Genomic DNA, 144,179 nt, shown 5'->3' with positions numbered 1-144,179 from the left:
GTTTGCACATGTGTGCCTTGTTTGTACACTTGCTATGGATTCACTCAGTCTATTGTTGAAAAATAAAGAAACAGGAGAACAAGCTATCTGGACCTTTGGTTAGACTCAATACATGCTGCTGTATTTTTAAATAAGTCTGAAAGTTATACAGTTCTCACAAAACCAGTTGCCTCCAGTCTCTATATTGTCAGTGGAGACAAAGTGATTTATGTCACACCTGGCCTGGGAATTTCATTCTAGAGGTACCTGCACTTCTTTTGCTTCTGACTAAAAGTAGACTGTGCATGAGTCTTCAGCCTGCCTAAGACTAGAACTTTCAGACCGTTGCATTAACTTACCTGAATCTCGTTCCAGCCCTCAATATCAGGAAATGTTCATTATGCATTTCTGCACTGAAACACTGCTTTCTCCTCCAAACAAAATGACACTATCCTGTAAAAATTTAAAATTACTGAAACAACTATTGACACAGCTATATTAGGCAAGGTTCACATCTTGTCACATAGCTATGTAAGAAAATTCTTCAGCCTCATGAGCAGCTCTTGATATTTTTATTCTCTGTAAATAGAGGTGTTGTCTGTCTGTAGTTACACTGATTTCAGGGAGTGTCCTCTGGGAGAAGACTGTGTAGCAGGGCTGATTCACCTACTCTGTGTGTCTACTGGTAGGAGTTACAGAGAGTATTACTCAAGAAAATAAGCATTCATCACCCTTACTAAAAGGAGTTTGTTATTCCTCCTTTCACACTGATATAAGTATTGCAATAGAAAAACTTCAGTAGAAAATCCTAGAAACACAGCAGACAGTTCACTGTCTAATTCTGCATCACCATTGGTTTTTTTCACATTGTGTTCAGAAAGGGTGACTGTAAATTATGAAGTTTTAAAAAGCAATTTTTCTGCAAGTGGAAGAAGAAATGCAGACCTCCTTCCTAGGATAGATGTCATGATTATTGTTTAACTGTATACATACTTTTCAGGAAGAAATGCATGAAAGGATTGTCTTCTTGAAGTATTGAGCACTGTCCCCTGTATTTTTAAAGAATCATTAACTCTGCTATGGAATATATATCTGTAAAGTTTCTTTAAGAAGTTTGAAATTCCTATCATGTTATAGTTTGGTTTAGTTTCATTCTTTTATTTTTACATTTTAAAAAATGTGGAAGATCAAGAGACATGCCAACTCGAAGTGGAGATGTGTTCAGACCTGTAAGCTTACAGGTTCAGGAAGACTTCAAAGTTGAGACTGTTAGGATCCAGTTACATTTCATCACAAAGGATGAATTTATGCCTGTAAGCCATAACCTTTGGCCAGTCTCTGTTTCTTCCTATTGGCTAAGAGATATACTTGTGTTATTCTTCTGTCATGTAGTCACACCACATAAAATTCTCTTTCTTTTGTTTTCCATTTGTTTTCCTGGCTACTTACATCTTCAACAAAGATGGAAGCTATCCAAATTGGTGGCATGCCTATCTACAGAAGGCAAGTCAAACTTTTAAAAAATGTTATCCACTGTGCTAATGCAAAGGATGACAACTGCTGGAGCTGCTGTAAAAACTAAAAAGTAGAATTGCTCTTACTTACATAGAAATTGATTTGAGAAAACAGTGAGTAGTCATTAACACCATGTTGCTGTAGCCACATTGCAGTACTCTGAGACTCCATTTATAGCAGTAAATAAAATGGACCATGGCTCTGCTCTAGCCCTGTGACCAACTGTCATGAGTGAGCTCATGATCAGCCAGCCAAACTCTTCTAGTTTGTAAAAACACCTGACTGTCTCCAAACAGGCTGTTGGGTTTTGAGTCAGCTGTGACCTGAAAGCTGCGTCCAGGTGTTATCTGGAAGAGTATTACTTTGGATCAAAACAGTGCCAAGAGGTGTGCTAGTAATTAAAGGTCATGACCCAGCCCTGTTTAGTATGCTTATAGAAAGGTAGGTGCTGTAGAGAGCCAGAAACAACTGCAATGCTAGTCAGACAATGATATGAGCAGCAATATTGAGGGGAGACATATATAGACCTGGGTTCTGCAAAGATATACATAATTTTCCTTCTGCACTGCAGAATGGAATATAAAGATACTAGGTTTCTTCTAAACTTTGGGAATAGATGTATGCTCTTGCTGCTACTCTTAAACGTCTGGGAAGGGGAATATACTTACTGTCATTCAAAAATGTTCCTTTTATCAAAGGAAGGCACTGTGTGAACAATATAATACAAAGTTGTGAAAATCCAGCTTCCCAAAACCAACACAATATGAAGCATTCTCTCCATCCCAAATTATGAAGGTTTCAAATGTCAGCCTGAATGAATAGCTCTGTTTTCCACCCAAACATATTTCTTGGACAACTCCTGGAAACCTGATGCCTGAACACTGCTGTTTATAGGAGCTCTTCTGAGTTTCTGTACCAATCTCCACCTGAGGGTACACTGAAATTCATGGCTGCTCATAGCTGGAATCATGAAGCCATGTATACACATCTACTATGCCTTCATTATGGAGTGCACTTGGATATTACATCTAACTCCTGCTTTTAACACGTGGTCACCACTGGATTCTGGTGGTGTGCTCTGTGTGGGCCAGCTGGTGAAGGAGCTTAAGCTCAAGTTTATATTTATTTCATCCTCATTGTGAAATGAGGACAAGACCCCTCAACTGGAAAAAGCTCTTCTGTAGACAAGATCATTCTGGGTAGATACCAGAGAAGAGGCTAGAGCCTGAGTTTGTTGTGAAATTGTGAGTACCTTAGGCAGCCTCAAGACAAAATGCTTCCAGATTTTAACAGTGAATAAATGCAGAAGGACTCAACAATGTGGCTACAATTTTCTTTTATTGCTGGCTAAACTAACCTAGATACAGAGGTGTTAGTGCTGATTGCATGAATTAATTTTACAACAAAGACATCCTCTTCAGATTTCACTTCAGAAATTGATTCTTGACTTTGAGATGAAAAAAAACTTGGGGCACTGGACTTTTGAAGGGTAAAAGCAAAAATAAGGTGCTGCACTTGTGAAGTTTCTGTAATAAAACAGAGGATATTGTTACTGAAATAATTGTCTTCAGTTCTTGCCTGTTTGGAGAGATCTTATTGCTAGCTGATAATACTTATCCAAGGTGATACTTAAATTTCTTTGCATTCTTACACGTGTGATGTTCCATCCTAAGCAAAAGCAGTCTGGTGTTAGAAGTACAGCTATACTGGCAAGCAGGGCTTAAAGAAATGTAGGGTGCAGCTGGTGTTGAAAAAGGCTCTTTCACATCTCTGTAGAACACAGACTGCAGCCCAAGATGAAGCCACTAGAAAACCTCAGTACAAGCAAGAAACACCAGACTGCATAGCCAATGATAACAGGAAAGTTTAACACTGGATCAACACAAGTATAATTAGCTGTTTCAAGTGGAGACATTATTCTTCATTTCCTGCCCTCAGCTTGTTGCTCTGAACTGTTAAACAATAGCTGTGTTTCATGCAAGAAGGGTTGGGTTTCAGAGGCTGGTGAAATGGTTCCTCTGTGGGACCAGATCCAAGGGTGGATAGATTCACTGGGAGTGTCTTTGGGCTGCTTCAGGTGGGGCAAGACAGCCTGGCAAACACAGAAACAGTGGGGAGAGATAGCTTGCTTGACAACCAAAAAGCCATTAGGATTAATTCAGCAGTATTTTCACCAGCTGATTTCAGTTCTTTTGACTCACATAGGCTTTATACCCACTGCACTAAAACTTGATTGAGAGATTCCTTTCCGTTTCTTCTGGAAAGCTCCAAATTTTCAATATAATGAAAGAGTTCTCTCTTTTTTTCCCCCCTACTAGTCTGTGCACAACTCTTCCTTTTTTTCCCCACTTTCCAGTCTCCTTCATCCACATCCCACCCTTCAGTCATATTTTTTCAATCAGACCTTTTTTCTTTCAGCATTCTCTTTGCTGCCTACTATTAACTTCCAGATGCACTAAGCTGTATTTCCATGGATCCAGACTTCTTTAAGTCCTAGTGGGACTTGCCCTTGCCAAAGATCACTAGACTGTGGAAGCAGGCTGGACACCATCTGAATTAAATTCCTGGGTTACAGGTACTGAGAAGCAGCAAGATCCAGGGAACAGCTGCCCTCTTGCTTATCCTGAAAGTTTTGCAACACCTGAACTCAGTATTACATAGTGAGTCTAACGTGAATGTGGTCTTTTACCAAATTCATAACTGCCCTGCAATATCAGCAGAGTCTGGCATCATCCTGTGGGATAAGAAAAACTTTTAGAAATGTCTAGCTGAAAAGTTTATATAATTATATCAACTGTTAAATCTCTTGTATATGTGGAGGTGATAGCTATGTGCATGTGTACCTTATCCTTTTTGTCTGACATAGTAAACTTTTGATGATTTTTTGAAACCTTTTGCCATTTAAAAATGGCAGACTACAAAAATATACGTTATACAGTGCTCCAAACAGTTAGAAGTTTTCTGAATGCACACATGCTATTTAATGTGCAGATGCAAACAACATGACATGCAAAAGGGATTATACATAATTGGAAGATGTGATGTGGAAAATTATTTCTTTCACTGTCATTTTATGCCTTTATTTGTTCTTGAATCTTATATTAGAAAAAACCGAACACCACACACAAAGAAACAAACATGTACACTTTACATCAGAACATGGAAATCTCCCAAGCCACAGTCTAACAATTGGCAAAACGATCAGATAAGATTCAACAGAAAAACTACAATGTGATGATGGGCTGATTTTAGAGACAAGAGACAAGATATATACTTCTGGTAGGATTCCCAGACAAAAAATTCAATTCCTGCTTCTGGTATAGGTTTCCTATGTTACCTTTAGTAAGTAATTTACAATTTCTGCTCCTTTGTTTCTGTAATTTGAAAACTGAAGAAAACCCAGCATGTTTTTTTTATTTATCCCACAATTTATCTGACTTCACTTTTTAAAATACAATAAAATGTTTGCAAATAAATCTGCAAATGAACATAATGGGTCTTACAACTAACAAGAATCTGTTGGCTCATAACTAATAACAAGTTCATTCATTTAGATAATATATAAGCAATAATGAAACATTTTTCTGCAAAATGGTTTTGTTGTTGGTTATATAAAACAGTGACTCATTCCTTTCTTGAACAAAGTTTTTTCTTGTCCTCATTTAAAAAATACAAGAGAAGCAAAAGGAAAGTTTGCCTGGATGTTGTGAGATGGGATAGATAGAACAGAAAGATTGGAAAGAAGCTGTGGAAGGCACATAAATGGCTTCAGCATGTGTATAAAGACTTTCTCTGCAATCTCTGATCTTTAAGTAACATTAAACTGCCTGCATTAGGTCTTCTTCAGCTGTATCACTCTATACAACAGATGTTGATCCCTTGAATCTTTCAAGTGAAAACATTCCGTGATTCATAGAAAATTTATGATTAAAAGATGGTATAAAGATGAGAAACCACCCGCCATCATGAGCCATGATGAACATGTGTGCAAAGTTATTGCAAAAGACACTGTGCATTCTACTCCCAGAAAAGGGAAAAAATGTTCTCTTTGGTTGAATAAAACATAGAAATTAAGTAAAGATGGTCCTCTCCTACTGTTTGAGTCTTTTATGTCAGTTTACAAGCAGTAAAATCAGAAGAGTTCAGCAATAAGTACAACATTACTTCTACTCATCTGTCAATTTCAAGAAATCAGAGTATATAATTTGTTGAGTAATCCTTTGAATTCCCATCTGAATATTAAAAAAGGAATGTGGTATCACTTCATGTACCTGTCTGTGACTTTTCGGACTGTAAACAGCTCCCAGTGCATACCTTGATTTGTCTGTCTGAAGCCATGAGGCAAATATTTGTACCAGCAAAGGATTATTTTAAATTTGCCAGTTTTATCCAAAAAATTCAGTGATTCTTCCCCTTCTGAGAACATATAGAAAAGGCAATAGAGACAGTAGAATTTTCATGGTGTTGCTACCTTGTTTTCCATTCAGTGAGAAGAAAAAGGAATGCCATCTGTTTACCAATGAATTAAGTAACAGTGTGAAACTGGAGAGAAATGCAAAAATCTGAAAGTTCTTTTCATAGAACAAGAAAACCTAAAAAAGTGTATTGTGAGTTAGAAAAATAGTGTTGAAATATAAATTTGCAAATGGGCTGCCCACCTTCCTGGAGGCTCCCTGCACACCACAGATGCATTTCTGAGCTGGGAATGGTGCAGGTCCTTCCAGGCAGCAAGAGCCAGAGAGGCAGAGGGGTTTGGTGTCTCCATGGGATAGGGAAGATGAGGCTCCAGTGCTGTTCTCTTGCTGGCACAATAACAGTCAGTGGGAAGAGTAGATAAATGGCCCTGTGGGCACCATGTCTGCTTCTTGCTGTGAGATGGGGTGGGCCCTTCTCCTCCAAACTCTCTGCCTTTCCCTCTAAAACGTCATCTAGAATTGCATGGAGATGTCCTAAAAGCCCTGGGAGGGTGGTAGAATCACAGCCTTGAGCTTTGGGGTTTGCCAGCAGCTACTTTTGCTTGTGGCAGATGCTGTACTGAAAGCTCTGCATCTTACATCTTCCTTTTCCTGAGCAGATCCTGGCATGGGAGCAAGACCAAGGAGGAGAAGGTGAGCAGGATCCCCCAAAAGACAGACAAGAGTATTTGGCAGAGGGGAGTGGGAGGAGGGAGGTCTCAAAAGTCACAGTGAAACTCTGTATGGCTCCTGATTCATTTGTTTTCTGAAATAAATGGAAGTGATATGTTGCATCTGAAGTCAGCTACCTATGGAGAACACATCTAGTCTGAACTGGTCATCTTTTCAGTCAGTGCTGAAAGATGGTCACATTCAAACTGAGGACAGCAAGCTGTTGACCATAAGAGAGAAACATTCATTTGTTGTGTGCTGTAATAATAAACAAGGGTGAAAACCGGTGGGACTCTTTGCTCTTAAAAACCTTTCTGCAATTAACCTGCTGTATCCATCTAGGAGTTCATATGTTTCATATTCTTATAAAGGATGTTCTGGAACAAGGCACTTCAGACTATGCCTGTTTTTTTATTCTGCTTGGTATGATATGTTTTTAATGGCAGTTTGTGTTATGCCCTTGAATGAAAAGAGAAAATAAAGTAGAGATCTTGCCTGGAACAGAGATTAGGAATGTTAAAATGTTGTAAGACCTTGGAAAGGTCCTACAGCAAAGGAAGAAGATTATCTCGGAGGCAAGGAATTATCATGATGTCCTCTTCTGTTCTCCTGATAAGCTTCTTAAGTGAGATACTAGTCAAGGACATTTTTATCCAATTTAATATTCTTGTAATATTTCTGTGTTTTTTGGATACAGCTGCAATGCAAAAAATATAGCTGTTGCTCAGTTAAGAGAATAGTGGATTTTTATAATCAGATATTCTAGAAGCATTTTCTCAGGTATCCTTGTCAGGCATTTTTGAGATAATGCAGAATTTTCTTGATCATGTTCCAACATGGTTGTTAAAAGAATGCCTGCCTTTCCTCTCAGTCATGCTATCCTGAGAGCTGTGAATTGCTCTCTTCAACCTGGGATGGTTCCAAAATAATTTGAAATGGGCTACAATCATTCTTTTGTTAGAGAAGATGTCTTATCCATGGATGTTTTCTTTAATAGCCAACCAGTTCATAATTTACACATTTCAGTTAACAAGGAGAATAGTTTAAAGTTCAGTGCAGATTTTATTATACATGTTATAGTGCACATCTGGGAGAGCTAGATTTTATGATTGTCCCTTGGTTGTTAATAGTGTAACTTTTTTGCATCAAGCTCTGTTCTTGGCAATTTACTTTTTGGCAACAATCTGACAAATAACTTAAATACCTGATTAGTGTTATGGAGAAACCTTTTTGTATAGTTATTATGTTTGCCCTTACATATAGAGCAAGAAAATAGTAGTGTCTGAAGGGGAAGTTAGTCGTAGTTCTGAATGCAAAATGAAGTCCTAGCAATTCAGTTCCAATAAATTATGAACGTGATTGACAGGAAATAAGTAAATAAAAATATAGGTGAAACTTTGCAACAGAAAGGCCAAAGGTATTCAATAATCCTGACCCATTTTGCATAAAAATCAATGACACTGAGTTTAATAAACCTTTCCTAGTTCTTTCTAGGAACATTTTCCTAGGTGCATAGGGAGAAAAAGCACTTTTAGAGAGTTATTCACCTGTAGATCAGTTCATACTCTGGAAATGCCCATTTTTTCTGGCATTTCATGAAGGAACAAAGTTCCCTAATTGACAGTAGACTTTTGGTTTTAGGTGTTTAGGTTACTGAGGTTAGTCTTGAAGACCTTCTCTGGAAGTGAAATCCATGTGAAGCAATTGGGATCTCTTTAGACTTATGAAGGCCAACCTGTTGAGCAATATCAAAGTCAGGGTTTTATTTACCATCTTTCCTTGATAAGGCACAATGATCTGTAAGGCTTTTATAGTTTCTTAGGGAATGGCACAGGATTGCCAGCTCACACAATTTTTTTATGGTTATTTGGTGATCTTTGGTAGTTTCTCTCTTTCCTCGTTGAGTTATATAATATGTGAATATGCCAGAATTCACTTGAAGAAAGTTCTTCTAGCCCTCAGGGCAGCATAAAAGAAGCTATAAAATAGAAACCATATATAAGTAGTAAAGTTGTGATATTTAATGTTTCTAAAGAGTTGTGGGGCCTGAATTATTAGAGCCCAATCACTGTTTGAATCATCTGTGAAATACTCCCACTCTTAAGATAAACACATATTTTTGTAATACAATCTCTCTTCTACCAGTAAATTTCATTACTCAAATATTTGTCAAGGAAAAGTTTAGCTAAGTGTCAGAAACAAAAAAATCTTATTTTTTGTAGACGACTCCAAGAAATTATCTTTCCAATATTCTTTGTACCAACAGTGAGGAGGGTTTCACTGAGCATATAAAGCTTTGTGTGAACTTGTTGTTAGAGACTGTGAAATGCTTTCCAGCTTTTTCTGTATCAGTTGGAAATGAAAAATAAAACCATATGAAAGATTAAATAGGCATGTTGATGTCTTATTTTTTCAGATATCATACCAGTCTTTCTAGCAATTGGAGAAAAAGAAATTGTCAGAATTTTCCAAAATCATAAAAAAGTTTCAAAATACTATAAAACAATTTCCAAAACGGTAAAAATGATTTATACTTCTTCACTCTCTTAAAGGAAATTTTTTTGGCAAGGATAAGAAAAAAAAAAAGAACTACAGCATGAACAAATACCACTTCATTAAAAAAGGTGGGTTCCCCTAACGTGGATTATTTGCTTTTGTAAGCCTGAATAAAACCATGATATGGTGAAATTGTGAACATCTGGAATACTCAAAATCAGTAGGAAATTATTTTAACACAGAGTATGGGATTAATTTGCCTAAATTTAGACATCTACAAAGTAGACATCTAAGTTTGAACTGGTTTTCCAGGCCCTAGGTAATCAGTAAAAAGAAACAGGCTTTTGCACAGAACAATTCATCTGCATTCTAAAACACATCGGAAACGGTCCAGATGAATTACTCCCTGAAAATGTTTATTTTTCTCTGTTGAACACAAAGACAGGCATGATTGACTACCTTGGATGTAAACATCTGTAATGTAGTCTACAGTTAGGCAAGACACCTTCATTGTTTTTAGAGCTATAATAGCATGTAGAGTCTCTACTCCAAATTTGGGTACAGAAATCAGTTATATGGTTGAATTTTCTCAGGTTTAGATTAGTTACCTCAAATTCTATTCAGGCAAATGCACACATACATGCATCTACTTGTGTTTGTGTGCAGGATGTATAGCCTCTATCAAGATTTATATCAGAAATATTCATCTATAACTTGCCTCTTTAATATCACATACAAAACCAACTCATGTTACTCAGACAAGATTTTCAAATTACTGCTATGCAGTTGAGCAAGAATATTAACAGCACTGGGATGGAAAGCTCCTCACTTATTTTGTAAGCCTCAGCTCCAGATGAATGCCACATCATCTCCCTTAACTCATTCATACATGTGTTTGGAAATCAAAAGGAGATGAGTTTTGCACCAGAAGGTTATTAAGGTCAACTTTACTACAGGCATCATCTTACAGTACATAATACACAAGGTACACAATTATTTAACCAGTTTAATCCTCGGATCCTAAAATCATAAGAGAAATTCTAGGAGAAATAGAGCTAAGGGCTGCCTTATTTTCAGACAATGCTTAACAGAAGGTGAAATATTTACAGTTCCGAAGCCTGCATGAAAATCTTTAAGAAGCAGGGAATGCCTAATTCCCACTTTGTTTGCATGAAGTCAGTTGTGAAGTGGTGAGGGCATTGATAATTGTCATAGTGGTCACACCACAAAGATAAAGCTTGGGTTGTGTTACGTGGCATAGATGAAAAATAGTTACCATAATTTCCACCTAAGAACATCAATTTACAAACCTTACCGTCATTTCTACCTAAGAACATCAATTTACAAACCTGTATATCAAGTGCTGAATCATTTCCTGTAAGAGGACCTGATGTGATTCTTTACCATCTCCTCCAGTTCCTTCTTCAATATTCTCTCACACTTCAGCCAGTAACCCTAATCTATTCCTAACTTTTATTTTTGCTTTCTGTTGCACTCAATAAGACAAATGCCAATTTGGAACAAATTTGCCTTCATGTCTCCTTCTTGGCTTGATGACCCACAGGGCAGGATTCAATTTAATGTGCATTTAAATGTCAGGAAATATGGATGTTAGGAATCTCAGACACAAGCATGCAAGTATCTGAGATCCTGTTAGAGCTGATGGAGAGCTAAAACTCAACTCATCCCTCTAAACCTAGGCATCTAGTGGAATTTAAAGTGCACTAAAATATCTTAAGGCAACTGGACAGGACTAGAAGTTGTGAGCCCTTTGGGGAGCAGAACTCTCTTGGTTCATCCACTGGAACCTTAGCAGGAGACCAAAGCAAATCAGTGAGCACCAAATGCCTGCTTGTTGGCAACTGCAGTTGAGCCATTGTGGTCTGGGATGTCATTCCCAAATCTCACACACAGGTTATCTGCATTTTCCACCATCCACAGGGTTAAGCTGGAGAGACTGATGAAGGAATTGATCTGGCATGGAATTGGTGCTGAAATCAATTAGCCAGGAGCTCTGGGTATGGGCCAAAGGCACAAGGTTTAAGAAAACTATTTACCCTAGCCAGGCTACAGAGAGGATCAGGCCAACTGTGCATGAAATAGTTTCTATTCAGATCTATGATGAACTGAATATTCACTACAGATTTAATAAAACTGCATCAGCAGTATAAACTTGGTTATAAAATACAGAATTTAAATCAACATTCGGCCCTTGCAATGTTTTATGCATATGATCCACTTACAAACTTTCATTAAGGAAGCTGGGTTAAAGTCATGAGGCATAGTTTTTATAAGCTTTGTCTCCTTCAAATCTTATAAAAATAAATTTAAGTAGCTTACATATCCCTAAATAAGCTGTAACAATAGTATAGCACAGTTAAGTTAATTTAGTGTGTTAGAAAAAGTTTTCTTGCTGGTTTTCAAAATGTTAGAGTTTTGCCGGATATATCATTACCACCAAGTTGGTACTGACTTGTGGAGGCTATAAAACAAATAAAGTCATTAAAAATAATTTGAACAAAAGGAGTAACTTGATATCATAATGCCATCCACATTTGGTTAAAATGACTAATTTTAAAGCTCCCTTTCATCTTACTAAACAGATTTCCAGAGTTTAAAAAAATGTGATTAATAAATTATCCCTCATAAATCTTATGATAACTATGATAGTCTTTGGAGAATTATGAAGCCACATCTGGAAAAAGTATTTTACTGCCTGTAAAACAGCATGCCATGAATTTTACTAGTTCATATTAGTAAGTGAAATACGGTATATAATTTTTGCATTCATCAGTGTGAGTGCAAAACACATAATTTTCTTCTCCCCAAAACCATTAGATTTATTTCACAAAGAATGTTTCTTGTAAAGTTTATAAGGGACTTGTTCTCTTTTATTCATACAGAGATATTTCTCCCTTATATTAGCTGTAATTTACGAGATGAACTGGAGAGTACCTAACATCAGAACAGAAGTAAGCAAACAGTAAGAGTAATAGGGTTCATTTGTTATTATTATTACACCAAGGCTAAAATGAGCAAGGCCAAGCCACTGAATAAATGCCAGAGCACTAATCAAGAGAGAAAGCAAAGAAGTTCATTTTCTGCTATGTAATCCAACAATAGCTATTACGTTATTCTTTTTCATTAAGGACATTTTAAAATGTATAGATTAGAGTCACAAGTCATTCAAGATGAGTGGCTGTAATATTTCTGGAATTAAAAACTTGATTAAACTTAAGTATTTCTTAAATAAAATGAGCAATGTTCTTGTAGAGCCAAGTATGTCCCAGGGAAATATAAAACCCTTTTTATTTCCAAGCAGATGTTTGCAATAAGAAATGGATGGTGAGTGAAAGGGAAGAACACCATTAAGCTAAGGTAACCCCTAAAGATTTTTATATAGTTCTGCAATCATAAGCTCCATCAGTGATAAATATCACAATAGTGCTTGTAATGTACCTGGTTTTATTTATGTGTAGATCCTTGAATATGCTTTACCTCAAGTAATATAATTTGCTTAACGACCACAGGAAAGTTATATTTTAATATAAATGAAAGCGACAAAATTTTTGTAACCTGAAAAGGTTCTTTCTCTAAAGATACTATAAATCAGGAGAATAACATCTGTAAACATGCTTTGTTTTTATAACAGAAATAAATAAAATCCCAGAGAAATGCTTACTAATAAAATGTATGCGGATTAGACCACTTTATTGCAAGTGATACTCTCACAATTTCAACACAAATTATTTGTGTAACATGTTGCTCAGACTGATAACATGGATGACATTCTGGCCATAAAACTGCTATTGCAGTAGATACAGTTCTGTTCTGGTTTGAAATGGCTGTTATCTCACTGCATTGTTATGCTTCCTATAGCTGATTTATTAAATATCTTTAGCTGAATTGGGTTTGTACCTATTGATACTTGCTGACTTTTCTGAAAGTAAAGACTTTATTTTCTTTTAGCTTTCCTCAAGCATTCCTTCTGTCCTCGTTTGATTTTGGCAGAGCTTAATGAGCAATGCTGGGTCCTTTGCACTGCTGCTGTAGGAAGGGTTGGATAATGTCAAAACTGCATGTCCCCAGATTGGGGAGGGTGAGGGTCAGAGGGACATTCAGGGATGTGCTGGGTTTATGTGGCAGAGTCTTGGTGATGGAGGGGCAGCAGGAAAAACCTCTTCAGGGAGAGGCCAGGGGCTTCCCAGTGCCTGTCACAGCCACTTCCAGCCACCTCTGCAGCAGACTCAGAGCACCAGAGCTCAGCCTGCCTGGGGAGCTGGTGGTGCCTCTGGGCAATCAGTGGTGCTGCTGAGGAAACACATTCAAAAAAGGGCAAATAACACAAGGGGAAGACAGAAGGAGAGAGCAGAACAGAGTGAGAAACAAGAGAGGGAGTACCAGGGTCTGAGAAGGAGGGTCCAAGCCCCAGAGCAGTTGCTCTCTGCAGATCATGGAGAAGCCATGCATCCTGAAGGACTGCAGCCGCTGACAAGGACTCATGCTGGAGTGGGAAAAAAGCAGAGAGAAAAGGAGTGGAAAGGTGTTTGGTTTAGTGTTTGCCTTTTTGATCTTCACTACCAAAGTCTATTTCAATTGACAATAAACGATTCTTCCCTCCCCCAACACCTCAACTTTCAGGCTGTATTGCTTGTGATGGTAATTAGGAAGAAATCTCCCTGTCTTTTCCTTGATCCACAAGCTTTCTTATCCAATTTCCTCCCTGCTCTGTCCCAGTGAGGGGTGATGGTGACAGTGACACGTGGGCAAGCAGCTGGGTGGGTGTTGGGCTGTTAGTCAAGGCTTACTCATCACAAAAGAGCATAACACTCAAAAATTAGATGACAGATGCATAAATAGACTGGTACAGTGCAAATCACGTGCAACAAATTAATACTTTTCTGTTTTATTATTATTGAGTTATTTCACACTGAATGTGACCCATTTTGAAACATAACTACAAAACTTGCATAAGTTCATCAAACATTTTTCTCTATGAATTCCAGTATATAAATTGCCTTGAATGAAGATCAGTGTGAAAGATATTTCTGTATCAACCAGTCTCTTCCCCTTATCATCAAGGTGCACTCTACAAATGCTGAATCACGTAAGAAAGAAAAAACAACTGCACAAACTTGTCAGAAAGCACCCATGTGAAGAATTCTCCAGGAGCTATAGGGGAGCACAAAATTTATTCATTGCTCTTTGATACTACTGCAAGAAAGACAACTCTTATTTGGGAGTGTAATAACAGAAGTGCTGCCTCTGAGAGAAAGCAGATTGTTATTCCATTCTACCCAGAAGCACGGAGCTCTCAGATGGAGTACTCTGCCCCATTTCAGCACCACATTCAAAGAAACATATAGACATATTGGAAAAAGTACAAAGATAAACAAAAAAGCAAGAGATTAGGAAAACATGACCTCTCTGAAAATTCAAAAATAACTGCTGTTTTTAAAGGGAAGATTGCAGTTGATTGGCATGGGGCATGAACTCGTGACATGATAAGATATGTAAAAGATCTAGGATGAGAAAAATTATGAACTTTTTTCCATGGCTTTCATAAGCAGGATAAGAACAAATTGACAATTTAGAAAAGAGGAAATTGTAACTACATAACAGAAAAGCTTTCAAACTAAAATAGAAGCCAAGTTCTTGTATATGTTTAACTAATAAAACTGTTGAAAGTCCAGAAAACTTGCAATTACTATTGTGTGAAAACAAGACTGCAGTGATTCATGGCACCATTCCAGCTTCAATGACACCTAAATTTTTCTCTTTGAAAATGTTCCATGTACTATAGGTATGAACTATCATTTGGAATTTGACTAGGGATTAAAACTGTGCTGTTCCCTTATCCTAGAATATCAAGTTCTTTAAAACTAGTATGCAATAGGTGGATTTATATCAATGATTTACAGAACTGAATGGGTCCCTCCTAGTTGCAAATTTGTCACGTCAGTTGCTGTCTTATGATGCACACTCAAGTGCATAGCCAAAGCACTTGAAGTAGTTCTCAGTGCAAGAACTTGAACTCAAAGCCATTCTCAGAGACACTATTGAAAATACCCCTTGTGCTGTGACCCTTCAGGATGCAGCTCTCCATGACTGGAGTGTGGGATTTGCACCTGCAGCTGCCATGAACTCCATTGCTGCTAAGTGTTCTGCTAGAGCTGAATGGACAGCAGTGAAGCAAACCTTTGTTCTTCTGTATTTGTGCTGCACCAGTAAGGAAAGGGGGTGCAGCCAATGTCCAGGAGTTAATATGAAGCCTTACATTTGTAAGGTCTGTGCATCAGCTCACAGACAAGTGCCAGGATTTATTCACAAGTAACATTCAATTACACTCAGAAGATGGCTGCTGAATAACACTGGCATAAATCTGTTGTGAGGGTGATTACTTTTTCTTTTTACATAAATGTCTCTTGAAAAGCCAATCAAAAACTAAGTCTGTGTTTGTTTCCAAAACTGTTATGTGAGAAATGGCTGATTTTTGCAATTTTGTTAGGTTTTCAGTGCAGAAAACCCAATGGATATGAGATATTTGAGAAATTATGATAGTGATATTTGCTTCTGCTTTCCCTTACCATTCTAAACTCCATGAGTGAATTTTTCAAATTTCAAATATTCCAATATTTGAGTATGCCAGATATTAAAATATTTCCAAAATTCCTTTCTAACACACCCTGCTCTTTTAACAGGTTAACTCCAGTTGTGTGATTTTGTTTCAAAGTGTTATAAAGTTACTTTGCTCTTTTCTTGATCAATCTGCATTTGAGTGAAGCAGTGATGATTCCATGAACATGTGCAGCATCCAGCTTTATGCTGGTAGAGTCTTGCAGCAAAGTAAAACCACAGAGAAATGAGTCTGGTGGACATGATGATTGTCTCAGCACCAGAGCAAAATATCTATTTCTTGGCATATACCACAACATCTTCAAAATATGGAGAAACTGTGTGTGGAATATATGTTTGGTCAATTTATCTCATTGTTTGCCTATATCTAGTAAATATGCTAGTAAATTAAATATAATTCAGCAACACAGTTTTCTTTCATTTTCTTTCACTTCCTTTCATACTTGCAAAGGAACTCTCTGTTAATTGTAATTTACATACTAATTTCAGGCAACACTAATAATTGAGAGGAAAATTTAGATTCCCCCTCCTAATAACAATTATTTTTCCAAACAAACACTGAGGTAAGTGCAAAACCACCATGGGTTACACCTGTAGCCAGTAAAGAAATATGTGTGATTCTAGATGGAAAGTCATGTCTTTGGATGGGCTGAATGGCTTTCCTAGTGGTGCTTATAGTCACAGAATTGCGGAATAATTTTGGTGGAAAGAAACTTTTAAAGGTCATTTATTCCACCCCCTCACATGGGCAGAGACATCTTTCACTAAGTCAAGTTGCTCAAAGGCCATTGCAACCTCACCTCCAACATATCCAACCAGTCACAGAACGATTAAGGTTAGAAAAGACCTTTAAGATCATCAATTCCAGCTGTCAAACTAGCACCACTACCATGTTCACTGTTAAACCATGTCCTCAAGTGTCATATCTACATGTTTTTCGAACACTTCCAAGGATGATGACTCCACCACTTCCATGGGAAGTCAGTTCCAATGATTTGCAATCCTTTCCGTGGGAAAAAAATCCTAACATTTAATTTAAACTTCCCCTAGAGCAACTTGAGGTCATTTCCATTGAATTCTTTCCATTTTCAATGTCAGGGCATTTAAAACATGTGGGCAACCTGTTCCAGTGTCTCACCATCCTCATCATAAAAAAATTTTCTTCTTCATGCCCAGTCTAAATCTACCATCTTTCAGTTTAAAACCATTGCCCTTTGTCCTGGCAATACATCCCTTGGTAAAAAGTCTCTCTTTCTTACAAGTCCCCTTTATATATTCAAAGGCCCAATGAGGAGTTCCTTAGAACCTTCCCTTCTCCAGGATGTACAACCCCAACTGTCTCAGATAGGTCCCTCTCCACTGATTATGGACAATTATTTACTAAATTAAGAGCCTTAGTCAACTCCTGGTCTACAACAAATGCTGGACAACAAAATTTTGAAATGGTTCCTCCACAGGCTCCTGGAATGTACCTGGTTGTACTGTGCTTCAATCCATTTTCCAACATCTCTAATAGAGACTGCTTCAAATGCTTTAAAGGTATTTGATACCAAGACAAGGAGGGGAATATTCGCTATGTCACATAGACATGACAAATATCCCTGTTAGTGTGTTGTCAAAGGTACCATGGTCAAAGGTTTCACAGGCTACTGTGGGAGCTTCACATGACTTGTAATTTCATATTTGCTTTGGGAAATCAGTTCTCAGGATGTGAGGTTCATCAAAGAGGGGCTGTCATTTCCCTGACTTCAAGAAGGAATGAAGATGGAAATCTTTTCTCTGTTTCAGCTTCTCTGTGGAGAAACAAGTGATTAATTCAGGGAACCCCTTGACCAAATGAATTTATGATAAGAATTAAGGGAACAGCTATCTAGTAACTGAAAGAAGTACCTCTTGCAGGGACAGAGACATAAGGGAGCCACGAATTAGAAATGTTGGGAAAACCCACCAGAGACTACACCATTATTTGCTTCCACCCATGTACTCTGCCTCCTGTGTGCACTAATCATGCCTGTGTTACAGGCTAGTAAAAAATGTGTTACTGAACTGGAATTGGTAGCTCACCTTTGCTGGTAAATCACTGTCCCAGAGTCTATTCATTCTGTTAAGGTCAACTTTCACTGTCTGACAAGGTGCACAATATTAAACTCCTTTACTCTCCAAAACACGTCAGCTCCATCCAAAATATCCATGCAGTGAAGCCTTTGGCCTGAGGGAACTGCATCATTCTGAGAGTTCTTTGACAGAGGGAGTATTGGTTGGTCCGAGTGAAAAGGTCACCAGCAACCAGTCTAACTTTTTTCACAGTCACGCCTGTTGAATTCTTGGTCATAGCAATGTTCCCTGGGATTGATCAACTTCCTAGTAGAAATAAAGCCAGCACATTCTGGATTAGTATGGACTGGCAAATAAGACTGCTACTCTAGATTTTCAAAAGCTTCTGTACAAATTCAGAGCATGGTGTTTTGGAGCCCTGAAAGAAAATCTTTTTGCTTATTTTTCCATTACCTCTCTTCCTGAAGAGCAGAATGAACAACCCTCCACTGTAAATCACTGCAATTAAGAGGACACCTATTTATCTCAAATTATCAAAGTGTTCTTAATTTCACTGTTCTGTTTTTTCTCCTTCTGTGAGTGAAGACAACAGTCTTCCATGTCAGACACTTGCTCTGATGTTAAACATGTAACAGCCCATTACATAGTCAGGTCTTGCTGTCAGATTTTCTGTAAAAAACTAAGGCAGAGACACTGTGAGATATCAGCACTTCAAATAAACATGGATTCATATAAATGTCTCTAGTTTGGAAAGCCACTGTTAACACAGACAACATTTTACATCTAGGTAGCTTTAAGGGAACTAAGACTTCTTGTTTGTTTCTTTTAAGCAACATAATTTAACTTTTCTTCTGTCTTTTCTGTTTGAAATCAAGATATTATCATGTTCCTTGTAAATGATGCATTAAATTATTTGCCTGCTGTTTACGTATGTTTTAAAGTCACTCTGTATTCTCAGGCTGCAAGGAGTTCTGATCTGAATACATTAAATAAAATATTGTTTGCTTCCTGCTGTTCAGCCATAACAAAGGGCTCTAAAAAGCAGGAGACATGACACTGAAAAATATTGATGATACTGATCCTCCAGTTATTCTAAAAAGTTTTGTGTTTAACTTTCCCATCTCTTTGCACAGAAAATCATGACATCTATCTGGGCTTGTAAAACTCCTAGAACTCAAGACAGCTAGTGCCACTGATTTGATGATGTGTGAGACTCAAAACCTGACATTTTTCTAGCATAGCAAGATAGATAATTTAGGTTTTTTGTTCTCAATTTCCACCACGTTATAAACACAAAAATGACTTGTTTAAATGGTATTGTTACTAAATACACTGCAAGTTCTTTCAAAGCGGTTTTTTTTTTTTGAGGAGTTGTGTGAGACAAGTGATTCTGTCGGAAATCTTTAATTTGGAATTTGAAGCACCAAGAACTGTAACAAGTGTGTGATCCAGCCAGAGGTGGAACTGATGGAAGAGTCACAGGCCACCACAGCTACCTGGAGCCCAACCACATTAATCCATGCAGGAAAATGTGCTCACTGTCCTTTCCTCACCTGGAACACCAGAGAGGTGAGTTTACCATCGTTAAAGCCTACCATTAGTGCAATGAAAATGTAAGAGAAATCAGCAATTAGATTACTCAAGAAATAGGAACCCCAAAAGAATAAAGGTACTTAATGAAGTCTATCACTCCAGGCTTTCATCTTGATACTCAAATTATTTTTCTAATCTCAATTTTAGAAAGCAGTGCAAGAATTTTTTGTTTTGAATTGCCTACAGGTCTGGGCTAAAACACTGTGAAGATGTGTATAGATACTTCCAGATTGTTTCTTCTGTTTGGAACTTCAGAAAAATCACTTTTATGTTAGAACATAAAAGTTTTAGATAGCTCTGAATCCTTTAGAACACCACAATACCAGCACTTTTCAAGGGAAAGAAATGTAAAGCAAGTTACATTTTATTTTTCTAGGAATCATAAATATTAAATTAATTTTATGAATTATATTCAGACTGTGTATTTACATATTTAATATATAAAGCATTAAAATAGACCCTAGGTAGATTTGCTGGAAAATATTGGGCAAATTTGCGGGGGAAAAAAAAAAGGTATTTCCTTCTAAATTCCTTATACGGTCTTTGTTTTTGATGAGATTCTTCCAGTTTTATCCTTCTTCACATAAGACAAATAACTTTCTCTCATTTACACATTTGTTTTTTTACTGCCAAGACTTTGGATGAAGGGAATCATATTAAGAAAAAAGGATGAGAATGCAGGAATAAAAGAAGAAAAGTCTCAAAAAACTTAAGATGAATATTAACTCGAAGCAGCAAAAGTAATTTTGCTTTGAGAAAGTGCTAACTACCCAACTCCAAAACACGGTCACCCACAGTGTCACAGTTCCCACAACCAGAACGTGGAGGTGGCATTAGTGACTCCAAAAGGTTTCTCCTCACAGCTGTGGCCACAAGAAATCTCTCCATGGTTGATTGTGAACTGGACCTCTCCTGCTTTGCCACAGGGAGTCTTGAGATTCCCCCAGGACACGGAAGGAGAAATGGCTCCAGCTGCTTCATTCTAACTCCCCAGAATTGTTCTCCTTACCTTTTTCAGAGCTCCAAGCAGAAGATTAATGGTATCCACTCTGCTTTGTCTTGGTTTAATGAATGAAGGAAACTAGTTAGGCTGGCTAGTCCACCTGCAGTATTATCACATGCAGCCTTAAATATCTTGTCCACAGGTGCTACCTCCACCGCAGATAGTCTCTCCTAATGAAGCAGCCCAGCTGAAAATACTAATAGCATTATCTTCAGTAACACTAAATGTAATCATTATCCTCATTGCTTGGAGGTTCTGTGTCACTTATTTCTAAGGCAGAGTAGTCAGAGTGATTCACTAAAAATCAAGGTTCTTTCTCTTCCTGTCTCTGAGGAAATGGCATTGTTTCCTCCTGTGGAGATAAGGAAGAAAGGTGCCAGTGATCTATATGTTTGCAACCTCATTAAAGGCTTCATTTGAAATGGAGTTTTGGCAAAATATCCAGCTGGCATAGCATACAGCTGCCACCTTGCTGTTGTCAGAGCACAAGAGCCTCAGATTAATGGTATAAATCCTCCACTCACATTTAGTCAGATCCAGAGCTGGACTAGTCTTTGATTTTGATTTTTTAATCACTTTTCAGCTACATACAAAAATTAAACTCCAAGTCCATCAACACACACTAGTTCACACTAGGGATCTGAAGCAAAGATGCTGTCACAGACCAGAATGAGTGATTTAAAAGTCTCAGTGTTCTCCTCATATAGTCTTCTCACCAAGAAGGCTATAATCATGTGAGTATCCTTTATTTCTAAACCCCACATCATCACTGCTTCCCAGTCTATGCTGTCAGAGATTCATTGCTACAAAAAGAGGAGTATCAGAGGCTTCATGAACTCCAGTGAGGATATTTCTGTTTGGGATGGATAACTTGCAAACACTGCAAAAATGAATGAAAAATTGAAACTGTAAGATAAATAGATAGACTCTTAGTGCAAAAGCATTGGAAAACACCATTTTTAAATGCAGAAAGTCCAGAAAAATGTAACACTGAAATAGGGTTATAAAGTAATTTACAGATTTGACTGGCAGATACTTGACTATATGTGTTCGTCCCATCAAAGGGTATAATTTCCATTACATCAGTAAGGAAATGTTGTAATGTCTATCCTGAAATAGAAAAATTAGCATGACAGCCCGCCTGACAGCTGACAAATAAGGATTTGGACAGGAACCATCAGCCCAATGACAGCGAGCTACTGAAGCTACGAGGTAAACTGAATCTCTCTCCTTCAGTTATGAGAGGTGAACTTCCTTGTCAGACACAGAGACAAATCTTCAAAATTCACATATCCCATTACCATGAGAAAACATATGAGAACAAAAGAGAATGTGAGATTCCAAGAGTGTTCTGCATTTGATTTCTATAAAATTCTATATAATAGAGCTCATTTATTCATCTTGATTATGCAAATTTTGTCACTGGTGAAGGCTTTTGGCTGGTTTAAAGAGCACTGGTTGTTTTAGTGAGGTATGTCCTGAAGGTATTTCAGACTCCACTTTCCTACTATACATTGCTCATTGTTGTATCAGTTTTATTCTCCTCTCCTCTCCTCTCCTCTCCTCTCCTCTCCTCTCCTCTCCTCTCCTCTCCTCTCCTCTCCTCTCCTCTCCTCTCCTCTCCTCTCCTCTCCTCTCCTCTCCTCTCCTCTCCTCCATAAAAATAAAAAAAATTCAGCTCCATGTCTGTGGATATTTGACAAATCAGCACATGTTTTTGTCCCCAGGAGAGAAACAAATGTTTATCCTAATTTTTCTTTTTTTTTTTTTTTTTTTTTTTACTCCCCTCTGTTTAGACTCTTTTGACCAAATCACACTCCTAAATATCTGACTGCTTAGTTCCCTAACTTAGCTTTCACTTTGGATGGATGCTGTGCGTTTAAATATTGTTTGGAAATATAAATCAGTGTCTGATGAGTCTGTGTGCAATCATGTCACATGAAGATGAAAATACATATTTTAGGAGCAAAATTCTTTTATGGAAGGAGAAATGTACTGGAGATTAGAACCAAATTTGATTTGAATAAAATGAGAACTGACATTTTCTTTAATTTCAAACTTTTTTGTGTTTCTGATTTTCCATTTTTTGAGGGTTCTTTTCCTTTTTTTCTCCCCCACATTTTCTGAGTTTGATTTCAAAACAGAAGCAGCAGATTAACAAGGGACAAGGCTATTTTCAAGACTTCCAATCTCAACAGAAGCCAAATCAGTTTTGCATTTTGTATGTTCTCAACAATGTTAGAATTTGACTTTCAGTTTGATTAAGCATCTGAATAATTATTCATTAATATCCTGCTTACAGCAAACACTCTTCCTTCACCCTCAGGTTAAAATTAGCATCCATGTTTCAGAAATTGACTAATCTCTGATTGGAGTCTTCATGTAAAATTAAAGCCTATTTGTGTCAATAAGGCAATTAAGAATTAATGTTTTTGTGATCAGAGATGATCAGCACAGGTTGGGGTGTTAATCCACCACCAGAGGGCATCCACATGGGAAGGAATATGATCCTAATGAAGTTGCGATAGAAGAATTAATAACAACTATTAAATGAGGTCAGCAGATGTCAAACAAAGCACGTTCACTACTTCCTGCCAAATTCTACATGTGTAGAAAATTAAAACAATGCATCAGAATTAAACAATCTTAAAACAAATTCTCAATCCCATACTCAGGTTTTACTTGGTAAATAATCTCTGGATCACCAGAATCTGAAGACCTTGTTTTTAACCACTATAGCTTCAAGAAAGCTCCTATTGATATTTTCCTGAGTAGGAACTGACAGAATATTGACCAGCTACTATATCACTCAACTCACAGACATGTCTGCAACTTCAAGATAAATGGACTTTTAATTTTTGGCCCCAGACAATGCATTATGAGGCTGCTAGGATGTTGACAGAATGCTTTGCAAAAAAAGAAAAAAACAAAATGTGGGAAAATTATTTTCAACATATCACACAGCTGAAACTAATAGCTTTTTACACTCTGTATTCCATAAACTGTGTGTTTAAGAGACTGGGAAAGGAATGAAAGGGCAATGTGCTTGTGCCCAGAATGCCAGCTTTCCAAGAATAATTTTGAGGAAAGCATCAGTTACCTCAATACTATGAAATCTCAAGGTTTTTGAAGACTTCTGATTTCTAAGGAGTTTCAGGAAGAAGCAGTCCAGAACTGTTAGATTTTCTACTTTTTGAAGAGTAGATCTCAGCAGGATGATGAAATGTCAAGAAACTGTGCTATATTACTTATTAGATTCTGTCTACCACATATCCTGCTCCTAGGCATATTAATATTTTGAAACATTTGGCAAATGATTTCATATTTGCATGGTTGCATTCTAAGCACTAAGAATAAGAAAGAATTTGTTAATCTCCCATTGATTTTGTGGGCAGTCACCATTGCTGTCATTATTCTCATGCTAACATGTTCTGTCTGGACTATTTGCCCTTTTTTATCCTATATAATCAGCAGATGATGAGCTGTTAAGCTAAAAGCAACACTCAAACCCACTGAATGTATATTGTTTATGACCTGCTTATATTCTCTTTATTTTACAAATGAGTCCTAATCTTTGAGCTATTTATGAAACTTCTTTTGGGAGTCAGTGCTTTCAAATCTGAATTGTGTTTTAAGGAAGGGGATTTAACTGCAGGGCAACAGTATACCAGAGGCAGAAGGGAGTTGTTGGGTTTTTCGAGTGCCAAATAACCCTCAGTTTTTAGACTAATGGTACGTAACTCTGCAGAAGACTGCAAGCAAACTTGCAGTCAGAGATAAAGAATGAATAATTCTCTCCTGTTCTGTGTATGAAAAATTGTACATTACTGCAGAAATTCTTACTAGCAGCCAAGTCTGATGATATGTCTTAGAAGAATTAGTTTAACTGATGTGGAATCACTGTAACCTCAAGGCTTCAATAATTGTTTAAAGATTCAAGTTTCACAGTTGGTTTCATAAGCCAGAATAGTCAACGTCCAGGTTTGTGGCTGAGCTGTGAAAGTTAACAGAACACTGTCAGAACTCACTTTGAAATATTAAATTAAAGTCATGGGACTGGCAGTGAAGATTTTTAAGCAGGATGCAAAGTTTTACCTGTCACAGTTTAACTAGTGAGGAGACTTGCAGGGTCTATAGGAAACATATTTCAACTGGAATACAAATTTCTTCCTATCTGAGTGTGTTGATAGAGGCATTTTCCAAGCAGGATTAGAAATGGACACAGATGCTAATTGTGATAAACCTGGGAAAATAAATACACACTAGAAACAAAGCTTGAAGTAAACACATGTTTTTACATGACAACATATATGCTTGAAGATAGAGCACCTATGAGCTAAGGAGCATATCTGTGTGCTTTAATTTGGTACCATTGAAATGGCCTTTTTAAAAAGAGGTGTGGCTTCATCCATTTGGGAAGATCCGGAAGGTTCTCTTGTCTGAAATAGCAACTCTGAAATGTAATTAACCATGAATAACTCAGAAGTTACTTTGTCAGTCTCCTGTTCGAGTAAGAAAGCAGGTCCACTCTAATAAGCATCTTCCTGTACCTTCCTGTACCTATAATCCTGCCAATTAACTGAGCTGGTATCAGTTAACTGAGTTTATCACCACAGATTTCTTTTTTTTTATTTTTAATGGCTGCAAAGGTTCAGTGTTAAAGGCTAAACTGCCCTGAGATCCAAAGGGTGGAATCCACTACTGAGAGGAGAGGAAGCTTTGTGGCAGCACAGTACAACTACTCCTTTCCTCCACCCAGATGGACTAAACTTTAGGATTCATGTTAGACTTCTGACAAGCTTAGAGCCAAGTGAGACCTGTCATTACTGAGCAGAGGGAACACACATGATTAGCTTCAGCTAAGTATCTGTTTCAAAACTCTAAAGTCAGATGAGAGAAACCTCACCCTTGCCTTACAGAACAGACTTTTGTCAGGTACAGAAAAGAAATAATTCCCTGGTCAGATTTTTCCTGAAGCCTATAAAGATAGGATGTGAAATCTCTTTTTTAATCTAAAGCAGTTTATATTAAAAAAAAAAAAAAAAAAAAAAAAAGCAAGCTCTGTATTGAGATTCTATGAAGTTAGTTTGTGCCTGAAATGAAATAAAACAAACATTGGAAGTTTCTTACAATGGTGTTCACATTCCATGTTAAGTTCTACAGGCCCTAAACCAGATGGTGAGGCCTTTCACAGTCAAATATGCCACACATCAAGATGAGGAAAATGTTTTAATTTTCAACAGACAGAGCTGACGACAAAGAAATAAACTACTGTAACAGTTGCTTTATAGGTCTTGAGGAGGCACAAGAACTACCAGATCTAACAAAATTTAAAATTGTTTCACTGCTGGGACATTTCATCTGAGATAATGAAGAACTGATTCAAAAGGGACAAAAATAGTTAGGAAAAAAGAAAGGAAAAGGAAATAAAAACCTTCTTCTCAACCTTTTTGCACTTCCAGAACCAAACTGCAACCAAATATTTTTTAATTTCTGGAGCACGTAGAGAGGGAGTTTTCCTTGTGACAATGGTAATTGCCATCAAGGTCTGAAACTGTAACACAACAAAAATGGTGTTTCTGGCCAGCACCTGAAAGGTAAGTGCCAGAAATCTCATGTGAAATGCTGGTTTTCAGGAGACTGCCAGTTCAAACTGGTGATTTGATAGGGTCAGATAATTTCAATAAATATTCAGACTTCTGGATGGTTGTCTGAACAAAACTTGCACTCTGAAACTTTCTGTTCAACTTTCAGAATAGAGAATCACATTTATAGTCTGTAGATAATAGCATTATCTGGGGTGTTGTTATCACAGGGGTATAATACTCCAAGAAGAACAGTTAGTCAGCAATATCTGAGATTTGTCTACCAGTACATTATTTTTTCTCCCACTTATATTAGTATTTTGCATAATGTCTGGATTTGGAAGACATTTTTATATCTGAAATTTGTTTAGAGGAAGCAAGATTTTAAGACAAAGACTTTAGTGAGCTGTGAAAACACAATAAATTCGTTAACTATGCTGACAACAAGAACTTGGGTTTTTTTGGCTCGTGCATGTCATCTGCAGTCTGATATACAAAAACATTTGATTTTAGTTTCAGATTTGCCCCAGTAGTACTTTCTCTTCCCTTTCAGTGGATGGAAATCTCCGAAATGAAGAGCTCAGGCAGGTTTCTTCTACATAAAATAACATTGGTTTTCTGGACACTCAGAGCCTATGTTAAACTACCAGCCTCCATTATATCACAACTTCAGATTTGTTTAAACAAGTTTCCACCTGCACAACAACCCCTTTTACTGCCAGTGAAACACACTCTTCCCCAAGGAGCCTGGTATTATAAATCACCCAAGTGCACATGCTGCTGCTGCCAGCGTGAGAGGGGTCTGGCACGATGGATCTGAGGAGTAATGAGGGGCATGGAATAGCCCACACACATCAGGGAAGGAGAAACCAGAGCACAGCCTCAGAGTGCAGAAAGCAGTGTATCTAAAGGTTTTAAACACAGCAGATTGGATTCAGATATGTGGCTTTTATCTATGAGCTGTGACCATGACGAGAGCAACCAGTCTCCAAACAGAGACAGAGAGCCCAGCATGCATGTGTTCATGCAACTGTGCATTATGAAACGAGAATAAACTATAATATCAGACTGCTCTGTGTGCATTTCATCATTGCAACAAGATACTATCTTCAAATAACTGGACAAAAAACTCTACTGAATTGAGTAGACTAGAATCTGAGACTCTATCCTGCCCAAGCTGCACATTTTCACCACTTTACCAAGTTTACTGATTTGTTTCTGCATAAGGCCTCAGAAGCTTGTTTCAAGAACTTAAAAAAAAAAAAAAATGCCCTCAGCCCCTCTCCCAGCTGCAGTTCCCATCGGTAATAGTAAATTGCTTTCTGTTGCAAGGAACTGTAATGCCTGTAGTCTCCATTTCCCCTTGCCTCCTTCACTGTTCTGAAGGAAACTGGTGGTCTTACAGCATCCTGGGGGTGGTCTGCAGACCTCCTCTTGGCTGCAGTTGCTCTGGTTCCTGTCTATGCTCCAATCCATTCATACCCAGTTCAATGCCACCCACAGTGAACAGTTGCATGTGAATATCAGAAAATCCTCTGAAAGATGCCAGCTCTATCTTGCTTTGATGTGCCACATTAGGTCCTAATGGGCCAAATTCTTCCCTTGCACACATGCAGCTCCTGCTGACTTCAACTGAGGCTGTAGATTCACAACACAGTGTTATGCTAAGCTGAGACTAACAACAGTTTCTGAAATGTCTCAGAATAGAGCTCTCTCCAGTACAGGGACTCACGTTCTTCAGTGCCTCAGCTATACCAGTTGTAGGAATTTTTGTCCCCAGAGGAGGCCCATATCCATAGGTAAACATATATTCATGGGTCCACTACTGCAAAAGACTCATTGTGTCAAATACTTCTCACTGCCTGGGGGATTTTTTGTACTGTGTTTACAAATTTTGCATGTAGACAGAAGCCATTTCTAAATAAACTAGCCTGGACACCTACTAGAAATGTAGCCAGAAGTGTACAAAGGGATTCAAGATGCAAAACTCGCAAGAAGGCTGGGTAAAGATTCATTGAATTTATCCATACTATGTTCTGTACTGGGATAGTTGCACTCTTAGCAGTACCTAACGAGAAAAGTTAAAGATAAATCAGCTTCAACAAGGGGTATGAATTGCAGACATAGTACAGACTTCAGCAGAGCCATCCCTCAAACAGTGATTGTTAAACTTATGAAGTTATTTGCAGGATTGGATCTTAATTATACCATAGCTGTTCCACTCCTCCGTGCACCATATGTGGATGGCAAAGCCAGGTTAACAGAACACGACATTCCCATGCCTGTGGATTTTTTGTTCATTTTTTAATAACTGACATACATTTTATGGTAGGATTACAGTGATGAGCTGGGTGCAGTTCTGAAAGCAATCAAAAGCAGTTATTTACATATACTTTAGAAAAAAGCACCATATGTTAAACCCAAGGCAGTTTATAAAGTATACAGGGTAGCAGGAATACTTCAGAACAATCCTTTCTATAACTTCTCAAGTTTTTTTGAAAAACACATAAATATTCAACTGTCAATACTGACCTGAAAGTTTCTCTTGTTGTGTGCACACATGCTGTACTTTTTGCCAAGTATATTGGCACAGGATTATCCCAACAGCAAAGGCTATATTGAATTTTATATAGCAGACACTCACAGAATTTGTACCCACATCACTCATTCTGTAACAGCCTGCAATTAATTTGTTGCAGAAGTATAACAGATTATTCATCCATGAGTAGTAAATTTAATGCAGGCTGAAAAATCTGGTGGAAAAATTAGGATTGGGTTATTCTCAGATAGTTCAGACAGTGGTGTTTTGATAAGTTAAAACAAGGCAGGACAAACAAAGACAACATAAAGCAAGGATAGGCAAGGTGCAAAGCTAGGTGGAGTTTGGTGGTTTGCAAAATCCCTTATCACATTTCTAGTGGGGAGGGGTTATTGTGCTCCCATCATTGAATTTCTCTGTTTGTGTTGCTGCATTCCGATCATCGGCTCAGATAGCATCTGCTCAGATGAAATAGAGGCAGTGGTAGTCCAGTGCAGACTAAGTGGGGAGATTAATTGCTCTGTAGCTCCCTGCTCTTTCCTTCTGTGTCCTATTTTTTTCTCTTCTGACCTCGTGAGCTCTCCCTTTTGCAAGGTCACGTAATTCTGCAGAGCTCATGAAGTGTGCAGCTTCCTCGGCACGCTGATTGCCTTGGCATTTGTCCCTCAGAGTCATAAGGCTTAAAGCTGTGACAGTCCAACAGGCATTTTACTCTGCCATGTTTTCTGGCAACAGAGTGGGAGAGAAACTCTGCCAAAACCATCAGTGAAATGAACTAACTTCATAGAGCTGGTTATTTTAGATTGCACTGAAATTAAGGACAGAAGACACAAGCAAAAACTGTTTCATCTGGACCTCATGTTTGTCCCAAAACATTAAATATCTGCAACCTCAGTCCAAGAATCTATCCTCCTAGGAATTGTTCCATATAATATTTAAAGCCCAACTCCATTGTCTAAACACAAGCAGGGACTGAGGGGCTCAAAACATGACACAACAGGGGGGCAATTGGAAGGTGACAGTGAGTCCCTAACACCCTTAAATACTTTTCTCCTAATGCAGCCAAACACATTATTCACAATAAGAGCACAGCATGGGCTCAGATTCAAGATGGTTCTCACCTTCCCACCAGGTCTACTATTGAGACAGTTCCAGTCTGTGCTAATGCCTGGACTTTCCTGTCTCAGTTGCAGGACTTAGCACTTGCCTTCGTTGTACTTCAGGAGTTTTCTGTTGGCTCTGTCCTCAAGTTTACCCAGTTCTCTCTGAACTGAATCTCAGCAACTCAGCTTTTCACTGACTTCCCCTCATTTATTATAATCCTCAAATTCCCCGAAGGTATGTTCTGCCTCATTATCTTATTATGGAGTAGCAAACATTGCAGCAATGTTCATGGCACGAAAGGTAAGGGATGAACAGAGGACTTCAGATTCCGAGATTCCCACGCCAGGAAGACACATTCCACAATGTTCAGCCAGATCTTACCCTTTGAACACAGGCTGTGAGCCATCTCCTGTCTTCTCTTACAGATAGGCTAGTGTGAGTAAGTCATTCCAAAATTTAATCATTCTCACTGCTAGGAAATTCTAACTCATTTAACTTCTTCTAAGGATTTTTTTTTCTGCCCTTTTGCAACTCTTTCAGATTTCAGTCTAAAGCATTAGTACAGTATTACATGAATTAATATGGGAAAGCAAACTCAGATGCAGAGTTTTAAGGTTATTTTTCCCACATTTTTGAAATTGATATTTGAAATCTTTTATTGTTCTGAAGATGGGAAAGAAATTTTTGAAAAGTGTGCATATGTTTTCTCATTTTATTTGCAATTTTTGAAATTTTACACTTAAGAAAAATTTATATCCATTCCACTGTGTGTCGTTTAGACTATACCTAGACAGCAAGAAACTGTTTTCCAAGTGTGTTTTACAGATCTATATGATTTTCAAACAGTGATAATTGTGCACAATGAAATTGCCAGAGTCTGATGCACGTGAGAGATGGCAGATGTGAAATATTTGGAAATTGTTTCAATAAGTTAACAAGCTCTTAGCTTACTCTAGACCTCATGTATTGCCTCTCAAAGCTTTTGGTTTCAGAGTTGTGGAGCATGGCATGGTGCTAATAAAAGCCAACTCAATATTGCTGTCTCTTTGTAAAAGAAATCTGGTTATAGTGACTTGAAAAACCACATTAGTGAAAATTTGCTTGCATACTAACTTAAGAAACAGAAATCATGACCTGTTTGGGTTACTGCTGTTAAATGCTTGGTTTTTCTTTCTTCCAGTATTTATTTTCCATGTATTTTCACTGCATCTGGAATTGGTACTAATCTTTGATGAGAAAGTCAGAAAAGTGAGAAGGTAGGAATGGTAAAACACTGCAATATAGATTTCCCATATATGTTCCAGCTGCTCTGCACTTTTCTGGTGACACACAGCAGCCTTAAATTAGTTAATCTAGTTTTATAGCTGTCTTGTATCACAGGGGTAACATAAAACCACTGGACCATATTGGTGAATCTGGTTCTGTAACTATGCTTTTGGCCAGCTTTGACTTTCATTTTTACCTGTGTGTCATTCTGCAAAATTAATTCCTTTACCATCAGTAGAGTAGTACCTTGTATGTGCATGAGGAAGTCAGTGCATACCTCTGAGAAGAAAATGCTTGCATTTGTAGCTTTAGAATGAGACTTGAGAGCTCTGCATGCAATTCCTTATTATCACAACCTTTTTGTGTGAACTTCTGCAAGACATCATTTTCCTGATCATGACATGTAAAATGACTGTGGAATTTTTTTCTTTCATCCTTTGTATGTCCCATTTACTTGCATTAAATAGTGACATACAGCAACTGCTTCCTGACATGTCTCCAAAAATCACCCAGCACAGCACAGCCCTAATTTGTGATGAATTTTTGAAAGAAAAGAAAAAGTTAAACTTTCCTTAATTCATGCCTAATGATGCTTTAGATGAGACACAGAGAACTTCACATACACTCTCTTTTTCCTGGTTACTCCATTGAACAGTTTGACTAAATCTGTTCTTATTTCCTCCAACATGCTGGTAGCATTTTCTCTTCTACCAGCCAGAGAAACTGAGCCTCTGATAGAATCCTGGAACTGCGCAACACCTGGCTTTTTTGCCAAAATATTTTCAAGGTGTTGCACGGTGGTGAAAAGTAAATTTTGAAAATTGTTTTTCCCCCCACTGCTAAAACTCATCCATTCCCAACAAAAACATTGCTCATGTCTCAGGCACTCTCTGCCTCACAGGCTATTTTATGAAGAAAAAAAAAAAAAGCAAGAGGCAACATTCTACATAATTCCTCACTGTCCCCTGCCAGGGTCTACCTCATCAATGGAGTTAAGTCTGAGATGTATTGTTAAATCCTTATTTCATCCTTCTGAGACTTGGATCCAATTTAGTTTCCCTTTGCATATGCTTCCAGGTGCATTGGGATTGCTTCAGAATCAATTTAAAGGAAGAAAAAAAGAAAATGACAAGAGGCAAGAAAAAAATCCCCAACCCCTCTTACTAATGTGGGAGGTCTCAGCTTTTCCAGTAGGGCTCTGGGATGTTGAGTGTGCTCATTGGGACACAAATTTTGGCAGTTTGCCATCACTAAAGGACAACGTGGGCTCCTGATCTGTGCACCACCACTGTCATTCTAAGTGTTTGAGAAGGGATGATTGTTAGAATAGCCAGTGTGAGTTCAAGCCCGTATGTACTGTATAATGACAAGCTGCTTTCCTCTCCCCTGTCCACCCCAACCAGGGTGTGCCCACGTTTGTGAGCAAAGCTGGGGACCTGCCTTAGTCTCTCATCTGTTTAGAAGTTGCTGCTCTTGCTGGCCAGGTGGGCAGATATTTCTTTCCAAAATTCCAGTTGCACTATATGCCTTCAGCCAGGTATGAGTCTAAGTTGTGTACATAACATTTTCATTCATTTGTCGTCACCCCTCTCTGAAATTACTCATTTAAGAATCATATTTTTGATTAATTGCACCAGCTCTGCTTGCCTAGCTCTCTTTTTCAAAATGTTCCACCTTGTTCTGTTGTTTATTCCCAATTCACCTATGAACTGACTCACCTGTTGTATGCTGAAAAGTCTGAGTTGGTGATGAATACCAGTTCTGTAAAGCTGTTCAGAAGAGGCAAATTACATGGCCATTATAAGCCAGTTGCATGAAAATCCTTGGGTAAACATCGTGTAAGTCAATGAACAGAGCTCCAAGTTGGCACATTTTCCTTTTAGGTAATGGATAACCCCACATACAACTACTAGAGTGTTCCCTCTGAACTAATAACGAGGAGGAAGCAAAGATCATATTTGGATTTAGTACAGCCAAGTGTGAGGGCAAGAGTTTTATTAAAGGAGTTCAAACAAAAGGGCAGGCATGACCAAGATGTTATGCCTAAGGATTTAAATTTAGTTTCCTGTATAAGTATGCAATGTCTGCCAAGAGGCAAATTGTTTCCAGGGTAACACTTGAAAAGAGTGATCGTATATCCCTTGGAGTCAGGCTGTTGAACATTTGTAGAGCAGGACACCACCATGACTTTGTGCTTCGAGTTTTATGCAGGAATTGTGCTAAGTGAAGTTGTACTGGGGAGTATGTCATTCACAGGACTTTTTCTTTTCCCTGTCATTTCCCAGGAGAATGGCCACCAGCAAAGGATTTCCACCTCCAAGTGTATTGTTGTGGATACTGCTGAGCAAAAATACAAATGACTGTATTAGAGCACTAAGGCTTGAATTTTCAGGGGAGACTGGTGGAATTAGGCATTCAGTTCCCATTCAACTGTGTTAGAATTTGCATAGTTTCTGTCCAAGGTTTTCTGGAAATCCCAGACTAACACTAAGAGTCCATGGCACTGTGAAATGGCCAAAACTCTTATCATTTTGTGTATCTGATGTCTAATCACTGAAACTGTGACTCTGATAACAGGAATCCCTTACTGGTTTCCTATATGATAACAAGTACAATAAACAATGTATTAATACATTATTTTTGAAACCCATGTGGACATGTTCATCGAAAGGGTAGCTCAGAGTCCTGATGGTGACTAGTTTAATTTCTAATGCATCCTGCTCTTGAATTTTAAAATATTGTACTGAGAACTTCATGTTCATTTTCTGGAAAAAGAGAAATAAATGCTAAAATACCTTTGCATCCAAGGTGAATCCTACTTTTTGTCTGGGGTCAGGTTTCTTGTATCTGAGGTAGTTGAGATATTTCCTGATATTTTAAAATTTTTTTATTGTTTAAAAAAATATGGAATTTGGAGTCACTTTGTGTTTACTTGATTAGAGAGATTTCCAGTTTTTTGGTTAACTGCAAAGTTACATGGATCTAAACTAATTTAATGTTTTGCTCATGCCTTTGTTATTTTTTTTTAAAGAAAAATGAAGCCATCTATGAAAATGAAACATAATTTTGAATAAAAACCTTTCATTTGGAAAATATCAAAATTAAACCTTTGATTTAAAAATCAAAACAATTCATTCTCCAGAATTAACATCAATAAGGAAATATTTTGGTTTATCAAATTGAAAAGAAAACAAAACAAAACAGTGGTATTCTACTTTAGTGATCTGGAACTGGTTAAAGAATTATACAAGCTGAGTGAAAAAGTTAAAATATATAAAAAAAGGAGAGTGGCAGAGCATTGTAGTGTGTTGTAGATATTCTCTTGTAAGTACAGCAATATCAATTTTCAGGGTTGCATTTTTCTTCTGTTGCTGCAGAATCATTTCTCTCTTGGGTGGCTGGGAGAGCAGTGAGCAGTTTCTAAATGTCAGCTCATGCTTTTCTGCTCAGTGGAGCATACTTATTTCTGCCTTCCAAGGTTGATTTAGACTTTATTGAGAGAAACTTTTGTTTTGAACCTAAGCTAAGAAGTTTGGCTTCCTTCTGCTCAAAGCTGAAATACCCAAGAACACTCTCTCATAAATACTGTGGTAACTTCTGCTCTGGAGAGCAAAAATGTTTAAAGGACATAGCTGCCTTAAAAAATCTCCTTTCTCAGGCATTTGATTGAGAGAATGGGATGTGGGGGAAGGAGGGTTTGATTGTTTGTAGTTTTACTTCAGGAAGTCTAGCAGAAGCCACTGCAACATCTCATAAAACATTGTGCAGCTGTGTGCAGAGCTCAGGGTGCACAGATGCGTGTGTATTATATTACCTTGGAAGGGGCACAAGCTGAACTTTTCGATTTTGACACCCGACGGCATCCAGCAAAGGTGAGGTCTGCTACTTGTGCCTTAGCTTTTCAAATTAAAACCGTGTGTGCTGCAGTGCTCACATGACATGTATAAATGTATAAATGAGGGCCATTAAGTAAATGCGTTTACACATCATTTAAATGAAACAACACACCTAACCAGATGGATTCCTAAAATGAGTAATTGTGTACTGCTATTTCCATAACTTTTGCCTGTGCTGGTACACCCTCACTTCTCTGGTATGTCCATCACTTTGATTTGAGCTTCCAGGTTGGGGGCCAGGACCTTGCTTCTCTATGTTTGCTGTGAAGATCTTGATGTTATTATGTGCAACCAGGAGTGGGATTTTTCTCACCTAAGTTTAGCCATCAAACACGGAGGCAGCCAGTTTGATCTTACCTTTTGAGCATTCTCATGAGGCAATGGAAAGAAAAAAGGTTTAACCCACCCAAAGATATATATGACACAGATCCACATAGTTCTCTAGCTGTGCCTGTTACTGCTTTGTTATGATAAAGGGGATCTCCACTACTGACTTGGACAAAGTGGCAACTTTTTGCTGTAAACTGTGAGATAAAAGTGAGCTTATGAGAGAATAGCAAAGAACTCAAAGGAATACAGAAAGGTAGAAAAGAGACAACATTCAGGGACTTTTAGGAGACACTGGAAGCTGTTACCACATCTCTGCCTATAGCAATTTCTATAGCATTTTGTTCAACTTTCCATGAGAAAGTCTGTCAACAGTGCTGCATTTTATTATGGTTTCCAGGATGGCTGCCCAATTTAAAACAGGAAAACCAGGTCTCAAATCTTGACATGCATGGAAGAGGACTCCAGAAGCCAAATTCTAGCTACATGTCTGCAACAGCTGGATAAAACTACCAAACAAAAATAGAATGTTAACTGCTCTACAATCCCTCTTTCAAGTCAGTCCTAAAACATGCTAGTGGTTGTGCAGTATAAACTCTCAGTTTTTAATTTTTGTTGTCTTTGTTCTTGAAAACTGGTGAATGTCTCATGTAAATATCACCCTCCACCCAGATAACCTGAGCCTATATGAAGTTGTCAAAACACATCTTCTTTGTTTCTGTTATATCAACTTTCATTCTTTTTTCCTCTCCACAGATGGTAAGGGAAAAATAAAAATAATTCCAGCTTTTCTTGAAGCTCTTTTTTTGCCTCGGATTTCAAAGTGCTCTACAAAGATCAATATCATTATTCCCCATTTTTCACATGTGGAAATTGAAGCATTTAGCTGTGAAGTGGTATCCAAATATAGAACCTGAATGTAAGTTTCCAGTTAAAAACAGAAGTTGATATTCTTTTCAGTACCATCTCCAGCAGCTGAAGTAGGTCTTAAGGAGTACCAGTATGCTAAAAATGGTGCATTTCGGAGATCTGGCACAAAGAAAAAGAATTCTGCAACTTTTTTTCATTATTTTGACCGTTTTTGGAGTCACGGCCATTGCTCTTTGCCACATGGACATTCCAGACAGCTGCAGAGCAAAGTATTGCAGGTTCTGGACTATTCATTACTTGCTTTTTTATGATGATAAAGTGAAAGCTGAATGGTTGTGATAATATAGGATATGTATTCACGTGTACATGCAATGTGTGCAACATAGGTGTATATCTGTGTGCTATGTGCAGTTGTTTGGCTGTAGTTTGAGCTGCATCTGTTAGCAATGAAAAATATGTGTTTTCTCACAGACATAAAATTCTGGGCCACTTAAAGGTGAATATTTTCATCAGATCTCTCCCCATCCTGTAATTTATAATCAGTGGAACTAGTGAGCAGTGCTCTAAAACCATAAAAAAAGATAGAAAATAATCATGAAGGGAGAAGTTTGTAATGTTTGCCAGATGAAAATCCAGAGTCTACATGCTTGGAATTTATATTGGTGACCCCTGTTACCTTCTTCAACAACACAAGCGGGAAGAAGATAATAAGTTTATGTATTGGAGGCTAAGTAATCAGCAGTGTAATGGGTCATAATTCTATTAAAGTGTGTGGACAAGATTTTATAATTAATGGCCAAGTTTATGCACATCCTACACATGTGCTGTGAGATACAGCAAGGGAACTGGGTCAGGGGAGGAAAGTTTCAGAAAGTATGTCAGAGTACAGATGTGAAGAGCTAAGGAAAGGTAGCAAAATAATACCACTCAGTCATCCATCTGTGAAAAGGGAAAAATCTTAAATGGAGGATCCTTTCTATGCTTGAAATATGACATATATAATATACAGCTTTGTACTTCCTGTTTATGTATTGTCTATTTTATGACCTCAGGAGAATGAAATGTAAAAATGGAAATGCTTTGATGGAAAAATTTCTGCTCTTTCATGTGATATCAATCCTGAAATATTAATTTCATCTGCCTTTTATTCCTAATAGGACTGCTGAGCATTTGCAGCTCTCGGAGGCACTTCACAAAACTCTCTGGATATATCTATACAAGCAAGACCAGACTCTTCTCTGGCTTTGAGGTCACTGGTACAAAGAGGTATCAAAGTCCTTCAGTCTGCAGAGGGCTCAGAGAACCACAGCCACACTGCCTCTGGGGAATCCCTGGTCCATGCATCCATGTACTTCCAGGCAGTGCTCAGAAACTGCTTATAGAAGGGCCAATAGTATACACTGTTTAATTGATTTGTTTAGTAGATGTACCCTGTTTGCTCTATCATCTGTAATGCAATATTCCCACACCTCAGTCTTCCAAGCAGCAAGAAAAAGTAGTGAAAAATATCTATTATTTAGAGAAATTTCCTGTTTTCATGTTAATGGTAGTGAGATGAAGATGTCAACATGCTCATCTTCAAAATGGAGTCCTGCTCTATCTTGGGAATGCAATACCAGCTTAAAGGACGTGATCAGTTCTGATTCCATTACTTCTGTGCCTTTAGGTGTAGATCTAGGGACTTACAGGCTCTATATCCAATCCATAATATTCTCTAATGATTTACATAGGTTGACTCTCACATGTGTTGCTTCTTCTCATTTATAAATTGAGCAGCTTTGTTTTTCAGAAGTCACTATGCAAGACTAATAATGAAGATACAAGGTTGAATTTTTAGAGTCTGAATTATTAGAGATCAAGGTAAGATAAGCAAAGCAGACTGTTTTCATTAAATAATGATTGCTGATTTTGCAGTTCTCTAGTGTGGCTTTTTTTCCCTGGACCTAGGTGATGAAAAGTTAAGCCAGTTTATTTTGAAATTGATGGAAGAATTTCTACTGATTTAGGTGTATTTTTTATAACTCTCTATTATGAGTCTTTCTGGTACATCCTAAAAGGTGAATAGTGACAGAGAATTCAAAGTATAAAAATCCCCAATCTTCCTGTAGACTGTGTTTTTCACAGGCACTAAAATGATCTTCTGACCCGAGCTCTGACTTGAAGTGCACAAAGTTTGAAGGGCTTGCATCCAAAGTGTCTGTACTCACAGTCCCTTCTGGAGCTCTTCCAGAAGTGCCCAGAACTTCCTCTTGTCCCAGGATGTATTGCCTTCATCTCCTGGCAGCAGCCCAGGAAAATGTGCAGGTAGAAACAAAACAGAAAGTTTCCAGCCCATGGCATATTATGTTAAGGGAATCTATTGTATTGACATGTGGGTAACGAGAGATGAATGAACTAGTTCAGTTCAAATAACAACCAGCCCCAACCTTTGCCCACTCAAAAAGTGACCCCAACCCAAACCTTTTTCCAATTTGGATTGGTTCAGAGAGATCAGCTGTCAGGTCTGTCAGCTGGTAGCCAGACATCAGAGCAGACATAACTAATTAGGATATATTCCCTCACCTACAGATTAAACTTATTTTTTTTCATTGTATGTTCCCATAATTTCAACTTGCTTTAAAACCTCCTGGCTGGAAAGCAAAATCCTCAGAAGCAAAGCAAGTGGAAAAGTAGCTTTTTCCCAGGGAAACCTATCGGAGTCGAATTTGTCTTAAATAGATATTTTCTCCCTCAACAAAATTCAGTCTGCAGAGTTACTGACATCTCATCACAGAACATCTGACTGAGATTCAGAGCAACTTATTTCTCAGTTCTTTTAGTCAAACTTAGCCCAGCTATTATCAAAATTTGTCCAACAATCTCATGATTTTGTCACTTATGCCATGACAGTAAATGCTGAAAATCCAAAATCTATAAGTATGCATAAGTGGTAACTTTAATGGTGTGCAGTGTGTTCTGATGGCTAGAGTTCATGAGGTCACCAGGGAATATGGACAGTCCAAATGACTGAGGAAACAACTGAGCAGATGAACTTTGGGACTTTCTTAAACAGTTTATTGACTGCAAGAGGTGGAATATGAGGCTTCCAAAGCTGTCTGAAAACATGCATTGGTGCAGAGGTTATGTGTTCTGCATGTGTTACAATTGCAGCTTTTGAGAGACTTTGCTCTACCATTTATTATTTTCTGACCAGATTTCAGTCTGTTTACACAGTAATCAGACATTGTGCTAGTGCATTCAAGTCAGAGTATATTTGCCCTACACTTTGATGCCAGTGAAACCAGATCTGGAGAAAAGTTAATACAATGGAGATCAGGACCTCGGTAGGTTTTGAATCCAGGATTAAATATACTTATGGCTAAAGAGACCATAGGACAATTTTTTGACAGAGAGACAATAAACTCACATGTTCCACGTGTGTCAGTGAATGATGGGGGAAAAATCCAAAATACAGCATTTCAGAGAAACTAAGCATCTTATATTAAATTTCTTTTCAATGTGGATTGTCATCCTGAAAAAGTTTTAATTACCACTTATGTATGTATGGCCAGAAATTATTTAGCCATGCTGCTGAGTAGGATGATGTCGCTGTTGAGCAGCTAGCAGAGTAATGAATGTATCGGTTTTCAGTGGCAAGAAGGAATGACCTTTATTGTTTTGATTTCATCACATATATAGAGTTCTCAAAAGTTACCCAGATTGGTCAGTCAGAAGCTTTTTCCCAGGCCTGATTGGTCAGGCCTGCACTGCCCAAGTTCTGGGACACTGTTCCAAAAACATCCAGACTTTATCTTTATTTACAAAACACAAGAAAACTTCTCATGGGAAAAACTGTGCTAGCCACAGGATGATACTGTTAATTGTCTACACTTTTTTTTTGATGCCAAACTGTGGATTGATTTCATGTAAATGACAGTTTTAATTAACTAAAACAGAAAATATATTTCTCCAATCTATGTGTCAAAGACTTAAGACAACTCAAATGGTTTTCTAGAAACTCTGCTTTCTGACAGCCCATGCCTATTTCTTTATTTTTTGTGCAAATCCAGCTCAAACTTCCCCTTGCTGAGTAAGTCATTGTTTGTAACAGAAATGGCCTGCTGTTGAATCTCAAATCTTAAGTATTCAGTGGTATTATAGTCAGGATTTTCTGGCACAGTGAAACTCAAAAACATCTGTGCCAGAAGGCACAGCAGCCACAAGAGTTGAATGGGGGCTATTTTCACTGCTATTTAAAACTTATACGTTTTATGCAGTTAACAATTCTTGGGAGCATCTCCTAAATTTTTTCCTCCGACATTGAGAAATAAAAGTTGAGACTGATTTCATCTGCTTTCAGACATGTACTCAGACATGTACATACCAAAGCATGGTACTTTTGTGGACACCCTACTTGCTGCCACCCAGGCGCCAGTCTAGAGAGGTGAGGTGTCACATGCTGTGGCGTCAGGTCTCTCAGGTACTCAACAGCATTTCAAAAGGCACCACAAACTTGTGTTTAGGCAGCTGAGTCTGTCCTTAGCCTGTAGGAAGCTGAATCACACTGCTCCTTCAATTTTGTTAATTGCATCCTCATTGACCACTCCGGGACCTTAGGCACCTGGACCATCCAATACGTGACTCTGGGTAGAGAATTAAATTAAGGTGTCTGAATTTCTTGCTGAATTCTGTCCTTGCTCTGTTTAATCATTTGTTCTTCAAGGTAAGAGACAGACATTTCTACCCATCTCCACTCCACCCTAAGACCAAGCGATGACTTCTGTCCCCTCTTAAAGGTCTAGTCTCCACTGATGTGAGCTGTCATGAACCCTTGCTGAAACACTTTCTTTCCTGAAGTTTTGGTGAAAACCCTAAGGCTTGGGAGCACTAGTTTCTGCTGTCTTTCCATACTTCCCAAAGGCAGGATTGAGGCTGAACTTGCAGCTTAGAAGTCAGGGGAACTTTGCTTTGATGTCGATGGAAGAGCTAAGGACCTAAGATTTCAAGCTTAGCTGAAACTTTAAGTACTACAAGGTCAAAACACCTCTTCCTGGGTCAAAAATGGGATATATTTGCAAAAGAGTACTCATCTGAACTGAACGGAGGCAGAAGATGTTGCACTGAATGTGCATTTTCACTTGTTCTATGTATTTATCCAGAGATAATATGAAAAATTGACCTACCTGCATGGATATTTTGCTCTTTCTGTGAGTGTCAGGTACATAGGAGCCACATTGAATTATGAACTTTATACGTCTCATCTCTAGTACACCAGGTCAGTGGAACCTCCCTGATATTACCTGTACTGGACATTTGTCCTTGGAAGGAAATGTTTGCATATCTAAAACCAGAAAAAACACATCAGGACTTTCTGTGTGCAGTATATCTCCTCTATTTCTCTGCTTATTTTTAAGAATAGAAAAAGCTTGATATTTTCCAGGTATTGTGACTGCTCTTCATCTGAGAATCCCAAAGCATTTTAGAAAGATTAAAATTAACCCTCACTCTCTGTGTATACTCTATGTAAGTTTTATTACAGACAGTTTACAATACTGTCATATAGCACATACAGAGAATCAGTTAGGAGGTGGAAAGCTGAACCAGAATCCAGTTATTCAATATCTTAATCTTGTCATTAGAAATCTCTGGCTAATATACAAGCAATTCTTGTGGATAGGGTTAAGAGTGCCAGGACCTTCATGGAAGGGCTCAGTGCTTGTCAGCAGGTACTATACTGTGGAACAGCTGGTGGAGACTACTAAGAATATTATATATTCTGTAAAAATATATGGGATTATTGGAGCTGAACCTCTGGACTGTTCATATTGCCAGATTGATAAAAAAGAAATCCTTGTTACCAGACTGATAGGTCCAACACCCCTTTTAGTATAAAGCTTTCTTTTGGTATATATTAAAACCACCACAATCTACACCAAGCAAAGCTGGAATTTGAAGTACAGTCATGCAGCATAAGTTCAACCAACTTAAAGTCACTCTGTGATACCTTCCAATTCTGTTGAGCAGCAAAACTGTACAAAGAATGAACATTTTCATTGGCAAAATTTTCTTATGGCCAGTGAAAGAGGATTTAAATCTGTTTTATTCACATTTTGTTACTGTTATTCAAGAAAACTGACAATACAATGAAAAATGAAGGATAAGACAACCTTACCAGGAAGGTCTTACAGTCCAGGGCCAAGTTACATAATTCTTATTCTGACACAATGCCAATTGTCTTTGATATCACTGTTAAATTATTAGCCTTGGACTGTGAAATATAAAACTGCAAATGGGCACTGTGATATCCCCACTTAACTCCCTGCAACAGCCTTAGTGAGTAGGGTTAATGGCAGAAGCAAATAAAATGTAGACTACCATGTTTAAATGACATGAAGCACAGGTCATTTCCAAGTGAACAGATTTTAAAGACCAGAGGTAGCACGGTAAACATCTAACACTTATTTCCTTCATAACACAAACCAGAGTTCTGCAGATTAACTCATGCTGGGAAGAGAATATTTCTCCCTTTTTCAAAGTCAAGAATACTGAGCTCAAAAATCTTGTGTCAAACTAGACATGGAGGTGATGGTTTTGAGCTTATCCATTTCCTGCAGAATCTGCACAAGAAAAGGCACAGAAATCAATTATATCTTTCCAAATCTTCTTCCTCAATTGTCTTGTTATAGCAGTGTTTATGATCTGGCCTATATTTATTACATTCTTCACTAGCATAGGCCTTGCATTCCTCACTTGATGTTTGCCATGTGTTGGGCATTACTTGAAATACATAGTTCTGGTTTCCTTTGTCCACAGTCACTGGACAATTAACTGATATAACATTGGTCGTTTTTGAAATTTCATTTCAAGCTATCAGTTATAAAGGTAACATATTGCTAGGATATTGGCATCAAGAAGATGTCAGTGAAGAAAAAGAAAGGGGTAATAAACAATCAAACTGGCACTGAAATCCAACAAGATTAGTAAAATGACATAAGCTGTAACCTGCATTCCTTTTTCTATCCTTTTCTCTGCATACATAGACGTACATATATATATGGTCTTGTGTGCCTATGTGCATATAAATGGATTCTTGCATCTGATGGAGAACATAAAAGGTTGGGTTGATTTTTTCCTAGATGTGAGAGCCAAGTTTGACTGGTTTGATTTTGTGTGTCCAGTTTTTTCCTGTGGCTATCATTTCTCAGCACCTGTACTTCCACTGCTTCTTGTCTCCTGTAGCAGAGAAGGTCTGTTCAATATCGGAGCAGGTAAAGTGAAGGCTGTGTCTGAAGCCACTGCTTTCTATTTGTACAAGCAATAGGTACAAAGTGGACATTAAACAGGCATCCTGCTGTGTACCTGAGCAGTGTCTGTTTCATGTCTAAGGTTTTGGTATATTTATCTTATACTTGCTCCAGGAACTCTCTTTTTCTCTTTTTCTTTTTTCTTTTTCTTTTTCTTTTTTCTTTTTTTCTTTTTTCTTTTTTCTTTTTTCTTTTTTCTTTTTTCTTTTTTCTTATTTTTTTATTTTTTCTTTTTTTTTCGTATTTTTTCTTATTTTTTCTTTTTTCTTTTTTTCTTTTTTCTTTTTTCTTTTTTCTTTTTTCTTTTTTCTTTTTTCTTTTTTCTTTTTTTCTTTTTTTTTCCCCTTTCCTTTCTATTTCTTTTTCTCTCCTTTCTCAAACACACACTTTTTTTTTTCCCCTTCAAAAAAAGCAATGAGGGATTAATTTTGTACATTGTGACTTCGTGGTCATCTTGCAAGTACTCTAGTCTGGGAAGGTGAAAAACAAGCCTATATTTCAATTCCAGTGAAATTTAGATGCCATCCCAACAGATGTGTGAGCACCTCTAAAAACTGAGGAGTGAGGTTGATGTGATGATGCCAGAAGTGTTGCTGATTCTCCTTTTGCACAAGGGGAATTTCATGGTGAGGACATCTAGAAAAAAGGAAAGATTTTCTTCTGTCTGTTTTTTTATATCACTTTTAAAATGGGTTTCTATCATAAAATACAGCTGTTCAGGCTGTGGTGAGTAGAATCACAGGTTTTTTTCATGCTTAATGGATGAATTCTAGACTCATGAAAGCACACTGGTCTACTTGCCTTTCCTAAACCTAAACATTTAATCAAGTGGATTTGGGTTGTTCATCTGAATATATGCATCTAAAAATTTTTTTATAGATTAGACTCAGTTTCCCAAATTTAGGCACATGATTTGCAGTCAAATTTAAGGTTCCTAATGAAGACACTTACATAAAATAAGTTTTCCCATGTAGTTAAGAAAGAGAGATAAGTAATTCAACTGATATGTGTTGATATGTGTTGATAAACGTAGCAGACAATATGTAGCAGCTGGGCAAGATTATTTGCCAATACTTTTCATCTTGCAACTTGTGACTTCTCTGTTGTGATCACAGGAAAGTCCCCTGCAAGCTTTGTATTCTGTTGAGATATTCCCAAGGGTAACAACAGCCTTAAATATGTCTCTTTTAATTATATTGTCACCTTTGTACTGGATACTAAGCTGAATAAATCAAAATGTTCCATGTTTGGTTCCAAAAAATATTTTCAGTCATTACTGATCTGTACTGGATTTAATCATTGACCTAGGAACTTTACCAACAGGCTCCTCAGCTATTCCAGCAAGATCAGGTTTTAGACAAGTTTTATTAATATTAATCTGGGATACCATTTAAATATCCAGATAGGATGCTAATTAAAAAGGCATTGTGTTGGCTGATCTTATGGTAAATTTTATGCTTTCTGACTCAGATTTCATGTCTCTCAGATTATCACTTAAAATATTTCAAGATGCATCTTCTGCAGTGTGTCAGATCTATATACTGACAATGAAGTTGTTCCAACTCATACAAGAAGTTGGGGGAAAAGCCCAAATGCATTCCAGTACTTCAGAAAGTTCCAAATATCAGTCAATTTAAATATAGGCATCACTTTTCCAAAAGATAATTCAACTTCAAAAATGTTTACTGCCATATAATTAATTAGATTGTAGAAAGAGAAGAATCTTTTGTTTCTAATAAATTTATATATGTATATATATAATTATTCATGTATCTAAAAAAAAGAGTTTCATTTTCATCATATTTTTTAAACATAAATTAGGCTCACACTTTAGAGACTAAGAAAATATTTTCTTAATATTTTGGCACAATCAGATTATTCTATGTACTTGGATGAATTTTGGAATATGTTCACAGAAAATGCAGAGAACAGATATACTGATTTTCAAATTACAGATTATTGTAAACCAAAAATTAAAATCTATAATTGAGAGGAAAGACCAGATTCTTTCTGCATTGCTTGTATGTAATCCCAATGACATCAAGAAGTGTGGGCATGAATAACGGGAAAAGTTTGGCCCAGGATGTGGAAACTATTTGATAGAAAATGCTGAATTAATTTAAATTTTCTGGTGCATGAGCACTATCTTGTGGAATGAAAAGTGGCTGAAGGACTATAAACAAAAGCAGGAGACAAAATGTTAAAGTATAGGTCTATGGGAAGGTCTTTTCCTAGTGAGATACTTGGAGGATCTGTATTCAGTATAGTTTTATTTAACATTTTCTCTAACAACCTAGGAGAAGTAAGCCACCATTAATGAAAGTCCCCTATAATGAATAAGAAGGTGGAGTTGCAAAAGGTGATGAAAGACAGATAGTAAAAAGTAACCTGGATATGGATCCAAGGTTCACATTGATTTCAATAAGTTTTGGCACAGATCAGAAGAAATATTAGAAAGATGAACAGGAAGAGTGACAAAATGAAATTCACCTTGGAAAATATACAAAGGCATCATGTGAAAAATTGTGTTAGACCTAATACCCACAGAGAGAGGCATTGTAAGTGAGTTTGCAACACATTAAAGGAAGGAAAATAATACGAATACATTTTGAGGTTTATGTGCTGCAAAAGGGAGACACCATTTTCTGTGCCAAGGCTCAACACTGTGGAATATTACCGGGAAGAGTGACATGGGAACCAAGGGCTGCTTTACAAAAGAGGGACAATGCAGGGAGCAGTGACACAGCCATGCTCTGATGAGATATTGAGGAGCAGAGATTTGCTACAGTGATACTGCAGCCTGGGCTGCCTCCCTAGCAGTGAGGGCAGGAGGCTGAGAGGGGATTCTGCCCCTCTGCTCTGCCCTGGTGAAACCTCACCTGCAGTGCTGCATCAGCTCTGGGGTGAGCACAGCAGGGACATGGAGCTGCTGGAGAGAGGCCACAGGGGACAATGAAGATGATCACAGGGGGGAAGCACCTCTCCTGTGGGGAAAGGCTTGGAGAGCTGGGGCTGCTCAGCCTGGAGAAGGCTCTGGGGAGTCCTTACTGCGCCTTCAAGAACTACAAGGGGACTTTTAAATGGAGGGAGGGGAAATTTTTTCTAAGGGTAGACAAGGAGCAGAGATTTTAAATGGAAAGAGGGCAAGTTTAGATTAGATATTAGGAAGAAATTCTTTACTGTGAGGGTGGTGAGGCACCAGCACAGGTTGCCCAGAGAAGTTGAGGATGCCCCATCCCTGGAAGAGTTCAAGATCAGGCTGAATGGGGCTTTGAGCAACCTGGTCTAGTGATCAGCATCCCTGCTCGTGGCAGGAGGGTTGGAACAAGATAATCTTTAAGTCCCAAACCCTTTTATGATTCTATGATTCCCCAGCACATATCCCACAGTGAAGCAAGAACAAACAGGTCCCCAAAACACCTTGAAAACTGTTCTTATGTTAGTTAGCTCTTGCATGAAAGTGCCACTGGCCTCCTCAAATACCTTTCAGATTAAATATTCAATAATTCTAAATATTGGACTCTGAATGTCACAAAGTGCTATCACAAAGATATTGATATGCCAATTATTTTCACTAATATTTTCGATAGTTGTGCTGCATCTATTTCTGTATTTTAAAAAATATTCTTTTGTCCAACCTCATGAAAATTTTGTAAAGATTAATGATGTTAATGATACTTGATCAAAATTATCAGTAGGATAATATTACATAGGTTATATTTACAAGTGTCATAATAATTTTAGTTCAGGAGGTAAATATGTTGGGCTAGATCTTCAAAGCACATAAATAATATAAAAATATCTTTAAGGATGTTCAGCTTACTAAGGAATTTTATAAATCTTATTAGAAGTCTTTTATAGTTGACCCTCAATGACTATCTCAAACTCAGAGAAGAAATTCATGATAGGAAAACTAAGGAAATGAATAAGGTGGGTAAGAGCCTACAGCTCTGTAGGTCATTAAAAGTAGCAAAGATCTCTAAACAAGCTTTTACCAGGCAGCTGAAACCTTCCACTACTGTACACCAGCCTACACCTACTGAATAAAAACTTGAAAATCTTAAAGGTCTTACTGGTTACCTACTCAGATTGCATTTTTATTTAAGATAGGATTCAGAAAAGCACTTAATGACATGCTTAAGTTTAATTTTAAGCAAATGCTTGAGTGTTTTACTGATCTGGGATGCAAAATTCATTATTTCCTATTATGCAGACTCAACACTGCATATAACAATGTAAGCATTCTTTTCAAATAAAAGACACTTGCTATTCCAGTTCAGTTCTGAGCATTGTTCTACATTTGCCGGAAACAAAGTAAGTCTGGGGGAATAATGTGTTTTGGAAACTTTTTATTCCCTCCAACATCAAGTGGAATTTCTTTTTAAGAAATACAAATATTTTTAAAGGTACAAAGATGTGTGAGAGAGATTGGGAAGCACAGCTTTAGCCTGATTCCTTTTGTTAATGTACACTTGCAAATCAGAAGCAGCTCCAATAGAATTTAACTCTTACGAAACCAAAAGATCAGAATCACAGCACTAGTTTCTTTAAGTAGATTTAGAATATCTGTGATGCTGGCTCAAATTTGCTAAAATAACAACACTTTTCTATAATTCTGGCACTGTAAAATCATTTAATAATCTTCTAAATCATCTAGTCTTTGTGTCAGGGTTGTGCCAAGCTGGCAGAAGTGACACCACATCCCATGGAAGGATGAGCACACCTGAGCTCTGCCTGTCAGCAGGTAATGCTGCCCAGGTGTCACTATGCTGTGCCCAAATGGATGAGCTTTGCTTCCCACCTATCTGCCCGGGAAACTCTCTTCTCCTCCAGCTGATTCCTGGAGGATCTTTGCACCACATACCACTGTTTCCTGAGGCTGCATCTCCAGTGCTGACAATATTAGTGTAGTAGAGTGCAAAGGACCAAGAACAAACACAGATGGACATACATCAGTAAAATAAGATGAAGCTATGGTGTTGGAAAGCAGTTTCTAGGTGATATTTTCATTGGTCCTTGCAGAGCTTCTTCTCTTAGCCCTCTGCAGTTGCAACCATGTGGGTGTTAGCAGTGGTGGGAACAATATTTTACACTAGCTCTGTGCAGAATTCCAGGCATGCATGCAGTGCCTTCCCAGCAAGAACTCATGAAGGAATGAATTTCAGAACACGAATTCTGTTTGGTTGTTTTTTGGGTTTTTTTTTGGTCAGGACTTCTAATTTCCACTGTGACTAGGGGTCTGCACTTAACCAGACGACTGAACAAAAAATGATACTTTTGTGGTATAGTCAAAGTTATAAAGTATTAGTGGGCAAACTGTTGGTGACTTTGTGCACCAAATGAGCCAAAAATCCTCAGGAAAAAATGTATTTAAAGAACTGAAAATTGTGCATAGTAATTAATAAGAAACTTTCTCTTAGAAATGAAGCAGTGCTGGTGTTAGCTTCTTTACAGTTTGTTTTGAAACTAAGTAAATAGATTATAATTAAATTTTTCAATTTTTTTTTTCTTTTTTTGCACCAGAGGTGTCAGTAAACAGATTTTTCTCAAATGATTTGTTGTGAAGTTTTGCTATGTAAATTCACATTTTCTTGTAATGCTAAGGTGTATTTGGTTGGAATAATCTCATCTGTTTTTATTCATTTAATATTTCTATTCAGAGATTAATTCACAATATTTTAAAATTAAATTTCCATGAGTACTCACTTGATCACTGATGGTACCAAAATCGAATGTTTTGAAGATATACTTGAAATGCATGGTTTGAGGACAAAATAAGAATGATTTTGTAGTTAAATAAGTTTAGGAAAATAACCCTACAAAGGTAGCAAACATGACTGCCAGTGTTACAGTGATGAGAACATCACAGGTGCCTTGATTACCCAGGCAGACAAGAATAAATTTATTCCATACCTCTGAAGTAAGAATTGGCTCTGTCACACAGTAAATGATCCTTTACTCTCTTTGAATGATCAAACATTGTAATGAGTCAGAGCTATAAAAATGTGACTTTCCACTCTACACCCAAACACAGAATTCTCTTCTTCCCAGAGCAAATAAATTTGTGATGATTCCTTTCTTTCAACTGGCCACAATGTTAGTGCAAGAGAAGTAAAAAAAGCATCTTTTTTTTTTTTTTTTTAAATAACAATTCCAACACCTGGTGAAAACTGTACAGCATTTCAGAGAAACGAGGCCCAGCTATCTTGTTGTTAAAGATCCAAGAGTACTTTTTGTATGGAAAAGGTTGTTTATCCTAACTATTTTAATATTTTGAGAGATTACATTCACATTTTCTAAAAGCAACCCAGAGTTTTCATCTGGTTTCAGTATTGCTCCTTCTCTACTTTATATCACAGCTCTTATATGGTTTTCCTGTTCACTGTTAAAATGGTTATTGCTGTGCACCTCAAAGCCTGACGCTCTGGGTCAATAGATTAATAGCAAACCAGCCTTCTAAGAGAGAATGCCTTATTCTGCCAGATAATACAGTTCAGTCTGTAATGCTGAACAGATATCATTCATATATGATCCAGTTATGATTTATTAAATTATATTTAATTGCCTCAGATAAATCAGTTTGAGTTCCTATATGGTCAATGTCAGAATACCGAGCTTAATGAATGAAAAAGTGCTATTCTCATGTCTATCTAAATCCACTGCATTTCTTGTACATGTGTAATTATCAACAGTCCATCTGCATCACATGCACACAGGATTGTCAGTATATTCTGTCTCAGACTAAATTTTATTCTTAGCATGTGAAGATTCTTCATCTAACTGAATATTGTTCACAAAGACAACATAGAGTCTCTGACATACATTATGATCCCCTTTCCACATTCTCCTGAAAAAGGCAGTAATACCAATATAATTTTTGAAAGCCTCAGAGGCTGATTTAGGTTTCAGCCAAGAAATTGTCCCAAGAATAGTGCCAGAATTGCAAGATTTTTAGATCTTAGGAATATTTCTGATCTTCATTATTTGTTATATATTCTCTATGATGAAAAATTACTTTAGAAAATACTATAAATACTTAATACACTGGTGATATTAGCCAATTTATAATAAATACTAGGAGTGGAGTTATTTTACAGATGATTTAGAGTAATCTCTTTGGCAGCCAAATAAACTGGAAAGCGCTTTGCATACACTTCTGTTAATACATAATATAGCTTACTACATGATTAATAACCTAGTGCTTCTCATTGGGATACATAAAATGCAGTAAAAATAAATAAAACCATAAAACAATTAAGGGGATTTGTACTCAGTGATTCGTTCCTGTTTATGAATATACAGTGTTAGTATAAACAGACAGGGGGTCCTCACTTTATCCTTTTATCATTTCCAAATGTTGCTATAAGATGGTAACCCCACTGAAAACAAACAAAACAGCATGTCATGTAAATGTAACTTCAGTCTAACATTGTGTTAGGTCAGCTTGGCTTTGAGAAATATGTGGCTTTTTCAACTGTTACTTTTGCTGGAAAGTTCTGTTTGTAAATGTCAAGGATATCACTTAATATCAAAACAAGAAAACCTTATGTGCAAAAGTTGCAGAAATGGTATTTAGTAAAGGCAGGTTTTAGTTAAATTCTTTGTAAGACTATGCATTTTATGTATTAGGATATTTCTTTAATGAAGAAAACTCGAATATATTCATAAAAAGATTCTCTGCATATTTTCATATAAACTCCCCAAACCACACTCTTTGTATTAAGGAAAATATGTTCCCAGTAACATTTTTATTTTAGTGAATGTTACACTATCTTTAAGATATCAGGTTGCACCCTAATGGTGCTTTACTCCTTCTTCACTTCCTAATTTACAGAAAACAAGAAACATTTCCATGAAGATGGCTGAGTGTAGCTGCCAAACATGAAGGATGCAAAGTACAACAGGCAAACACAGAGAGGGCAGGAATCAGCCTGCAAGGCAGTGGCAAGGTAATCATAAAGCCACAGAATGAATGTGTTTGGAAGGCACCTTGAAGACCATTTAGTTCCAAACCCCCTGCCATGGACAGGGACAATTTTCTGTAGGTCATGTCACCCATGAGTGGCACCTCATTAGAGAAACAAGTCCCATCTAATCTGTGTGGTAGAAATCCTGATACCCCAGAGAGTTGCAATGTTATAAAAGGGAGAGACTTTGTTAATATTCTTTTGAAAACATAATGCATGGGAGTTTTCTATGAGAAACTTAGAAAATAAGAATATGTCCTGCTTTCTTATCATGACCTTGTAATAAAGGCTGCCAAGGAAAGAATTTCCCTGGAACAGGGAACTCATGGTTGCATATAAATATTATAGATAAATATAAAAAAATATAGAGGGATTTAAAAACTATTTAAAAACCATTTAAAAACTATTTAAAAACTATTTTTAATTCTTCCATTAAAAACATGGAAGAATTAGATTTGGAAATGCAGCTACAGACCTTCCTCTCTAGAAGTGTTTAATCTATTGATTGTTGGAAAATGGAACTAAGATGTAGCAAAAGAAATACTCCTGCAGGTTGTTCTTGTTATACTCTTTCCCCCAGTTTCCCCTGCCAGCAATGGTCTTCATCCAGGAGTGCAGGTAGGTGATGTTTTGGCAGGTGCAAGGCAGGGCCCAAACATTTGACATAAAAGAAAGGACTGCATTGCCTCATATAGAAAAAGTATGTCTGGAAGGCAAGAACTTGAGAGCTGTAACCATGGTTCTGGCACTTATTTTGTGGACTTTAATGCACAGAAGTTTTAAATCAGTTTTAAATATTTTATCAATGTCTTGAACTACTAGTTTGGTAATGATCAGATGATCTGTTGAACTAATTTATAAATCTCAGGGCTTAAAGAACAAAACATTTTCTTTCTATTAAAACAAGCACTTAACAGTGTCTGCAGAATGCTTGTGTTCATTGTTAAATCTTAATTTTCTTTTGTTAAACATGGTCAATAAATTGTCTGTTGTCAAAATTAATAGCTTTTACTGCCGATAACCTTTGACCACAAAATATATTAATTGCTGTATCTGTTAAACTGCTAAGATAGTAAAATTGTGATGCCATACTCACATGAGAAGAACTTTGCTGTTTGAGGAAACACACTGTTCACCATAAGTGTCACAATCTGGCAGTACTTTTTGAAGATGTTCTCAAAATAGTTTGGTTTATGATTGTTAGGAGAAAGAAAAAAACCACAACAACAAAGGAAATGTCTTTATGGTGTGAATACATTATGCTGTTTCAGTCAGCATAGCCCCCTGAGAATTTGTACTGCAAGATGAGTGTGTGTGGCTCCATGTGTGTTTGCATGTATTGAAGGTGTTTTTCATTTCTACGATGTAATAAGGCTTGGACTGGTGCAAGAAGAGGACGTTTCGTTCTTCAACTGTATGCTACAGGAAGAGCTCAAGAACAACAAAAATAAATTCAAATGCTCTCAGTTCTGTTCAATAATGATATTTTGCAGGACAGTCAAGTTTCCCACAGAGTAAATACAATCCATATTATGTAAATACAGTCCTGTGTACATTCGTTTAATTTAACATTACCATCAGAATAGCACATTTCACACGTGGGAATGCAAAGCCCAGCAAGGGAGCAAATTAACTGCCCGCAAATTGTTTGCTAACGATGAAGTTTTCCAAAAGAAATCTCTAAGGTATATCTTTACCAAGGGCACAGTATTAGAGCTCTACTACCACATGTTTCCATTTGAACAGATGGCAGTGAAAGGTTTGGCTTCAATGTGTTATTAGTTAACAGAAAAAAAGACTTACTGATAGAGATCAAGGGTACTGTTTAAATTTACTTAGAGAAACGGCGGTTTGTAATCCATTCGTACTTGCAATTAATAATTACTTTATAATTACTTTTAAGGGGATGTAACTTCAAAAGTCCTGTGTCTTTTCTACTCCAGAAACAGTATCTTATTTGCTTTTGTAACAATTTCTTTAATATGTGCAGAGATACCTTAATTCAGGTGTATCTGCTGTTGAACTGGGACTAGTTGTAACACCAATTTTGTAATTTCATTTCTAAAAAGTCAGAGGAATCAACACATTGTATAAATCTTATGATTTTAAGAAACAAGAAATCCTTGCTTATTAATGGCACAGTTTGCATTAAATGACTAAAAGCTAAAGCAAAGTACATTTTTACATTATTCTTTTTAATTTTCTGTGCTTTAATACAAGCTGCTGGGTGCTGGGATTCCTGTACTGAGAGCAGTGACCTCTGACTGAGAGTCTGAGGCTCAGCTCAAGAAACACAACCTACCCCTACTTTCTGCTTGAACCAGGACATGTTCAGAGCATGGCAGGTTCATTCCTCAGTCCTCCCTGTCAGATCCATAATGCTTCCCAGTGATGGGCAGGATTAAGTGACTTCAGAGCGTCTGAAAGTCCTGTCTGAAGTCAGTGGGACCACTCATATGGACATAGTTAGCCATATGTATCAGCGTCTGAAGGACAAGGATGAGGGGTGCTGGCTAAGCTTGCCATTTCACATTAAAATAGCTGTGGAAAGATGTACTGAGTCAAATTCTTTTGTATTCATTCTGTGTGCATAGATTAAGGTTAAAGTAACCCCTAATTAAATAGGAAAAAGGAATAATACAGTATACATGTCAGAGAGAAAAGTTTGCAACAAACATGCAGAAGAAATGTTATTGCATTTCAGTTCTGCACAATGGTCAAAATAAAAAATGAAAGCACATGGAGTAGGTGAATGAGTCACCTTTTGTTCCACATGGAATTTTCCCTTTCTCCATGTGCAAATTTCCTTAATTTCTTTCTTTTTTTTAGGAAAAAAAATTGAGATTTGAGACATAAATTAATTTCTTAATGTCATTCAAGACGAAAGTTATTGTGATCACCTAAATATCTTCAGGAGTCTAGTGTTTTGAAAATTAATAATATATAAAAGTAATATATTCCTTTTTTCTACATGCCAAGTACCATAGAACTAAAACAAAGAAAAAAATCCTTTTGGCATTTAATATGAAAAATGTAAATATACTTATCTCTGGTATGTGGAAATTTTGTTGTTAAATTACTTTCAGGAATTTTTTTTTTAAATTTAATATTTAGGACATTTTACTTATATTAATTATAGTTGTGATATAGAATGCTTTTTCAGTCTTACTGAACCCTATTAATGATTCTGCTTTTGGTTTTCTTTTTTTCTTTGAAGATGATTTTCTTTTGATAAAAAAACAGAATGTCATGAAAGTATAACTCCAGTACTAGGAGAAGTGCTCATGGTCTCATATGTGATTCAACTCTATACTAGTGCCAAATACTAATAAAAATTCTCAGCTGGCATTTTACTCCATCTTAAAATACTTTTACAGTCTGGTTTTGGCTATCTTCTGTAGGAGATGCTGGGAACATGATGTCATAGTCTTCTGAAAAAAAGGCAAGAATCATATATAAAGAGTACACACAAGATAAATTCAATGTAAAACTTGTAATCCCTTTACTCTACATTGTTAATCCTTTTCTAAAGCTTTTCTGTGTTTTAGGAACCCACACATAAAGGAGAACACTCAGCCATTAGACAGTGTCCAGCACAATCTGAGGTCTAGAAAATGTGACCTCTGAGGAGAGATTGAGAGAAAAGGGTTTGTTTAGTCTAGAGAAGAGAAGATGAAGGGGAGACATGATAACAGTGTTCAAATATGTACAATTATGTTTCAAAGAATTGGGCAATAATTTGTTCTCCTTGCCCACTTAGGACAGCGCAAGAAATAGTAATCTTGAAATGAAGCAAGACAGAAATATGAAAGAAAAAACCCTGCATTTGTTGGCAATGAAAACTTTGAGTGCCACAAATATTAACAGAAAATTAAGTAAACAAAAGTAATGGATCTTTAATCTTCCAGATCTAAGATCCGAGCTATTGAGACAGCAAAATGAGAATCCCAGCTGTAAAAGATGTGGGTCCATTTCAGAAGGGACTTCCTGAAGCAGAACTTTTTGGTCATTACATTTAGCCAGTCAAGCCCTTGCTCAGCTGTAGCCTGGAAACAAAGGCTATTTTCACACATGTGACACACAAAACACTGGTGTGGCATATTACGCTAATTCTGCAGGTAATGCTTGTAATGCTCTCAATATTTCTGGAGCTTGGTGCCTAAAAAGAAGCACCAGTGTCTTTGACTGTCACATGGAAAATGTATGATAGAAAAATAAGTCTTTCTGGTCCCAGATATTTCACACCTTTCAGTTCTTCTAAATATCTGCCAGGTTTGGTTGCAGTATTCTGTATTAAAAATTGGATACTCAGTCCATGAAAAAAAAAACCCAAAAAGAGAAGGAATATTAAGGATATTTTCACATAAAGTTAAAACCACACTAATGCTGATATATTCTCGTGTAGGCAGTGCCTCTCAAGACATCAGTTTTCTCCTACTGTTATGTCACAAATCTTCATTTATAGTTTTGAAAGAGTGCAAGAATAAAGGATAGGATATGAATATGCAAAAAGTTTTTTTTCTTCTCTCTGTCTCCTTTTCTTTGGCCATACTACAAAGATTTTGATAATGCACTTGCTCAGCACAGTTTTTTTGATAACTCTGGAGGACCTCTGCTGCATCAGAGTTACCCTGTCCTGGATAGTGAGAGCAGATAATTTTTCAGAATTCTAAAGTGCAGAGCAAGTAAGAAGTAAAAACATATATGACTTACTTTATTAAAAAAATCCAGCTGAAATAGTGTACAATACAATGGAATCTTTTAATAAATTGCTGCAAAAATGACAAAATACACACAAAAAATCCAAACCTTCTTGTAAAACATTAAAAAGAAGCTTCTCTGTTATTCCTCGTACTCATATATTTAAAGCAAACAGCAGCTACAGAAATATTTTGTCTTTAATTCCAGTCTGTTTTCATTCATTCTTCCACCCTGGTTTGATGTCCTGTGGTTATAGCCTGGAGAAATGAAAGATTATGATACTGATCCTGGATCTTCAATTAGATTAATTTACCTTTAAAGCCAGGTGCTTTTTTCATGGTTTTCTGGACAAAAAGTGCAAATTTTGAGTTGCACCAGAGTGGTGTGGTTGCTGTTCAGTCCCTTGGGCAGACGAAGTCCAGCCTACACCAACCAAGAGTGACACTGTGAGCTGGAGGTTGTTGTGTCCACAGAGTTGGAGTCTGGGAGAAGATAGCAAAAGACTTGTTCTAAATACAAGCCACAACACAAAGCAGTGCCCAGGCAATGTGTTCAGCCTGAGACTGAGCTCCAGGTCAGCTTCTGATGGTAGAGATGTCATCTGGAAGACCACAGGGATGAATGGAGAATCTGGCTTGTGAGGATTCGCTGGGGTATTTAATTTTTTTGAGGCCATAATATTTGCTGATTTCCTTCTTCCCTTAATGGACTATATAACATCATTCACCTGCCATGGCCTGCTGAACAATTGACTAAATATTTGTGATAGCCTTCTGCCTCCAATAGCCACTTGCTGATCTGTAGCAGATAGCCACAATAACAGTAGAATAATATAGTCTAGGTGGAACAGAAGAAGATTGTCTTCTTTTAAAATATATATTTTACAGCCTCAGGAAATTGCTATAAACCATAGCACCTTGGAAAAAGAATAGGGGTTTCTATTTAAAGCTGCCTTTGCAAACAGCCCCTTGACTTGCTGTGTAGCTTTTGCAATCACATGGATGGGACTGGATGGAACTTATTATTTTAGTAGAATCAGAGAAGACCTGCAAAGCTGGAAAACTAGGTGGGCTTTGCTGATGGCTTGCTGATCTCAAGGCGTGTGTGGATATCTCATAGCTTACACAGCTGTAACGTTCTTTCACACACTCTGGCTGGACTATCGCATATGTTGCCACAAAATGTTAAGACATCAAGACTCAAATGTTCTTTTGTTCCCTTTTTCCTCTCTGTATGTTTTACTCAGTAGCTTTGTTTATTTTCTTAAAATATTTCCTTTTTGTTTGCATTTCTTGGCAGAGGCCTCCTTGTGTTTTTATAACTGTAATCTTCTTTTGGTCCCTCTGCCAGCTATATTACCCAAGATTAGCCACAAGTGTGCTTCAAGGGCTTCAGTTCCCCAGGGTGTTAACAGGAAATCAAAAATAGCTTTTCATTTGCCTCAGTCTAATTTTTTCAGCCCAGGTATATTGTTAAAATACAGAAATATTTTCTAGTATCGCTTCCCTTTTTTTATCCATCTTTTCTCAATTAATAGAAAAGGTCATTTTAAGTTGAAGAAGTTCTGCAAAAAGCAGATAGCTGTCTTTGCTATGAAATAATTTATATGGATTTATTTATATGGCAGGGAAATGGCTATTGTAGAGCTGAATAATTTCCCTCAAATGACATTTCTGAATCAGAAGTGCCTTTACAGCTACTGGTGTTTAATTTTGAATGTAGCAGTAGAAGGCTGGTTTTGGAGCAGGTAACAGGAATGCTGCTCCTGTTCCAGCTAGGATTGTCCTGTGAGACGACCATCAATTTCCTGGTGCTCCTAGAAATGTTACAACATGGCTTTTGTAGGGAAAGATTAAGTATTCATTTATTAATCAGGTCAAATGAAACAGAAAAATGTACTTTATGTTCAACATTTGCATACAGTTATGTTCAATATTTACATATAGTTAGCGTTGCTCATGGGGAGGGAGGAGAAGTTGTATCTTTTTATGGAAATCAGAATTCCTAAATGGTTAATCTGCAGACATTTTGCAAAAAGCTACGTTTCTAAACTTGTGTGATTTTTTAAATTTTGTTTTACTAGCAGGCTGAGAGTTGTTGGCTTGTCAGAAGCCTCCTTCAAAGAGCTAAATACCAGCACCTCCTGAACTAACAATAAGACATGTTTTACTAGTAGTGATGAAACATCTTCTATAAACACTCCCTACCTTACTGGCCATCCTTTCCCAGTATTGATTCACCACTGAAATATTTGTGTCACTTGAGTTCAAGTACATGAAACCAAACCTTTCAGTGCTTGGAGTTGTATGAGTGCCACTAAAAGCAGCATGCACTTCAGCAGTTAGTGAATTAAATAAGCAAAAGCATGCTAATGGTCTCTGGGAGACCAGCACCGCTGACCTTAGAGAGAGAATGATAATAAAATGAAGAATACAAACAAGAGATGGAACCGTGGGCCTTTTATGGGTCATATCAATAGAGCATGCAGGGATCCAGAGCTACATGTTGTCATTGTCAGACCATCAAAAGAAATGTATTTTCTGTTTCTTTAGGGTTGTGCTATCAGAAACTACTCTGAATAATTTCCCTGAGATATTTGCAGGATCTGATTCATATTGTATTTCTTCTCAGTTCAGCAGCTGATAAGAATTGCAAAAAACTTGAACTAATCTCTTAAAGCCAGGAAATGTTCCACAGTTGTGGGAAGTTTTGCTTTTATATAACAGGAGCCACAATTTTACCAATAAAACATGGAATGTAAATAAATTCTATGGAATTAGTTTTATTGACAGGATATTTTAGATTTGACTGGAATTTGACTCTTCTTTTACCTGGAGTTATTTAACATGGTGTTTCATTATAAGGACTAAAAAGACTGGTGAACAAAATGTGTTATCTTTAGATAACAGATATTTGAAACTGAAGAATATTTTATTCAGGTTACAAGACAGCAATATATAATTATGATTTGCCTTTAAAATTTCCCTTACATTTAGCTACAGGAACATAGTCAGAGAATGTATGAAAGAATAATTAAGATGAGAATTCTTTGTTACTCATAACGTGCCTACATAAACCAAGGGGCTTCCACATTAACTGTGTTTCAGCTTCTTCCTCTTATGTATTATATTATGTGTACTGCATCTCATGGTGAAGAATAGGAATGAGAACAGCATTTTAGATCCTCAAAATGGAGTTAGGCCAACTATGCCCTTTTGGAAGTTTTTTGTTGGTTCGAATAACATGTTTTCTCCTGTGCTGTGAATATATTGCAGGAGTATGTGTAAAACTATTACGTGCTTACTCAGGCTTTATAAATCAAAGAAAGACTCGGGCCAAAGCTGGGAAAGAAAAACAGATTACCTCTTTCAAAATATTAAAGAATCCTGGGATGTTTTGTCTTGACATGGGCAGATGTTGGCAGTCAAGCTATTTGACCCTGGCACCATTTCACTGAGTACTTGTTTTCAGTCACATGAGAGGAGGAAAGAATCCTTGATGTTGATGATCTCTGGATTTAGTATTTTAAAAATAAGTTTATTTAGGGTAGCATGAACAAAAAAATGTCTCAGTGAACAGGAGAAGTTATGTATTAGGAAACATGAGGGAAAAAAAAATAGGGAAGTGAAGAACTTTCTCTCCTCCCTCCCACTCCAGAAAGCATTAAAATCATGTCCCAACTCTGTGAACACTTATCCAGAAAGATAATTTTACTGTCAGGAAAATTTTCCTATGAATGATGGTAGATGTAGTCTGTTTGGACCACAGTTCATGTATCACCCAGTAGAATGGAATTATGACAGCAGTGAGGTAGTATCATGATATTTCCATGTTTTTAATACATGTCAAATGAACATCCAAAGTGGTTTTAAATTTTTTTTTCTATTTCTCGGTCAGCAATGTAAATTTACCATGTTTTTTCTAATGGATAAGTGTAAGTAAGAAAGGTAAGATCAGGAACAATCTTATAATATGTTGGTGCTTGAGTTATTCAGCTGTATGCTGGCTACATGAGAAGCAAAGCCATGGTTCTTTGGAATATCATTTGCATATGGTAGCTGACATAGTCTAGGAAAAAAAAAAAAGAAGAAAAGGAAACCAAAACTGCTGGTATTTCAAAGCTGCCAGTAATTAAATGTAGAAAACTTGCAGTTTTACAGACAGACAGTAACATTTCCATTTTCAATTTTAATTTGAGTATAATATATCAATATACTTATATTAATAAGCATATTATATAGTGTAATAATATATTAACGTTCTCAAATTTTAATTATTAATAGGATTATTGACTGTATACATTTTAAAATTTGTTTTGAATATGTGATTGAAATTTAATTTATATATATATAATTTATTTAAAATATATATTGTAAATTAATCAAATTTTAAAAAAGTAATGAAATTAGTTTTCTGAAACTGGAAAAGTTAACTATGACTGCTGCTAGCCATCGCCCATCTTTATTCCAAACTAACTTTACTCACACTCCTGTCAGTTTATCTCCTTCCTCTGCCATGTATTTTTACTCAGATACTTACTTCAACGTCTTCCTTCCTATCCCACCCTCTTAATTTTCTAACCTGCAATCTACATTCTTATTGGAGAGAGCTGCTCACCTTCAAAACGCTACAGACCAAAAATACAGTCTCGATTTTTTTTCCTGAACATGAATAAAATCAAGGAATAATAAAGTCCTGTAAGTATCTTTTTCTTACTGCAGTTACCACTCACATGAAACATTCCCTTCCATGTGTATGTTAAGGAAGTGTCGCTCAGAGCTTACTGGAGGTAACTCACCATGGGTCTCTCCGTATATATTCTTGTATGTTTTATACCTGCTGCTGATTTAATTACTGATATATTGCAGCATCCTGTTGCTGCAAAAGGAACGGCCCCAGGGTTATTTAATGTTAAACCCAAAAATGCTGGAGTTTAGATGGAAAACTCAATCCCACTCACAGCAATTTATATCTTGCGCAGCCTGGAGTGCAGGCAGTTTGAGTGACACTCTGACCAGTGACACATTCCTTTACTTACACTTGATTTATGGCTCAGTCACATCCTAGCACAAACCTCCTTGTATGCTCTTTACAACACCTCCTCTATCTAGCTCAGTGTTTTCAGCAGACATTAACCATATCTACATTCCCCTTTTGCACCTGCAATTAATAGGCTAAAGAAATCCTGGTAATGAAAGCACTGGTGTGGCTGAGAGACACACCAGGCAGGTGTGCTCACAAAATACACAAAAAATTTTACTTGTGTTTACCTTGGTTGCCCACTAGTAACAGTTACACAATGTTTTGGCTACTTGAGTTTTGAAAAGGAATGTAAAAACACTAGGAAATGAGGGAAATTAAGGTCTCTGCAAGAGTAAATCCAAATATATGTTGCTAATTGCTCTCTCCTTAAAAGCCATGATTCAAGAATCACTCCTACACAGCAAAGATATAATAACACACTTTTCTAAATAGAGTAACAGTAAGAAGAGCTGCTGGAGGAGCTGACTTTTCCTTTAACTACTGTTCTTTAAAAGTGATTCTGTTCAACAATGTACAAGGTCGACAAGTCAATGCAAGACCACCCTGCTTGGGGATTTGCTCTCAACACAGACTTGTGTCGAATCCCTCAGCTGAGAAATGTCAACCAGCACCTTTCTTATTTATGGTGACTCATAAACAGGAAACTCAGCCCTGTCCACGACACTGGAGCTTTTTCATATCTTAGATCCTTTTACGAAGGAAAAAGAAAAGGGTGAAGAAAAGAAAAGAAAAAGAAAAAAGAAACTTCTAAAAACAAAACAAAGAACTTAGCAGGACATTTAAAGCAGCTGCCTTCTATTTTATGTGCCAAAATAAATATTGCCAAATTAGTAAGACATATTGAACAAATTATAAGCTAAATGCAAATTTATCGACTGAAATTTAATGGTAGAGTAGCCAAGGAGCTTGCAATGGTATAGTTCATCTTTGTAAGTAGGTGTTTTGGTTGGCCAGTTGCTGTAGAGTGACGTGGGAACAGTAATATAAAAGAGAGCATTTCTGTTACACCCAAGATGAACAGTTTGTTTTAGAAAGTTCAAGTAAACATTTTCTAACATACATTCACTAGTTTCAGAGTGTATTTTGCTACCAAGAGGGAGATTAAAACTGATTTTAAAAGTCTTTTATGAAAATATAACATTTCAGAAATGGTAATGTCAGCATGATAAATTATCCAACAAAATTTTTGGTGGAGTTTCTTATTTCAAAATAATGAGAAAGTTTTGTTTCTCTTCCCTTGTGTTCTTATAAGGACACACATGACTTTTTTGTCTCTGATGTGACTTAACCTTATATAATTAGAAAATGTATAAGAAGACCTGATGTATAAATATCTATAATATACGACCCAAACGTTCAGGAGGATATAACCAGTCTTATACAGTAAATCCAGTGCCTGGCTAGTTCATACACATGGTTTACATGAGAGCTCATGAACCATTATCGTTAGTGTACTGTTCACTTTTCCAGAAGTAAATTTCAATGTTAAGGGGAAAAAAAAAATAGTTTTCATTGGGATAGCCAAAGCTCAAGATTTTGATTCAGGCCTGTCCAACCCAGACTTTCCTGAGTTTTGGCATTACTAGTTTGTTGGCTTGACACAAAACATTCATATTTAAATGAAATGTTTATGGTCTCCCTTTGATAAAACTGATAATACATTGCAGGAAACATACTGTGGCCGAAAAGTCTGATGTACATGTTAGAAACAAAGATTTTTTTAAGCAAAGAAGCTTGAATGGATCAATAATGCTCTGGGAGTGATACAGTTGATGTGGAACTAGTTTGGAATACCAGGCATACCTCTATGCTCAATAAACCAAACTGAAGCATTGAGTTTCAGACATATCAATTTATTTTTCAAAAAAGTGTATCAGAACATCAGAACATAAGAGTGATCAATTAGTGACTCACAGCTAGCTGGAGCCTCTCCCTTGGAGAACAATTTCAATATTTTAAATTTTAACATTAAATTTAGGGTGAAATAATACAAAATCTTAGAATGTTTCTTGGAACCAAACTCTATTTTTGTCATGTTGCAATATTCCCCCTAAAAGCTAAGAGTTCCCAGCTAATAGTCACAACTTTGCAGTTTAAGCAAGCTATACTGAAATAATTTTCATTATAAAACTAAATGCAAACTAGCAAGATCTCTCCCCAGCCTTTTCCCTTTCCACCAAAAAAATTTAAAAAAAGAAAATATCCAGTTGCAGCCCAAATGGTTTCAATCATCCTTTTTTAAATAAGATGGTCAATGTCTACATTTGCATCCTGTAAGGGCAGCTGCCTTTGGCCTCATCTGCAATGCATCACCTCATTGTGGGGCTCAGCTATACAGGTCTGGGGTGTGGGAGCAGAATGTTTGAGATCAAGTGGCACCTGCTTCTGATAGATGAGGATTTTGGCTTCAGATTTGCTCTCTTATGCTCAAACATATACTTTGGTTGAGCATCTACAGATTTGCAGCAGAAAACAGCCTCCCAGCAGACTCAGAGCAGAGATCTCTGCTTTGATTATCAGCAAGAGCGTTTGGCAAAACATGTGCAACACAATTAAGTAAAAACAAAGTTGTGAAGTTTACTGTTTGAGTCAGCCCAGTTCAAAACAAACAAACTTAGTCCAGCAAAATGTTATTGGTTTCCTTGGCTATAGAGCCCTTCTGGAAGAGAAAAAACCCCACAAAAATCCCAGTGCAATTTTAAATTCTGACGCACTTTGGGGCGTAGATTTTCCTCACAGAACACTGAAAACACGTTTGTTCGCATTAATTTAAGATCAGAGTGGATATTTTACAGAAAGCTGGTTTTCTGTGCTCTGGAGAGGCCTGCACATTTCCTGATTTGTCATGAAGCTTTGGTTGGGGTGAAAAACCAAATATTTCCATATGCTGAAAACTTAGGTGAGTCTTGACAAAGCTGAGACAGAGAAAAGATAGAAAATAATAGCTGCTCCAGGAGTTTTCTCATAACTTAAAATGAGACAAAACCCTGCTCCCAGGCTGGACCAAGAGGGTGACTTTTCATCACTGCAACTTTACATCCCACAGTGACTTTTAGGATATAAACTTTAGCCCATGCTAAAGGGTATAGCTAGGATATAATCTTTAGCCCACTGCCTTTCTCCCCATCTCAGGAGGCAACTCTTGCAAGACTAAATATCAAATAATTTTTCTTTCTCAGATTTATACATGTTTATCTCTTTTAGAATTCATCTGAAGTAAAATGGATCCAGATTTCGTTCAAATAATGGAAAACATATGGGAACAGAGTTGTGCAAGTCGCAGGCTGACAAGAACCAAAGGCTTTCGACGATTGTCTCAGACCCACATGATATGCTCAAATCTGACAGACCTGTTATGTGAGCAAATGCTTGTAATCTGCCAGCCAGCTTTGTAGCAGCTTCACAACATGGACAGTGTTATTCCACTTGCTCTTCACACTGATTTGTGTTACAGCATTTTGGAGGACAGAAATGGCTGAATCTCATCCTGTGCCATAGCGCCTTTGCTGCGACAAAAAACTCCACTTGCTCCTGAAAAGGTAATGTCTGTACAGGACCTACATCAAACTCACTTGTACACATGAACAAGCCCTCAAAACTTTCCAATGTCTATTAGCATTCTCCAATGCTGAATTGATTGATATATGTTGCATGACAAATTTCCTTTACAGAAGCAACCATTTATTGGATAAAAATGGAGAAGAAGACTTTTTTTTTTAAGTTTTCTGCTCATATGTGAATTATGGTTTAGAAAGTATAGAAATTGGAAAGTTTAGAAAATTCCTTCACACTTACAGCCATTGTTTTCAGCTACTTTTTGCTTTATAGAAGACAAAACACTTTTTGTAAGAGTTTAGCAATGTGGGAAGCCCTTCATACTCACCACTGAGGGGCTACTGGGAATGCTGGAGATGTTATTTCACCATGGCTTAGTTGTGCTTCTGCAGTGCTTTGACCCCAGCTGGCAGCTCAGCCCCACACAGCCACTCACTCTCCAATGGTGGAATAAGGGAGGGAATCAAAAGGGTGAGAGTGAGAAAATTTGTGGGTTGAGATAAAGACAGTTTAACAGGGAAAGCAAAAACTGTTCACACAAACAAAGAGAAAAAAGGAATTAATTCAACACTGGGCAGGCAGGTGTTCAGCCATCCCTAGGAAAGCAGGGCTCCATCATGCCTAACAGTGACTTTGGAAGACAAATACATCACTCAGAACATCTCCCACTTCCTCCTCCTCCCCCCAGCTCTGCATGCTAAACATGGTGCCACATGGTCTGGGGTATCCCATGTGTCATTTGGGGCCCTCTGTCTTGGCTGTGTCCCTCACCAGCTCCTTGTGCACCTCTCACTGGTGGGATGGGGTGAGGAGCAGAAAAACCCTTAACTGTGTGTGAGGCCTGCTCAGCTATAATGAAAACACTTCTGTGTTATCAGCACTGTTTCCAGCACAATTCCAAAACACAGCCCCATAGCAGTTGCTGTGCAGGAAATTAACTCTACCCCAAAGCAAACTCGAGCACAACCTCACAGAAAGCTGCACCAGGCCATTGCTCTGATGTGAGGTCATGTCTTGCCCTGTCGCCTGCTGCTCTGGGCTGTGCATCTCTACATCTCTCTAGCACAGGTGCCAAACAGGTGTCAGGCAGCCAGAGCTGTATTTAGGTGACACAGAGAGTACCACCCCTGGGGTTCAGATATTGAGGTGAAAGTTTTGCCTGACGGTGACCATCAACACTTGTGCTAGATGTACGTTTTAGATTGCAGAGAGCAGCTCAGAGAGGCTGGATGCACCCTGCCCTCCAAAAGCTGCAGGACATTGTGTCCAGGACAACAGTGTTTGCTTTCCACAAGCAGTTCAGCACCATCAGAGCTGCAGGCCATCCTGGCTTGCTGGCATGGAGCATCAATGGGACCTGTGTGCTGCATGGAGGGTAACTCCCAGGCAGGAAGCACCATGGGTGTGACAAAGCTGGAGCTGGAAGCAGTTAGAAATGTCACATTATACAAGTAGCTCAAGCTATGCAACAGCAAAAGTTCTACACGTGCCACAGGCAGAGCAGAGCCAATTGGATTTTATCAGTCTCAGACTGCTGTATTGTCTCCTTCACTTTTTGACATTGATCTAGTGGAACCAGTGTATATTAAGACATATTTTCATACCCTTTCTTTTTTTTTAAAGTAAAAGTATTTCAAAGAACCTCTTCCCATCAGTAATATCATATGGTTCTATTTTACTTAATTGTTGCTCTACATAAAAAGACTGGAGATAAAAGTTATTTTCTGCAAAGTCACAGTTGTATTGCCAGCTGCATTACTGGCAAAAGCAGTTATTGGAACATGATTTTTTTTTCTTTTTATATGCTTGATGTATAGCTTAGATTTATGTTGTCTACATTAATTTGTGTGAACTGTAATAATCTAATACCAGCTATCTGTATCAGAGTCATTTAATGAAAATGTCTATGTGTGCTAAACTTCCTAAAGTCATATGGAAAAATATCTCTCAATGTACATAAATACAGCTTTGGGAAGACAATAAAGGATAATCAGAGGCAAAATATGGCCACTTGATCTTTTGAAAGAAAAGAAAAAATGGTAGAACTGTACCTATTCTTCCATCCCCATATTATCATGAGCCAATTTTTAACAAAGTGTAATTGTGTTAGGTACAATCTGAAGAATACACTGTATTCTTTAAAATGCTTAAGGATTAGTCTCTTCGCCTAGAGGGACAATCTATCTATTGTCTCCAAAGCTTGCAGTCTTGTTTTATCTTAGAGGAAGTTTATTCCTAGATAGAGATCTTCATAACATAGAGTTGAGAATAGAGACATTGACAGTTAGTGGATATAGTTTATTGCTTCTTTATAAAAGCGCTATTTAGTAGCAGGAGTGAATATTTGAGTCAGCAGAGACATGCATTTGCTCCTCTCAGCTAATCTGTCAGGTTTTGCTTATTTATAGATCTTAGGAGCTTCTTTCTAACATTTGGCCATAACCAATACTTTGTCTGGTTGTTAAGTCTCCACATGCTTTTTGGAAAGGACACAGTTTAAATTTTAACTTTTATAGTTACATTTAAAATGTAACATTTAAAGTGCTTGCACAGTGTGGTTTGTACACTGAAAGTTGCACAGATAGAGAAGATAACTGGCACCAAGAAATTTAAGTCACATTCACAAACCTGTTCTTGTGCCAATACATCCCTGAAGTTTTCAGAAGTCCCTTTGTCATAGCTCCTTGGCAGACTCGGTGCTTTGACTCTAAAAATCTCTCTCAGAATATCATCAAAACAGTTACAATTTCTAATTAGACATTGAAACTGTTGTCATTATTTTGTTGCTTTCTATGAAACATTATTTACTCTTCTGTTTTTAGAAGAATTACAGTGGTTGTTTGTTATTTTTTTAATTGACTCGTGAAATGGATGTTACCAGAAATAAATAAATACAGTTACCCAAGTGCTTTTCTTTCCTGGATGACACTCTCTTTCTTTCATGGCCACTGGACAGAATATCTTGAAATTCTTGAGAAAAAGGTACTAGTTCTGTTGTCTAAGTTAATTGGTGACATTTTGAAGACATTTATCTGCCTGGAAATAATTTAAAAAAATCAATTATATTATCCCTTTTTCCCAATTATTATTCCTTTTCCTGATTATTATTCCTTTTTTCATCAAAGTTGCCTAATTAAGTTTATTAAATAAGAATAGTTTGGGGAACTTTATGGTTTCAAATCAACATAACACTTTTAGCACCTGACTTCTCAGAGTCTCAGGACAAGCTGAAGAATCTCAACGCTTCACATGCAGTTTTCTCTAACACAACATTCTGCTCTGAGAACCCCCAGCTCCAGCTGCAGTTGGAGCTAAGCACTGTTACTGTCTGATGACTTTACTTTAATAATGTCAGGTCACAGTTTCCTACTAGCAAAGACAAAACTTGTGGGATGAGAAGTGAGAAGAGAGCAAGTTTCTCTGGGTTTCTGCCTCTAAATCAAAGCTTCTAACCATCCCTGAGCTCCTGCTGCTTTTTCATTCTTGTCCCAAACCCCCAATGACCTTTCCAAAGCAGCACATCTACCCTGGACTCTCCTAGCTCCCAATCAGACATCTCTGCATTGCTCCCAGCCCACTCCTTTGTCATTTCTGCCCAGGTCCCTGCCAGCACACACTTGTTGCCATCCCCATCCACCCTCCTCCTTTCTGCTCCACATGCTCTGAAAGCCAAACCTCCAAAGTGCTTCACACTCCAATGGGCAACCAGCAGCTGTTTCTGCCAGCCACAAACCCTTGTCAGCATTTGCTGGCAGCTTTGGAAGAATATATCTAGAAATGGGATGGATGTAAATAAAACTAAGAAGGGCCCCATGGGGACAGGATCTACCTGGGGTAGGCAAAACCCAATAGCAATTACCTGTTAATAGTACAGAAATACTTCTGAAAAACAGATGAGAAGTATCCCTTCTTCCTGCAGGCATATTTGAAGTTTTTGGGGTTTTTTTTTGCAGTTTCCCATATTTTTTTAGAAATGACACTTCCAGTAAACTGCTGAAAATGTGCGTCTGTCTTCAATAAAAAAGGGAATTAATTAGCGCATCTTCCCCTCTGTTGAATAAGAAAAAAAGGCAGAGAAGCAGGAGGAAGAGATTTATTTTGGTGCCATATGAATCATAACTAGCCTAGCATGCAAAGCCTGAAATAATGTTAAAGCTTGAAATAAATGATGTATAAATGGAAAAGTCATCCCCCATGTTTAACAGCAAACAGTAGATACAATACACCATGTTCTGGTGCAGAAGAGAAGCTTTCCAGTGGAATTATTCCAGATTTACACTGCGGTGGCTGAAATGCTTAACTGTCCCACAGAGCATATGTAACTGGAGAAGTAACATGATATTCCTTTTCCTTGGATCATCTTGTTCAAGCTCTGCTTCCTGTGTTTCAAGCTCTGCTTGAGCTGCTACCCACGGCTGGCAGTCAGTAAGATTGTGTTAAGTGCTGTGCAAACATATAGTGAAACACAGTCCCATACCTCAAAAGCTTGAAACACAGGAAGAAGTGAGTGTGTTATCAGCAGTATGAAAAAAATACTTTTGACTTTTAGACCAACCATGATCATGTTGTTTGAGGGTATTATGGAAAAGCAGCTGTTTTAAGAGGATCCTGATATGCCCTGATATGTGTGGATTCTTCTTCCACACAGAAGTAGCAAGAATAATGCCTCAAGCTATTTTTGGTAAAATTAGACTGGCATATAATGTAAGTGGGGGTCATTTGGGACAGAAAAAGCACTGTTTGGGGGTTAAAGCACTATTACACATTATCCACATCAGCTGATGCTGGAACATGGGACTCAATGAGTGGGTTACCACACTGGTTACAGGCTTCCAGCTGATTGTCATGAAGGTGGAAGAGGGAGGTGACATTTTGCTGTCAGGGAAAGATGAAGAACTAAAAGAGAAGCAGTATCTGAAAGACAACAGGTTGAACTTTTAAAAGAGGAAAATTTTGTTCTGAAATAATCAACAAAATTATGTTTGGAACACTCTTCTGAAAGTTTTTTAAGTAAAACAGGATAGATTTATATCAAAACTACAGAAGAGGAGGGAATGGAAACTAGAAGGTCCTAATTTGTATTGATATCCAAATTGTTTTGATTCTGTCTGATATATATTGGTTATGGGAAAAAAAACCCTTGCAGAACAGAATGAAATGCAAGTTAGAAGTATCTGAAATATCTGCAAATTATTAATGACAGAAAAAGAATAATTGTAATCTGAGAAGAAGGGTAAATTATTACACTTAAACTTATTGGTATGCTACCAGAAGCTGCAAGTTTTAAAATATTCAATATAGGCAAATGCTGTGTCCAGAAAAAATTCCAGCTCAGCTATGACTGCTACTTCACAGTAAATAGATTGTGCCAAGCTGTTTTGTGTAGAAACTAAAAATAAGGGTAGGCATGTTTTGTGGGGATTTCTACTTAAGACATATCAAATTTAAGCTTACACTAGGCTTTTTTTGGGTGCCCTGAAAAATGTCCTAAGATTTGAGTTCATGCAGATGGAAACTGAGCAAGGAAAGAACGAGCAGGTTACTAATAAGAGTACAAAGGCCTCAACTGTGTCTCAGTTTATTTAAACAACTGTGTCTCCATTGCCATGTGTTCCAGGGACACTGTGATATTCTCAGAAGATAGGTTAATCCTCTGCCTCAGTGCAAGTTGAGAAGCAGCACTCATGATTTTTGTAGCTTTTGGTAAAGCCAGTTTTACTGAGAAGCAATCTGAGTCCAGTTTTCAATAATGGGGGGAAAAATAAGGATGTTTATCTAAAAAAACTCCAAACACATATTACCTCCTTACAAATATCCTTCTGCATCTATGGTCAGACTATGTGCCATTTCACTTCATAAGTGAGACTGTATGCCTGTCCTGGGTATGTTATCCTTCACAGCTCTCCCTGTGCAGCATTCCAGTGCCAAAGCCAGCCCAACAGAATTAAAGCTATTTTCGTTTAATCTAAAACTTTCAGAAATTACCAGCATTGTTACCCTCCTTTATGCCATTCAGTGACTGCCAATATTTTAGATTCAGTGACTTTATCAGAGTTGCCCATGTTAGAAATTTGATATAGTTTTAGTTTTATTAAAAAGCCCTTGAAGAAAGCACAGTCTTGACTTGTAGGCATGTCTGTGCAATGCCCCCCATTCACAGTGGGTCCTTATTTTCTGGTTTAGAGTAAATGTTGAAAAATGCTATACAATAACATCTGTTATTACACAATAGTTCTCTATTTGCTTCCAAGGAGCTTCCAACCCAGCCTTGCGTAACGTTTTTTCTTCATATAAAACAATGAGAGCGTATGCTGGCCTGTAAAAGACTGTATGGCCTCAAGTAATAAATACCTCTCAAAGACACCCAGCACAAAACCTCATTGTTAGAGCAATTTTGACAGAGAAGTTGCACTGTGGCTCAGTCCAACAAGGAGTAGCTCTCTTGATGCTGAAAGATTTAAATTGTCTCAGAAAGATTTTAAAAGAACTCACATATCAGGCAAGTGAGACAAGATAGGCAGTTTATGAAGTTTGAGAGCACAGGTGCAGTTCTGGCTGCTCAGTGAATGGAGCTGAGGCTGGGATTGCATCCCCACACCTGCTAAAATAATCGTCCTGTCCTAAGGGGAGTTCACTTTGCTCAATTTGCACAGACTAGTTTTGGAGCTTGTGTGCCAATGTGATCATCTGCTCTTTCCTTCCAAACAGCATATGACACGGAGCTTATTGCCAGAGCAGTTGTAACTGGCTTTTTGACCATTAAAAATGTGATATGTAGTGATATGTAAGTGAAAAAAAAAGAAAAAAAGAAAGAAAGAAACATTTGGATTTCTTACAAAGTTTTAATTTATCAAAGAGGAAAACCTCATTTGACTTTCCAGGAACTCATACAGCCTTGATTAGTTTTTTGTGTGTGGAGACTTGTGACCACTGTCAGCACACATCACTGTGTCCAAAAGAGCCTGTTGTTGTTATATTCTCCATAAAGAGTTTGTTACTATTGTTAGTTGCTTAACATCTGAAATTAGATGCCTTCTGGACAATACATAGAAATAATGAGAGCCAGACGGGTTCCATCTGGCCAAATATAGATGTTTACATCTAAACTGGTCCTTATAAGTTCTCACTGTATTCAGTGGAAAGAAAAGGGGCACTTCCAGGCTTTATCTTATCTTAGGTTAAATTAGATGCCTAGAACTAGCCAGATGAATAGCCATTCTCATAGCTCCTGTTTCTTCCCACAGATTCCACCCAGAGGTTTCAAAGGGGGTTTAGTGAATCATCCACTCTGTAGACACCAAAGGAGAAATTTTGAGGTGGGAAGTCCTACCATCTTACCACAAAAATAATGCCCAAAGCAGTTGCTATGGTCCTATCAGAGATCTGTCCATAACTCTTAAATAAACTACAATCAAAAATATGAAAGGAAGAACAAAAGAGGTGGGACAGATTTATGTACTTAACTGGTTTATGTTTGTCAGTGTATGAAAACTAACACATTTAAATAAAAAACATTATATCCTCAGGTAACAAAAATCAACCATGAAGCTACTTTTTGTCATAGGATTGCTATTGATGCAACCCTGTTGATATCCCAAGGGGTAAAAAGAAGTAAAAATCAGTACAGAAAAAGACTTGACAGTATCATAGTAAAGGATATGCTTTATAATATGTCTGCCCTCCCACTCTCTCTGTGATTGTTGGTCCAGCATGTTTTGTATGGGAGAGACAGTTGTTATCTGTTGCTCTTCCTTCCTCCAGGTGTCAATATTGGCCTCACACAGATTGCTGCTGACTAAGACCATCAATTCCCTGTCAATTATTTTAACGAGAAACAGAAAAAAAGGGAGACTTTTTTGGTCCTTTTGTTTCCCCTTTTTTTTTTTGAATTGATGACCCCAAAAGAATACTCTGTAACATGACTCAACTCCAAAGTGAGTAGTTCCAGTGGTTTGTCAAGAGCACCCTAGTCCAAATTTCAGGGGATGGTGTATTAGCCAAATGAATGGTAATGCTCCAAAGCAATGCAGGCTTTCACTAAATATTTGGAAGAGTTAGACCATTAGGAAATTTCTGTTATGATTATTTACCTTTGGAAATGTCAATGCACTCCTTATTTAGCTGTAGGAACACACCTAGGTGAAGTCTGAAGCACACTGCTTCAATTATTTGCTATTTTGTCTTTTGCCTGTAGTACATGCTGAGCAACAGTACACACAGAAAAAGTAAATTTACTCTTCTGATTTGCTCTGCATTTTCAGTCTCAGCTTTATGAATGAAAAATGCACTATCACCCTGATTATGTAGTTTGTAGTGTACTACAAATGCCATGCTAACATAAAATAAACCCTTCTGTGAAAACTGAGCTTGATATCTGAAGTGAAAGGGACATCAACAATGGACGATCCCCATAACAGCAGGGCTTTTTTGAAAGAAATAGAGCTCTAACAGAATGATAAAACAGTAGAAAAAAGAGTTATAATCTGATATTGAAAAATAGTCATGATCTTTAGTCAAATATCATAAAAAGAAAGTTGATGAGATGGAAAAATGATGACAAAAGTGACAGAAGGCCAGGGAGTTTCGGATGTGGCAGAAAGTTGACATGTTGTTTGTTCTGCAGATTTATAATTTTCTTGTGTTTCTGGCTATGGAATCATAGCATGGGTTGGAAGAGACCTTAAAGTTCATCCAGTTCCAACCCACTGCCATGGGCAGGGACATCTTCCACCAGACCAGGTTGCTCAGAGCCTCATCCAGCCTGGCCTTGAACACTTCCAGGGATGAGGCATCCACAGGTACTCTGGGCAATCTGTTCCAGGCCCTCACCACTTTCTGAGTAAGGAATTGTTTCCTAAAATCTAAACTAAATCTCTCCTTTTTTTCATTTAAAACCATTCCCCCTTGTCCAATCACTACCTGTACATGTAAAGTGTCACTCTCCTTCTTTCTTGTAAGCCCTCTTTATGTACTGAAAAGCCTCAGTAATTAGTGAGCCTAAGAAGTTCCATTACAAAGTCTATGATTGACTTGCTTTAGCAGTCATGGTTTGTCCAGAGCTAATTTGTAAAGTGATGATAAGGATGGAAGTCTGGAGACCTTGTGCACATTTGACATATTCAAATAGTGGCAGGAGGTGTGGCAGCAAAAGGAAGCCCCACAGTCTGTGTTGTGTGTGCTTTGGGCACAATCTCTTTTTTCCCCACAAACCCTGGCTGTGGCCCTGCTAATCATTTCTCTCCTGTTAATCACAGCTTTTCCCCTCTGAAACCATATTCCCTAAAAATGAAGGAAAGGCCAAAGGTTTGGTGCCGTTGAGGTCAGAAAGAGAGATGAGAGATCTGACCTGAAATTAAGTTGGTTTTAAGAAAGATAGAATCCAAAGACTGAGATAAACTCAACTGTTTGATGGTTATTCAATGATCAAACCTGTCAGATATTGTGGCACCTGAGTTTATCTTGTGAGGATCACCTACATGCCCCAGACATGCGAAAGTCACTGAGAAAACATTCCCCTAACTAGAGAATTGACCAACTGGCCCTTTTAACCTCTGCAGGTCATTGTTTCCTGGAGGAAAAGCTTTGGAAGTTAGTGTGAGAAGGGTGGAGGAGCATCAAGATTTCCTGCAATATGGAAATACAACTGAATTTGTCAAAGAACAATTTGATGGGACTTATTTAGGAAAAAAAATGGTGGGCTGTTATTTCCAATGTATTTTTTTGTTCAGCAAAAGATTGATTTCATATGATTTAAAGGAAGAGGCTTTCTTCTTAGAGAGGTCCAGAATTAGTGGAAAAGCACACCAAGAAGGAAGTCCCTGTGACAATAAAGGACACCCTGAAGTTCTTTTTGTACTGGGGAATCTCCAAAATAGAGCATTGAAAAATGATAATGGAGTGATCTTATGGGAATTGCCAGTGATCACCTACCCAAAATTGCCTCACAAAAGTTCTTAAGCAGTTTAATATGCATTAATTTGGAGGGACAAAAAAATGTCACAAACATACAGAATGAAATAAATTCCTTGTATCATTGCAATGAAATTATTCTTGATTTCTTCAGCAGAACAACAGAGAGAATGAGCTGCTCTCATTTTTTATTTCCAAGAAAGTGTAAGGAGATGAAGCCTAAAAGGCAAAGAGCTCAAGCATCATTTAAGGCAAGGACAAGAAGATTTGTTAAGGCTTCCAATTACCTTTCCATTCCTGCTTTGAAACTAGGAAAAAGGGTAGTCTCAGCAGAAAAGTCATATTCTGTAGGATGAGGCACCATATTCCCAATGCTGAGTAGTGAACAACTTGAGCTTACAGCTGTAGCGAAAATAAATGTTTCATTAGCAGCAGGAAGGCAGCAATTACCACAGCCCCTGCCCACCCTGCAATCTGAAGGTGAGTTCAGTGCTCTCAACCTTTGCTCCTACCATGTGCCACCCCACCTGAGCTGCTCCCTGTTTGCTTATGGCTGCTTGTCAGGCATTGTGCAGGTTGTGTTCCATTGGCACCCCTGGAGATCTAACCCACAAAGGAAAGACTGATCACAATTTGGATGTAACACTTTCATCCCAACAGCACCTAAAGCATTCAAAACTGTTTTAAATTAAAGATTCTATCTAGCTGAAAGATTGAGAAGCAGATGGATGGCCTGATTGCAAGCTTCCTGCTTAGACCTTTCTCCTGGGATTTGGTTCAGGCTCATTCTTAATTTTCATATAAGCTTGACTGTGAGTTTTTTTATTTTTATGAAAATGGACTAATATAGCCAAGAAAAAATAATGAAGACATTGCTCACTGTAAATTAAATTTAGAATGCAAAATTGTCTGTTGCAATTAAAAAAAATATTCTTTTCAAAGATAGACTTTGTAGACACAAATTTCAAACCACATTATATTGCTGGAAACAATTTTTTTCAATGGAAGTGATGACACAACTTTAAAAGGCAACATCCTGAATAAAACATTGTAATGAATACTCAAAAATAGCTGCTAAGGGAGGAAAAGGACTTGGTTTTCATATTACAACATGTAGCTTTTTGTCCTCTAATATCAACCTTATCCAGTCTTGAAAGATTAATAATTTGTTAATTCTATAAGGCAAAAGAACATTTTTCTACACAGCAAGGTCAGTTAAATCCACTCCAGGCAGTGATCAGTGGTAAAACATGTCACTGAACCCTGTATAATTTTACTGGTGTCAGGACATTTCAGTTACAGACCACAACACTGTGAATGCTGGAATGGATAGCTGGTCTTACCTTCTGGTCACTGAAGACATAATTAAGTTAAAAACCCTAGGCTATATGTTTCTTTGGCATATCCCTGTTTAATAGGGAGTCTTCTCTCGTCAGCCTGATAAAGAAATATAAATACTGCTAACTGTAGAAATATATGTTATAGATATGCACACATATGTAGTTGGAGATTTCCAATCGCTGGAATATTATCTCCTCAAAATATTAGCAAAATGTTTCCTCTGTATCTGGAAACAGATACAGAGCCTTGATCCAGCTCCACTTAAGTTGAATTTTTCCCACTGACATTTATGGGAATAAATCACAGTCCTAGGGTGGGTGGTTCCTTTGTCCTGTGGAGTGGGCCAAATCAAGCCCAGATTATAACTCACCATGTGCTGTAGTTTGGATTCACTGCTGCTTTCAAATTTCACATTTGGCTGAGTTGTCCAGTGGAAGGAGCACAACAAAGGATGGAATCTTCACGTACTGATGCTTTTGTCTTCCCAGCTTGGCCCCTGGTACAATTTGGAACATCCTAAGGTCCTAAAATATAACCATTATGAGCAGAATGAATCCATCTTCAAGGGCAACACTGGCAGGTGGGAATCACTGACACGGGGTCGTTGTTACCCATACCCATTCCCTAGACATTTAGTCATCTTTGATGGGTCTATAACAACTCTAGACACCCCCAAGCATCCCTTCAGCTGACATTACAAGGGGACTGGAACTGAGCTGAGTTTTCTGCCTTCTGCCATGGTGCTTGGTTTTCAGTCATGTGTAATATCTCTGCTCAAAACTAATACTCTTTTGAGGGTCTGCTTATCATTGGTGGTCCAAAAGAACAACTAGAGTAAGCAATAACATCCTTCAGGTACTCATAAAAATTTCTTTTCCTTTTGGTATTTCAGCACAGGTTGTCCTTTACTGGCCAAGCTGGCTAAGGTATACTGAAATCACAGAGCTATAAAAATTACATAAACTCTACACTGGATCTAATTTTTATTCCTTGTTTGCTCTAGAATAACTGCATAACCTGTACTTGATAGTATATTAAAAGAACAAGATTTTTTCAGATCCATAAAGGTTGTAAACTTCCATGACACCTTTGAATTCCTGGAACAATATTGCACTTCTTTCAGACCCTCATATACCTGACATTACTTGAAAGATTGTGTCCAAACATCTGCATACAGTTAAGCTCTAAAGAACAAACTTCAAGGTAAGCTTAAATATACTGCACATTTATAAATATTACCTGTCACCAAATTATCTTAATCTTTCCAGGGCTTCAAGACAGTCTAGGTTTACTATAAGGTATTTGAGACATAAACAGCTGCTAGCATCTATAACTTCAGATCTTCAAGCAAGGTACACAAAATTCCTTGTATTATGCTTAAGCAGATGTGATGCAGTGTCCTTGCAACTAGCATCTTGTGCAAAAAAAGAAACCAAGTACTTGGAAAATTACATCATTATCTGACATTTGGAAGACACCATGCCTGGTTTACTTTTTTGGTCTATATTGCCCCTCTTTTTTTATTTTTCAGGTTTGACCCCACATTTCAACCCCACACCCACTCCATTCCTCATAACCATCTATCTCATATTGCTTGTTGTTCCTGGCATTTCTTTAGCAGCAATGGGAATTTGACCTCTATGTATTCCTCACTATTAAGAGTGCTTTACCAAAGATAGTAAATAATGAATGACATGGTGAATATATTCAAGCAATGATGTTTTTATTACTTTTTTGTCTTTGCCTTGGTGTTTCAAAATCATTAAAAAATTGTTGGGAAGTATAGCACATCTAACTATGGTAATACACTGTCATTTGGATGAATTATTGTATTGTTTTTCAGTGTCTTATGCTTTGACATTAAAATATGAGAAAAGTTTTAATATTGTAGATTAATGTCTCACACTTCTGTGCATCATTTGAAATTTGGTTTAATATTTGAAAATACCTTCCTTTTTCATTGTGCCCACTCTCAGTGTACCATAAGAAAGAATTTGGTAGGCTTAGCTTTCCTGCATCAGGTGATCAGCTTGCCAAATTCTGAGGAAAATACCAAAAATGTTCTGATTTTCATTTTTACCAGTGTTCCAGAGTGCCCAGTACTAGTTAAAGTTGATATCAGATTGTGCAGAATGTATTATATGAAAAGAATGGCATTAAAGTGTTATTTGTTAGCTAAAAATAGTATTTATTACATGCAACATTTCTGTGTGATGTTAGAAGTTGCAATGGAACAATTAATGAGATAAACTATTTGAAATAACACTCTGAGAGCCACACTATTAGGCAATATTTGCCACAATGGCTTTAGTTTAAAAAATCAGACAATTTCCACTCTGAAATCTCACAAAAACTAGAAACTGCAACTTTTCAAAACTTAAATGCAGCTCTGATTTTTAGTAATTTTTAATATAAGAGGTACTAGAGCTGTTGTCATAATTCTTCCTCTACAAGTGATGGCGAAAGTCATGACAATGAACTTAATCTCTGTCTCTTGTAGAGTCCAAGGAGTGCTCTGACGGGAAATGTGTTAATTAGGGGTGAATTAAAAAAATATGTGCAGAGTCTTTCATCTACTCCAGGTCCAGAAATCTCAAGTGTGGCCCATAAAAAGGATTTGTCCTCATTTCAGGTGGAAATTTATGTGAAGAAGAATCCACTTGAATGGCAAAACTTGGAAAATCATGTCATTTTTGCCTCTTTAGAAGAAACTCAGGTTCAGGATATGGGTGTGGATGGGTGGAAAACAGCAGTTTTGTAGTGCTGATTAAAATTTGAACACTTCTGCATTAAAATGAAGGTTTTGGTTTGGTTTTCTTAAGAAACAGCTCTGGTGTATGCTAGATCTTTCCATCTGTAATTTAAATTCAGAACATCATTGTAAGAGAAGACCATATATCCTGCTGTAACACCAGTCACTGAGAAGGTTGGTATCTATCTCTTTGACACCAAGACCTCGCTTCAGGGTGTGGAGAGGAATGGCATCTCCCTTGCTGATCAGCACACCTCTCCTAAGCACATCTGAGCATGGGCTGATTTGCTGCCTCAAAGACACCTCTCTCTGCTAGCTGTGCTCTCAGGCTACACTGACCTTCAGCTGACACCTCACTACCAATCATCTCCTCCACTGGCAAATTTAGTGTTCACACCAATTCCTAAGGTGCTGGTTTATTGTTATTGACAGTCCAAAATCCAAATTGGAGCTGTAGCACTCTTCAGTCTCCTTCAGCAAATCAAAGCAATCTGCAGAATTTCTCCTGGAAAGCATTTTGGAAATCTCTATCAAGTTGGGGTTTTGCTTGTTCTTTTTTTTTTTCGTTTGGGTTTTTCTGTCTCTTTCTCCTGAGTGGCAGAGGGGAAACAAAGATCCCTTATCTTCATATTTTTAATTTCTCCTTGGAAAATATGTAAAAAGTTGGCAGTGCAGTTAGTACTGAAGTAATTACACCAGGCTTCATTATTATTTAAAATCCTCAAAAGGCTAATTTTTTTGGAAAAAAATTTTTAAAAATAAAAACTCAGTGGCTTTTGGAGTTTTTTCTTGTTTTTCACTATCAATCGGCTATTCAATATCTAGTAGAGATAAATTCCTGCCAGAAAAATTGTTTCCAAAATCCATGCTAATATTACATACTTACAAATGCATACAAACTTTACCCTTCAGTTTTCAGTGAAGAAATCTGTTCTTCTATAAAAAGCTGACAGTATGCTATAGTGACTGAAGAAAGAACTGCTTGCCTAGAGATACAAACACTCTCCTTGCTGGAAGTTCTTGGTAGGACCAGTTTTTTTATGAAATAATCATGATTCTGTTCAAATTCCACTTGGTCTTATTTATCATGAGGATGCCACAGAAATTTTCTGGTGTTATGATGAATCTGACTTGAATTGTATGACAAAATTTTCTTCTGAAAAACCAATGCCCTATAGTGTTTAAAAATCAGCAACTTGTGTGTCTGACTTGATGTAAAGTTTCATAAACATTGCTGTGCCTTCTGCATTGTATTATATATTTAAAAGAAGAAAAAAAACAAAGATGAAAACTGAATAAACTGAACCTGAAAAGTAGATGTATGACCTTTACAGAAAGACAAGAGACTATATTTTGCCCGAGAATGACCCCCCATTTTGATTTTTTGATTTCACACAAGCAGTGTAGCTCAAGTAAAAGTATGTTTGCTTTTTCCAGATATAATAAAGTTTTTTTTTAATATTTATTATTAGATTTATACAGACTCTAGACTCCTTTTCTGAACCATATAAAGCTCATAATATCAATACCTTTTAGTAACAGTGCCTTTAAAAAAAAAGACTATCATGTACAAATTTCAGTTTTAATTTTTGTGTTTGTTATAACTCTGATGTACTGCCTATTGGCCACTTACACAAACTACATTTTACGTGAATTTTCTCCTGCATCTTTTCTTTCATTCACCTTGACCCAGAATGAATAAATTTACAACTTCTTCCCTCTAACCCCAGTAGTTTGGTTCACCTTTAACGAGATCTAAAGAACAAAACACACATAATGGAAAATTGTCATTGCCTTCAGTGTTGACAAAATGAGTGGAATGAATGTTACTTCTTAACATCTCGGTCCTCTGTGGAACTAAATGCTCTAAACTCCCCTTCAGTTTAACAGTTATGGCAGATTAAAGCAGGAGGAGTTTTTACCTCAGTGCATAATAGACAGGTGGATGTTGTGAGCAGAGGAGATTTCCCTTCCTCTCCTGAGTGAGCCCTAAATTATACATCTGCTTCTCCTTCCTGTAATCTCCAATCCACTTGAAGGGTAGCTGAGGATTTTCATCACAAAGCTGAAAATGTTTATGTCTTGAATTCTCAGCTTTAGCTTCTGAGTTTCCAGTCATTGGGGACTGAAGCTTATAGCTGTTATTTTATTGACCTTAGGAGAAAATTGTGGTATTGTAATGACAAGACCAGATTAGTGGGAGGTTGCTAAAATGATGCCTATTGCAGGTGAAAGCCAATGACAATGACCATAATCTACCTACCACTGCCTCTCCAGCTGATGCAGGATTTCACAGAGATTTTATTCTGTCATGTTTACCATTTTCAGTTTGAAACTTTCTATGCAGAAAAATCACTTGAAATAACGTTTTAATGTGTGGACAACAATCAGATTTTTAAAAGTACTTTTGAAACTATTGTATTTAAATATTTCAAAATGGAAAATATCAGCTTTTTCAGTTTCACAAGCCTTTTGTTTCATGATTTCAGCTACTATTAAGTCATAATTAAAATAAACTGTTTAGAGATTATCAGAACAATAAAAGCTTTCTACAGATTGGGTGGGATATTCTGAATATTGCTTTCAGTTGTGCTTTTTCACCCTAATTGTCCAAAGGAAAGTTTTCAATATCTTATTTTTGCCTGAAGGATGGCAATGTGGTTTCCTGAGTAGTTGTATCCCTTTTCAAGCTGGTTTCTCAAAGGTGGTTAGATTTTAATATTCAGATTTGGTTTTGGTTATTTAGCTTGGAAGATTTCTAGAAGGAAACAATTCTTGCCTGTTGTTTTGTCTATCATCAGTTTCTTTTGAGAGCCTCATTCTTGGACAAAAAGCTAATTGTTTCTATAAAACCATATCTTAGTTACTCCCTGGAATCTAAGATTCTTCCTGGATATTAAGAACATAGCATGATTTTGAGCTAAATGCCACTGGCTTTTGTTAACTTGAAATCTCCAAGTCAGGATGAACGGACAGAATAAAGGAACTTTTCTACTCAGACGGGCAGTGGCTTGATCTGGATCCTCTAAGACTTCCTCTGTGTGACACCCAGGATTGGTTGGTCATTCCTTGTTCTTGGGTAAGACTTTCCCCTTTTTTATTTTTGGGGAAGTTACTCTGGCTGAAAATAATTTTACACAAAGATTTGGTGGAATTTCTGTAATTCCTCCAGATAATGAAGCTGATATTTGTCTGTGTTTTGCCACCTTTCTTTCCTCACCAAGCTGCAGTGCCACAATCCAGTGCTGTCAGCAGTGTACACCCCAACTGCTCTGGCCTTAGCAACCTCGTCACAGAAGAAGAGAATGAAAGAAAACAGCCTCAGATTGCACTGGGGAGGTTTACAATGGTCAGGCACTGAACAGGCTGCCCAGAGAAGTGACTGAGTCTTCATCCTTGGAGGCATTTAGAAGATGTGTACATGTGTTACTTAGGGATATTGTTTAGTGGTGAACTTGACAGTTAAGTTTACAGGTGAGCAAATGATCTCCAGGGTCCTTTTGAACCTAAATGATTCTATGTTTCTATGTGGTTGGGCAGTTGAACTAGGTGAATATTGTAGGTCCCTTCCAACTGAAATTATCCTATTCTATTCTATTCTATTCTTTTCCATTTGAGTTGGTTCAGTTCTTAGCCAATATCCTCAAAAGTTCCAATGTTCAATGCTGCACTAGTTTTTCTTTTCCTGTGCTCCTGTTTTCTGACAAGTTGATTCAATTTCTCCTGGTAGATGAAGACCTCAGTCTGAATTTATACAAGCTTTTCTCACCTCTCAACTGGAATCCAGTAATGTGATATACCTGGACCCTAAGCCATCTGTTCTAGGATTCTGCAATTAAATGTAGTAACATAATCCACCAACACAAGCTTTATAACTATCTCAGAATGTCCTCTCTCTCTGCTGGCTTCCACTAAGAAGGTGAAAAAAAGTGAATTGAAGGTCTTTCCCCTTTCCTGTAAGATGATGGATGGCCCAGGCTCAGGATAGCTAAGGGTAAAAAAAGATCATAGTCCAGAGATCCAAATTAGTGAGTCCATACAAGTGCAGAGTGGGACTTCGTGGGCTCACCAGTTTGCATCTGGAAGCAGTATAGCTGCATGTACTTGGCACCATGCCCAAGCTAATATACCCTGCCCTTTGTGTGTGAACGTGACTATTCTCCTTCCAGGCCTGGTTTGGCAGCTTATCCAGAACCACCCTTCTGGTTCTGGGGTTAACACAGAAGGAGCAAATCTGTCTGCAGCTGGCAGTGTGGACAGGCTTTCAAAGAATCTCTCTGGCACCAGGGTGGGAACCTGGGATGCAAAATCCCCTCCCCAGGCACAGCAAGGCTTTCTACCCAGAAGGTAATACTTGCCTGAGCAGAGGAGAAAACGTTCCTTTCGAGAGGTTGGTCCAAGTTTCTGGAACTAATTCTCACAGGAAAAGAAATGTTAAAACCCCCCCAACAACTTGTGTTGTCCTGCCTATCACATGCCGTTCATCCAACCCACTCTTCCGCTAGATACATGCAGAACATTTATCACTCAGCTCTCCCACTCCTCCTCCCCAAAACTGTTACCCAAATGCAAAGATATGCATGGAGTATCTCCTCACCCTGCAGATAGATAAACTTCATATGACAGCTATTAGTTACATGACATCATGCTCTTTAGAAAGCCATTGGGATATGAAGAGGTTTAAGTTCTCCCTAACACTGAATGGAATAGAAAGTGTCTATATTTTAGTGTGATGCTTCAGGACACACACAAATTGGATTTGCTAAGCCTGTGTCCTGCCAGATCAACCAGGATACAGTAAACTCTCAGATAAAAATATGTTAGTCCGTGCTCTGAGTTATTGGTTAGAGATTACACATCCTTGTGCCTTATACTGTGCTGAGCAGGCCATGCTAAACAAACAGCAATTAATAACTGCAGACAAATAGTTATTTTCTGTTGGAAAGTATCTTTTTCACTGTTTCAAAACTGCTGATGCATTTCACAGCAGGCTACTGACGACACGGGAGTAGCATTCTGGTGTTAAAATACTTGAGGCTGCCCCTACTATTTCTTGCTCATTATCTGTCATCTTGGCTAGATCAAGCTTCCCTTGAGGAATATAGAAATGGGAGCTTTGCCTGAGGTGAGGTCTTCAGAACTATTCCTGTTGATCACATTTTTGGCAGACAGAGAAGAGCTGGGTGAAAGTTCAAGGCGAAGGAAAAGTTTTATTTCAAATTTGGAGCCTGAATAAGTTGAGCCAGTAGAGAATGAAATTGAATTTAAAAGCAAAAAATAAAGAGGTTCCTTTGACTTCACATGCACTCTGAGCTTTGAATAACTTAAATGCAGAACTATACCTCAGCCAGGTGTATTTGAAAGATTTGTGAACTTTGTACAATATTTGATGAAACTGGGCTGAATTTTGTCTCTATAATGAAACATGGAAGCAGGTGAGTTCCATGTGTTTTGGAGATCTTCTCATAAATAGTTTGCATTGCTCTAATAGTGACAAATTTAGAAAACTACTTTACCAGATGTAGTTACACAGAAAAAAGTAAGATGTAATATGAGGACCAGATAGAAAGCCCGAACACTGAGCTGACTGTTACGTGTTTCTGATCTGAACTGAAACAGAGTCACACAAGGCTGGACCCAAACCTAACACTGGGAAAATATAATGGATGGTTTCTGCAGAAAAGAAGTCTAACTTTAAATTGAAAAGAAAGAAAGAAAGAAAGAAAGAAAGAAAGAAAGAAAGAAAGAAAGAAAGAAAGAAAGAACGAAGGAAGGAAGGAAGGAAGGAAGGAAAGAAAGAAAGAAAGAAAGAAAGAAAGAAAGAAAGAAAGAAAGAAAGAAAGAAAGAAAGAAAGAAAGAAAGAAAGAAAGAAAGAAAGAAAGAAAGAAAGAAAAAGACAAGAACAGTGTGTGGTTCTGAGTAATTATTTTTGCAGAATTTTAACAAGCAGAGTCATGAGGGGTCACTGTGAAAGCAGTTGTATAACGAGGTGGCTTTCCTGACAATGTTTAAATGGCTGAGTCTCAAATGGCTCACAGCAGCTGACTATCTGGGCCATGACTTTGATATTTTAATTAACAGCATTTTGTGTTGCAACCAGGTTTACCCAAAGAAAACTAGTGATTCAAACAAACACAGTAAAAGGTTTCATACTTCACAGACCTTAGAGTTTGTAGTTAGTGTTGGTATGTCATGCTTATTATGTTTCATAGATTTTAATGTGTAATATGGGAAAAAGCCAAATCTCTTATTTATTTATTTATAGGGATAGATGTAAAAAAATATTCCCAGAGGAAATTTTTGATTAACATCTTTTGAATTTTCACTGCAAATAGAAAACAAAAAAAATCCTCACTGAAACAAAACAAAATGAAACAAAAAAACCCCTTTGGGTGAAGAGTGAGCATTTCTATCCAGAAAATCCTGCATGCTTTGGAGACCTAAACCATACTATTTGTATGACTCTCACTTTCCTGACCAGACAATATCACATGTGACAAACAGCTTTATTTTGATGAGCTGACATAGTAAATTATGGAAATATCTAAGTGTAATTTAAAAAGATGATGACACTTCTCTGAAGTGGTAGTTTTCTTTGTCTATAAATATCAGTATCTGTAAGCACAGGCATTTCCAGTATAAATAAAATTTTGTTTCAGACACTTTGGTTGCAGCTCATTCCAGCAAATTTAAGTACTTACTGTGGTACAAATGGAACCATTTTAATCCCCTTCTACAGTCAGTGGAGACAATGGATATCTCCAGGGGTGAGTCCCAGGAATATATTGACTTTGAAGTGCTGTTCTGCTGTCACTGAGGCATAATATTAGATGAGGTAAGTCAGTAAGTCATGATCTTTCCATATGGTTGCAAAATCAAAATAGCTCTATTAAAGCTTTCCCCCATTAACTCAATATTTAGGTTTTCAGTACTAAAAATTTTAAAGCTAGACTCTGACAGTTATTTTACTGATGAAAAACACACATATTTTTTTGAAAGTCTGTCACTGTAACATCAGTAATCAGAATAAAGAGAAATATTATTTACCCCAATTAATTTGTCAAGAATTTTATCAACATGGCTGCCAGCTCAGAACAAGAACCTACTCCAATTCAAGATCAATGTAGGAGCTATACAAAAACGCTGTGTATTAAAAACACAGTTTTTTTTGAAAATAGAGGCTTTGGGTAGAACAGGGTGTTATGATAAAACAGGAGTAAGTCATGACTCATGACTGCCCTTTATGGGCAGCAAAAAGTTTCTCTGCCCTTTTTTGAAATCACTGCTCAATACCGATTTCTATCTTTGTTTTAGGTATTGTTCATTAGAGGTCTGACATTTTTGTGATTCAGTTCACATTGAATCCATAGCCCTGACTCACAACTAAAATATTTGCAGAAAGAATGTGAACAGCCTGTAGGAACATATTTTGAATAAATAGCAACCTTATGCAAAAAAAGCCAGATTCTTATACTCTTATTTGGACTAGTGGCTGTCCAGAAAAAAAGCCTACTGAAAAGCTATACAGTTACTCCAGATTTACCCAAACACTACAGAGCAGAATTTTGCCCATTATCATAAATTAATGGCTAAGTTATACTTATCTGGAGTGAAAACAGGCCAAGACCTACCTGACTAACTCACATAAAATTTTCTAGTAATCTTAAAAGTAATTCTGCCTGATTAAGGCACGATTTGTCTATTCTCTGGAGGGTAGCTTCTCTAGCTGGTCACCTTCTTGCTACATTAGCAATATTGAAATTATAGGTAGGAGAAAAACCTTCTAATTTTGTGGTAAACGCATTTACGTGGTAACAAAGTTGCTGATGCATTAACATTTTGCAGAATATTAGCTGCAAAGGGATTGTGTTCTGGTATTAAAAATAATTTGAAACTGTCCCTGATACTTGTTGCTCATTATCAGTATTCATTGCCAGTTCCTAAATCCTCAAAAAAATTTAAATCCTACCTTGGGAAAATGAGGTAGGGAATATGTGCAACAGCTGATGACATCATCTGTAAGTAATGACCATAAATCTTGGGTAAATTTGTAAGTACAAATGTGCAGCTTGGAAGGTGCCAGATTTCACGCCTGCATACTTAGAGCCTGCAAATTCATCTCATGAACTTGGGAACATCATTTTCAGCCAGAATGTGCTCAACTGCACCTTGATGAAGCCAGACCCGAAAAAAATTAAGTCTCTACTAGAAAAAATGTAATATTTTATGGAATAATAATTTCTATTTTATTTCAGATTATTTAGTTACATCAAATGCTCCATTTAAGTCTTCATCTAAGCAGCAGTTTAATATTTTCGAGACATTTTAGAAATTATCCTTACGATATAGCAGCAAGAATGTTCCTTGTATGTCAAGTGCCGTATGAGTGAGTGTTAACAAAGCACTAATGCCATTTGGATGGGATAAGAGCAGCTAGTGTGTCCAAACCTCTTAAAAGTACATTCTAAACTATTATATTGCCAATTAAGCAGCAAGGTGGAAAATTCTTGTCTTTCTGTTGGCACAGAAAGAGTCTATGTTAAAAAGTTAAAAAAAAAGTTAGCTTTTTTTCCTTATAACTTTAAGAAAAGTAAGAGAAAATTTGAGCTTTAGCTCAAAATGTTTGTATTTCTTATATTATTCTGTGTGCATTTAAAGAGGTCCTTCTTAAATAACTTGAATACTGGGGCAAAGCAATGTCACCTATGAGAAAATTGGCAGAAAACCCGGTCCAAAACAGGTTGGATGGTTCAAGGAATTGGTAATGTAATCCCAAGTTTTTACCAGTCTACTTTGTTCTGATTCTTGTCCAGCTTTGGTCAGAGCCATTAAACATTTCTGCTGGAGACCAGCCAAGCAAAAAGGCTCAGGTCCACTTCTGAGTCCCTCACGAAGCACGGGTGCAGTTTGGATTTAGGGAGAAAGTGGAGGTTTCTCAGATTAATACTGTCTAAAATGTCTCACATTGTATAAATGGAAAGAGTCTCTGACATCAATGTCAGTGTTGCTCCCAGTGGACAGCTGTCCATCTCCTCACTGTTGTTCAACAAATAAACTCCAATTTGAATGGTTTTTGAATTTTTTCCGTTTTCAAAAAATGCTTCAAAGAGCATGCAGGTTCCTAAATTTCTGCTGACCCTTCAGTCCCTGAGTTTCTTGTGGGCCAATGAGGCTGTATGGATGCTCTGGTGGACTTGTGACCAGTCCAGATTACTGTAGCACTCTGCCCCTATGCTGTGGCATCACCAAGATGTTTCCACGTTTACATGAGAAATTCCTCCTGTTTGAGGTCCAACTTGGGCAGTAAAGCTCAACTCAGATTCTCTATTACAACCAAGTTTTTGTACAGAGCTCAGATCCAGTACCTGGAAACCCAGGCCTTGCTACACCAAAAGTCATTGATTTCTGAAAACAAAAAATTTCCTTGGATGAAGTTATAGATTCACAATCACATCCTGAACGTGCTAGCCAAGGGCATTACAAACTTTTTCTTGACTGTTCCATCTTTCTGCTCAAGTTGCTAACCCAGCCCACCAAACAGAACAACAAAACAACTGGCATTTCTCTTAATGACTTTTCTGATCTGACATGACACCAGAGCACTTGTGCCCTCACTAGAGATCTGTCAGCGGACAGCCATTTTTGGACTATAATTTGTTTTGGGGTATTTACATTAATCTGAAGACACCAACTCAGAATATTCTGTGTTTATATGAAACATTTAAAAGAGCTTATTCTTTTACTGTATATGCTCAAACACTAGCTAAGGGTATACAGAGGTATTTCAAATGAGAAATTTTGGGTTGATGAAATAAAACCATTTTATAGAAATCTGAATTAAACTTAATTAATTAATTCAATCAGACAACATAATTAATTAATTCAATCAGTTCCTATTTCTACCTGCTTAAACTTATAAATCAACTATTCCACTATCCATACTTCTAATATATGTATGTATATATCATATGAATATTTAATTCCAGTGTGCAGTTTTATTTTCTGTAACAGTTCTGTTCACAGCTACAGTTTCTTCAGCTACAGTCCTGTGCAGATGGATGACATAGAAAGTCCTGGTTTTGCTACACAACTTTGAAAATCTACACTTGGAACAAGTAGGAAAGAGCACATATAGTGGGAGAGAATATGAATAAATTAATTCTGACAATGGAAGTCAGGAACAAACCCAGAAGGCATAAACACATTTATTTTGAAACTTAAATGAATATTTTCAACAATTATAAATAAAATAATTAGCATCTTATACCACATTTTGTGCAACAAAGAGTCAACATCCATGAGTACTGGGTTATGGAAATTCATCCTAAAAACCATGCCACATTGTTTTAGTCATTCCATTATATTTTATGCCTTTGTGTTGGCCTTCCTCCCACTCTTAGTAATCTGGATCCAGGGAATAATCTTGAGGGAACCATGAGTTTGTTTGGAGGGAACTGATTTTTCCTCACATGTGGACTCTGAATGTTAAAACTCCAAACAATCCCTCGCAACACTTGTGAGTCTAAGCTAAAAAAGAACAGCAACAGCTCTTCTCAAGGGAAGAAGGTATTTATGCTGAATGAACAGCTTGAGGTAAGACCAGTCAGTTCTGCCCATTTCCAGAAGAACATTATCATGAAGGTGAAGAGTCAGAAAGCCGAATTACATCACCTCATCAGAACTATCATTCACTGACTAATTTTCCCAAAGTGTAAAACACTATTTTTAGCCGTTTTCAGAAATATCTGAGAGCTGCCGTGTTTCCTAATATCCTTGCTATTGACCTCATAGGCCATCCATAATATTTTCTTTAGGGGCACCAGTGAGTCCTGCACAGTGAGGAACCTTCCCCACCTCTTGTTAGACATTATTAAATAAGAATAAACTCACTATCAGTCATTGTGTAGCACAGGAAATGAGGCAGAAGTATCCAGGAAAAAATGAATATTAATGTGGGGCCTTACAACAATTTTCATCCAAATTTTTGGGAAATCCCATCAATGTACCTGGAGAAGAACCTTACAGGGCTCACAGAACTCAGCTTCTTTGGGTTGATTTTTCCCAGATAATTTTGCAATGACATCCTTTTTTTAAGTGTTCCCAAAAGTACTATTAGTACTTTATTACATTTTTTTAGCAGACAGTTCATGCACACCTGCATAATTGCCCCTTATATCTGCTGCTTTGCATAGTTATTTCCACCAGAACATAAGCTACACTTCAGTATCTTCTTTGCCAAAATATTTTTATTTCCATATATGATGGATTTAAGAGAAATTAAAGCATTTATATTTCTAAAGGTCTCACAAAATTAAAATATTATTTTTGCCTGAAAAATTAAATTGTAAGAAAAATAATGTTTTTTCTGCACTATATGAACGTCTGTGCAAGCTTATATCTATGAGAGATATTGCTAGCTTCTGTTTATATAACTAAAACTCTATATTCATTGACTCTCATTGTAGAAGCATTGAATTGGATCTTTTCTCCATTAATACCATTTAGTGACTCAAATTTTAAAATAAAAATGCAATGATAAAAAATATTTTAAATTATGCATTCAGATGTAATTTTATGCACTCACATTTAAGTATTTCTGCAGGTTTGTGCATTCGGAACATTATGCTGGAAAGTTTGCATAGATTTTCCACTGCTCACTTGCAGCCACCAGCAGCCTGAACACACAGAATCAAAGAATCATTTTAGGTTAGAAAAGACCATCTCATATTTCAGAAGGTCTTGTTGCATTTGCCACTTAATCCACTGAGAATAACTATGTGGTCCACCAAGGTAAGAGATGCTAAATTGCTACACATAAATACAATTCCAATGTAAAATATTCTAAATACAGTTCCAGAGGGAAGAGAGAACAGTTCCCCTTTCTCTTTTAAATTGATTAACCTATCCAATAAAGCATTTCCCTCCTCACATTTCATTGGAAAGATCTACAATACAGTGTGGCTCTAGCTGGCTGTTGGGCATTGCTGGCTGACAGCAGCATTGCAAACTCCCTAGCCTTGAGTTTGGTTTGCATCCTCGTGAGCTATGGATTGAGCCAGCCAAGCCTTGACATCACTGCACCTGCAGCAGGACAGAATTATTCATCCTCAGTCTCCCTTGGAGGGATTTCAGTCAACCTAACAGTTTTGGACCATGTATCTGGGCTCAGGCTCTCTGTGGTGCTGAACTCCCATAGCTGTGAGATGCCCAACCCCTCTGAGACTTGGACCTCTGGACTGTGATGGCACAAAATCAGCATCAGCAAGGGATTAATTAGTTATAAAAATATAAGGGGAGGGAACTTCATAAATGTTTTTGTGAGGCTCCCAACTTCTGTTGCTTGCTGTAGCATGGCATACATCTCACTATGCCGACTCACCCATATGACCTATTTATCAAGCAGACATCTCATCTGAGATTTTTTTCAAATGTCAATTTTAGCCACCTAAAAAAAAACCCAGACAGTCACTTTTTTATACAAAGCAAACTGTTTTGTGGACATATACTGCTTGTAATGAAATTTTCAATGCCACACATGTTTGAGTGACTGTCTACTGATAATGGCTTGAGGCAGGCAGAGAAAGGACTGATATGTAGATTCAAGCTTGTATTTTAATCCCCTTTCTTTCAAAGCTAGGACCAGCTCAGGCAAAGAAGGCAAGTCTTGAAGCAACCACCCTGGGGGTTCAGGTTACTTGGAAAGAAGGTAGGACAAGAAGATGCTGGGTTGTGAGGAAATCTATCTGTTCAGGGCGCTCATAGACAAGAAAAGCTCTTGTGAAGGTATTATAAATGTATAGAAAAAGGAGAGAAGCACACTCCCACACTCCTGCCATTTAAAGACGTTCCAATCAAATAGGATGCTGACGTAGAACCATTTCATTTTAACTCTGAAAACTACAAGTTTTGTCCTATTTCCATAACAGAATTATTTACATTTAAGTCTTAAAAAATGCAGTTTCAATTACAACATTCAGATGAATTATTACAAAATAAGGTTTGAAACCTCAAGTGAAAGTCACCTGAACAAATGTAAAAGCTTTCTGTCTGTATCTTCCCCAAGCTCCCGTCAGAATCAATGCAGCAAAATAGATGGTTAGTACAATTCATCTTAGGCATTTTAGACATTGACTTTAGGATAAACTGTGTTGCACTTTAGCAGGGTCTATTTCTCCCCACTGACTATAAGGGGTCTAAAGTGATAAACTCAGATGTGCATGTCTAGACTGGAGATGTTTATAGTTAGGTGATTGAGTCCCATTTGTTCAATCTACTACAGTTAGCAAAGTACAGAATTTATTTACCCCACATGTCATTGTTTTAGTGAGACTGGATAAAGCCAAACCTTGTATTATTTTGTGATCTATCTGCTTATGGACACTGTTGGAGACAAATGCTTGAAGAGATGGACCCCAGGTCTGATATTGTGTTCCTCTGGTAGTAATCTCAACATTGCAATCATAAAATGTAAAGGGAAGGAAAAAATAACTTAAACTCTGAAATGTAACAAAGTGACCATCAAAAGAAAGGACTCTAGACTTAAAGCTAGAAAAAAGACAGGCTTACAAGATAAAGAAAAGCTAAACAATTTAGACTGAGCCTCTTATGACCCAGTTCAAATATTTCTGGTGGGTTACACAAAGCTGATCTACTGTGCACTACATAAAGCATGAAGTTTAAAAGGTATGAGGAAAATGCAGTTAAAAAAGCTCATAAATGACCAAAGGTTTGCAAAACACACTAGAACCATAAAAAGTAGGTTTTAGAAATGCAGTATTTCTAGTTATTATCTACAGTTGCCTGCCATAGCAAAAGGGATTATGCTTTCCTTAATGAGAGGGCATACCAAGTGTTTGAAAAATTTAATTTGAACTTGGAATAAGTCCAACATTTAGGTGACTGAATTTTTATATTGAAAGCTACAATGAAAAAGGAAACAATGAGAAATAGAATAATTTTATGTGATATGCCAAGTAATTTATAGCACATTAAGTGATCATGTAAATGTCACAGATAGCTCACATTGTCAGAAGAACATATAAGTTATCTTTTTTGTGTTTGAGGTAGGAAGGATGAAAAAACTCATTTTTAATCTAGGAACTGTGCAGACTTTTTATAGTGAAATATTGACCTCCCTTGTGCTCTTGGATCTACGTTGTGAAATTTTGTGTGACCAAGTAAGCCACATTATGTTCAGTACTGAGGCCTGGGAAATACGAATGGACTGTTGTTTCTGAAAACAGAAAGATGCTGTAAATTTTTTTATTCAGTTCAACAGAACAAACACATTTTTAAACCTCCCTGTAAAATGTTACTGCACAAATATTTTCACAAGTAACCCACATGCCACGTAAATAATTATAAGTTGTTGTCCAGTTTTACATGGTTCACTCTTTCTTTTGGAGGTAGGAGAACATATGAAGATGTATCTTACAATCCATTTAAGGGTTTTAGAGTGAAGAAAAAGTCTGTACCCCCATGTGGAATAATTTCCATTTAGGAAAAAAAAAAATCAAAGGCAGAGCAGCGCCTGTGGTGTGTCCATTAGCACAAATCTCACTGGCAAAGATCTCTCCTGGAATTAAAATCCCATAACTTAACCTAGAGATCATCCATCCTTTTTAGATGTTGTAGTCAATCTCATTTCTGACTGCCACATTTGGAAAGCAATTTGAAGTAAAATTTCTTCCACTACTACAATATTCTTTTCTCTAATGAGCTGTCTCTGTTTTGTGCCAGTAACAGCTCTGCTTTGTTGTCAGCTAACATACTATTCATAGCTACTATATATCCCTCCTGGGATCCATTTCTATATTCCCAGTCCTTCTACTGACAAAAGAGTTTTAGGTGGACAAGGAACACTAGATATGGCCTTACTCCTAACAGAGCCCTGACAAGTGGTCCATGCATTGAATTTAGGCTTTATGGACAAATATATAAGACAGATTGAGGAACTGGTAAATAAAAAGTAGATAAAAATCCAGTACATAGCTTTTTAAAAAATGCTACGTATTTCTTCACAGTATGAATATCCAAATGTTTTAAGTTATTTTATGGTGAGGGCAGAAATATTTAGTTTACCAGCTGAGTGAAGCAAAGAACAAAAAATAAAAGGTAGAAATCTGAGTTTATTCCATGTAGACTGACATTTATTTACATAAAAATGCCCTAAAATTTTATATTTACAATTTGAAGTTATAATTAAAAACTGTCTAAAAATCATATGCAAGTCCCAGTGTAATTTAGATACTCAAGGAATCAAAGTAGTAAAATGTCAGCTTAACAATTTCCCATGTCTCTCCCAATCTTTCATAACATGGTCTTAAGGTTCACCCAAGCCCTGTCAGGCAAACAGCTTCTGCAGCATAAAACTAGAAAGCCATAAATTAGGCCTATTTCATACAAACTCATGCTTTTTAGCCCTATATCTGCTTATTGTTTGGACTGCTATGCTTAAAACAGGATAACCTTTGTGATATTTTTTGCAAGAAATAATATATTAAAGTGAATTTTTCAATTATCTCTATAGTCTTAAAATTTTCAAAGCCACTACTGGCTGTACCATGAAAAGTCTGCATACAAATGACTTTGCATTGAAAAGTAAACTACATGCTTGAGTGTGGAGAAAATTTAACATTTATGTTTTATTTGCAAAGAGAATGGAGTCACTTTTGACTGAAGTATGGGTTTGGTTTTCTACAAAACAGTCTTATTACTTGAAACTCAAGTGAACAAATCAGTGAGTGCTGTGGGACAGAGATATTTTGGTATCCAAATACACATAAATTAAAGTAAAGAAAAGACCTCTGTTCTTTCAGCTTCAGAAACAAACCCCCAAAGTAAAGGAGAGATACCAATGACTAAGTTGTAGCATGCAGTAAATAAGAGCAAGGCCTTATTTTTATTAAATTAAAGGCTATGGTTTTACTGGCAAGCATTGCAGGCTTCTAATCCTCTCCACAGGCGCAGCTCTTCAGATATTTCTCCAAGTTAGGCAGCATTAACTGTTCGCCTTTCCCCCATTTGGATCTGATAGCTGAGTGTTAATCTGTAACAAATTCCTATATTGTAGAAAGTTGACATGATTATTTCATAAATCACAGAGATAGAGCTAAAAAAGGCAACAAACCTCACAAACTATCTCTTAGAGATTCAGAAGTAGGTGACCCCTTTTCCCTGGGTGGCTGCCAGTGCACTGCTGGTCGCGGATCTGCTCTGTCCCCTGAGGTAAGAAGAGTGCTGTGGAAAAAGAAAGAAAGGTTTTATGGAAAAAAAAAGGTGTCAAGCACAAAGAAGTGCTCACATTCTGCACTTGACTGAGGATGGTATCTGTACTCAGAATTATGCTAATAATTCATTAAAAGCAAAGAAGTTAATATCTTTTCTGTGTCTGAATTAATCAACCAAAAGAGGAAACAAAACTGGCAGGACACTGGATGTTTGGGTGCCACTTCATGGGGCCTCCCTAAACCAACACCAAGAGAACTTGGCTAACAATTTTGCTGATTAAAAGAGTAATAACTGTTCAGATTTTACATATTTAGCAACTGAAGCTACTAATATGGGATCCAGCCTGCAGAACAAAATATGAAGTTAATTAAATATCTAACAAATGTTTGTGAAGCTACGGAAAGAAAAGCATTCAGTTTTTAATTTCCTTTATTATGTCCCCACCCTATGAATCTCCCCCAGGCCCATTTCCTTTTCTTGTTCAATTTGAACAGCAACTTTCCCAAGAAACTTAGGAGTTGGGTTTTCAAGGGAGCCTAAGAGATTTGATCATTCAATCAAAGCTCGATTCCAATGAGATGTAAACAACTCATTTTGCATATTTCTTCTTACCCAATTCAGTCATTGATTAAAGATATGAAGTAGCTGAAAATACAAATAATGTATATGAAAATATCTATTAAAATTAAAAAAAAAGAAGAAAATATTTATGATCACACTGCTGACTTTAGGAAATCTTTCTCTCCCTCTCATACCACAAAAGCCAAAACAGATTGCAGTTTTTGTCCAAGCTTGGCCAGACCTCCAACTGGAGACCAAATCAATATTTCTCTTGCACTTGTCCCAGGGACAGAGAGCAGCCTGTTTTCATTAATGAAGCCACTATTGAGATACCCCTGGGTAATCAAATGGAGGTCTGGTTATAATTACAGGCGAGACGCTGGGATGATTACTCGAATGTAGGAGCAAGGGTAAGAGTCTCAATGAAATCATTGGCTGTGACAAGGGTTAGGAGTGCAGGTGCATTTTGAGAGTCTCCACTCTGACTGGGTTAAAGCAGTCAGGGATATGCCAGCTCCAGTCTACACAAGCTCTTCACTCACTTCTGCTATGTGACTCATCATTTCTTTTAATATTAGAAAATAATGCTGTAGAAACATGAAGAATGACCCCTTAATGTATTTATCAACGTTGTTCTTAAGGACAGTGAAGTAGGAAAAAGATACAGCCTTGAGGGATCATGGCACTGTCACCATGTTCCAATCCACTCTCTTGTGCAATACAGGAGTCCAAACAGACATTACTTTCTATTATTTTAATGTGTACTCTTTAAACTTCGTCCTTGTCTCTCTGTGGAGGAGGAGTTATTTTTCCATGTATACTTCGTGGACTTTGTTTGCTTTGTTTTTTGTTTTTGGGTTTTTTTTGTTTGTTTATTTGGGGTTTTTTTGTCTTTTGGGGTTTTTTTGTTTGGGTTTTTTGTTTTTTGGGGTTTTTTGTTTTGTTTGTTTGGTTTTTTTGTTTGTTTTGTTTTTTGTTTTTTGTTTTTATAATCAGCCAGTTAGTAGGCAAAAAGGAGTAGATCTTGCTGGAAAACCCTATTATGTCTGAAGGTAGCTTCCATGCCTGTTTCAAAGTTGCAGAGATATATATAGAGGGTCAATCATGTCCCCATGTTCCTTCCTTATTTTAGTACACATTGCCTCTCTCCCCTAAAAGTACTTTATTAGCCAAATTGAAGACTAAAAAGTGCTGCTCTCTGTATCACAAATCCTTATTTCAATTTTAGATTAGGATGAAAAATCCATTTGATTTCTTTAAATTTAAAAATCCATCCGATTTCTTTACTAGTATCCTTTGCATGGTCATTTCTTCAAATGCAGTAGAAGCTAGAGAACATGAAGGGAAGATGAGAGATGATATTTGGTTTCCCATATTTCACTGCTGTTTGAACAATGATCCTGACTTCCAGGAGCACAAAGGCAGTGAAGTTTCCCTGAGTTGCCTTCCAGGAAAAATGAGTACTTCTGCCAAAATCAGGACCCCTTTGCAGAAGGCCCTCTACAGGAATGTAGCAAAGAAAGCAAAGAAACCCCAAAACCCTAATCCAAAGGAATCACATTCTAAATAGACCAGAAAATGTGTTGGAGGCCTCAAAAAGATCAGATCAGTGACAAAACCAGGAATAAAATCTGTGTCTTTGGCTTCCAGGAACCTCTATGCTGCTACTTGCACAGAATGAATTGCTTTGGTCTATCCATTCCCATATGAGTCAGTCAGCTGAAAAAAGCATGAAGTACAGAAAGAAAGAAGCCTAGAAACTGCTGTGGGATAAATTAACTCTTTGCAGAAAATTATTTAATTAATTAATTAACTATTTAATTGAAGTGAGCAAGCCAGAGATTGTGTAGTTGTTCTGCAGCTAAACAGAGAGGCATAAAGTAGAACAGCACTTATTTAAAACAAAAAAGCATCAAATTCTTTCTAGGCATAGCTCCTGACTGCTCTCGAGTTGCCCTTGCCTGAATGAGGCACCAATGGCTTTCAGCAGAGCCTGGTGACATCCATCCCTCCATAGGGCTGGACACGTGCTGTCCTGCTGGATGAACACTGCGTTCTGTGGACACACAAACGCTGTTCTCAGTGACTCACGAGGAAAGTATTGATAGTGGATATGGCAGCAGATTGCACATGGCATTGAACTTCACACATCAAGCTCGCTGGGAGATATTGCCACCTATTGTTTTCGGTCTTGATTGCATTGCTGTCTTAATAACTAATTGGGCTTGCTGCATTTTAACAATGTTCCAGATAGAAACGCTGCGAGATGAAAATCTGCATTTTGCTCTTGCAATTAATTAGTCAGATGATTTTCAAGAAGTAACTGGTCTTTATGTATATTCGTATGTTTTCTAGTAGTTGTAATATTCAAATTTTGACCAGACCTGTAGAGACAAACTTCTGTCAAATTTCATATTTTCCCTCCAAAAATTCTAGACAGCTTTGCATGTTTTATTTTTCATATTAAAAGCTTCTCAGGTTAGCGAAAGTGTATGAAAATGTATGTTTCTGCTTATTTTAGAAATAATTAGAATCTGTCGTATTAAACTGTTTGTTTCCTCTAGAGAAAAAAAAAGAGACCTTCTTAGTAGATATAAGCATTTGTTTTTCTTTTGGGCAGTTTATTGCAATATAGATCCCCAATAACCAAAACTTTTCATGAGTTTATCTTGATTTTGCTGCATTGTTTTTTCAGAAAGAAGCTGGTAAGATGTTTGACTGCCAAACCAACTTTGTTTAAAAATATACCTAAATTAAATTAAAGCCATTCAAAAAGGAAATTAACTAAGAATTCCCTGGAATTGAAATGACCTTTTATAAATATGAATTAGGAAAATCTAACAATTTTGATTCTCAAACAGGATCACAACTATTCTTCACAGCACTTTTTTTCTGTTAATGATAATTTAATTATGTGTCTGATTTAATGATTCACTTTCTCTGATCCTTATTTTATGACTCGATGTTATTCAACTGCATCTGTCTCAAAATGGCCTGAAGGCTCAAATACAGCAATATCAGGGTATGGAAAATCTAAATAAAAATCCTGATGCAACTTGGAAGCTGCTGGATGAACAGGAATGTTACCCACAGGGGAATTTCTCTATCAGTTCTTCAAGCCACTGTCCCAGTGTTTATGAGGGGCATTTTGGTCTGTACAGCTCCCAAAGCAGGGGATATGATATCAGGACTGCTTCACCAAGACGTGAGACACAGACTATCAGGAGGAAATGTGGCAGTTGGAGGCACAGGCTGTCCCAGCAGAGCAGCCTGCTTTGTGTCACCAAAGCCAAGCTGTGGCACTGAGAGACACTGGGAGCCCCGAGGGTCACCACAGAAAATAAGCTTTGTGAAATGGCACAGTGGGAAGAGATGCACCAAAAAAAAAAAAAATCCCAAACAACGACAACAACAAAAATGTTATGCGTAGAAAGAGACAGAAAAAGACCAAACAAATGTCCACTGTGTTCCTGATAAAAACATCAAGTGCAGTTGTTGCCATAGCCAAGCACAACAACAGAGCTTGGACACATACTTCAGGAGTATACAGTGCATTGTCAGAAATGACTGGACAAATTAATTCTGAGCATTAGACAGAGACCAAATGGTATTTATTATCTCAAATTCAGTTTCATCTTGATGTTACTCAAAATCCTGTTAGAGCTCATTCATCCTCGTTACTGGCATTGTAGTTCATCCTCTAATAGATTCATTATTTCAACCTGTAGCAACTTTCTTTCAAGGGCAGTTGTTCCTGAGCTCTGGTGATTACCAGGTTAAAGAAAACTGTTACATGATTTTAGAATTACTTGCAGGTGAATTTCAGAAACTTACATTAAATTAATAGGGAAGTCAAGATTTGTAAGCTTTATATAGAAGAAAGATGCTAAACAATGGAATTGTACTGCTTTTGGAAAGCAACTGGAAAAGAAATTTAGTTTAAGCTAATTCAGAATCACCAATCAACTTTTTGTAGATCTACAGAATTAGTGGATGCTTTATCTCACAGCATCTTCAGATCTTGCCTTTCTGGAAAGAGTGCACGAGTTAAACAGAAAAAATTAAAGTTATGACTTAGTTATATAGCAAAGTTAGAATAGCTATTTAAATTGTTTCTCCGCCACAAACTTTTCAGAACAAAATAGCATCCCATAAAAGGAAGAAAACCTAACAGAAGGTTTTCCTAAGTTTTGTCATATCCATCTCAGAACACTTTGAAAGCGTAACATAATAGTAGCTGAAATCAGAGGCAATAAACTTGTATGACTTCATATCACTTGGGAATGGCATTCAGCCATTTTCCTGCAGCCTTCCATGATAAACGACTGAAGGCTTTTTTAAAAGTTCCAAATGGGTGGATACTTTGGTGACTCTTATATTTATATGCATTTATGTATATATGTAAATATGTACATTATATATATATGTGTGTGTGTGTGTGTGAATGTGTATTGTGTGTGTCTATATCCGTATGTACATGTATATATATAGTTAGCTTCAATTTTTGGATGTTAAAATGAAAATTAAACCTCATTAGACTTGTATTTTTTATGTTTATAGGAGCACTATTTGAAAATGTAAAATTTAACAGGTTTTACAGAGAGAAGCAAATATGGCTGGTTTTACATGTCTTGACATATTGAGAAAATAAAATTTTGTTTGTTTACTGCAGTGGGTTTATTTCAGGCCATAATTAACTCTTTTCATTTCCAACAAATAAGGGAAAGTGAGGGCTAAATTGATCAAACTCCATGGGAGGAGGTAGCACTAATTCTCTCCCACCTGGTAGCAGAGGTTTGCAGAACACAGCCAAGATATCTGAAGCTGCCTCAATTCTCTACTTTGTTTCAGGGCATCAGAGGCCATCTCTTACCTCTTCCAGAAAAATGCCTTATCTTAAACAACTGCAGGGCACAGGGGTGGGAGGAAGACATGGTGCTCTGAAGCTGGGAGTGGGTAGATTTGAACTGAACTCACCAGCAAGCAGCTGGGTATCTTCATTACTGAGCAAACTCCACTGAGGCTGAAAACACTCATGATGGAGTTGGATCACTACGTGCATGTAAATGATCATTAAGAGAAAGTACAGGAGTGCGAAAGTGGCTTTTTGGCCCAGCAGTTATTCATGTACCCAGGAAATGCTGATCTGTGCTTTGAGACACATATTATTGTCAGTGGGCTACACCTGTCTTATCACCAGGAGGAATTTGTCATTTCGGTAATGTATTAGATGGTATGATGATGAAACTTTTATTACATTTCCAGGTTCAGGGAATTGAAAAAAGGTATTTTGTGACCATGCCAGAATATCCTCTCTCGAGGATCAACTTCACTCTTCCATGTATGTGTTCTACATATATATGATAGAATTTGCTGTTTCCAGTGAATTCATAACAAATCTAAATTTAACTAGAAATCCTGCATTGCTTCAGTCTGAACTATTTCCCACTCTCTTCACAAACACTTGGCCTTGGCTTATCCTTGGTATAGCCCCTATCAAATCTAATGTCGGATTGTTCAGTCAACTTTCAGCATCACTCCACTAATGGTGCCAGTTCTTATCATCATCACAGACGCCTCTGCACCCTCTCCCACTTCCCCTTATGCTTGGGAAGAAATTCTCATCTATATTTTCACTCAACCTAGTGCTGCTTTTTCAGTCCTTAAAACCTGCTTCTGGTGAGACACAAGCACTGTGGATACTAACTTGTACCCAGATTGTACTCTAATGCTGTTTAGGATTTACTACACATAACTGTAATAGAATTAATAAGTAGTAATAGATCTTTTATTGACAAGGGTAAGACTTCTCTTACAGGAAGGTAAGAGAAGGTAATACCCTGCTTATCCCTAGAATTTTGTATTGCAGCTTAGCTAAAGAACTATTTAAGACCAAAACTCTCCAGAACTTTTTTCCAGGGAAGAATAATTTATGGAAATGACAAAAAATTTCAAAGTATGTGCATTGTCAGAAATATAGTTTAGACAGGTAGGTTAAAACATAAGAATGTGATCATGAATAACCAAAATTATGGGTCTTTTAACACAATCCACTGCTTGAGGTAAATATTGTTTAAAGACAAACTTATTTCAAACACTTTGATATGTATATATAATTTTATTTAGCAAAAATTTGTATGCAAAAATATATGCAAAAAAGTATTTTGAAATGTTGATCTAATTTAGGTGGAAGGGAAGCATTGAAAAATAAGTTTTTCCTACAGGGCTTACTTTCTAGTTTTTTAAGGTGAGAAGTATCCTGCATGTTTCTTAGGGGCTGAACAGGTCTGGGAAGAGGATGTGAAAATATGGCCAGAAAGCCTTGAGATCCTCTTACAGATAAGTCCAATTGATATTAACGAGGAGGTTCTTGCTGGTTCAAAGTTGTACTTGTAAGTCTGGACTAAAAAGTACAATGTAAATGGATGACTGAAACACAGAGGGGTGATGCAGCTCCTGTGTCTGGCCTCAATCATTTAGAAATCATGAGCCATGCAACAAACAAAATAAAATCTTTTTTGGTTCAAAAAGAGGTAAAAATTGGTAAAAATGAGGCCATTTGTTTTCTTAGTCATTAGGTCAGACTGGTGTCACATTTTTTTACTGTTTCTTCTCAATCTGAAACTTGGCATGTCCTTTCTTCCCTCTCCCTTTTAAATTAAAACACCTTCTAACACCTCCAGGAGCTGGACCTCAAGAAGGAATACAACAAAAATACAAACAGTCAAGATCTAGCCAATCTTTTGGGAGCAATCCAGTCACCCCTTCAGTGAGAAAGACACCTAACAAGATCATCACACACGTGTTTTTCTTCAGAGCAGGATTTTCTGCCTCATGCATCTCTAGTTCCCAGCTGCTTCGGAGGTGATGTCTTTTGCTCTGAATCAATGAACATTAATTAGGAAGGCCAGCAGGAAAAGCTCAGTTTTTCCTGGGTTTTCTTTACCCTCTCTGTTTCTTTTACCACCACTAAGCCAGTGGAGAATTGGCAAAAGCTGAGTTTTACTGTAGGGATGGATCAAATGACTTCTGGGATGGAAAATTATTAAGATTTACATTTTCTGTGTCAGATCAAAGAATAAACATCAGTGGCTATGCAAATACTAAAGTCAGTTTAAAGTAAGTTTTAAAATATGTCTTCAATATGGTTTTGTTCTTTAGCAAATATTTTAAAATATTTGTACAAAATGCTTGTATCTGGTCTGTAGGAAAACTGCTAAACATCACAGATCGAGACAATCTATGGCACAAACATCCCAATCAGAGTACGATGCACTTCTTGAGAATTTGTTTCTGCTACTCTTATAATTATCTTAATTTGAGCCAGGGTTTTACCAGTTAGTGAAAGTAAATTATTCTTATTTACTCCATTTTAGCATTTCTGACTTTATGAGATCTGAAAATTGACTTTTTTACGAGGCGTGGATCCCCTTCCTTCTAACTAGATGAAGGTTTTGGTTGTTTTTGAAGTGAGAAAAAAAAGGCAAGTGCCTTTCTTGTTAGATTTATGGAAATACTGATAGACTTCAGCACAAAACACAGTATTAGACAGTATGTCTTCAATAGTGTTTTTATCAAAGCAATCATCACATAGAACTTCTCCACTACATGATTTAGAGATATTTCAAATATCTGATTATTCATAAATTTCTCTTTCAAGCAACTTTTGCAGAAACTTAGTCTATTTCTGTACAACACTTGCTTTTAAAAGCTACAGGACCATTTCATTAGGAAACTATTCATCTTACAGAGCATAAAATGTCTTCACTTAGAATTGAATTGTAGGAAAACAGATTAAAAATATCTGTGCCTCTTGTCCCTCAAAACCATAAAGAATTTTGAAGACTCAATTCATTCTGGCTTTTAACCATTCTTCATCCTTTGACATGTGACAAACAGGCAAATTCTGTCATAATACAGTGTTCTGTTAAGCAGCAGACTGGGGATGAAACAGCCCACAGGTTGCTCTAGACCTGGCCCAGAAATGACTTTATTAGAACCAGCCAAGCAAATGTGTCAACTCATTTTCTAAGTGCTGGAAAATTTAATCACCACCTTTGCATGTGGGTGTTGCAGCTGCCCAGCTTGCCTCAGAGTGGTGAGATTTAGAGTCATCGAGAAATAAACCAAGGGGCATCACTTTTATCCCACACCACACTGAGACTTCTAGAAGCAGCCAAGATGATACTGTTATGTTTAGTTATTAATGATTTTACACATGTTTATTTTGACACTTTGTGTCATCAGACTGGGATTTCAGTACTTGCTCCTGAAAAGACCATAATAATGGAACTTACCAGAAGATTAATGCTTCACCTTTGCATAATGCACACAGATGAAAAGTAGAGCAGGTTTTCTGACACCATCTTTGTTAACCATGCACTGCAGAGTTAACTGCACTGAGAACTAGAAAAGTTGAGGTCTGGATCCAAACTTTACCAAAGTTCAAGTATATGTGGTTGATGCAGCCTCTCCAAAATGCAAGCTCTCTCATTAACATTGCATTTTCAACAACATTTCTCCAAAGCTCAGAGCAGCTCAGGTGCCGGGATTGATTTCTGTCCCTTTTTCATTCAGTTACAGTTTATGGATCATTGCTTTAAACCTTGGTGTACATTTATGATACTATATAAATAATAACAGTGACACAATAAACTGCACAAACATGTTTTTAATAATGATATTGTGAGTCAAAGATAAAATATTAAAACTGGGCTTAAACTACAGTATTCCTATCCAAACTGAGGTTCTCCACTCTTTCAGTGGTTTTCATTGTCCGCACGCACAAAACAAATGGGCAAATTAACTATTGGCTTGCTGTTTCATCCAAGCATGTGTCATCTTGCAAAATGCAAGAAAAATACAAAGAGGCGGAAGTGGTCTGCAAGATTTAGCAACTGCAAGGCAGCATGTGCTATTTGAAATTTGTGATTTGTGGCCAAACACTTCAACATCAATGACCACAGTCAACCAAATATAGACATTATCCCCCCAAAACTGTCAGATGTTTTAAATTTGTTTTCAAGATTACATACCAGTTGTAAAATATGCGATAAAAGGATAAAAGTGTTTAGATATTTTGTACATGCAAGTCCATTGGTTTAATAAATTCTCAGTAAATCATTTAATTACATATTATCAGTAATTTTTTAAAATTTGTTATCATAAATTACTGATAACTGTTTTGATTTCCGATGTCAACTTGAATCATGTCAAGCCCCCCTTCCACCTGATTTTGGTTAATGTAAGTAAATGGTTCTGTTTCTCTTTGGTGGGGTTTCAATGCAGGCATCCAGTGCAGAGTTGGCTTCCATTCCTTTCCAAAGTTACTAAGATGCTCTTGCATGGTGTTTGCATGGCTTTGTTTAGCTGGTTTTCACTGGCATAATTCAGCTGTGACACTGATCCCAAATAGTGTGTCTGCTTTCATGGCAGTCACCTTGGTAAAATCAGCTAGCTAAACTGAAGGTGTCTGCAAAGAGGTCCACAACTGAATTATCTGCCTTGCCACTCCAAAACATGGTGCCTTCCTGCCAGATCCAAGTCTCACTGGTAGGACTTGCAAAGGTGGATGAAGAGTTGATTTCCAAAGGTAAGTAATGAGCGTGAGCTCTTCCATTTTTCTGTCAGAAGGTAGAACACTTCCAAGGTGGATAAATCCTCACTTTGTGACAGAATGAATAAAAATCACCCTCCTTTTGCATATTTTTACCATGGTATCAAATACAGAATACAACTTCTGAATTCTCTGAATAACATGCATGGAAATTTTTGTAAATGAGTTTACATACTCTTGGAAGAGTTTCAATATATTAAATATTGAATAATATAAAATTATTACTTTCCATTTAATTTTATTCTGCATGCTCTGGATGCAATTATATTACATATGACACACTCTTCTATATTAATATTTAATATATATGATCTAATACACACAGCACTCCCAGTTTTGAGAAATGAGCTATTCAGACAGAAGAGATAATTCACATGTTATTGCCTACTGGTGCCATTTTTTCATTGCTGGGGACAACATTGCAAACTACAAATTCCCACCTCTCTCAGCCAAACACTTTTCTCATTATTCAATTTGCTTTCAGTTCCCTCTCAAGAAATGCCCACTGGAATGATGGAAGGATATTGCTATTTAATACTATATGGCACTCCTGGAAAATTTTTCAGGTGTGAATCAAATTCCTCCATTCTTGTCCTCGTGTTTCCTACATCCTCTTTCCTTGGGCTTCTAACCACTACAGTTTCTGCTGTTAGAGAATGGAAGTATTTCTTTCTAATTAAAAATGTTAGCTGGCAGTTAACAAGCTGTCCTCCCCTTGGATGGGCAACCAAACACAATTCCCTGCCTTCTCTCCTCAATTTCTATGATTTCTAGTATTTTTGTATTTTTTTAATGAGTAGTCCTTTTCTCTCAGGATACCCTTGAACTACTCACTAGGGTCTCTAGAATAGGTCTCAAGATCATGGAAACCTCTCAGCCAGAAGCAGAGGTGGCAGATAAGTGTAAAAGAAATTTTAATTGTGTTTTCATTTCCATCCTTCACATTCACACCTTAGCACTCAGGGCATTCTTGGGCACTGGTCCTGATGTACTTAAATGAGGATATGTTTAAATTATTTTGTGTTGATTTTAATTCTTGCAGTCCCTCTCTGCTTAATTTTTTCCATTATTTTAATGGCTTACAATGCTTAATTTTCCATGTCATGTACACCACTGGATAAAGGTTTTTATATTACTTGTTTCTGCTCCTGATGTTACATAAGAATCAGATTAAAAGTGCCACAGCACATATCCTGGGAAACAGGCATCATGTCCTCTGGTGTGGCAGGGAGCACACATGGGAAATATTCAATTTAGGGTAAGCAACGCCAGCCTGAGATAGTCCTCACAGACATAAAACTGAGTGGCCTATTTCCATTTCACTTACAACATTTTTGTTCCATTTTATAACCACGAACTTCAGTTATGTCTCAACTTATCTTGATGGAAGACAACAGACATTTGGGCTTTAAAACTGTATTTGATCCCATTTTTATGGATTGAGACCAGAGATTTATTTCCTGGTTAATTTCGTAGACCATTAAAATTACACACATTGGATAAGACCTCCTGAGGTTTCCACTTCAGTGTCCTGCTCAGAGCAGGGTTAGATGTGAGGTCAGGTTTCTCAGGTCTTTTCCCAGCTGTGTCTAGAAAACCTACAGGAGTGGAACCTGCAGACTCTCTGGGCAGACTGTTCCAGTGCTGACCATCCTCATGGTGAAAATGCTTTTTTCATAGCTGGTCAAAATGTACCATATTTCAGCTTATGATCATTGTCTTTCATCCTCCCACCACACACTTTAATGAGGTGTCTGATCTTCCTGTAGGTATGGGTAGGACACTCTTAGGTCCTCAAAGTAATTTCTTCTCCGAGAGGAGCAGCCTCATTTCCCTCAGCTTTCCTCCTAAGTCATGCACTCCAGCCATGACTACCTTGGTAAATCTCCTTGAAGTTTTTGACATCTTCTAAGAGAGTTTTAAAACTCTCTTGAAGTTTTTGGACATCTTCTAAGGTGGCGGGGGCGGGGCACAAAACTGGATGTAATATTCCAGATGGGGTCTAATGAGTGCTAAATAAGAGAAAAATCACTTCCCTCATCCTTTTGGTTATGCTTCTGTTGGTACAGCCTAGTACACTGCAAGCCTTCATCACTGCCAGGGTGCACTGAATTCCACTAAGAAGCTTTATGGGTTTACATCCCACCAAGCTGCATACACCAAATTGCTCTATGGAATGGTCTAGCTCTCCCCATTTCTTATACAGGGAACATAAAGGGATTAGCACTTTTTGCCTAAAGGTAGCTCATGTGAATTGGTCCTATAGGTTTGATGAAATAGGTGTTCTGTGAAACTTTCTCAGATATGATTTATAAAATTTAACAACCACCTGTCAATTGTTGTACACTAAACAATGGTCACTAAAGAAACAATACGCTAGTTAAGGATACAATTTGGAATAAATATAATTTCAAAATAAACTGCCAAGGAAGAGGAAAACCCCAGTCCAAGCTTAAAGAATGGGAAAAGGACACATAGAGCAAGTAAGTATGTCTTCATAATAGAACTAAATTCCTACTAAATAAAAGAACATAAAAGAATATTCTGGTGAAAGACAAGATGAAGAAGGAAACAGTGACACTGTCCTTAGGAAAGGTAGAATAGAAGGTGCAAAAGAAGCTCAGGGACTGGAGTGACTAAAGTTATTTTTTAATTATGCTAGGATGAAATCTTTTATTTCTACACTTTTGTAGGTGTTTCTGGGTCTGTTGTGAAGAACTTAACCTTTTTCTTTGGTTAAAAACCCCATTTTTTCTCTTCCAAACTTGCCCAAGATGTAAAATTATTTGGTGGTAATTTCAAAGACATGAAGAATAAAACTTTAAGACATGAGCTCAGACAAAATGGATGTTTCAGAAAAGTCCATTTTTATGTCCACAGCCCAGAGAAAGTCTAGGGAATCTTAACTTTCACTTTGTGTACCCTACAAGTGTGACAGAACCATAAACTTCCAAGGAAAAGGTAGAAGATCCTCCTGGCAAGTGTTATCTCATGTTTCTCTTGGAAAAGCAGAAAGTAACAAGGCAATCCAAGATTTGAGGAAAACTCTTTCTTGATACTTGTTCATTGTGCAAAGTGTTAAACATTTGTTTGGGATTCTACTGGTGTTTCCCTCTCTGCAGATCCAAACAAAAGTCAGTCTGCTGATGTCAGGAACATTCCTATTATTTTCAATGGATTGAGAACAAACTTTTCCTAATCCTATTAGAAACCTGAAGTTTTAGAGAAATTGTTTAGTAGTCTACTGACAAAAAAAATATTGCAGGCACCTTTAAATCAGAAATCTAAATGAATTAGGAGAATATTTTGCATTGGGTTGATATGAAGAAGAAAATATTTCAAGGTGGAGTACTCCTTTTTGAAGTTACTGTTTTTCTTGCAACAAGCCAGTCTGCCTAAAAATTACCTAAGAATGTTCGATGGCTGGGTCCTGTTATTTTCATAAATGTTTTGAAGAAATGGGATGTTCTGCAGCAGTGATATGCAGTCCAATTCAAGCAGACTGTGACAGGAGACACTCCATATGGATTTTCTCCTGTAGCAACTACTAGAAATGAAGTTCCTAAGCAATTCTTTCTCCCAGTTAAAGTTTCAGAACCATGGTGATGGGAGCTAGCAGCAGTGACGTTATTTCAAATGCTTTCTTAAGAAAAATAGCACAGTATGTGAGACTGAACAGAGAAGGAGGAGCTGGGTTTTCAGCTTTCATGTCTGTATGTGGTTGGCTGGCTTCAATTAACGCATTAAACTTTGCAATGCCTTTATGTCTTCATTTTTTAAATAGGGATAATTATGAGTTCTTCATCATATCTATGAAGATCTCTGAAGATCTGCTAATGAGAGAATGTGTTATCAGTGTAAGGTGTTATTGCAACACAGCTGATTAATGGAACGATGCCTGCAGGGGAGGGGGGAACAGAGGAGGAAGGGGGTGAAAATAGAAACCATACTTTTGTCAGATTCAAGGAGCAAGTGAAGAATGAGGACAAAATGCTACAATGCTTTGTAGAAAATTAAGGATCACAGCTACATCTATCACCATAAATGGTTTGCTTGAATTGCTTGCATTCTCTGTCTGAGCTGCAATATTTCATTCAACTAACCATTCGTTAAACACACATCCTGAAAGCAAATAACTTCAATGTAAATAATTTGTGAAGCATTGTTCCATCTGTTGAAAATGTGCAGTAGTAGTTTCGACCCTTGTCTAAACCAGGCAGGCTACTTTCAGGCAAGTTTGGGAGGTAAATGAACTGTCTGGCTGCTTTTCTTGGCAACATCTCTTATTAGTGGGAGGTGGCAGTAAAGAGAACATGAGGAAGACTGAAAGTGTTTACTTAAAACTTTAGCCAAATGGCTAGGGAGAGTTAAGATAAATCATAACTGTCAATGATGACAACTTTAGACTGCTACTAGTTCACTCCTGTTTATGCAGTTTTAAATGTTGCACTTAGAAATGTTTTGGAGCAGACCGATTTTTTATTGACAGATGCCATAAGTTGTTTAGATGTAAATATTTTGGACTTGGTTCTAACAGTGACATAGAAGATTTGCAGGAAGAAGTCTGTAAAGCTTCACACAACACTTGAGAGATAATATTTTTAAGAGTGTCTCCAAACTATGCATCTGTGACTCATATTTCCCCAAAGAATAAGGTCCATTGATCAATGCAGGCTTATTGCACTTTCTCACACAAGAAACCCCAAAATAAAGCGTTACATCTAATGACCATGTGGGATTATTGAACAGAGTCAGTTTTCTTCCTCCTTTTCCAGTCTTGTCTTGAGCACCTTTCCTCCACCCTTTTTTTTTTGTGGGGGGGATTTTGGTCAGGGTTTTTTTTTTGCTGTTTTTTTTTTGGCTTGGGTTTGTTTTCTTCTCTTTCTTCTTATTTTTGGGTGCTTTTTTATTTTGTTTGTGGGTTTGGGGTTTTTTTTGGTTAGTTTGCTTGCTTTTTTTTTGTTTGTTTGTTTTTTTATTTTCTGTTTTGTTTCCATTTTTGGATGGTGGCTTGCATGTTAAAATTTAAATAGCAGTTTAGATGTCAGAGAATGCTTGCAAAAGGCCAGTAGTTCAGCCAGTAACCTCAAGATTTTTTCTTAAATTACTGAGTCATGCTGACCAATGCTGTAACATACAGTACTACAGGAAAGATGAAGGTGAATTGATCAGGGACTTAGATCAATTTATATTTTGCTTTTAAGAGTTACAGCTGCTGCTTCTTTGAATACACTTAAAGTAAGCAGCATATCTAGATGCTCTTTTGTTTATACAGCTCTATAAAATTTTCTTTGTAGACTGTAATACTGCAGTACGAGTTCCAGGACGAAAAATAGCTTAAGAATTAGTCTAACCCTGGGCTGAAATTCCTTGTCTGTTTAGAAATGAAAGGATCACTAAGAGAATTGTCCTCCAAATAACTTTGGCATGGACAATACATCTTTAAACAAAAGGAGTTTAGTACAGTGGCACTTCCTCACACATTGTTCATGTACTCTTATTTGGATGGATGTCCTCAGTGGAGTTTAGTACCTTGGGTGAGGAACATGTGAACATGAACAGGTTGTTTCCCAATTCTCTGTGTTTCGTTGCTTGACATTGAAGTGAGGCAGCCATCATCTCACTGGAGCAATGAGGCTTCAACCCCAGCTCAGCTGGTGTGGGTGTGACTGCCAGAGTGGCTCCTGGATGGTCAGGCAGGGAATCTAGAAAACAGAAATCTAGAGAACTGTCATACTCCTACTAAAGAGCTTATGCCTTATGTGCTACATTGATGATGGATTTCATTATTTTGTCTGAACAGGGGCATACTACACATGCAGACCAGTGAAACATTTACCATAGGATCCACTCAGAACCCAAGAGACAAGTAAGGGAGAGAAAAGAAGATTCCTGGATATGATTGATTTGTCCTCAATGATTCCTACAGTAAGATGGCTTGTGCACTAGAATAGTCTATTTCTCAGTAGACCATAAGAAACAGTAGGTTAGATAGATTAGTAGATTAGATTAGATAGAGTAGATTAGAACAGTAGATTAGATTAGATAGGTAGATAGATAGATGCCATCTAAGGTGACTAGAACAGCCAAAACATCTTCAGTAAGTGTATCTAAAGATAGGAGTCTTTAGAACTTCATTGTGAATTCAATTATCTCATGCCATTTTTGATAGAGCAGATTGCCTAAGACATCTGCAAAGGTGTAGCAGGCATGGTGCAAAAACTTCAAGTGACTTATATCCTTCTCTGGGGGGTTTTTTTTGGAGACCATCCTTAATCTCAAATGACCCTGAAAACCTACATCTTGCAACTGAATTGAGCCTTCTAAGCAAAACCAGTATTCTTTATTTAATAAGGACCCTCTGCTGGCTTCTGAGAGCTAACAGGAGAGCTCAGTTTGACTTGATGCATTAATGTCACTGATAATACTGATGTAACAATACAAAATTTTGACCATCATGCATGCAGCTGGTTTATAATAAGAGGAAATCTGCTGAATCTGAAAGTAGTTCCAATGGTTCTGAAAACCAGAGATGCAACTGTTAGCCATTCTTTACCTTAGTTTTCAAGTAAAAAGAAAGCTTAAAGACCTGAGAGTTTCAAAGTTAAAAAATGAAAAATCCATAAGTATTTTTTAAATGAGCTCTGTGAAGGGATTTTTAAGAACAGAAATTTTCCACCTATATACATTTGGAAAACTGAATTGTTCCAGCTTTCTTCAAAACTTGGCTTCATGTTAAGTCACTGAGATTCACAAAGTAGCCAGTTTTAACCACTGTAAAAATAATTTTTATCCCAGAAAGAGTTCACTTTATAAATGATGGCAAACCAAAAATCATTACAAAATTTGGTAATCCCTGTTGTAATGAAAACTCATTTAACTCATAGCATAGCGGTCCTCTGACAACAAAACAATAGTCTACAATATTTCAACTATCGTTCAAAGGTTTTATACATTGCTGAGCACATTTTGAAAACTTCTGCTGTAAAAATTTTATTAGCTTCACAATATTCAGTATAAATCTGCAAAGATGAATCTGTACAAACTTTATGGAGAAGCAGTGGAAATCTTTGTGGAACTGTGGAGCATTAAATAGAAATCTTAGGGAAAAAAACGTACTAGACTTCATGAAGCACTTGGGGTTGCCTTGCAGTAGAGTCCTGGAAAGCTTGTTTTATTCAGTTAACATACCACAAATGAAATGAATGGATAATACAGCACAGCTCTGCACAAAGTTGAAAAGGGCATTCTCAAGGAACTGTAGTCCCATCACTGTGGTATTTAATACAGACTACAGTAAAGGACACATTATAAAAGTAAATACATAGTGCTAAACTAACAGAGATAACAAGAATGATTTAGAAAGAAAAGGTCTTGGCTAACTTGATGCTTCAGGAGGCTGCAGACAAAGCTGATAAAACACAGCATAATTTATTTGGATCTTCAGAACATTTTGACAAAGTTCCATACTACTGGTCTCTGTTTAAGCTAAAAGTTGCCAGGATCTAGGGAAGTACATGGGAGTGGATAAAGTGCTGATGGAAAAACAGAAAACAGAGAAGCTATGTTAGATTGTGGAAAACTAGATTTACTGGGGCCCGACAGGGGTCAAAATTTAGGCCTCTACTGTTCATGATCTATAAAAATGATATAGGCTAGTAAAATACGCTGACAGCACAGTGTGGAAGGAGCTGTGAACCTACAACGTAAAGCTAGAAAAATTCAAAAGTGTTTTTTGCTTAGCTTGCTTGTTTTCATTGCTCAAAAAGCACTAATAATCTGCTTTGTGCTAGCTCGTCAACACAAATGTATTTTAAGAATGCCTAAGCTATAAGGTAAATAAAGACAGGCCAGAGGGGAAAAAAAAAGTCTTTTGGCTCGTATGCAAATACTGCATTAGTGTGCCTTAAAGTCCTGCATTGCTTGGGGTGTTGCCAAGGATCAAAGATAGAACTCCAGGTATGACATGAGTGAATTCCCTGGGTTTATGACCTTGTTCTTAAAAAGTTCATGACTCAGTAGTGTTAATATAGGAGTGGCAAAAAGAGCTTTGCAGTTATAGAAATAACCTCAATGACAAGAAGAAAAATCAATATTATATTACTGGTTTTTAGGCATTCTTTCAGGATCCCTTAAAGATGTGAAGACTTACTGTAACAATATGTTTGATTTCAGTGGTGGACTATTAACAGTAGTTTCACAAAAAGTGAGTTCTTTGCTACTACAGGTTAATCCACATCAGGCAAAGCAGAAGGATAAGATGGACTTACATTTGAGTTTACAACACAGATTTCTGTGCCCTCATAGGCACAGAAATATGTTTTGTGAAATGGTAATGACAATGTGAAATGGTAATGACAATGCTTTCTTTTCCCAACCCATAACTTGTCAAGATTTTTGTATTTTGGGGGCATGGATCATCTCTTCTGGAGTGTATATTTTTGTCTAAGTTAGGGGAGATCTCTATATTTGTAGAATGATAAAGTTTGGTTCAGGATTCTGGTCCTTCTAGTTGATAGATGGAAATTCTTTAAAGAAACTACTTGGAAACGGTACTGGCATTGGTGGTTTCTGCATTTTCATAGACATAATGCTATCATCTGAAGCTGAGAGTTACCATCTAATAAAAAAATTTTATTTATTAGTAAAATATTCATAGCAAAATGAGTATCCCTCAAGCAAGTAGATTGAAGTAGAAATGTATCAAGGATTGTACACAAGATTTTCTTTCAAATGTATTTGAATGAAGAATCTCGATTTTCCCTGCTGCGTTTTTTCATTTATATTTTTGAAAACAAACATTTTCCTAATAATAACAGTTGCTGAAAAGAGTTTTCAATACTGGGGTGTGGCTAGCACAGTTTTTCCCATGAGAGGTTTTCTTGTGTTTTGTAAATAAAGATAAAGTTTGGATGTTTTGGAACAGTGTCCCAGAACTTGGGCAGTGCAGGCCTGGCCAATCAGGCCTGGGGGAAGGCTTCTGACTGACCAATCTGGGTGACTTTTGAGAACTCTATAAATGTGATGAAATCAAAACAATAAAGGTCATTCCTTCTTGCCACTGAGAACCGATGCATTCATTACTCTGCTAGCTGCTCAACAGCGACACTGGGGTACTATAGTGTGTTTTTCACATTGTGTGACTTCTCAAATCATCATGTGCTGCAAAATCCCACAATTGTGTGAGTGGTCCCATTGAACAAAACAGTATTTGACATCGAGGATGGGAACAAAACCTATATGTGAAGAGAAGAATGTAAGGCAGTGATTTAACATTTTAATACTGAAGTTTTTAAAATTGCAACCAAAATATACTAGGCCTGTTTTTGATTAAATATTCTCATTAGAAAAAAACTTTCCCTGAGTAACTCTATACCTAAGTCTTTGCTGAGATTCATCTGACTACTAGTGTTCCTAGGATAAGCATAGTGGTTGCAGCATCTTCCATATTCAAATTAAAAAATTTATCTACAAACCAAAGTAAATACAGTTTTCTTAGGTTAATGTGCTGAAGCTCAATAAAATACGATATGACCATATGATAATAAAAATTAGAAAATAGATCTTCATGCTATATTTGACAAGATAGTACACTGCTATTAGAATTACACTACTACTACTATTAGAATTACACTACAGTGCTATTAGAATTACCAGTATAGTACAATCCTGCTGGTTGGACCTGCATAACTTCTATCCACATACTTAGACTCTTTTTTCTGCACTTGCATTATGGTTTTCCAATGCTTAAGCCAGTATCTCCCTGCAGAGGTAACTCACTGGAACACAACTTTCCCATGTACTCGTGGTCAGTAATATCTTGGCTAAGTAGTCCCAAGAGAATGGAAACATCAGTGAGAAAAAGTCTATTATTTTATTAATAGTGAGTAGAAATCTGTAGAACTGCTTCTGAATAAATGCAATATTTAAATATATACTTAAAGAATTCACTTCACATGCAAATTATTAATTTCCTTAGCTCAGCTATGATTCTGTCTGAAATACTGTGCTGAAGTGATGTGTGTAATATTTTCAAATGAGAAGCATACATTTTAGATTGCAAAATACCACAACAAAGAGTAATCTAATAATATTTTTACAGGGTATGGAGAACAGAAAAAGATTCAGACCATGATTAGCGGAGCCAGATCCAGATCCAGAAAGAGAATCAAATAAGGTTCTAATTAAATTTAAAATACTCAATATTATCTTGTAAAAGCTTGTGATGAAGGAGAAAGAGCATAAACAGAATAGACAGAAAGCCCATCAGGTGTTGTAGATGCCAAGTCTTTCAAAGTCTTAATTGCATTCAAAATAAATCTATTTTTAATAGAAATATTTGCTCCTCATATACCTGACATATTTTGGGTTGAGGCAGGCCCATTTTCCTCCGAAATGAATGTAGATGAAAGAAGGATAGCTGAGGTGTTCATGAATTACATGGCCTTGTTTGGTTATAAAAAGCTAACATTGGTGAAAGGGTTGGCTAGTGGGATCCACTAGCTTTTTAATATGGGATAATTTCTTGCATCCTGAATTGGCATTATTGTCCAAACCGTTACTTCTGAAACCTTTCCTACTATACGCCAAGAACCCTAATTTTTAAATTCCACAAATCAATGTAAGGTTTCAGATTTTGGTCTGGGATCTACTAGAGTAACATGGTCTCAGGGAAGCCTGATATTTTTAATTTCATTACAAGAATAATAATTAGAATCTCTGGAAAAACTAGAGCAACAGATCAGATTATTGGGCATGGAAAAGCTTATTCATTCCTGAGACTGAGGCTTTGCATCTTAGACCTAATAATATGTGACCTGTGTGCCAAAGGGTTTTTATGGTTTTACAGCTATATCAATTGGTTTAAGAAAAGGTGATCTATAAATCTTACCTTGTTTATATCCTGTGATGCATTTTATTATTATTAATTTGTCACAGTCTGTACAAATGTGGTTGTTAGCCTGTCTGTCATTGTCACTCATGCCTAGCAAAGATGTTATACTTGAAAAAGGAATTCAGGTGTGTATGTGCAGGATCTTCCTCTTTTGCCAGATTTCTTCTCCACTACTGTAACGATCTTAATCTTCTTCAAGTAAGCTTTTTGTGTCACAAAACTCTGCAGTGGGAGGAATGATGGAACATATATTACATAATTTGAATTTTTAAGGGACTGGATGCATGAAGGATACTCATATTCTCATAGGCTGAAGCCTTAAATTTGAAAAAATCTGCTTCATGTTTCATGCTACAGGATTTGCAACTTTCTTTTGATGTATTAAGAATCCAGAAGGAAACCTATGTAACTGTTTAAAGGAAAACAGTAAGAAGGGAATAAGCTTGCTCTCAAGAGCAAAGATAGAGTTATACACAAACCCTCTGCCAAATCAAAGCAACTTTGCAAGCTTTCTTCCCTTCAGCTGTGTTTTTGAGTCCCTCTTCCTCTGCTAAGCAATGTTTTCTTTTCCTTGGCATGAAAAAGCTCCAAATTTCAGTATAATTTCTTTTGTTACACAGAAGAGTTCGTTCTGCTGCTGGGACCATTTCCCAAAGGAATGCTTCCAACCACAGTTTTGATCATGACAAAATGTATCGATTTAACCTTGAAGTAGATGGAGCAGACAACCTCGACTTTTTAACTATTTTATTAGATTAGAACAGCTTATGTGGTAAATCCCGTTCTCCCAGAAGTGAAAATTAAATAATACCCAGCCAAAGAAAGAACTTTGAAAAAATTTGTCTGCCAAGCTGAAAACCTCACTCAGATGCTGTAACAGTATATTTTCTACCAATTCCTGTATGGTTCTTTCACCTCAATAACGACAGGCAGAAAAATAGAAGAATTATGTATTTTGTTTGAAAATGCCTTTAAATATTTCAAACAGAAATGGTAGTTAGTTGAAATCTAAGATCATAAAGCAACAATACTGAACAATATTCAGTGACTAATGTCTTACAGATGACATTTTTTTCAGTTATATCATCATAAAACTTAAATAATAGGATGGATTTTTTATGTCCACCACTTGTTTTCCATCTGAGCAGAGAATTTTCTCGAGTGAGATCTACTTCGGTCTTTATGCATTATATGGTATTCATAGAGCTCAGACTGGAGTGAATACTTTAATATACTACTAGATGACAAATGTATGCATAAAGATAGCAGAGGTACACCATTCACTTAAAAAAAAAATCGTATCTCATATCTATCTTATAGATGATCAGACATACTGAGGCCAAGCTGGTTTTAGGCAGTGTTTGATGGAGATGTTAGTTTTTTGATGTTACTAACTCAAAGATTAAAATAACAGTTTTAAAATGTACTGTGCTGTTCACTTTAGGAATCTAACCTGAGTTCAGCAACCAAAATTTATGAGTGCAAATTCAGTGTTTGGTCACAAGCAAAAGTAGTGTACACCCCCAGGAGAATTCACAGTAATAACTTAGATGGATGAAGTTAAGGTAGAGTGAATGTCATCCCTTGAAGCAAAACACTGTCCTTTATGGAGCATTTAAGACATTAAATGCTTCCTAAAGAATAGTAAAACAGAAGTACGAGCCATTAAAGAAGTTGTTTATTTATTGAGTCTGACAATATATTTTTTGAATGTTGTATTCCTTAAGCAGTGACCCTTGCTACTTGAGACAGGTTATCTTATGACATAGGAGAAATCACAATTCTTCCTTTCCTAAGAAAAACACCTGTATGATCTGATTATTTCCAATAGCCATAGTGATGCTGGGATTCATAAATGATAAGCCACTTTTTCTGATCACTTGAGCAAACAAATTTGGAAGGAATATATTAGAGAGATATATCTTTAAAATCAGTGACATGAGAGAATTAAATTCAAATGCCACAAAATCAGCTGAAATTCTTATTTGGTCTTAGGATCCATTAAGACTCAATTCAGAGAAGTTAACGGGTTCTATCTGCTAATTGATCTGCTGGTCTTCACTTCCAAGGGGCAGAAATAGGTACCATTTAAGACAATATGTACTTGAAAGCAATTGCAGCTTCAATTAGCAGCATTTAAGTAATTTAATTAACACCATTAAATTTTTTATATCAGTTGATTGCATTTAATCAACTGAAAACAAATGTCCTCAGTATATGCTCCTTTTGCAAGATTAATAAAAGTTTTATGATCTTACTTACAGACTGTCCTAGGTTGCAATATAGATGTATTTAAGTATTCTATTACCACCAGCTGTGGGGCATTAGCTGTTATCTCCTGCTATGACTCACCCCTGATAACTGTTAATTGGCCATCAGGGACCCACCACATGACTCATGGACTTATCCTATTGTGAGATGCTCTGCCCAGGAGGGAGGAGTCAAGCATTCCCACCTGGATATAACCTGGCCTTGGAACTGCCTGGGCTAGCCCTGTCTACTGGGTTCCCAGAGGACAAAAACTGCTACTGGACCTGCAGCTGGAGACCAGATCTTCCACAGGATCACCATTTTAACTGAACTTCTTTATTTGGACTGCTACCACCACCCTACCAGGGTGTCAGGTTGTATCTGGCTTTGTCAGTGCTTTTCTTTGTATTATTTCACTTATTTTTTTAATTTTTCTATTAAATTTGAATCCTGACTTGTGACCTCCCACTGGCTTGTTTTCAAACTAATATACAGACCAAAAAAAAAACCTAATGACATTGATGGAAGGCTCAGAGTTATTGAGACTTCTTAGCTTCTCTTTTCAGCCTAAAACCTGAACTTTTTTCTTGGGCTTGGCTTTGTAATATAGGCTGAGAGATAGCTTTTGTTCTTTATGATGTAAAATATTCTGGTGAAGATAAAATACTGTGAATATCTGCAGAAGCATCATGTGTTCATCCCTCTTGGAAAATATTCTGGAATCTGTGTGTGAATACTTCACTCTTGTCCAAATGTTTTGCAATCTGTATCTTCTTTATTTTGAGTTCATGTGTATTATTGCTCATCAATGTAGCACTCCTAAAGCTCCTCACAATGTTTTGTTTTAATTTTATAAAGGCCCAAACTCATTAATTGTTGATCATATGACAATTTTTGTTTATTTGGGGTTTTTTGTGCTTCTGAGACACATGTTATAACCATGCAGTCTGTTGACACCCGTGGTATAGGCAGTGACTCTCCCAAAAGAATAAAAAAAAGACAATTCTCCTCCCTGGTAAGCACATATTATGGAATCATTATTAGAAAAGGGTTGTGTTTGCTGAAACTGGAGGCCTGGAATACATTCAGAACCAGTTCCAATTTTACCCCACTGCTCCTGTGATCAGCCTGGACTCATATCCCATGCTACATCACAGCATGTAATACCAGATATTTGCACTTTTGGAAAGGTCACTGAGCTGTCATACAACTCTGCAACAACAGAAGATACAGCAGAAATGGTTGAGCCATGCATAATGCGAAGAACCAGCCATTCTGAAAATAAGCATGAGTTATGGTGAGCCTTGAAGTGCAGAGAGACTTGAGGTTTTCTCTTCATGATGCTGGCTGGGTTACCTCAAAGATTTCTTTGATAGTACTCCAATGTGTGCAGCCAGTGAATTTTGCCTCAAGCTGCCTTTGAAGGCTTCTTCCTACTTGGATCAAGATGTCAAAATGTCTTCAGTTCCTTTGACTCAGCTCCTGATTTAAGCAGTGCTTGGCGTATCTCCAGAATAAGATTAACTCCTGCTTCTTCTTTGACTGGATTTTGCAGAGTTACCAGTACCTGAGCCACTGTCACTACTTTTAAAGAGCAATGTGAAAATATAGCAAGCGGTGAAAACATCAGGAAGCCAGCTTCACTGACAGCTGGATTTTACTGGATTCTGTAGGTATTGAGACCAAATTTAAAAACTAATTTTCATTTCTTTACCTTCCATTAAAGTTCACATCATGCCTGCAGTTTAGAGACAAGTCCAGATATGAAATGAGTCAAAGATGTCCTTGTGTCCTGTCTTGTCAGGAGAACTTCCCTGTGGCACCCTGCCTAATTGTCTCACACTGACAGAGTCTCTCTCTTTCTGAAGCCTTGTCAGGTGAATGAAGCTACATCCTGATCCTATCTCACTCACAAAAGTACTTCATATTCTCACTTGGTTAGCATAGAACATAACACAAAAGTAACCTCCTGGTTCAGCAGATTGTCATGAGCCACCCTGTCTACAACTCTATTAAGCTTACCAAGCTTTTTTTTGAAAATAACTGATTTTGATGTCTCCCTGGACTCTTAGTGAAACATAATATGTGAAGAGGGGAGGGAATAATGCCTTAATTAGGCCTGTAGTTCATTACAATTTTGCATATCTGTCCCTCTGGACAAATCCTTTAGGACTTACCAAATGCTCAAATTTAGAGGAAAGATTGTAAAAACAGGATTTTTCAAAACATCAGAGTTGCTCACTGAGGTGATCTCTCTTTCTTCCACTGACCAAGCGGTGCACTATGATGCCACAGTATGCTACTGTAAATGCTGTTTTCCAGATGAGATATAAAATCAGATTTTTACCAACTATGGTCATTAACACAGCCTTGTCACTGCTGGAAGATAATTCCAGTTTGGACAGTTACATTCCTTTTGGGTATGGGGTAAATTAAAGCAGTCTCAAACCAGGATTATTCTGTGCTGATATGTTTATTTTATGTTTCATGTCACAAATCAAACAAGATAAAATGTAGCCTTAAATAGTGTTTGGAACATGATACCATCCACAGGTCTCTTGGGAAGTCCTCTGGGGAATATATCTTTAGACAAAGCCTTACTGGGGACAAAGCTTGAACAGAAATTTATTGTAAAGGAAAAGGTTTTGTTATCCTTGTCTTTCTTAGATGCTAGAAATTTTTCCAGTTACGAATACATCAATGAAACATCATCTTTTTCTGGATCATGATAAGCACACCCCTTTAAGAAATTTGGTCTATATGTTTTTCAGTTATTCTGATTCTACTTTGCTTTCCTAAAATATCTCTTATCATGTGCAGGCTTGCACAAAACATCTTGCAGTCCTCCCAGAATGCATTTCAATAGTGAATGAGGGCTCTCTGTGTGTTTAAAGCCAGATTCCCTCAGCTACATTTGGAATTTCCTCCCAAACCACAAAAAGAGAAACAACTAACAAATGACATTTATGGCACAATGTATAACACACACCAGATATATATGACATTTTTTATTTGGACTTTTCTAGCTAAACAGAAGCAAACAAATGTTTTATGAAATTCTCTATGGTTGCTATGGTTATTTCTATCTCAATATCCACAGCCAAGAGGATTATCTCAGGTCAAGACCTTAGCTCAGTGAATGCCCTTATTTAAACAGTAAGGTCATTCAGGAAAAAAAATAAAGACCAAGAGACACAATAATACTTGATAATAATTGCTGTGTTCTTGGCTGAATTACTTTGCAGCTGAACACCATGCTTCTGTTTCCAGTCCTGTTTTCCTCTAACCTTCCAGAATGATGAGTGTACTGGTTCCAGATATGCTCCTTGTGCAGAAATTTGCACTCTAGGTATTCTGGTTTTCAAGAACTTTTGACCCAGGTTCTACCTGGAACTTCATCACCTTTTCTCCGTGTTTGAATATTTCCAGGCATTTGAGGCAACAATTCAAGTACTCAGAAAATACCTTGTACAAACAGTAAAAAATGGGGACTGAATCCACTATGAAAGACAGTCAGAAATTGAAATAAGGAAACAAAGGACATTTATAAATGTATACAGACAGATTTCCCCATAATCAAGGTTCTTCTGCCGCAAGCTGTGTCATGATTTCAAGCTGACATCACAATCCCCTTTCTGTATTCTAATGCAACAATATCTTATTCCTTGAATGGACATATGGGCTTAAAATCAGTCAAAATGCTGGTGGTGATTTCAGTAAGAAATAATTCTAAGTTTGCTAATTAAACACTAAGTCACATTTTTAACTGCTCAAAACCAAGCAAGAATGTGTTTCTGAAGTTTCTGTTAGGGTTCCTTTGGTGTTTTGTGCCCAAAAGTACTCCAGAAAAATCTTTATTTGTATAATAAAAAATTAGTCATAATCCAGCTGCCACTTGCACCAAAGGCAATTATTTTAGTTGGAAATGTAAAGGAATGGACCTGAAACCAAAATCCAGTTAAATAAACTTCTTAATGTAGGGAAATTCCCTTCCTGCCACTTTGATATCAGCCATATGTTTGGTGGTTTGTTGTACCTGAAAAAGAAAAATATCAGGAAAAACAAGGGGCATGAGTTGATAACTAGCTGATATACAAGCTCTGAAACACTACTGATGAATGGAAAAGGGATTTTGTTATTTTCTTTTAAAGGAAAAAGACAAATTCAGAACAGATAGTGCAAAATTATTTGTTCCTACATAATGTAATCTCTCAGTGAGTTCATCTTCGTTCTGTGTCACTTGAGTGAAGCAGAGCCTTTGTGTGACTTTCCAAGGAGTGAAGCAGAGGGGCAAGGAGGAGTAACACTTGTGTTCAAACTGAATCCAGTGGCATTTCAGGGGAAAGAAAAAACATAAAGCACAGTTGTGGCACTGATTAAGAAAATAATAACCCCCGCCCCAAGTCACGACACATGCTTCCCATATGTTTGTCCTGGGAATTTGCCAGATAAGGCAGGATCTGGTGACATTGCTGTAGAGCAATTCACGGCCTGGAGAAGCCTTCCTGCCCTCGATACAGTTCTGGTGGGCTAGGGTAGGACACTGAAATGGGTGCCTGCTTCTTGTTTGATTTCCCGCTGAAAGGAGAGGCATTAATTAAAGCTGGCAAAAAGAACTCCCAGCAGTGCTCTGTCAGAAAGGGTATTTCTGCTAGAATTGAAAAACTGGTGGAAAAAATGTCCTCTTCTCTGAAAATTGGCCTTGAAAAGATAGAAAAAGGGAGAGTCTGGTTCAACATGTTTATTCGGCTCTCAAGTGCACTTTTGAAACGAATCCCCCGTTTGTTCCCACTTACCACACTCCCGTTCACATCACGGAGCGGTCTCTGAGCGAGTGAACTGGATTCCTTTCAGATTAAATTCAACTGGAAGATGTGCTCCAGAAGCACAGCTAATGTACTCCAAACAGTTCTGAATGTTTAAACCATGGGAACAGACTGGAGCTAGTGTGAATCAAAACCCCCGAAAGCATGTCTAGCACAGATGTCAGGTCCTCAACACCAACAGCTTCTCACTGCAGAGCCACTCCTGGGCTGCACGACTTGCTCATGTGGACACAGGCAGAGCCTCCTGCTACAGCTTTCCAGAGCAAGCTGTTTTGGTTTTAGAGTGACTCTTTTCTTGGGTTTTTTTTTAGTTTTTTTTGGGTTTTTTTGTTTTTTTTAATATATAGTATATTATATAATACAAAACTCAAAACTGTAATACAATGCTTTTACTGACCTCAAACCATTCTCATTGTCTTTCATGGAGTCCTTTATAATGAGTAGGTTTCTTTCCAAATGTGAATGAGGACAAATTGTGAAATCTGAAAATCCTTTGCAATTCTAAATTCCTGTGTTCCATACAGCTTCACAAGAGACCTGGATTTCCATGTAAATTATTACCTTTGTACTTTAAACCATGGAAACATTTAGGCCCCACTCAATCTAATGGTCAGACTTATGTGTGCAATTATAAATGATGGGAAGAAGCTGCTCTTCCCTCTGGTATTCCCTACAGGACAGACCACACTTTATAGATTTCCTCTCCTCTGCAGCCCCCAGTCTGTCCTGTTCCCACAGAGTGAGCAGCCTTTGCACAGTTAAAAGCTGGAGGTTACTGCCTATGGGCTGGCAGTCTGAGCTGAGTATTTGTGAAGGGAAATGCCTGTCTCACACCTATAAGAGATGACTACTGCAGCCATGAACCCAGCTCTTCACTAGGCAGCATGTTCCCAAAACTGCCTTAATTAAAAAAAAAAAAAGGAAAAAAAATGTTTCTTACAATGGCAAAAACAATGCTTTAAAGATTTGAGAGTGCTCTAATTGCCTACACTGCTGTCTCTTTAAGCCAAGGAATGGACCCATGCTCACATCTGGTAGTCAAAACTAAATGGAACCAGCTGAGAGAATACCCTCTAGAAATTAAATTGTACAGAAGATGGCTAAGCCAGAAGGACTTAAGTGAAAGGCTCTTTTTAATAACTCCCTTGCTTTGCACTCATGCCTTTTGTTTACTTTGTTTATTTTTGTAATAAGCAAAAACAAATTAAAATGTCCCAGTTGTTAACATTTAGCAAAATGTGTCCACTGTGCATTTAGGAGTGCATTTTCCATCCCATTTCACAATCAGGACGTCATTCATGGCCAGCAGCACTGCTCTGGAATCTTGGCCTGAAGCTTTATGAATTGATTTTAAAATATAATGGAAATATACTGTATGTGCACAGTAGCCAACTCTTCCAATGTTAATAACTGGGACATTTTCATTTGGTTTTTGTTTATTAAAAAAGACCTAGTCCTAGGAATAGCCATTTGACTCCTTGTGTTGAAACTGCCTGTGACTGCCTGCTTATGGAGCTTTCTTTAGCATGGCTCAGGCCACACGCAGCTTCCTTTGGCTTGTTTCATAAACTGCCAAACCATGCGGAGAGATGGGATGATGTCTTGCTTTCATTTTGCTAACAAACACATCCTCTACACAAAGCTTTTTGTCAAGTTGGTAGTTTCTCTCCTTTCTGCCTGAATTTATAAACCAGATTTTTTTCTAAGTTGAAAGCTGCAAGCAGCAGCCCAATTCAGCTCCTCTTCAACTCCAGAACAATTCTAACCAATGTTGATAGAAACTACAAAACTAAGTGTAGAAAGATATAACCTTGCTGTACAGATACATTAGAAAATTTTTTGTCAAGACCTCTGTAAAATGTTAGTATTCATTTGTAGTTCAGGTACTTAATCATGCAAAATGTCAGAGAGAGGAAAACAGCATATTTTGAGCATTTATAACCAATAACAGATATGTACCTGGAAATAACAAATGAACCCTTTCAGACTCTCTCATGCGAAGAAAATATGAAGAAATTTACCACTGATATTACTTCTGGAAAGGGAGGTGATTCTATGTGATCCATAATAGTTTCATGCCACAGTATTCACAGCCTACAATACAGTCAAATTTTCTTTCAAAGAAGAGATACAAGTATCGCAGGGATGTGCAAAGTTAAATATTCCCACAGTGAGTTTGATGTGAGCTCCCCCTTTTTTGAATAAGAACACCATTCAGGGAACCAATGACTTTAATGCAATCCTTCCCAATGTTTACACTGTTCAGGTATTTTTTCCTCCTATTGATGCACAACTTTTCTAAAACTTTGAATCATCGAACAAAGACATCCTGATTAGCTGATACTCATCATTGTGCACTTTTTTTGTCCATGGTAGCTATTGTCAATGACAGAAGATGCTTGCTTATGTTTTCTCCTTATTACTGATGTTTATTTATAGCACTGCTCTTGCTCAAAGACGTGATGGATATAGGTCACGACTGGCTTGCACTATGCCCCTGTACAGACTAGACAAACACTGTAGTCCTGTCCTTGTAAACTCAGTTTGGATGTAAAAAAAAATGGAAAAAGTGTTTTGAATGAATTAGTTGCTGAGTACTATGCATGCAACACCCCAGGTTTGTTGTGCTGAATATTCTCTCCAGTATTCACAGAATCACAGAATGGTTTCGATTGAAAAGGACCTGAAAGATTATCTAGTTCCAGCTCCTCTACCATGAGCAGGGACAGTTTCCATGAGACCAGGTTCATTAAAGACCTCTCTCAGCTTTGCCTGGAGCACTTCCAGGGATGGGAAATCTACAACTTCTCTGGGTAACTTGTTCCAGTGCTTCACCACCCTCAAAGTGAGTTTTTCTTCTTATAAGATTTCTTATTATTATCCAAACTAAACCTACGTTTTTTTAGTTTAGAGCCATTCCCACTTTTCCTGTCACTATGCACCCTATGTTCAAGTTTCTCAAAGGTTCTGGTGCAAAATCTTAGGTCTTTTAAACTAATTTTAATTGGGCTGCAGTTAGGAGAAAGCAGTGGGTGGTATAGTAACACAAATAATTACTTTTACTGGTGGATTTTAAGAATTGGGGAAAAAAAAAAAAAAGATTAGATAAAAACTAGACCCTAACTAATAAGGACATTGGGCTGCAAGGGACCTCTTGATGACACCCTGAGTGTCGCAGGAATCTGAACATATAATCCTTTCCTTTCGTAACATACTGGTAGTTGCACTGAGAGTACCCAGGGAACCCTACACATGTCCTTCGGAGAAAGTTTAGCTCTGCTTCTTAAAAAAAATCCAAACAAACAAAACTCCATGTTTCAATCTGGTGGAAGGACTTCATAGGAAATCCCAGCTGTGGAACAGCAGCTCTCAGCCTCTGGAGAGCTTGCAAAAGTTCACTTTGAGCTACCTCACTTCAGGCCTTGCAGTCTTGAGACCAACATAAAGCAAAACCTCTGATGGTGAGTATTTAAGTCCAAGTCTCTCAACCCCAACAACTCTGCTCTCCCAGTGGTATTGGGCAGCAAAAGGAGAAAATAACTCAAGCTGCCAGTCCAAGAGGGAGCAGTTATAAAATTGGACTCTAAAACCTTGCTTGCAGCAGTGCTTGAAACACAGTGTTGCATACATAGATGGGGGAAAAAAACCCCTTGCTCTACAGGCAAAGGCTTGAGGGAGCTAGGATGTACTGCTAAGGGAAGAAAATCACCTATCACATGCTCATTTTGCTGGTGATGCTTGCTGTTGCTTAAAGCAGAATACTTGCCCTACTGACCTTGCAGTCTTAATGAGTTTAATTCCCTTGGGCTGCAAGTGGGGAATGTGCAACATTTAACCATTGTTCTATTCTTTTCTCTTTGAAAAGACTACAGATATCTCAGAGCACTTCTCTGTCCTATTCCTTACTATTGCTGTGGCTCTATGCCAGCAAAAAATAGTGCTTCAGCCTCTCATTGTGATCGTGCGCCAAGTACAGCAATATGAAGGAAGCATCAACATAATCAGCACAATGTAGTGTCTCTGAGCCAGCAGGGATATGTCACAGCTTTATGTAGAATTCCCTATCTTTTTATTTTATTATAGAGACCACAGACTGGGATATTATGGGTCACTCAAAGGTCATGTTACAAAAAGCAGCTTCTTTTTGGAAAGATGAGCCCCTTTTTAGTATGCCATTAGATTATTTTCCTTCTCTCAGTTGACTGTATGATGGTGCAGAATGAATGTTTGTTTTCTGAATTCCTTAAAAAACTTCTCTTCTTCCTGTACTTTTTCCCTTTGTCACCTGTTTGGAAAGAGCAACTTCTGGAATTTTGATGAAGACTTACATCCCCAGCCTCACCAATGTAGCAGTTTTAGGCTTCCCTGTTAAACAACAACCCCAGTGAAAAGCAGTAAGTCTTGGACCCCTATGTGCCTAAATTACATGTATATATCAGATTTGTGCTTCCAAGTCATGCCTCTGTGCGTGAAACTTTTATACTTACTGTAACATTTAAATTCCATTGAAGAGGATTTCTTATCTCAATAGATCCCCTTTTCTTGTTTCTCAAGAACACTTATGCTCATTCTGTGTGAAATGGCACCCACAGACTCTCTTATCTTCACCAAAGGCCAATGGAATTTAGTTACTGGAATTTTTTGTATTCATAGGATTCATTGCACAAGACCTGGAGCTACAATCACTAGGGTCTGAATCAGCAACCAGGATTTCTGTCTCAGCAGCACAGTTTACAATAACAGAGATACCATGATGTTCTCTGTTTCTGAGGTAATGATGGATGACATAGTCACACCACTGCAGGGCTATGGTTCTAATTTTACATTGTATGAAATGATAATGCAGCTACTTATGTCTGGAGAATGGGTCCTGTTAGGGGAGGCTGAGGGAGCTGGGATTGTTTAGCCTGGAGAAAAGGGATCTCAGGGGAGACCTCACTGCTTTTGACAGCTCTCTGGAAGGAGGGTGTAGTAGGGTTGGGTCAGCACCTTCTCCCAGGTAACAAGCAATAGGAAAAGAAGAAATGGACTCAACTTGCCCCAGGGGAGGTCTAATTTGGACATTAAGAAAAATTTCTTCACTGAAAGGATTTTCAAGCATTGGAATAGGCTTCCCAGGCAAGTGGTGGAGTCATCATTCCGGGAGATATTTAAAATGTGATGGTTAGGGACATGGTTTAGAGATAGATATGGCACTTTCAGGTTTACAGTTGAACTCAATGATCTTAAGGGTTTTTCCCAACCCAAACAGTTCTATGATTCTGCCTGTGGCTACATCACTCATACTTCTCTTGATACTACAATTTTACATCTCTGCACTCCTCCTGGCCTGTTCCTCTCCTCTCTTTCCTTCCTGGACATATGGCTCTACCACTCTCCTTCTTCACTTCTGTTCCTCTCTTTAGAGCTGGAACAATGCTCTCTCATGTTTGTTCTAGCAGCACAGAAGAACAGCAACAGTGGGAACTGAGAGGTGAAATTATATTTGACTGATTTCAGTGGCTTGGTGGACAAAGACAGAAAAACAGATGTTGTTTAGCTTGAATCCAGGAGTGACTTTGACACAGACTTCCAAAGCATCACAATAACCAAACTGGTGAAAGACAGACTGTGTAAATGGATGATCATGCAGGTGAAAGATTGGTAGTACAGCCACTCAAGGGGTTGTGATTAGTGGAATGGAGTCCACCTGGTGGTGGTTACTAGTGATGTCCCACAGAGATTGATATTGGGCCCAGAAATTTTTAATGTATTTATTATTGAGCTGATCACTGTGATAGGGAACATCTTTAGATAATTTACAGTCTAGATTAAATTGGGAGGAGCAGGGCTGCCAGTTAGAAGGACATCAAAAGAGAATGTACTGACTAGACCCTCAAGAAGTTCAAAATAGGCAAATGAAAAATCCTGTATTTGAGATGAGTTCATACCATGCAACAGGCCAGGCTGAAGGCCAATTGGAGAGAAAGCAGCTTTGCAGAAAAAAGACCTGGAGGTCTTGATGGACAGCAGGTTGAAGATGAGCCAGCAGTGCTCATGTGCTCATTTCCTAGTGGGCATGGTCCCTGGATGGTGCTAACTTCTGAGCCTTGTTTGGACATTGTTTGAGAGAGAACTAGCTAGCAACTGCATTAAACAGGCCAAGGGCACTTCACAGTGTAACTGTTCAGATGATTCTGTGCCAGGGCCTGGGAGTGATACCTGTCAGCATTTAGTTTATTAGTGTACAACTAACCAGTAAGTCTGTGAGTTGAGGGAGTGTTAACATTAGGTTCCTACCGCACAAGTGGAAACACAAGAGAGAAGAATATTTCAAGGGTATTTCACCCTTGTCCAAAAGGATTAAGGGTAATGCTCACATCACAAGGTCTAGTGATAGCTTACTTGGAATTGGCATCATGGAGAAGCCAGGCAGTACCATCCAGCACCAATATGAACCCTGGGCAGGCCAACACTTCCTCAAAGTTTCACTTTTGCATTTTTGCTGACTTTAAATATCTAATTCTTCCTTTGCACTAATATATTCCCATCCCAACATATTTTGTATCCCTTTTTTTAGTCCAACCTATAAATAGTGTATGGGTGTATTTGAAAATCTGCTTGCTTTGTTCAAAATGTCCAGAAGTGTAACGTACCTTACATAAAGGTTCTGGAATCACTGTACAAGTATTTACATGTGGGTCTTGAATGGCAACAGTATTGCAGGACTGTTCATCAAGGACTGGTGCATGCCTGGGACTCTTGGATATGGACATTTGCACCATGAAACTCAGCCATGGGATAGTCAAGATCTTCTAAACAGCCTCACACTTCACACATTTTCACAACAAACCTAGTGTTTTTTTGGGACTCACTGAATTTAGCCAATGTACGGCACAATCTGGTGTCATCTGGGAAATCCTCCTGCTGCCCAGTGACCCCTCCTTCTGCCCAAGGAGGCAGGTGGGACAAGCTGCCCCTCTTCCTCCCCCTCAGGTGGGCCTCACTTTTCCCTTCTGTTCTTGGGAGTAAGGCTGCTCTGTTCTGAAACATGTGACTAATCATGCACAAGTGCCCCTAAACTGTTACAATATACATTAATTTAAACAGGAATGAGATTAGGTTTACAAGCTACCCCCTCCCCCATCACATATTTCTTACAATTTCCAGCTATTGTTGTAGATTTCTTTTACAAAGCAGTAGAAAACTTTGATGTAGAATTAACTGAACCTGTTTTACATATTCAGTTTTTGTTGGCAGTGGTTTTATGCTCCTGGCTTCGGTCTCAATGCACTACGTACACTGAAGGGGAATTTTCAAACATTAATACATACATTTTAAATAAGGAAGAAAATATAAACTCTAAGCCCACCTACTGTTTGTATGGCAACACTTAATAGGGTGATTTCTTAACATGCAGGAGCATGGACTTAATTATAAAAGCACTGGAAATCTGCTTGGGCTCTATGGTTGGTTTTACATGCACACACATAGACACACATTTGTGCATGTACAGAAGCTTCTATAGGGAGTGAGAAGAACTAAATTTAGGCCAGATGCTTGCCCTCAGAAAAAAAGATAAGCAAACTCTCTATAGGTGTTAGAAATTGAGATGGTTAGAACCATTATTATCTTTTAGAAAACACTGAAATATTGAAATTTTAAAATTCCCCAGCTTAAAAAATCAAACTTTACCTCATGGCTTCCTGCTTTCTTACATTCCTTCTTCCCAGCCTACTCACCCATGTATCTTTCTAGTTCTCAATCTTCGTATTTTTTTTTTCTACCAGTGGAATAATTAGAGAAAAGAAAGATCACAGAAAATAGCACAAAAAATAAAAATCAGCTTTATTTCTTTCATTTTGTTTTGACAAAGTGCAGAAAAGTATTTATTTCCTAAGGTACTAGGATTTGAAAGTTCCTCATAATTTCAGGCTCAAAAGTATAGATATTCATTCACAGGTTTGTAGTTTTTTCAACTGAACAAAGGAAAAATGGGGATAGGAAAACAAAATCAGGTTCCAAGAAGAAAAAATAAACTACTAAGAGTGATTTTTTTCCCCCTTTCCTTCACTTCTATTAATTGTTTATTGTTCTTGTGCTTCCTTTAGGAATGGCAGATAATTCAACCCACAAAAAATCTGGGAAAGAGGTTTATAACTTCTTTTTTTCCAAATTTTTTTCTCAGTGAGAAACAATCATCACAACAACATCTCTATGAAAATAGTAACTCTGAAGACTCTCAGACTGATATATAATAATGCATTGACTCCATTTGCTCCAACTGTAACCACTTATTTGACAGCTCTGCATCAGGAGTTTGGCTTTCCTAAACTTCCTTTGTAATAAATAAAGTAAAATGAGTACTAGCATAAATTGGTACAAATCTGAGATTAACTGAGGTTTTCTGTCATAATAATTAATATATTTTTAATAGAACTTTTATTTAGCATCTTTGCAACTGAAAAAAAAAAAGCAAAATAACAAACAATCCTTTCAAAAACTAAATAAAATTGCATTTATTTTAGAGAAAAAGAGCTAAAGGAATGTGGAACTCGTTAAAATATCTGAATTAAAATAGTTGAGTTAAAATATTTGAGTTAAATAGTTGTTTTGTAGATACTGATTATCACCTATTATTACAACCCTAACTTTACATCATGCTCTAGACAAGCTGCTTTGAAGAAATGTATCTTGAAGTTAATTCTGCCAATACCCACTTTTACCTCAGTAGATGTTAAAAATGCATTGCACAGAGAAAAAAATTTAGAAAATTATCTGAGACTAAATTAGAAAAATAGTGATAGTCTAAGATCATATTCCCACATCTTGATAAAAGTTTGCTGTTCTGATGTCAGAAAGGGCAGTCTCTGGAATATACACAGACAAGGAGAATAAGGATGATCCTGTTTGTATGTGAGCTGACCTAAGTTCAATATTTAGGCACAAATTCATTTCCTCAAAATAGCATAATTTAAAGTGATTGGAAGATATATTGCAACTGTTTCTGGTTTTCTTTCCAAATGCTTCCCAAAGTAATAATTGACACAAATTTTGGAATGGAGTTTTCCTGGCCTTTTGCTTTTCTCAAGTATAATGTACTGAAATTGCATTAAGAAGGCGACTCATGAGAATGGTAATATTCTTCCTCTTTTTTTCCCATCAAAATGTTTTCTTAAAAATGAGAAGTTTTAAAATATTTGACTTGGAAATAGTTTACTTCTTTTAAAAATGATGTAATGCTCCTTACATAATACAAAAAAGGTTTGCATCAATTTGTTTCAGGCTCTCACATCTCTGCATATTGCATTATTAAAGCTGGGTAACACCAAAATAAAATTTCACGTAAAAGTTTATTCATAATATTCCTTTTCTTGTGCTCTGTTTCTTGTTCTGTTGGCAGAGGTGGCAGTGGGGGAGGAAGGGTAGGTTGTTTAACGAAGATTGGGTTTGGGGGAAAGGAAAAGGAGAAACAGAGGAGCTCACCTCATCCCAAAGTTAGCATTCAGAATTGCACACATGGACAGTGGTGGCCACTTCTCTCTGCTGGCTACGAAGGGAGCTGGATGACTGGCCCAGAGGTACACATCTGAGCCACTGGTGTCTAAAGGTGAGCTGAGTCCTACTTACTGGTCCTGTGACACAGGAACAAGAGGAGCCCAGGCTTCCTCTTACACTTCTAGCTGTAGCACCAGAGTTTAGAATGACAGAACAAAACTCTGCAGGGCACTGGTCTATTTGTCTCCATAGCAATTATCAAATCAGAGAATCACAGGTTGGTGTGGGTTGGAAGGGACTCAAAAGTGACTCAGTTCTAACCCCTCTGCCATGGGCAGGGACACCCTCTACCAGACCAGATCACTCAGAGCCCCATCCAACCCAGCCTTGAACACTGCCAGGGATGGGACATCCACAACTTCTCTGGGCATGAGTCATATTTTAAATGGGAAGGTTCTGCTTACTCAGGTGTAGAACCTGCACACTGATGATGAAACATGTCGAAGCTGAGGATCCATCCATCCATCCATCCATCCATCCATCCATCCATCCACCCTTTCCTCAGAGGAAAGTCAGGGGAGCACTCAAGCACAGATTGAGCCCAGAGCCCAGCACAGGTTAGCCCTGTCTGTAACTGCTCTCTCTGGACCCTGGGATCAGTAACTGTGAGGTGGTTGAGCTGGATTGTGTCTCTGTAAAACTATGGAAACGTTACTTTATGGGCCTCTTGTTCCCTGAATGAGCATGCAGCTGACATGCCTTTGAAGTACATGCAGCTGCACATATTTACCCCTTTTCTGCCTGATATGCAACAGGAGATATATATTTCTCTGCTAACTCTGTGCTTTTCTTCTCCCACAGCTCTCATCTCTAATTGTTTTGCTATTAATTAATAATATACTACATAGGATTAGGTAATCAGGAAAATTGGCATCATTTACAGCAGTATTTACTACATTTATCTTTGTTTTTATACTTAAATTCCATGTTTTATTCCAAGGTTTTACAGCCACATTTTTATTTCCATGCCTTTGCTAATGAAGACTGTTTGTGGCCAAAATACAGGATAAAATAAAACTTTATGATCTTAACTGCAAGTTGGTGTGGGGTCATTAGATTTGGCAGTCAAGCTGTACTTACTTGGAGTTCGATATCCAGTGATTGTTTCCAATTTGATCCACTTGGGCATTCATAGCAATAAATGTTAAGCTTTCCTATTTTACAATATTGTAAGTTCCAGGGAAGCGTTAAGATTAAATATATTTTCAGTTTTGCCTCCCTTGAATTAATTTTTGGAGTTTTTTTGTTATTTCTCTCACTACTACTAAAGTTGCCTTCCTGAGGGATAGAGAAGGAAACTTTGATTTCATGGAACAACACCATTTTGAGCTCTACAGTCAGAGCTGAATCAGACTGGCATGAACATAGCATCTGTATAAGAACACTTGTGCACTTCCAAACTAGGCCTGACAATTTAAAAAGTGACATTACTTTCCTCAAGTAAGCAGTGACCCATTACATCAACATGATTTTAGGAAATGAATGATATAATCATTCAGTGTAGCAAGAATCTGATCACTTGTGTTTTCTGACAGATACATTTGGCCTTTTTCTGTGAAGGGAATTTGTTTGGCTTCTTGGCTTCTGTGTTTTTCTACCAGTCCCTGTATTTACAGCTTTTTCCTTCCACTATATAACCAGATAGTCTTCATTTAGATTTAAAGCCTTGTCATTTTCCTTTGGTTTCTACTACCTCCCTGATATTTAGGATTCATAGCAATAATTTACAAATGTAATATTTTTAAGATCTGGTGACTCTCTTTATTGTTCATGGTACCATTGTCTAGAATTTTCCTATCTTGTTCTCTATCAGTCCACAAAAAACACTGTGAAAACAGTTGGCTGTCTAAATACAGATGCCATCTCAATGCACGGTAAGAATTGGAGACTTTAAACACAGTTTATGAGTTTTTGTGTGTGTAGGTGCAGCTGGTTTTATACTACTATTTTCAAACAAAATGTTTCAAAATAAAGTCAGTTACTGCAGAGTTCAGATAAATTAGAGCTAGACCTCAACAACTCTTAACACAGTTCTTTCAAGTCCAACTCAATTTTCTCTATTGAGCAATAGCAGAACCAAAATATTCTTTTCCTCTTACGTTACTCCAGTGCCTCTTATCTGTGTGTGTCCAAATTTAGAAGAATTACTCTAAGAAAGTGTGTGGATTTACTAATAAACTCATCTTTTTTTATTCTGTAATATCTCCATAGAATTCATATATGAGCTATTCTTGTAGCCAGTGTTTTGTCACCAGCAATAGTTAGCATGGCTTGCATATTGTAAAAGTAGTCTGTTGATTAGCAGTCTGACAGTAAGCTTCTAAAAGTCACCTGTGGTACAATTAAAATAATAACTTGGATCTTATAACTCAGGTGAGCTATGGCTGAAACCAACCAGGAACATGTTTGCCACAGTGGGTATGAAAGTCTGGACCTGGCTGTACAGTCATGGTCAAATTGCCACATGTGACCTTCTCAGACAATTGATCATGAAAGCCTGAAAATATGGGTCACCTGCTTCAATCTGTTACCAGTAACTACCTTCTAATTCAGTATTTAATGCACATATTTATTTAAGGGGCAAGTCCTGTCTATGTTTAGGCAAGAAAAATGCCTGTAGAAGTGTTGGGAAAGTTCTAAAAGAAAAGAAAAAATTAAATTCTTGCTTTGATATGAGAATGAGGCTGTCCTGCAGGGATCAGATCAGCTTGCCAACTGACCACAGCTTTGAAGGCCAGCGGCATGCTTTGCACACACTGTGAGCCACTGACTTCATCAGATAAAAGTTTAGTAGTTCTGAATAAACTTAAAAACTGAATCATGAGCTCTGTGTTGACATGAGCTGCTTCCTCTAAACAAATTTTAAAGCTCCTAATCAGGCTTTTTCCTTTGAGAAATGGTATTTTCAGGGAATTCCAGAAGTTCCTCATCCATTATTCTCCACCCTCCCTAATTTAACGTATTTCTGATACTCTGAGATCGTTCAAGGTTTAGTGAGGATGACAAAGCACAAGCATGACCCTGAGTTTAGTGATTAGGGATTTCATAGTGTTGAAGGGAGATCTTAAAGCCAATCCATTGTTCAAAGGAGTAGGTAAAATATAGACATATCCTTGGCAATAATACAGGAAATGAGGTGAGTCCTCAAATCCCTAATTTATGTGGTTGCATATCAGCCTATATTATCTTTATCTCTGAATGACCCTTTGTATGAAGAAGTCAAGAACTAGAAGATGAGAGAACTCCTTTGACCCACAGATTTATTTCCAGTCTTTTCAGCCTCCTTCTTTGAGTCTTCTGACCTGACACAAGCGCCATGAGTTCAAATGTTCAAAAGACTGAAAAAAGAACAGAAATGGCATTTCTCACAGCCTAGTTGAATGTTGAAGTCATCGTGCGTGACCAAGAAAAGAGTTATGAAGTCAATGTCAAGAACAAAAGTCATGGGTGTTTCTGTTTTCCTTGAAAAGCCTGATACATTCTTTCTCTGTAATTGATGTACTTCCTATAAAACCTCCAAATCCATCACACATCAATATAAAGATTAAAAAAACCTAAAGATGATTTGGTTCCATCTTTAGTTTTTTTATGTCCTCGATGAAGGTCAGGAGAGTCAAAGGAACAAGTCCATTGAGTCTCTAACCCAGTTTGATATCTTGGGACAGTGGTAGCCTTTAAGGGCACAAGAACAGCCTGTCAGGAGTCAATGGTGACCACCAACAGCAAGCTTCAACACCTCCTTGACACCTCAGACTCCTGTGGGTCAGAGGGACTTTAACCTCACTGCTGTCAGGGGTAAAATTCTTCTTGACTTTAGCTGGGCCAGGATTTTACACATATTTTAACTGCCAAAAGCCATAGCTGTACATGGCCTTTACCTCTGTGTACACAACACTGCAGTGAAGGCACTAGGCTAAATCTCAAGGGATGTGGGGTCAGTTCCCAGCTCTGCAGAAGTTTTCCCCCTACAGATGCTTTCCCCTGAAGTTTCTGGCAAGGCATTTAATCTACTCTGTGTTTTCTCCCCTTTTTTCATCATTTATCTGTTCTCATAAATTCTTAGAGTGAGTCTCTGTATATATTCACATATTTGTCTCTTGGTTTTGTTGACATCTTTATTTGTAATACAAATAACATTTATCTAAAATTCAACTTTACTAAGTCATCCATGCCAATACCATAATTCATTAACAACGACTATTTTCAGGTCACACGAGCATTTTATATTGCCTAACTTTTGACATCTAGTCTGATCAGCTAGGCCTGAGAAAGCTAAAAAAGAAGAAACTGCCTCTGCCCTCTTTATTCATGTGAAGCCACTTAGATGTCTCTTAACCTTGCTCCCCCTGTGTTTTTGCTACCACCATACAAAGACACTCATGAAACCCCTGTTTTGCTTGAGACCTCTCTAAGCTTTGTGAGGACAAACTAAAATATGCACATGTATACATGTGCATTAAAATTCATGGTTGATGACTCTGCTTCTCAAACAGAACTATTTGTGGGATAAGGAGATCACAGTTCCCAGTGCATCATTTTTGCAGATACCAATAAGCCAGTTTCAGGTTTTGTCTGCATAACAAGATTAATCTACAGTCTGGAGAATGAAAGGTTACAGCTAGTTACAGATAATCAAGTAAACCATACCTATCCCAGGGTACAATAAGAGTCTCATAGACACACCTCAAGACTGATTCTGCACCTGTTGAATACAGACAAAATTTGACCTATTTTTCCTACCTGAGAAGTCCCATTGCTGTGTATCTGATGATATTTAGTGTGCATGGTTGCTTTCCCCTACAGTCTAAATTTTTCCATTAGGTTCAGCACGAAGAGCAACCCTGAAGACAACAATGAAATCTGAGCTACGTAGACAGCAGGAAATATTTGCAAGCTGTGCGAGGTCCAGCAGCGATACTTAAACAAAACATCACGTTTTGCAGGAGAACTCTGCATGCTGATCACTTATGAACTAGACCCCCTCCCCTTTCTCTCAGAGAGGAGACAGTGTTTGTCTCAAAGTACACAGAGATCTAAACTACAAAAAGGAAAAAAGAAAAATAAAACCACTTTGAGAAGCTTCTCTGTACTAAAAGGACAGATAAAGGCATCTGAGAAAGGATGAGAGAGAGGCAGGAGTCAGAGATTGAAGAGGAGGTGATTCTCACTGCCTGACTGCAGGCATCCATTTCAGGCTTCTTATGGACCACTGAGACAGCAAGGCTCGTGCAGAGCTCCCTTTGGGCTCTGTGTTTGATTACTTTAGAGAAATTGGCTTCCTACTTTAGGATAGCTGGGCTATCCTAAAGTGAATCTCTCCCAGATTATTACCTTTTACTATCACTAGGAGGCTTTTATTGTCTGTGATATGTACTTGCATCATTAACCAAAAAAGCAGCAGAGGGTTTAAGAAAACTGGAATAAAGAAGTAATAATGTGCAATTTAATAATGGCCTGGGTCCTTGTGTGTAATCTCAGACATATTGATGATCCTCCTATCTTACTTCTGTAGGATAACAGTAGTAATTTTGCACTTTTCAGGCTGGTGTCTGAGAGATAAAAGCCAAGATGAGTCACTGAAAGGTGAGGAGTAGTCGTGAAAACAGGTCTGAGCTGTCTGAGCCAAATGATCTGTATGCTAGCTATCCACTCCTTTGGCTATTTTCTCAGTTTCAGCCTGAGCTGAAATGTTCAAGCTGTTTCAGCAATGGTGAACTGGCCAAAGGGACTGGGGAGCCACCAGCAGATGCTGTGTATGCTTGAGAACCCAGTTGATATTTGTGTCCTGGGCATCTGATGTTCATGGTGCAGGCTTGAAGGTTAACAGCTTTTTGGAGTGCAAGTTTGGTCCTGAGAAAGTGCTGAAATCCCCACTGAACAGGCACTATAGATGTACCCACAGAACTTCAGTGTCAGTGCAGCTCTCCCTCTGGTGCACTAAAGCATGGGGACTCAGAGGGAGCAGCACAGTGTCCCAAGTACAGATTTTGCCTGGGGTGTTTTGTTGAGAGTAGGAGCTTTCCTCCGCTGTTAGTCCCACAGGATTCAATTATGGTCTCAGATCCTTGGCTTTTCTCTGCCCTACTCTTCCTGCCAGCAATTATTCCACACTCAGACCAAGTCTAAGTTTTCCAAATCAGCTAACTAGTGGATATTTGCTAAATCATTCAGACTCAGGGAGGGCATTTGAAACATTCCCTCTGCTTTCTCCTTGGTCCATCAGTATTTTTAATACTACTGCCCACTGAACAGACTCTTCAAATATGTTACTGCCTGTGGTACAACTGTAATATTCTTTCTGTCTTGTTACTGTCTTGTTACTAGCCCCCAGATTTGATCCCTGCATCAGCAATGTGGTTGGAAAACAGGTCATATTAGAAATAGATAAGAGTATCACAGGTTTATATCAAATAGGAGATGGCTACTTTTTTAAAATGCAAAAATTTTGTGTGGGAGTTTACTGGACCAATAGGAAATCAAAAGGAGCATTTACAAGAGCAGTTTACTGCTTCAAACATGTTGCAAAAATATGTCAGTAAAGATAAAAAAAGGGACTAAGGATGGTGCAATAGCTTTCATCATTCAGCCTCATAAATGTCTAATCCCGCTCACAGTGGATAATCCCACTCTCAGAGAAAATAAACAAGACCATGTTTATTTTAATATAAAATCCTTTAAATTCTAGTGTAACTCTTTTCTGGTACATGGCTAATTGTTTTATGCTACCCTTGTGAGCCCAGTTTCCACCATGGCATGCTTTCATACTCTGTGACCAGTTATATGACTATTTCATTCATTAAAGAAATGAAGGTATTGTAAGACATTTCTAAGGCTTGTATATGTTTCCATGAGATATCCATTCCCCAGGTTTCCCAGATTTTCTGAGTACAAGACACTATTTTCCATTTGGCTTCACTTTCTGAGGGTCTCATTTTCTGCTTGCTGCATACCAGAGTTTTGGCTATTTGAGCAAAAGGAGAGAATTTAGTGGACAGCAATCCTGACCTTCTGTCTGGACATTAGGTGTTTCACATAGTTTAAAAGTGAGCAGAGCAGTTTCATACCAGTTGCAGCTAAAGTTTTAAGAGCTTCTGTGATGAAATGGTTTCCACCTTGACAATATAACAGCATGGAGCTGTGGTTTCCTAGATCCAGCCCAGGAGGGTGAGGTTTAGAGGTAATCAATTTCTCTCTCAGTAATCTCTTAATTTAGAAAGCCTGCCACAACCTGCAAGTGGTTATGGTTGGTACATAACTGCAAATCATTCACCTTGTCCAACTTCACAGACATTGTTCTGTGATATGGTGCTAGGACTGGAGATAGAAATATGCTGCTCTCATCTCTCCTGTTCTGCACAAATAAGACCATTATCAGTTAAAAAAGAAAGAAAGTAGGCATTGTCCACTGCAAATATAATGAACCAGAAAACAGGAACCTCCTTCTATGTTCTCAGAGAAAAGTCATAATTTAGTAAAAAGTATTCATCTCATAGACAGAGGATTAACATTCCCCATTCCAAAATAAAAGTGCTGTTATTGCACACCTTTTACTAAAAAAAAAAAAAAAAAAAAAGTTATTTTACCTCTTAGTTTTGATTGTAAAAGTCAGAATTGTTCAAAATGTTCTCCCATTATACCATAAATGTGATAAACTAAAAGAAAATAATCTTACATTCCTCTCAGACCCTCTCAGGTCTTCACTGTGGTAGAATTTAAGCATGGATTTTTACATGGAATATGTCAGGAAGATAACCTGTGTTCATAAAGCTGTGTAGAAGCACATGGGCTTGGGGAGGGCAGCAGGGAACTGATCTCTTGAGAGAGTTCTCCATAACTCCAAAGCACATGCTTCTAATTCATGCATACACATATATGTACATATATATGTATATATATATATATATACACATATATATACATATTTGTGTTTACATCTCTGTGTGTATGTTAAATTATATGCAACTGTGTACAAATATTGGGCAAAACATAGTAACCTAAGTAATAAAATTCTGTGCATCACAATGGGATGGACACTAAATTGTGTGCTATCTTATCAGAACCCAACAAGAAGTACTTTATCATAATATTTTTTTCCAGGGTTGTATATTTCCCATACAACATTCAAAGGATATCACCAAATTTTAGTAAGAAATTTCTATGCTTTTATTACATTCATATGGGAAACATAACTTTGCATTCTTACATGTTTACTGCACTTACATAATATGCCAGTTGTCAGGAAAAAACAGGAAAATAGTAAAAGAAAAGAAGTTTAGATTAAAAGACTGAGCCCCCTATGGATATTCTCAGATCCATGAAATTCTTTCTTCTCAGGATTTCTCTGAGGGATGTGGAGGCTCATTGCCTGGCCATAGCACTGACAGGAAACCCCACACCTTGAACAGGATGACCTCAAAGAAGCTGCTGAGTTTTCAGGCCCCTTTTCCAGACCTTTTCTCTTGGGTCCAGTGGTGCAATCTGGGAACATTAAATTTCATAGTGCTCTTCAAAAGGGAGCCAGCCCTGCACTCCTTAACAGCAGTCGTCTTTGCCTGAGGAATTAAAGACAGTAGGAATCAACCTCAAAACAGAACTCTTCCCCAGAGCTGATGAGAATTTTCTTTGCCCTGTCCCTGTTATTTTACATGCCATGAACTAAGTGGTTCCCCCTCTTCCCTATAATCCCAAAGACAATTCCTTTTTTTCTGTGTTTTTTTAAACTTGCGATTTACTGGCATTTTGGGTTCATTCATGGGCAACTCATAGTAGTTACACTAGGTTTGATAATCCATTACATTAAGGTCTCTTTGCATTTAGTTTTATAAGAACCCTTTGCACTGCTGGGATAATGTAAATGAAGTTTACCGAAGGTGAAAATAATCCCTTTTTACATTTTCCTTCAAAAGTTCTGTGTTTTTTCCTCTACACAAAATGAAAGAGAAAAGCCATGACAAAGAGTGTGATCCATCTGTCTCCTCCCATAGGAAGGAATGCCTTGAGAACTTGTGCTACCAAAGTTTTATTATTGCTCACAAACTAGATCTTAGAAGCATTTACTGGATGCAATAGAGCATCATTAAAAAATTAAACTAAACTACAGTTGCCCAAATAAATACACAAAGTACATTTTGTGATCCATTACCTCATTTTTATTGCCTTTATCCACTTTATTGCTACTTTGCAGCTCAGTAATTTTTCATGGGTTTTCCAGTCATTAGTGACAATTAACAAAAATGAACCACAAAAATGATAAAACCACAATAAAATGGGAAATCTATTTTAAGACTCTTTTATCCAAAAGAGTGCTCAGTGTTCCTGGTCAAGGTATTAAGGCTGTTGCTGACAATCCATGCTGGAATAATGATGTCCTCTAGATGTGATAAAATTGCTGTGCATATCCAACAGAGTCCAAAAAGGAAGGAAAGCAGATGTGGCGGTTATTCAATTTGCCAATGAGAAAAACTTACTGTTAGAAAACTTTCTAAAAGTTTAGGGGGTTGGTGAGGGTTTTTTGTGAGTTATCATTGGTTTTGTGTGTTGTTGGAGATTTAGCTAGCCCAAATGATCTGAAACTGTGACGGAAGAAAAGTGACTTCTTGTACATTTGATGCATTTTCCCTAGTATTCCCATAACACTCACTTCCCACAAAAGCTGGTATTCAAATGAAAAAGTAAATTTTTTAAAATTAAAAATAATTGAAATTATTTAGATTTTTAAATTAATAGACTGGCTTTAATTTTTAAGGACTCAAACATGTTTTCCAGACATCCTGCTTCATAGTTACTACCTATCAACTGGAAATCAATAATGATTCTCAGTGAGGAATTAATTGAGAAAAAGATAAAGTTATGGGAGGGCTAGAATTTAAGGAAAAGTCTTTCGGTTTTCATGAAGATCAGCAAGGACTTTTCAAACTCTTCACTTGCTCCTGGTGTTACTGTTTGAAAAACAAACAAACAAACAAACAACAGAACAGAGGACCCATTTTCGTAGTTTTAAATAAGGTGAAAATTCTAGATTCATCCCACTGCAGGTATGCAGTTGTGTCATTTAAATAAGAACCCAGGCTTGCTTTGTGTCTAAAGGCAAGAGATGGACTTCTCTAGAGGAGTGTTCAATTTCCAGGGATCTAATTCAGCCTTTGTAGATTCCTGTATCATTCTGTTGATATCTAATTTAAGAACCACCTGCAAGTACATAAAGCTAAGTGTGCAAAGGATCCATATCCATAAGTATTATAGCAGGAATGCAGTTTCTAAAAATATTTTAAAAAACCCCTCAAACATTCTGGTACTACTCCAAAGCAGAATGTTCCATGCTTGATTTTTCATTATCAATACGTTCTTTGCTCTGGAGTGACAAGTAAGATCAGAGTCTTTGGACCACTAACTTCATCCCTTTAGAAACCAAAATAATCCATTCTGAGCAGGTGGCTGCTGCATGTGAACCATTTGTGTGAGAGCAGCAGATCAGATGAGCACAGGGCGTGTTGGAATGGAGGAGGAGGCCAGCAGGAAATGGTAGATCTGCAGAGCACTCATGTCCCATTTGAGGTCTCTTTAGAGAGGTGAAACTCAACCATCTCCAGCTTTAAAAATGGCATTAAAAAGCTTCATAATGATGATTTGGAAAACTTATTGACAGCATATGCATGACTTACTTGTGGTACATATGCTTTTTGCAAGATGACAGTCTATGCTGTCATTTGTGGCATTGCTTATGTTTTTTGTTGTTCTATTTTTGTGTTTTCAATAGTGAATTCTCTTTAATTACAGTATAGTATCCCCTCTGAGTAAGAAAAAATTTAAATTAACTCTGAGAAAAAGCAAAGAACTGGAAAACAAGAGACCAATGCAATTGTTTTCAGCTTTGATACAGTCCTTCATGAAATTTTAGAAGATTCCTTTCTTTATCTCTTGAACTTATCTTCCCTGTCTGTAAAACTGAAGTAGTACTTCTCCCTCTGTATATTCTCCCATCAAAGAAAGGATAAGGAAAAGAATTAATCACTTGTGACATTTTATTGCTCTTACTGTCTATGTCACTGGAGTACATTCTGATAAACCCAATATATTTTAGCCTAACCATTACACCATATTAATGAAATAAATAAAAAAATAATAATTAACAAAACTCAGTCTTTGTCCCAGGGACCAACTCGTGAAGTCTGCCCACAAGACTTAAATTATTTTTCCCTCCACAACAAATTGACTGCATCCTACTGTTTATTGGAATAATCTCTGGTCCGAGCTAGATTGTAAACCCTGCAAGAGTCACTCAGGAGTTCATTTGCTTGGGCTGTCCAAAGCACTCAAAAGCAGAGACAGCCAAGATCCAGCTCCACTGACTTGTGCTTTTATGCCATTTAATGTTTTAGTACAGACAGAGTCTTTAAGAAAGGATGGGATGGGATGGGATGGGATGGGATGGGATGGGATGGGATGGGATGGGATGGGATGAGGAGAGGAGAGGAGAGGAGAGGAGAGGAGAGGAGAGGAGAGGAGAGGAGAGGAGAGGAGAGGAGAGGAGAGGAGAGGAGAGGAGAGAAGAGAAGAGAAGAGAAGAGAAGAGAAGGAAAGGACGCTGGAGAGTACCAATCTCTGCAGAGTTCCCTAGGACTCTAGCAAATCCCACTTGTTGATAAATAAGAAAAGGTACATTGGATAAACTAAGTTTTTCCTTCAGTAGTGATTTCTGCTACTGTGAAAACAAAACTTACTTT

Source organism: Lichenostomus cassidix, chromosome 3, assembly GCF_008360975.1.
Source record: "Lichenostomus cassidix isolate B80296 chromosome 3, HeHo_3.0, whole genome shotgun sequence".
Taxonomy (NCBI): Eukaryota; Metazoa; Chordata; class Aves; order Passeriformes; family Meliphagidae; genus Lichenostomus; species Lichenostomus cassidix.
This window is presented reverse-complemented; position numbering follows the sequence as displayed.